General features: G+C 44.6%; 7 protein-coding genes across 13 annotated transcripts in view; 3 read left to right on the top strand and 4 right to left on the bottom strand.

Annotated features, from left to right (window-relative positions):
• The first annotated feature begins 668 nt into the window (after nt 1–668).
• Nucleotides 669–10649, top strand: LOC311341310 (axin-1-like). The gene is made up of 13 exons (XM_084466214.1): nt 669–804; nt 1841–2498; nt 3269–3462; nt 3578–3727; nt 3900–4034; nt 4174–4270; nt 5049–5186; nt 5599–6007; nt 6335–6503; nt 6742–6915; nt 7253–7552; nt 7759–7908; nt 8110–10649. The coding sequence occupies exons 2-13, from the start codon at nt 1911–1913 to the stop codon at nt 8234–8236; spliced, it is 2631 nt and encodes an 876-aa protein (XP_084322340.1). The 5' UTR covers nt 669–804; nt 1841–1910; the 3' UTR covers nt 8237–10649.
• A 480-nt stretch (nt 10650–11129) lies between these two features.
• Nucleotides 11130–31176, top strand: gtf3c1 (general transcription factor IIIC subunit 1). Its single transcript, XM_084465691.1, has 40 exons — nt 11130–11569; nt 11810–12019; nt 12434–12607; nt 12962–13105; nt 13403–13499; nt 14013–14136; nt 14405–14578; nt 14752–14867; nt 15031–15083; nt 15189–15511; nt 15693–15752; nt 15834–15964; nt 16072–16181; nt 16354–16507; nt 17005–17108; nt 17585–17715; nt 17922–18302; nt 18541–18686; nt 19071–19168; nt 19284–19380; nt 19545–19728; nt 20018–20117; nt 20297–20429; nt 20763–20850; nt 21493–21554; nt 21810–21918; nt 22220–22362; nt 22760–22902; nt 22989–23073; nt 23287–23399; nt 23604–23663; nt 23788–23881; nt 24233–24405; nt 24999–25937; nt 26563–26699; nt 28009–28113; nt 28603–28892; nt 29417–29931; nt 30099–30282; nt 30639–31176. Exons 1-40 carry the CDS (start codon nt 11349–11351, stop codon nt 30843–30845), a joined length of 6912 nt encoding a protein of 2303 aa, XP_084321817.1. The 5' UTR covers nt 11130–11348; the 3' UTR covers nt 30846–31176.
• Nucleotides 31177–32429: 1253 nt separating this feature from the next.
• Nucleotides 32430–49800, bottom strand: trim2a (tripartite motif containing 2a). Its single transcript, XM_084465881.1, has 12 exons — nt 49600–49800; nt 42865–43043; nt 41379–41622; nt 40646–40797; nt 40027–40207; nt 37494–38235; nt 36609–36712; nt 35972–36139; nt 35409–35577; nt 35001–35071; nt 34674–34814; nt 32430–34258 (listed from the first exon to the last, which is right to left on the bottom strand). Exons 2-12 carry the CDS (start codon nt 42996–42998, stop codon nt 34106–34108), a joined length of 2259 nt encoding a protein of 752 aa, XP_084322007.1. The 5' UTR covers nt 42999–43043; nt 49600–49800; the 3' UTR covers nt 32430–34105.
• A 9917-nt stretch (nt 49801–59717) lies between these two features.
• Nucleotides 59718–70015, bottom strand: fhdc1 (FH2 domain containing 1; the record flags this gene model as incomplete). Its single annotated transcript, XM_084465968.1, has 11 exons — nt 59718–61934; nt 62077–62241; nt 62355–62472; nt 63037–63107; nt 63515–63622; nt 64218–64288; nt 65065–65165; nt 65737–65822; nt 65988–66090; nt 67699–67760; nt 69533–70015. 11 exons carry the CDS (start codon nt 70013–70015, stop codon nt 59718–59720), a joined length of 3585 nt encoding a protein of 1194 aa, XP_084322094.1.
• Nucleotides 70016–77818: 7803 nt separating this feature from the next.
• Nucleotides 77819–88323, bottom strand: arfip1 (ADP-ribosylation factor interacting protein 1 (arfaptin 1)). Of its 2 annotated transcripts, XM_084465560.1 has the most exons (10): nt 88111–88323; nt 86773–87155; nt 84382–84471; nt 83759–83867; nt 83027–83128; nt 81391–81491; nt 80790–81011; nt 79828–79985; nt 79318–79492; nt 77819–79194 (listed from the first exon to the last, which is right to left on the bottom strand). In XM_084465560.1, the coding sequence occupies exons 2-10, from the start codon at nt 87151–87153 to the stop codon at nt 79039–79041; spliced, it is 1494 nt and encodes a 497-aa protein (XP_084321686.1). In that variant the 5' UTR covers nt 87154–87155; nt 88111–88323; the 3' UTR covers nt 77819–79038. The 2 variants fall into 2 exon arrangements, with proteins under 2 accessions (XP_084321686.1, XP_084321687.1); XM_084465561.1 differs by lacking the exon at nt 83027–83128.
• A 323-nt stretch (nt 88324–88646) lies between these two features.
• Nucleotides 88647–106543, top strand: fam193a (family with sequence similarity 193 member A). 5 transcript variants are annotated; one of them, XM_084465734.1, is made up of 23 exons: nt 88647–89010; nt 90197–90271; nt 90716–90958; nt 92051–92226; nt 92668–92835; nt 94991–95243; nt 95680–95804; nt 96821–96968; nt 97189–97263; nt 97553–97627; nt 97745–97854; nt 98110–98352; nt 98739–98889; nt 99169–99318; nt 99706–100005; nt 100364–100589; nt 101078–101425; nt 101887–102172; nt 102505–102691; nt 103007–103246; nt 103647–104745; nt 105234–105315; nt 105767–106543. In XM_084465734.1, exons 1-23 carry the CDS (start codon nt 88789–88791, stop codon nt 105858–105860), a joined length of 5076 nt encoding a protein of 1691 aa, XP_084321860.1. In that variant the 5' UTR covers nt 88647–88788; the 3' UTR covers nt 105861–106543. The 5 variants fall into 5 exon arrangements, with proteins under 5 accessions (XP_084321860.1, XP_084321862.1, XP_084321861.1 ...); XM_084465736.1 differs by having other exon boundaries at nt 88647–88941; nt 105767–106542; XM_084465735.1 differs by having other exon boundaries at nt 101078–101377; nt 105767–106542.
• A 3163-nt stretch (nt 106544–109706) lies between these two features.
• tnip2 (TNFAIP3 interacting protein 2) overlaps nt 109707–110000 on the bottom strand; it is a 3787-nt gene continuing 3493 nt past the window's right edge. For both annotated transcript variants that reach the window (XM_084465270.1, XM_084465269.1), the window contains exon 6: nt 109707–110000. This exon is cut by the window's right edge and continues 620 nt beyond it. The gene's annotated coding sequence lies outside the window, so the exon portion shown is untranslated.

The raw sequence follows: 110000 nt of genomic DNA, 5'->3' as shown, positions 1-110000 counted from the left end.
TATTGTTATTGTTATATAATAATAATAATAATAATAATAATAATAATAATAATAATAGTATTATTATTTATATTATTTCAAAAATGTTAATTGTATGTATGTGCATAATATGGTGACACTTTTATTCCAAATCAAAGCAAGTAATCAAAGCCACGCATTCCGTTAACACTTTGTGTAGTTACTCATTTTTGTCGCCCATGCCGCTGTTGTCTCAATTCACATTTACCTACGCACAGAACTGCTCTTGATAGAAGCTAGTAGTCATTGTCAATATTCTATAAAAGCGTTATGCAGCAGTTGATACAACGTGTGAAAATATTCGAATCATTTTTTAATTTTAATATTGCCATTATTGAAATCTTTAGAAATTGTTATATCTTTAGAGTGGCATAACATGTACATAATAAATTATACCAGAAATTAATTTAGTTCGCTTAATAAGATGTTCTAACCTAAATAAACTTTTATTTGTACAACATTTAAGGAGTTATGAATTTGATTCATGACTTTACTAATGGATAAAACCAAAGTGTAATCTCCCTTCCTAACTTAATGTAAATCTATTTATTCTAAATCTAGCACCGAACGCGCTCGCATCACGCACAGCACGGTACGCGCACGTATTCACTGCCTCTGTATTATTGCTCACAGAAGCCAACCACCATGGAGGGCTAAGGACTAGACGGAGGATTATTTTCTCTATATTTTATATTGAAAATTTGTCCCTATGTCGCGTCTGGGAGCATATAGACCACGCCAGTGTCCCCGATGCGGTGGATTAAGGGAAACGGGCCTTCAGAGACGGTAGGAAGGATACTTTTGATAAAAACAACGGCCGATAACGTAGCTCTAGCTAGCCGAACATGCTAGCACAGTAAGGTAGCTAGCTGGCGCTGCAGGCTGCCGCAACGAACAGAGTGGAAAAACGTGCCCTCCCGTTTTCTGTTGTTTGATCCATGGTCGAAGGCTTTGTTAACGTCTACCAACGGGACTTTTCACAAACTTCTTCGCGTTGGCTATTCCCACTACTTTATCCAACTAGATTGCCTATGCGGAACTTGAAAGATTTTGAAGTAACGCTACACAGGCCCGCCTTGTGTGATAGTAGAATTTGTTTCTATACCCATCCCCCCACCGCCTTTGCAGGCCAAGATGAATGAGATTCCCACTTCAAAGCACTGGCACTTGGTGGTGGCATTGCTGCAGAGCTAGGTAGCTAGTTAACTCACTCTAGTCTTCCAGACACAGGCTTCGCTCGCAAGTTGTGTTGTCTCGGAGTTTGACGCCAGCGTTAGCTTCTGAGGAGCGAACTGTACCGTAATGTGGAGTTTTAAACTTGCTCGTTAAACTTGGGCTTCAGTAAGGGCTTTCTGCTAATGTGAGCGACTGTACATGTAGCCGTTTCGCTTTTAATGGTCTCAAGTTCCGAGGATGCTTCCTTTTTCGTTTTTAATTCGTAATGCAAGAAGCCTGCTGAAACACAATGTAAACAATATTCCATGCTAGGTGCCATTGATCGCAAACAGGCATGTTTTGTTCTCGTAATGTAGCTAACACCATCCCAAAAGTGTTGAGACGTGTTTGGGTCACTAGAGTGTAAATGTTATTATTCTGATGAACTTCACTCGTCTGGTTACCAATTCCTCCTCGTCTATATAGTGTATTATAATAAGTTGTAACGGCCAGACGACTATGAAAGTAACTAGCTCATACTTCTCATAATAGAAGTATGAGCATGAATAGTATTCCATTTATTGTGTTTGGTACATATTGGACATGTCGTTTGCGTGCGTAAGACACACTTACTAAGCTGTATCATATTTCTTGTCACCCATCATAGGGACACTCGTTTGTCAGCAGAATCATTGCTGGAGAGGAAGATCTGACCTTGCCTTCCTGCAGACAGAGACATGAGTGTGGTCAGAGAATTACATGGGATTGGGTACCGGGGAGGGGTTGTGGCCACTCACAGCGGCCCCACCCACTTCACAGAGGATGCTCCACGGCCTCCTGTCCCTGGCGAGGAGGGGTCTGATGTTGACCCTCCGGTCCAGTCCCAGACCCTCTACTTTCCCCCGTCGTCTTTGTCCTCCAAAATGGCCGATCTACCAAGCTACACGCCATCCTCGTCAGCGGCGACCCCCCGTCGCCCGGACCTGGATCTGGGCTATGAACCCGAGGGTTCGGCCTCACCAACGCCGCCGTACTTGAAATGGGCAGAGTCACTTCACTCTCTTCTGGATGACCAGGAAGGAATCCAGCTGTTCCGTAACTTCCTGTGCCAGGAAGGGTGTGCGGACCTCCTTGACTTTTGGTTTGCCTGTTCGGGATTCCGCAAAACCAGCCAAGACAAGAGGTCCAAGCTGGCTAAGGCTATTTACAGGAAGTACATTGTGGACGGCACTGGGATTGTTTCCCGTCAGATCAAGCCCGCCACCAAGAGCTTCATCAGAGACTGTGTGGTGAGGCCGCATCCGGACCCCGCCATGTTTGAACAGGTGATTACAACACGGACAGTACCATGGCCCTTTATCGTAAAGGGTTAACACCCTTAACCCACCAACGACAACTTGGAAACATGGCCCACAACGTGGTTTGATACACAGCAAACCAAATACCACACTTTCTGTTTGGTTTGTCTTTATCACTGATGTTTTTGGTTATTGTGAGCATACCTGGTCCACCCATGCTGCCTCTTGCAGCTTTGCTTGAGATGAATGAGTTGAATTTATTAAGCTTAGTAAATGACAAGTGAATAGGGAAACATTTGTTATATCGGTATCATAGAATGCAGGAAATGGCCACTGTTGACAATGGCACCATGGGGGAGGAAAACGTGTTGTCAGCCTATAGTAGCTTATGGTTGTATGTCGCAAGACATTCCATATCTTAAGAATGACAAATTATTGGTTAGCTGGCTGTCAGTGGTAACTCAAAATTCTGAAAGAGTCGTATGTCCAGTAGGATTTAGAGAGAAAATGCAAAGAGTAGGCCTTTCGAGAGCATGCTGCTAGGTTTCCATCTTGATGTACCTACGTTACAAGATGAACTGACCTGGCCATAAATCTCCCATTTCAGATACATCCTATCTTATTCCTATTTGATGGATTGCATGCTACATATATGGTTAATTGTTTTAAACTCATTGCAGTTAACTAGTAATATTTCGCCGTTTCCATATATTGAATTGCCAAAAGATATTCTTTCTAAATGTAACTATTTAAAATGTGTCGGCACTATCGAATGACAATGTTTGTCTGTGACTCAGGCCCAGACAGAGATTCAGACCACCATGGAGGAGAACACGTACCCGTTGTTCCTCAAGTCCGACCTCTATCTGGAGTACACACGAACAGGAGGGGAGAGCCCCAAGCCTAATCCCAGCGACCAGAGCCCTTCCTCGGGGATGGCCAAGTCTGTCCCTGGGTACCTACCCACGCTTGCGGAGGATGAAGAGTGGAGGTAGGGGGTCTTTCTCTTTTATATAATGCACCACTATTTCTAAATTAGATTGGGCCTGACGGCTTATAGGTCAACATTCATCTTCTATGCTTTGTTTGCTTGGTGGTCAAACCAGATGTGGAGGAGGAACTAATGACGAGGAGCAGGAGGATGAAAGTGAGTGTGGGGACACACCTGCAAGTAGGCTGACTCAGCGTCTGCTGATGGAGACGGTGCCACAGAGAACCGTGGCCAACCGACGGAGGCCAGACGCTAGGGAGTACAGGTGTGTGGTTGATTCATCATTCACCTTCGTCAGCATGGATGTTGTGTCCACTCGTACGAGTGCACGTGACATGGGTTTTGTGTAGTGGGTATTTAATCCCCCTTTCAACCCACTATCATGGCTGTTGGATGGGTGCACTTTATTTATTTAATCCCCATGTCGTCATCCCTAGGCCATGGAAGGAGCCAGTGAACCCGTACTACGTAAACATGGGCTATGCCCGAGCACCGGTGACCAGTGCCAACGACAGCGAGCAGCAGAGCATGTCCAGCGATGCCGACACACTTTCTTTGACGGACAGCAGTGTGTAAGTGTCTCACTTAAATGTGACCATGACCACAGTTATGACGTTTTAAGCATATAGCTTATTGATGCTACGTAGCTGCTAATTTCTGAGGATGTTTCTGATCTAATCCTTGTTTTATTTTGTGTGTGTGTGTATGCAGAGATGGGGTTCCTCCATATAGATATCGTAAGCAGCATCGCCGTGAGATGCATGAAAGTGCCAAAGCTAATGGACGTGTCCCCCTACCTCATATACCTGTAAGTCATTCAAAAGCCTCCCTCATTTACCTGTAAATCATTAAGAAGCCTATATATATATATATATATTTATATATATATATATATATATATATACACATACACACACACATACATACATACCTGTTGAAAGTCATTGAGAAACCTAGATTCAATACATGTTCATTCAGAAGCCTACATTAGATCAAGCAGCATTTCACAAGCACATTGATCAAATAGGCACAAACTAAACAGTTGTAAACTAAACAAGGGGAGAAATGTCCTCCAAGTGCTGTAATAGGCGAATGACAAATGGAAAAAAATGTAAGGTTGATAAGCCTTTTGTAAATCAGTAACCTCACACACAGTACTTTAAGCTGCCTACCACACAAAAAAACATTCACTTGTTAAAACTTGAGAATCACAAACTGATTTGCTAAGGCAGTGGGCCAAGAACAACTGCTTTGCAAAGCAAGGACGTCCTATGGGCTACAGCCTGTTGGGATTGTCTACATTATTCTCTTCACATAGCAGTATGAGACAAAATGTCGGCATCAGGCAAGGACACACAAGCTTGATGCACTGAATCACCAAGTGCCACCATGAATTCTTAGTCTAGTCCTAGTCCAAAGGACAGATCTTGGTACGCATTATACTGGAACACTGATCACACTGCTCATTGCTCCAATTTTTTCTCCCGACAGCTTTAAGTTGAATATGTAAAATAGGACAATTTCACATAGACAACCCAGGCATTCGTGGCACTAATTTTGTTGTTTGTTTGCGTTTATGTATGCAGCGCACGTACCGCATGCCAAAGGACATCCACGTGGAGCCCGAGAGGTTTGCAGCGGATCTCATTAGCAGACTGGAGACCGTTCTGAGGGAGAGGGAGGCCCAGGAGAGACTCGAGGAGAGGCTGAAGAGAGTCCGGCTGGTGGGTCTCACTGTGCATGCGTGTCTCTGAAAAACGCTGTTATCGGGTTTGATCTGTGAGATCGTTAAAGTGACGATACTGGTTTATCTTTATGCAGTTTTATAGTCCAATTGCATACTAATGAGGGAATGATATGAGATTTGAAACGGCAGAGCCCTTTTTTTCCTCCCCCTTTTTCTTAACCTCAAATAACCATATCATTCAATACCCTTGCCTACAATTTTGGACTGTTTTTAGAATGACAATTTAGACGTCATAAGCATATAGGCTAAAAGTCCTCATATTCATCGTAGTATTTTCATATCGACGCATTTTCCGACGTGGTTGTTCGCTCGGGTCGACAATTCAGCGTGTACACTTCCAGTCATTGCTCAAACCAATTATCTTCCTTTATCTTATCTTTTCCCACCAGGAAGAGGAAGGTGACGACGCGGACGTCTCGGTGGCGGCCTCCATCTCCTCCCACAGCATACCACTGGCCCTGGCCGCCGCCTTCCCGCCCCTGTACGGCGCCCGCTACTCGGAAACCCCCACCGCCAACACGGCGGCCGCCACCTACGGCGGCCTGGTGGCCATGGAGGACGCCAACGACGACGACCCCGAGTCCATCCTGGACGACCACGTGCAGCGCGTCATGAAGACGCCGGGCTGCCAGTCGCCGGGGGCGACCAACTCCAACTCGGTCGGAGGCGGGCGGCACTCGCCTCCCAAGTCGTCGCGGTCGCCCGACGGCGGCATCGCTCCGCCCTCCCACTACCCGCCCTCCCACTACCCTCCACACCGGGTCGGAGGTCACGGGGTGCCGGCTGCAGCCATGAAAGGTAGAGTTCGGCTAAGCGCGTCATTTTTGTTGATGTTTAGGGCCCGGTGTCTGTGCCTTTGAGTACTCAGGAAAGCACTATAAATCAAATGTTTGGTATAATTATTATTTTATACTAACAGTATTAATTATACAGGTCAAGTCAATTTTATGTGTGGCCCTTAATCACCGATACAGTCGCCAAGGGCTTCACAGGAGCAGATATAGGTTACCCCATACTCCCATTCCGCTGAAGGATACGGAAAAACTCCCCAAATCCCAGCACCATGCAAAGGAACACAGAAGAGGGAGGAATGTGTTTGAACGTTGTTGTGGTTTTCTGTCCTAGGCATGCACCACCACAAGCAGCTGTACCACCACAGGGGCCAGGAGGAGATGGGCTCCAGGCCCCAGGGCAACTTCCCCTGGAACGGAGAGCCTGCCAGCCAGTACGCCGGCAGGGGGCGTAACTATGCCGACGGCGCTGGAGCTAGCACGCTGGATGGCATGGGCTACAGGTGTGTGTGTGTGTCTATGTGTGTGTCTATGTACTACAAGCGTTTCAGAACTTGACTCGCAAGTGGGTTGCAATAGAGGATTGTGTGGACTGTATGGAAATATATGTGTATGAGCTAATTATATTTTAGAATTTTTTGTTAACGTGCCGCCACATACGGCTGATGGTATGAAAAAGTTTTGGAAAACCTGCTCCCTTTCTGTGGCCTCCACTGACGTGTGTGTGTTTGGTTTTTGCAGCAGTAAAGGTAGCACGCTTTCACGGCGGAGCGTCAAGAAGGCAGACATCTCCGGCAAAGGGGAGGAGAACGGCCGGGGCTCGGACTCTCAGGTGCCTATGGAGGACCTGGAGAGGAACCAGAAGATCCTGCAGTGGATGATGGAGGGAGAGGCTCTCAGACACAAAAAGAACAGGTACTGTAATACACCATACATACCACACATCACACACATTGGTCCCATGGTATTCTCCTACTTGTATGAGGGCTATCAAATGTAACTTTTTGTTGATGGTTGTGTATTTTCATGTAGGCCTATTGATATTGCCGGTGCTGCTCCACTTCGAGGATGATTCGATTACATAACGGATCACTTTGTTGACATTATTAATCTAGTGTTGACGACAATTTTATTTCATGACTCAAATCTTCCCAGCTAGTGTATGATATGGGTTGTGGTAGAGTGCACTCAAGGTGTGTGTGTGTGTTGGGGTTACACTTACACGGTCTGTCTGTGCCCTGTGCTCTTCCAGCGGCAGCACCAGTGGCTCCAGGAGGACGGTGGGCAGCAACGAGGCCCCGCGGCCCACCTCGGTGGAGCGCCCCGGGGCCGTCCACCCCTGGGTCTCGGCCCAGCTGCGGAACAACCCCTCGTCGGCGTCCCCCTCCATCCCATGCCCCGCCTCTGCCCAGGTGCAGCCCTCCCACCCCTTCATCCAGGACCCCGCCATGCCCCCCAACCCTGCCCCTAACCCCCTCACCCAGCTGGAGGAGGCAAGGCGCCGGCTGGAGGAGGAGCGCCGGAGGAACGCAATACAGCAAGCCAAACAGAGGTGTGTGTGTGTGTGTGTGTGTGTGTGTGTGTGTGTGTGTGTGTGTGTGTGTGTGTGTGTGTGTGTGTGTGTGTGTGTGTGTGTGTGTGTGTGTGTGTGTGTGTGTGTGTGTGTGTGTGTGTGTGTGTGTGTGTGTGTGTGGCGGGAGGGCATATATAGCATATATATTATTAGCATATTCTGACATACACCTTTCTCTTCCTAAGGCATAAGTCTGGCAAGCGGCAGGTGTGTGAGAACATAACGGTTGCGTACTACTTCTGTGGAGAGCCCATCCCCTATCGGACGTCGGTCAAAGGTCGCGTAGTGACCCTCGGCCAGTTCAAGGAGCTGCTAACTAAAAAGGGCCATTACAGGTGAGAACTGGTCCTCTCTTAAGCATTCAATCTTATCCTACATTCCAATTAGTAACTGTCATTAATTTGTTTTTTCAATATGGAATCCACGTGAACTACATGAAAATTTGAAAAAACATTAACATAATTGTATGAATGAATGAATTAGTGGAAAAGTACAGCCAATATTAATATGGCTTGATTTTCCTTCCGCGCTTTCAGGTTCTACTTCAAGAAGGTGAGCGATGAGTTTGACTGCGGCGTGGTCTTCGAGGAGGTGCGCGAGGAGGACGCCATCTTGCCCATCTTCGAGGAGAAGATCATCGGGAAGGTGGAGAAGATAGACTGACAGAAGGGTGGTGCCAGGTCGCTTGGAAACAGGGAGAGAAGGATGCAAATGTGGGTCCAGGAGGAGGTTACGAGGATGACGGCAGACTTTTGATAGCAAGATTCTGCGGGACGACGGATAAGGAATGAATACGATGTGGAACGATGGAGGGTGGGATGTGATGAATGGAGAATGTGGGTTGAGCAGGTTGAGAAGCTAGGCCTCAAGAGTCATTTGAGGGGAAGGGGGATGCAGTGAAGTCAAGTCTCGAGGTCCTAGTTTGAGGGAAGGTTGAAAGGTCTTACAGGAGATGTGACGAAGATGATGATGATGATGATGATGATGATGAGGGCACAGTGGATGAAGTGTAATGGAATTATCAGGCGTTGGTCTCCGTCGGAGATGCCGGGTAATATGCTCGAGTTAACCGGATTCCCACTGCTTTTGGGGTGGAGGGCGGGGACGAAGAAGGTGTAAACCAGTCTTCCACCGCTCTGGAGGGAGTACCTCCTCACCTCTGCATACCATTACGATGCTGCTACATTACCACAGAAACTCTTGGTGCTTGGGTCGGCAGAGAATGCAGCTACGTTTCTATCTGGAGTCTCGCTGCCTTCCGTACGGTTCCTGATCAGTTGTTCCCCCCCCCCCCCTTACAAAAGACAGGAGTCATGTTTATCTTTTCTTCTTGGAAATATATTTTTAGCGTGCGTCTCCAGCACAGGAAAACTTGACACAGGAACATGTGCCCCTTCTGATTCCTAGATGTCATGTTCTGATAAGATCACACTATTCAGTTTATTGGCCAGAGTCACGACACGTGACTTGTTTACCAAAGCTATGTATTTTTGATTTGGCAAGTATCCTAACTACCTGTTTTATTTGCATTATGTATATACAAGGCAGGTACTATTAGGTGTTAACACAGCCTATACATTCTTTGTATGTCAACGTTTATGTTGTATAAATGTGTTGTGTACGTTTTTAAAGGTTAGTTCTTTCAGTGCAGTCCATTTTTTTTTCTTTTTTTTGTGTAATCCATATCGCACAGTTTTTTCATGGCCATTCTTTAAAATCAAGTGAAAAGATTCTCCCATCCGACAGCCGCTCCGCTATGAATTGTAGCATCTGTTTGTTTCTGCCTGGTCACTGTATCATCATGTACGACCCTATGAAAAACCCAAGTCCCACGGCCAATGCCGTTTGTTTTTTCTGTATGCTCGCGCTTATTTTTTGTTGGTGTGCTCTTTTTTTTTGTGCATTGTGTGCATGCACATCTGTATTTCGAAACCCAGCCAAAGAGCCTGTTGTGCGTCCTAAATGCATAATCGTTGTCTCTCTGTGCAGTTAAAGCCGTCAGTATCGGGTGTAATATTTTAACTCTAAAAATAAGTAAATATATCCTTCATCTTTTTAAAAAAATATCAAAACAAGGTTGTACAGTTGCTCCACTCCCAGATGAATTATCTTTAGAAAATGGCCTTTCAGCCCCAAAAAAACAAAAGGAGCATCCCAGGAACAGACTGCATTTCCTACACACCAGCTAATGGGAGTGAATGTATTTTTGTGTCAATCTGGTGTTCATTTGTTTTTGTTTTTTTGTCTCTAATGGGATTGCATTGTATTTTAATATCATTTTTTTTTTGTCTCAAAAACAGTTGGCCATGTTAAATCTGTCGTATTGTGACACACATACTGCTCAGTGTCTACAGTGTACTCAAGAAGAGCAAAGAGATTTTATATTATGGGGAATGTTCATGTCCAATTTGCCCTTGATCAGTTTTTGTAAGGGAAAATATATATTTGGGGGAAAAAAGACCTTGCTCCAACTCATTATGCCTTCAATATGAAATTTAAAGTTTTAGATATATATGTTTATACGAAAAAAGTAAGTTTAATAATCACCAAGCATGTTCTTTATGTGATATGTTTTCCTGATGATAAGTTGAATTATCTATTTTATTTTAATGTTTCTTTTGCAGGTGGCTACGGTCCGCTGTTGGTTAATGTCATTGGATTTTTGTTCAAAAGAATGCCCTAGGACGGATGAATGAATATTATAAGAATTGTTTTTGTGATTATTATAATTACTTCAGAGATGGAAAAGCTGTCTTGTATTGTCAACTAGTGTGAAACACAGTGCCTTTTATATCATGTTACCAGTCTGGATAAGTGGAACCAATCCATGGTTTTACTGTAAGCTTTTATTTTTCAGTTTTATTTTATTTTTAGCTAGAAGCATGCTCACTCCGATCTGTTCCAGATATATCTTCTAGTACTGTAAATATGTACATTAATCATTTCATACGTGACTTTAAACCTGCACCACATGCCCATGGTGTTTCTGTTTTCAGTGGTAAACGCCAAGATGTCATTGTTCTGGTTCTACTTGTACATTTCTTTTAAAAAAAGGTACTTCATAATAAAGATGTTGAATGAGCTCTTGACTTGGGGTTTTTACTTTTACTTTGGCACTTCTGTCTAGTTTTGACGAGCATGTTTTGATCACACAATTGGCTCAGTCTCTAAACCTTGTGTTTGACTAACACTTTAAGTACATCATTGAATGCCTATTAAATAATTTTAGAACATGACTGATTTATTGGGAATGGTGAGTAATCATAATCATCATTGCTCTCATGAGCTCCAAATAATTAATGGTAGTCCTGATTTTAGACCCTATGGCCTAAACTAACAATTCGTATTTATATTTGAAATACTTAGTGTTATAACTTAATGAAAGGAAGCATATGAAGTACAGACTTTGATGTAACGAATTTAATGGATGAGGATATTTCAGTGCGCTGCTCATGTACTAGACATCCATCGTGCGCGGATGCAACCGGGAGTTTGGCTTTCGTGCATGACGTACAACGTAAGGTCGAAGTTGAAATATGACGTAAAACAGGAACTCTGCCTCTTTGCACTTGTACGCGGCTAATATCGAAGTTTTATTTCGATTAACATATGAATTCAAAGTATGTGAGTTGCCAAATATAACTCGATAAAAACAATAATTTTCCATAGCAATGTCCGGCTTTCAGAAGACCTTTCGGTAGTTGTGTTCGTCAGTTTATTGCCCTAGTTTCAAGCTAAACAGCTAACGAAGCTATTTATTTAGCATTGCCATGCCATGGATGCACTGAGTATAGTGCATGATGAGGTAGCATTAGAAGGACTTGACGGGATAACTATTCCCTCTCTGTGGATCCGTCTTGGTAACAGAAGTCCAAGTTTCCCCCTCAAACTCGACTCGTACACAAAAGAGTTCATTTGGAGATCCTTGATCAACAATGTCGACCTGGACTTCTATGAACTTCCACAGGAGAGAGTGGATGTTGTGCTGCTTGACAGGTGACTCAACATTTTGTCTAATAACTCCGGTTGTTATGCACTATGTCTATATTATTATAGGGCTAATTAGTTATAAATGGAAACCCAGCTTTTCTAGTAGATTAACGTTATATCATCCGATGTACATCTTGAAGTGTAATTTGGATGGGCGAAACTCGGTTGCTGTTATGGTCCTTCCTTGTCCCTTAGTTTTCATGAAACCCCGTGAAAACCAGACACCATGTACCATTTATGTTGCAGGTTCGCAGACATAAACCCCGATACAGGCATTCAGACGACCATAAGTTTTTCCAATGCAAAAAACGACGTCTACCCAGTCAATGTGGTATTGGACGACAAGGATGGAGTACAAGGCTCCTGCGCCTTCTATAAGCAGAGGAAAAACGTGACGAAAAATGTCCGAACTGAAGAACGTAAACAGTTGGTTTGCTTAGAGGAGGCTGTCAAGAGGTTGGTCAATGAATTGCTGCGAGGGTATGGGATGGTAGAGAGAGGGGATGGGGTCGGTATCGGATATGGCTTTTAATGTCACCTTGGGAAAGGGATATTCTTATTATATTTTAAAAGGGATTGTGTTTTGACCAACACCTACTGCCAAAACACTTGCCAGTGGTGCCTATATAAGTTAAGTAGTCGATAAATGTGTTAAAAAACAAATGGATAATAAACTATTATTATAGTATTTTTTTAAACAAAAGCCTAGGCGGCCTAACTGTGGTCAAGGTGGCCCTCCTAGATAAGGAAACACAGTAGTCTGGTTCCCAATGCGATATACACCGGCCCCATATAATAGGTCTGGTTTTTGACTGTTTTGTAGCAATCCCTTCCCTTTTCAATTCCTTACCTCTGCTTACTATCATTCAGATATGGCCGAAAGCTTGTCGTGGTGGCGTCCCAAAAGCAGCGGTTCCGCGTCCTTATTGGTGAAGACAGTGACCCTGACTTGACAATAACCGACCAATCGTACTGCATATTGGAGCGGCTGGGCCGGGCCCGCTGGCAGGGAGAGCTGCAGAGGGACCTGCACTCCTCCTTCAGGTCTGACTTTCACACTTCCATTGAGTACATTAAACGTTTCATCCATCACATTTCTACAGCATATTGCGCTATTCGGATAAAAAAAAAAGTCAGCTAGCATTTTGTGCATATTTTTCTTTAAAATAATGGTGTTTCTTAATGCTGTTCTCTTTTTAAGTGTCTTAAATGTATGACCCTGCTGAGGAAGCCTGGAATTTGTGCATTTCATTGGCATTAATGCTGCTTTTCCTTCATTTGGTCATGGAGAGAAACTTGAATCTAGTGCCATAATGCCTTTTGCGGCGATAACCTTTTGAGTCAGTTTGATTTAAGTAAATTTTAAGTAAATTTACAAGTGGTATTTCAATTGAACAGGACAGAGCCTGGGAAGTTGCACTACCTGAGAAGGTGTCTGGATCGACATGGCCTCATCACCATGCAGTCCCACGTCATACGCCTGCCCACCGGTCAACAGCAGCACTCTATACTCCTGCTGATCAAACGCTTCCACGTCCTCAGGTGTGTAACTGTAGAACAGGCACAGGCAGGTTTGTTAAATACTGGTTAAGGTTTTTGACTCCGAGTTCGAGATGAAAGGTGCCTAGCTCCCTTCATGCTCATTAATGACATGGTAGATTAGATGTTAAATGTATGTAATAAAATCGTTAATCAACAAGTTTCTTGTAGAGCTCTGTGTTTTTACCTGCTAGATTGGACATGTTCTTATAATTGATTCATTAAAATAAAAAAAGAACACTTGGTGTTAATGTGAATGTTGAACATGTCTGACAATCTCCCCCCCCCTTCCCTGTGTAGGAGGAGTAAGTATGACATTCTGATGGAAAACCTGTCCAACACTCTACAGGATGCCCCTGGCCAGATTGCCTCTATCATCACCCTCCGAGAACTACTTGTGAGTTCCTTTTTCTCCACTCCCAGTTACGATTCCCTCGCTCCTTTCTTTTTGTCTTTCACTCACATGATCTCATCTTCTTGAGATTTGGTTGAATTCCGCTGTGCCATGAGGAGAGAGGTAGCTGTCACAAGAACCGCATCTCCACCTTCTTCTTTAACTTAACTTCTTGCACGTTAACGATTCAAGTTAATGCTTGAGTAGGCAATTTAGAGGAATCAGCTAGAGAAGGGCTAGATTTTGAAAGTGTCCAACTTTCTTTTTTTTTATTGTTAGAACATTTGAAATGCTTGCGTGTAAAGACTATTTCAACAAATATTACAAAAAATGCATCTAAAATGAATTGCCCTTTAAGTGAATATTTGTATGTACAGGAGTAGTAACCTTTGCTCCTGGATACCTACCCTCGAATCTAAACGTAAAATATATCTCTTTTTAATTTGTAATACTGTCCTGTACCTCTGGGGAAAAAAAGAATAAGATCTCATCTCATTAAGGTGTTTCTCTTGGTAGAACGTGCACGAGAGGACATTCAAGCATGTGTACCACTACATGCTCTCTTACAAGCTGGTCCAGCTCGTCACCCTGCCCCTGGAAGACCTGAACCCCAGTGCCGGGCCCTGCAACACCAAGAAAGGTCCCCCTTTTAGCCACTAATGTGCACTTATTCTAGAGACTGCCGTCATATGGGGATTTGATGATGTCTTTCGAAGGAGTATGGGACTCAAATCTTAATGGCCAACATATCCAAAATTGTATTAAATCAAGTGCTTTTTCTTTGGCTTATCGGACTGATGTTGTTACTGTTAAGATCATGCCAATTGAGATGAAATGACTATCTTGAGTAACTTGAGTCCACGCAAATTTTTGATAATTGGTTTCAATGTGTGGCTTCTGTTTTCCAGGAACGAAAATAACTGTGCGCTGTCTTAAACTGCTAAAGCCCTACCAGAAGAAAGAATTAATGGTCGAGGAAGATGACGAGGAAAATGAAGATGGAGTGGGAGGGAGCAGAAAAGGTCTTCCTCAACATGATATTATCATGGAGAGAGATCTCGTTGTACAGGCCTATCACATCGGTGCGTATGATTGCTCCTCCCACTAAAACTTATATCAGGAAAAGAGTTTAGGATGTGCGGAGAATGTCATTAAATTGTAGTCAATTTCAAAACCATTTCCAAACAAGTTACTCCTAGGTTTCTTGGTTTTAACAGTTCCCCTCTCCTTCTCCTTCTTGTGTTTTGGTTTGAAGTTGTGTCTTCTGGTACGAAAGGCATCTCCCAGAGTAGTTTGCAGGTGGTGATGAACATTGGTAAGCTGGAGGCTCGTATGTTATGCCGGAGGTTGGAGAGGGACGGCATGATTAAGGTAAGCTTTGGGCCTTTTGGAATGCATAGTGGGGGTTGGCATGCAGGTTGTTCAGTTGGGATGGGAGATTTAAGTTTCAAAAAGCGCTTTTATACCTGCCATGTACCAACTTCATTTGATATCCTTGTTCACAAAATAAGTGCTGTTCCATTTTGCTTCACAGGGCTTCATGGTGGACGTTGGTCGACAGAGGACCACAAAGTTCATTGGCCACATGTGGGTATCACCTAAGAAGCTTCTTTTTCTTATTTAAAATATATGTTCTGTTCTCTCACATCAAAACCTCACATCAATACCCATTTTTCTGGTCCAACCATGCAGGTCCGTCAGCGCCAGTGACCACATGCAGCAGTTTGCAAAGGAGCGGGAACGCAACCAGCTGCTGTGTTCCTCTGAGCCCTTGCCCGAGGAGAATGCCGGGACCCCCAACTCCACTCGCAAAGCTATCCCCAACTGCAAAGCTTCCTCCACCCCCAGGCCCAAGCCCAAAACCACGAAGGGAACCCCTAAAGCGGCCAAGGACATCCAGAGAGAGGACCCTGATTTTGTAGCTAAAGGCAAGAAGCGGAGTGTGGGAAGGAGAGGCCAGAAGACGCCGGTCCCGGAGCAGCAGGCCCTGGCAACTCTTATTACACCAATCAAACGTGAGCACACTACCCCAACCTGGGATATGAGTGCCATATTATTTGTGTACAATTGAAGCTCATTGAGACGAGCTTCCTCAAGGTCAAAGCCTGAAGACCAACATACCAGCAGATTGCTGTTGAAAGTTCTATCATGACATAACAGTACTCACTTGTGTCGTTATGCTGTGTGACCGTTCAGGTGAAACGCCAGAGACTTCCGTGTCCAAGCTCTCTGCATTGGAGTCTTCCTGTGCCGCAGGTATGAGTAAGCCCCGAAGACAACATCTGTGTTGTGTTGTGAGAGAGGACATCTTGTAACAAGGAACGTTTCTCCTATCAGAGAGTTCCCAGGAGGTGGAGGGGGACTCTGTCTTGAGGCCCACGGACGGCCTGGATGAGAGAGAGGTGGACTCAGCCAGCGACGACGCCCAGAAGAGCATCAAGGTGGTGGAGGACATGCCCAAGCGGAAGGTTTGTCTGACTGCTTTTTTCCACCAATGATGAGGTTATTGGAAACTGATGTAAAAGTCGCCTGCTCTGAGTTGAAATAATACCTGTGTCTCACTGGGTCGGTGCAGAAGCAAGGGACCCGACTGGAGCGAAGTCATGAGACCTACCGTCTGCTAAAGAGGAAGAACATGATCGTGGAGGTGGTGCGCAGTGTCAAGATCGTAGAGGGACTCTATGCGTCAGTTGTTTAAAATTCTATTTTTAAATCTTTGTTTTTTTTCTGTTCTTTATATATTTTTGTCCTGTATTTTCTGCTGTGACACGTTCATTTCCCTTCTGGGATTAAATAACAATATATATCCATGAGGGACAGGGAATTATGGAGGTAAACATACAGGCTCTTAACGCAGGCTCCAGAAGATGATCAACGACGACGAGAAGCTGGACGGCTCCAGCACCAAGTGCTGCAAGAAGTCCATTCTCCGTCTCATACGCATGCTGTCCAAGGAGGGCCTGGTGAAGATGTTCAGAACCACAGTCATCCAGGACGGAGTCAGTAAGAAGGTATGTATGCACCAGGGACTTTTCCGCATGGTTGGGGAATGTGTAGAGGGATACTTTGAAGGATTGTACTAGGAATGTTTCTAAAATATTTAATGTTGGTTTTTAAGAAATGTACAAATATTCCACCTTCAATACAATTGTTGACTCTGATTATGCCTTTGAATCTACATGTCAACACTTTGGTTAATCATAGTAAAACATACCACTTCAATTTTAAAGTTAACTTAAAATATACACATTATGCATTGGTAGTTAAAATAGTACTACAAATAGTTATAGAACCACTGGTTCAAATCCCTTATCATCATATTGGTTAGTTCTTATACTCCTTATCTGCTGGAATAGTTTGCAAATGTCTTTGTTTGACCTCAATCTCAAACCCTTTATTGAAGTAATGATATCTGAATAGGAAAAAAGGAATGGTTTGTATTAACCTTTTGAAACTACATTTCCCCTAACTCATGGCCTCTCCCTACCTTTACTATTCCTGCTCACAGGTGGAATTTGTAGTTCATCCGTCGGTACAACCCAACGACAACATGGTGAAGAGTGCTATAGAGCAGGTCCGGTTCAGGATTTCCGGCTCCTACGCTGTTGCACGGTCAGTACAGCCGGCATGTATAGCCAATAGCAGGGTTCTGCCGTGTCTGGTTCAGCTCTGTAAACAAAACCTGTGTTCTCTTTAAGCTGTGCAGTGTTAAGGGAACATGTGCAGAAAACAAAGTGAACCCATGTGCAAAGCAATTTCCTTATACTTTTGATTGCCCGATCTATCTATATTTAGTTTTATTCTGCATAGCCAAGCTTTTCCCTCTTTTTATATCTCACACTCTCTCTGTCTCTCTCTCCTTCACTCTCTGCCCTTCTGTTCTGTGGTCACTCCGTTTCTCTGTTTCTCTGTTTCTCTGGTATCTCTCTGTCTCTTTTGCTCTCTGTTCTGTGGTCTCTCTCTGTCTCTTTTGCTCTCTGTTCTGTGGTCTCTCTCTGTGTCTCTATTCTGTGGTCTCTCTCTGTGTCTCTCTTGTCCTCTGTCTCTCTACCATCTCTTCTGTGGTCTCCATTCTCCGCCTCACTCAGTGTGCAGCAGGAGCAGGCCAAACAGGGGATGGAGTTGAGCAACACCAGTGCCCACGCCCCTAATTCAAAGAAGAACAAGGCGGTCAAAAATACAAGCCCAGAAGCACAGGATGCATTTATGCCAACAACAGGTTCTGTTCTTTTTTATATTCATTTTTTTAATGTATTTAAACCAAGATCTTGTCTCTCTCATGTTATCTATGTATTCATTTGTGATACAGTTCCACAGCTATTCTGTTAAGAATAGCTATGGAACAGTATCACCACAGGTGGGTCACGGTGTTGTTCATCTTCTCTCTCTCTCTCTTTGTGCGTGTGTGTCTCTCTCTCTCCATAGTCCGAGGACTGAGCAGGACGTTGGGTTTCCAGCCCAAGATGCACCGTCTGCGTCTTGTCCACACCTTCCTCTGGTACGTGGTGTACGGCCCGTACCAGAAGGGATCCAGAGGGACGGATTCCCCTAAGCCATCACAACCGGCAGAAGACAATACAACCTCCTCCTCCTCTTCCTCCTCCCACTCCTCCTCCAGTAAGGTCATTTTACCGCCCGCACCGGAGAACGGACAAAACGGTGAAATTTTGAATCCTTCCGACTGCGAAAACACACACGGCGCCGAAAACGCTTCAATTCCGCAAAAGTCTGGCGAGACGGCTATCCCGGGAGATGAGGATTCAGTGCAGATGCTGAAACCAAGATCTTCGGAATGCAATGCGAAGGGTGAGTGAGATGTGCTTTCCAATACATCATCCTGAGCCCGTTCAGACGAGAGGTGCCGCATGGGTAGAGTATGTAGGAGGCAGGACATGACGCCAAAAGTATGCAGCAGAAGTCAGCATTGATTTCATATACAACCGAGAATCACATTGTGTCCGACTTTCGTGCCTGTGTGAAATGCCTATTGGAGTGTTTAGGCGGCTGCCAAAATAAAGTCTCTGTTGACGCTGCCGTCCTGCAGTCTTTGCGGACGAGCTGTCTTGGAAGAGGTACCTGCCTCCGCTCCGTGTCCACAAGGAGTTTGGCCACGGCTGGGCCCTGGTGAGCGACGTGGTGCTATGCCTGCCTCTCTCCATCTTCGTCCAGGTCACACAGATAAACTTTAAGGTACTCTCAAACGCACGCACGGTTTCTACCTTCTGCATCTGTGTTGCAATTCTGAATCTAAAGTAGCAATCTGTAACCATATTAGAGTTTTGGATCTTTATTGGCTTTATGAATCTATAGTAGAATTCTCAATCTAATATCAGCGGCAAAGACGTTTGAGCGTTTTGATTGACAAGCCTTGCTCTTGTGAGGCAGTAGTGCTAACCACGGAGCCACCATGCCAGATCTTTAGCTGCATGTTGGTCTTCTGAAGCCATACCAGGACCCAACAGTCCACCCATCTCCTCAACAGAAGACACAAGGCTATTTTCACATCGTGTGTCTGTTTGGTGTGTGTGTGTGTGGGTGCTAATGGATGTGATGTATTCTGATTCCTGCACACAGATCGAGGGACTGGATGAGTACCTCAACGACCCTGTGAAGCAGCACTACCTCGTCAGAGTCCTCCCCGCGCAGATCAAAAGGCAGCTGCTTTACAAACGGTCAGTTTTAATATGGGTACATTTTATATGTATATTTAAAATGTCTACACATGCCGTGTCATGCGAAACAACACACTTATTAATAGTATTAATAGTATTTAATCTTTGCTTTTAGGAAGTATATTTTCGCATTCTACGAGAACTTGCAGAAGTTGGTCTACATGGGCCTGTTGCAGTTTGGTCCGATGGAGAAGTTCCAGGATAAGGACCAGGTATGAAGTGCTTTATGACGCTGCTGCTGTGTCCTACAGTGACTCATCTCCACACAATATTCTTGTCTTTAATTTATAGATAACACGTTGTGTCCTCTATCTACAGAGCTTTTTTTTTCCCTTTCCATCTGCTTCAACCACATGTCCTTCTGACCTCCGTCCAGGTGTTCATATTCATCAGGCAGCACGCCACCATCGTGGACACGACCAGCGCAGAGCCCCACTATTGGCAGGTGACCGAGAACCCAGACAAGCCCTTCGAGAGGCGCCAGTACCACTTCACCACTGCAGACGACGTGGAGAACTACTGGTTCGACCTCCTCTGCGTCTGCCTCAACACACCCCTGGGTACCACGCATGTTGTTATTATGTTGTAATAGACATGTCTGTCAAGAGTGAGTCAGAGACACGTGTGTGTGTGTGTGTGTGTGTGTGTGTGTGTGTGTGTGTGTGTGTGTGTGTGTGTGTGTGTGTGTGTGTGTGTGTGTGTGTGTGTGTGTGTGTGTGTGTGTGTGAAAAAATGGGAACACCCACTGTAGTGCCAATGTTAAATGCTATCAGTGGCTGTCATGGCTTTCAAGTTGTATTTATGTAGTTTTACTGATATTTCACGAATGTACGATCATGTTTTTATCAGGACTGGTGAGGGGCAAGCGGGGAGCGGAGAAGGAGATCACTATGCCCTCTTTAGTGCTTCCCGATCGCTCCCGGTTCCTCAAACTGGCCTATCTCCTCAAGTAGGTGGTCGCCTTCAGAAAAACAAATCCAATCCCCGAAAAAATGTATAGAATACAAATTCTTCCTTAGAGGAACAAAAATACAAACGCGTGTTTGATTGGTAAATTTCTTCAGGATTTTTTTTCATTTTGCTTTGATTTTGATTTCTTTCCGCTTCCCTTGTTCTGTTTGAATACAGGGGCAGGCGTGACGAGTTGGACGACGGTTCGACTCCAGGGGACGGTAAAGGCGCGGGTGGTCTGGACTCCGAGTTCTTTGCTCACCTGAAGCGTAACTGGCTGTGGACCAACTACCTCCTAGCTTGTAAAAAGGTATGCACTCCGAGTATGAGTTGCACGCATTTGATTTTCCCGTACACATTGACATTCATGACGGTGGTTCGATCTAAATTTACATTTTCATTACCAATATTGTTGCACTCTTTTCAAAACGTATGTATTTAACAAAAATAAAAAATATATGCTTTTAGAGTTCATTATTTATACATTTTGATGCATCAGGTTTATCAATATGCGTGGTTTGTGTTGTGAATGAATTTCTTTACTCATTGTAGCTTATTATTATGCACTCTCCAAATAAACATTATTACATAGAAACACAAGCTAAAAAGTGTGTCTGTGTCTCTGCCTGTATGGTTTATCCAGAATTTGATTGACGGAGAGTTGATCAACAGCAAGATGAGGCTGAAAAGCCTGCTGAGCAAGAACGCTCTCAGGCTGGCCCTCAAAGCAGGTGAGTGGCCTGCTCTTTCTCCCCTTACGCCCAAACAACATTGTTCAAATTGTTGATGATCCATAAATAAGTCAGTTTAAATTTATGATGATGATTTATGATTCAATTCATGATGTACTATTAGGCCTGGGCAATAAAACAATAAATGATCGTATCATGATAGACCTTTGATCAATATCAATATAAAACATGCTCAATATATATCGATAAGAGACTGGACCATCTAGGTCCAGTCTCTAGCAGCTGGGTTTGTTACACAAACACAGTTCCATACTTATTTACAATATTTGAGTGTTTTTCCATTGTTGTATCGACATTGGAGTATTTATCGATGAAGATCAGTGGAAGGTCATATTAAGTGTTAAACAGAAGTGTTTAAATCCAGCATGGTAATTTAGTTACCATGTTATATTGTGATATGTCTTTCAGCCATATCGCCCAGGCCTATGTACTATTTCATAAATATATCTTCTTGTCTCCTTCTGATTCCTAAAGCTACTCTGTACTCATTTTTTATAGCTATTGCAATGAAGATATTGGGCTTTCATTATTCTCTGCCTTGGATAAATGTCTCTTTGGACTAAAGCATCTTCTGAATGACTTAATGCTAAATGACTGAAATGCCGATGCCTGTCCTCACAGGAGAATCCACTGCACCTCGCGGCATGACCACCAAGCGGGCCAGGGTGATGGAGTTTGCAGAGGTAGTCCACGTTGTTTTCTTCATGAAACAAAATCAATACGAAACAAATCTTCAAAAATAAAATATTCTATTAGACTTCTGTTTATTTTTTCACATTTACATCCTGTTATATTCAAATCCCTAGCCTGGTATTGCAATTGACAATGCTCTATTTAAAGTAGTATCAAATGCGTCCAGTAGTTTTAGATGTAAGCTCTTGTGCACGGGTTACCGTATAATTTCTAATTCACTATGGCCTGTTGTGTCATGTGACCAGGTGGGGGTGGAACCAGCCGGCAGGAATCAGCAGGTGATTGGCGGGAAGAGACAGAAGAGGAAGAGGACCAGGAAGGAGGTGGTCAAGGTGCCTCGCAAGAAGAGAAAAGGTAGCAATGCTTTATGAAGACTGAGGATGGATAAGGTGAAACTTGGCCATCGATTTGATTGCTAAGACCTGATATTTCATCATCATTTCATCATGTCTTTGCACGTATGAAACCCAGCTGCATGAGCAAAAAATAAGATATTATTTTTATGTGATAACCGAGAACAGGGATGTAAATCCAGCATTTTTGTCTAGCACTGGCCTGAGAAGTGTACACTGTAATTGCCATGTGTGGGTAGACAAACCACATCAAGCCACTGGGCTTGATGTGACTCTGACCCCCTGCCCTGTGTGTTTGCCAGAGGCCAAGACGCGTGTGCCGGCCCACGACGAGGCAGACCACCGGGCCTTGAAGATGATGACCCGACAGCGGGTCTTCTGGTCCCTGCAGGAGGACTCCATGCTGATGCTGTGTGGAGTAGCGGCCAAGCTTCTCAACGACAAGGCAAGACAAATACACTCACTCACTGACTGACTGACCCACCTCTTCTACTTTAAATATTCAGCACACACTGCTTTGATCCAAAGCAGTGGATTCATTTATTTATTCAGGTAGATGACATCTTGTTTTATGTCTCTATTGATTACCTTTGTCTGTTCTGTGCTAATTGTGTGCTGCTACCTTGGCCTGGGCTCACTTGTAAAAGAGATATCTATCTCAGTGTGATTTCTCCCTGGTTAAATAAAGGTTAAATTAGCAGATTTTCAAAAACAGCTTGTAACGGCGGTGGTATAATATGGGACCTTTAAGACCAAGAGTCATTGAAAATCAATACCTTAATACTAAACAACGAGGGGACCCCTGCCGGTGTAATGATGAGTCCCCTGCTGCCGTGTTGCAGCTGACGCGTCCGTTCGTCCCTTACTGCGTGGTGCGGGACATGCTGCAAGCCGAGCTGGAGAACTCCATGGACAAGACCTCTCTGGCAGTGGGCCGCCGCACCAGATACATCCTCAAGAACCCCCAGACCCTGCTCAACCACAGGTCTGGTGCCGCACGCACGCACGCACACTCGACACACACACATGCACGCGGACACACACTGATGTGGACTCTGCTCCGTGTTGCAGGATCTGTCTGGCTGAGGTCTACCAGGACAAGGCTCTGATGGACCAGTTGGAGCTAAAGAAACCAGCCGATCCAAACAAACTAGAGGTCTGTTAATACATTTTATTTGATTTGTTTTTAACAACGATGCAATATGAAGCAAAAAACTATTAATTAAAAATTTTAATCCTTATATAGTGATACTATCTCTGAATAGGGATACTTTCCCTGTGTTGTTATGGATAGTATCTGTATAGTGATACTATCTCTGCATTGTTATGTATATTATCTCCATAGTGATGCATCTCTGTGTTGTTTTAGGATTGTGCACAAGCGTTCAGTGAGTACACGCGGCTACTGAGGCACAAGTTCAGCTCCTCGACGATTGCCTGTGATGTCACTCTCCCCGAAACCAAGTCACTGCTCTTCTCTCGGTACTAGAGTACTATTACGTTTTAGAATATACTTTGGTTTTACGATCCTTTTACGATCCAATTTAACTTAAGTGTGTGTGTGTGTGTGTGTGTGTGTGTGTGTGTGTGTGTGTGTGTGTGTGTGTGTGTGTGTGTGTGTGTGTGTGTGTGTGTGTGTGTGTGTGTGTGTGTGTGTGTGTGTGTGTGTGTGTGTGTGTGTGTCAGGTACAAGGTCTTCACGATAGACCATGAACAACAGAGGACCTTCAAAGATGCTCTTTCCTGGTAAGTGATGATTGTTTTATTTTTTTCCTCTGGGGAGTTTTTCACAGTCGTGAATGGTACGTTGTGCTCTACTGTGTAACGGTACATTGAAACAAGCCGGTGTATCGTTTCATTGTGAGCGCAGTACGGAGGACATCCACGCCATAGTGCTGCACAACCTCATCCAGAGCACCCTGGTCATGTCCAACTCCCAGATGAAGTCCACCCGCTCCTTTCAGGTATGGTGAACCTATTCATTTGTGTGATTTGACCAACGTTTATAACATGCATTACTACGACTCATGTCGTGTATAAGGATCAATTGTTCCAGGTATTCATGCTTTTTAGTTTTTAACTCTTATTTAAATGTTTGGTCAATTGTTTTTTCCATCCTGTTACTTTAATGGTTCTGTCACCGCTGTGTCTGAATTTTATGTAATGCATTTGCATTTTATGTGTCTTATTCTGTTCAGAAAGTTGACTTACCCTCTGCTCTATTTGAATGGTATTTTGTTATTCTAATCTACCCTTTGTGGTGCAGGGTGTATACAAGCTCACATCCAGTGTCCCACCTCTTCTCTGCTCCCCAGACCTTCCACATGTACAGCCTGTTCAACCAGGAGGTCCTGTGCCAGGTGTTCATCCAGTGCCGGAAGAGGGGTCTGGTGAACCGCCGGCGCGTCCACAAGGCCTACGGGCCCAAGAAGAACCGCGCCCTGCCCATCCTGCCCATGTCCTACCAGCTCTCCCAGACCTACTACAAGTGAGTGGGACTGGTCGCCGGTGTCAAGGGTGTCGCTCCACTCATTAAAGGTTGTATCAGCGATGTTGGGTGACCTCACTTCTGTTGGTATTTGAAGCGAGATCCCAAACAAACAGAGCCAGCCTCGCCCCTCCCTTCCGTCTTTGTGTATCCAGTAAAAACTATCATGAACACAGCGCAAAACCCCACAACACCTACCCCTTGTCAGTGATTGGTTAGTTTGTTTTTGTGTACGATCTCGGAGCATATGCTGCCTACAGAGATGAATGAACGTGATCATTTATGTTTTGTCCTAGAATCGCTGATACAACCTTTAATAATAAAGTGTTTTGGTATTTTGGGTATGATGTTAGTTTTCTTGTACAATGCTCTTGTGTAGATTGTCTGTGTAGATTGTGTAGGCTTGTTGTTGACCATTAGCATTGACATCTATGCGATTTCAATAGGACTGATTAGTAAACAATACGCTTCATATGTCAGCGGTCACATTTTGTGTCTAATATTTACAATTTTGTCATGATAATAATTGGTGTTTTGTATTGGCTTAAATGTCGGTGCCTGGCATTCATGTTTAACAACTCCTCCCCGGGCAGGTGCTTTACGTGGCGTTTCCCCACCGCCCTCTGCACCGACGCCTTCCGCTTCTTACGAGCGCTGCGCGACAACGGCACGGGCGACAGCCGCAAGACCACCAGCTTCTACAGCGAGGCCGAGAGCAGGCTGGACGTCCTGCAGGCTTCGAGCGACCCCGTGCCCACGGAGGCGAGTCTGGTGGAGAGCGATGTGACGAAGGACAAAGGGGAAGGGGACACCGGTGGCCAAAAGAGAACCGAAGGGGATACTGGTGACCTCAAGGGAACAGACGGGGACACCAGCGACCTCAAGGCAACGGACGGGGACACTGGTGACCTCAAGGGAACGGACGGGGACACCAGTGACCTCAAGGCAACGGACGGGGACACTGGTGACCTCAAGGGAACAGACGGGGACACCAGCGACCTCAAGGCAACGGACGGGGACACTGGTGACCTCAAGGGAACGGACGGGGACACCAGCGACCACACGGGACCTGCCAAGGAGCCTGTAAGCGAGGCATTGATCCAGACAGACGGCGTAGATACGGTCAGCGGTGCTGGACCAGGTGGGTCCAATCATAGCAAAGAAGGAGAAGAACCTGTGGAGATGGAAGAAGACAACAGGGAAGGAAAAGTCCCACAGAACCAGTGCAGCGCACCGCAGGACTCCTTCATGGTTAACGCTGGAGGCATAGTTCCACCCTCCAGACCCGACGAGTCGTCCTCGGCTCAGGACGAGCAGCCCGCGGCGGGCCCCGTGGTGGACGGCCCCACCCCGTCGTTGGAGGACCACCAGGATCTGTCGGACATGATGCACCTTTCCCTGGACTCCCCGGGGGGGATGTGCGCCGCGGCCCTGACCCTGATGTCCCTGGGTCTGCTGTCGGTGCACGTGTCCATCCCCAAGGAGGTGGTGTTGGTGGACAACACCGTGGGGAAGAACGACGTGGTCAAGAGGTGAGGCTTCATGATCGGACGATGTTGTTCGGACGTGGAACTGGCTTTAAGCCTCTGTCATGGAGATCATAGAGGTATCTGGTCATACTGGTTTAACCAACGAATCCCTGAGGAAGATTGTGCAACGTGTGAAAAAAGTGGTTGGACCCACCACAATTATAATGTCCATCGTAGAACGTAGGGCTGCTCGATTATGGAAGAAATATTGAAATCCCGATTATTCAAAAGATTCTTTTTAAGTTTGAAAACATGATGCATTTATTCAGCATTTCTTTCCAAAACAACACTTTGTAACTGAGAACTCGAAATCGCGATCAAAATTAGATTATTTGCGCAGTCCTAATAGAACGTATGACAAAACTGTTTGTTCCCGCAAATCCAGGTTGTAGATGACGTAACAAATGGCAAACTGGGTTAACCGATAAATATGGGACGTAGATCAGAAAACAGAGTAAATAATAAACGCCTACAAATATCAGAAGGTCACAACTAGAACGAACTGCGCTACAGACGGTACATATGTGTTTTCCGCCAACCATTCCCATCCCATCTCTGTAAATACAAACGGCACATTCTACTTGTTAAATGAATGTAACTTTTAACGACTTTTAACCCGGTCTTTCAGAATGACTGCACTAGAGGAAGAGGATGAAGAGGATGATGATGCTGATGACGGTGAAGTGAAGAAGAGGCTGCCGGGGAAAGCTACGGTCTCACACACCAGCTACCTCATGATGAAGGGCTACTGCTATCCTGGCTTAGGTAACTGGTACTACCTCTCTCCATAGAGAGTACTGGTACTCACTATGTAGTACTACCTCTATCCTGGCATAGTACTGGTACTCACTATGTGGTACAACCTCTATCATGGCATAGTACTGGTACTCACTATGTGGTACAACCTCTATCCTGGCATAGTACTGGTACTCACTATGTGGTACTACCTCTATCCTGCCATAGTACTGGTACTACCTAGCCTGGCTATTGCCAAACCAAGCTCAATCGTAGATTGCACGTTGGTATGGGGAAGCTGCTGTCATTTTCTTCAGCACAAGAGGCGTGATCAACGGGCAGAGTTAAATTGAGTCTGTACACAATTGGCTGCTTGTTGTCGCTTCCCTGTCGTCATTGTGTTAAACCAGCCAATAGTATGCCAGGGGGAAAAGCCAGCTTGGTAATTGGCTCCCGCAAAAACGTATCGAAACTAGAAAGAAATGTATTGGCCTTCTCCAGACCCTTCTGCAGGGCGAACTCAAATCGCTGGCAGAATGGCTACCCAGTCTAGGTACTACCTGTATCCTGGCATAGTATTAGTACTCACTATGTAGTACTACCTCTATCCTGGCATAGTACTGGTACTCACTATGTAGTACTACCTCTATCCTGGCATAGTACTGGTACTCACTATGTAGTACTACCTCTATCCTGGCATAGTACTGGTACTCACTATGTAGTACTACCTCTATCCTGGCATAGGTAACTGGTACTCACCATGTAGTACTACCTCTATCCTGGCATAGTACTGGTACTACCTGTCTCCTGGCATAGTACTGGTACTCACTATGTAGAACTACCTCTATCCTGGAATAGTACTGGTACTCACTACTACCTAGTATTACCTCTATCCTGGAATAGTACTGCATTACAGAGTACATTACATGCAGATACATATTGCCTGAAAACAAATATATGCATGATTTTTATTTGATAGCAGCAGTTCATCGTGTATTATTAATAGAGCACTTGCATTTGGTACAAAGTCCTTTTTAGTTAAACATTGCAAAGGCACACTTTCAACAGAGCGGACCAGTGGAGCCAGACTTTTTGTCCATCACTCATTCAGTATTCATGTTAAATTTTTCACATTTGTCAACCACAAACATGCCACTCACATTCTGGTCAGCCTGTCTCCGTAAAGTCAGGTACCACTTCGGCCATGCGGGAGGTAGGGGGTAGTCCTAGGGGGTCATCTCAGGAAGAGGGCGGTCGCTGGGGTCGGCTGTGGTTGTGGACTAGGAATACCTAATCAAGACTGCGGTCAGTTTCAATTTAATTTATTTCCTGTGTGTAGTGCAACTTCGTAACCTCAGCACCTGTGACAACATCGTGGTGGACCCCTGCACCTTGAGGTTCAAGCTACGCGACACGCCTGCTCATCAGATATTCAGCGCGCAGAGTAAGTACAGATCACACCTTTCTCAGTGTCCAGCTCCACACTATCGGATTCACAGAAACACATCGGTGCCTCTTAGTTGCATTCATTCTCATCCTCTTCATCTCCATCTTCCTTTCCTTCATCTGATCTCAATCTTCTTTATATCCATCTTCATCTATATATAAATTTTTCTCCCTCGCTTTATTCTCCTTTCTATTATTGTCTTTCACCTTCACCCCCTTTGTCTTCATCTCTTTCACGTATTCATCTTGGTCTCCTTTGGCTCTGGCTTCCATCACCCTCTTCATACTCCGCTTTCTCCCATCTGTCCTCATCGTATTCACCTTCCGCTTCATAACGTCCTTCAATGTCCTTCATGATGTTTCGACTTCCTCGTCATCATTTCCTGTTATCTCCTTCACTTTGTCCGCCTTCCTCCACATAATCTAATTTGAGTCACCTTCCTCTTCCTCCTCTCCTGTCTGTTCCTCCTCCTCCTCCTCCTCCCAGACTCCCCTCCGCTGGACCTGACCCGGTGCGGCCCGTCCCTGGTCCCTGCGGTCCTCTCCCGCAGCATCTGCCTGCCCTCCCCCTCCTCCATGGCGGGGCAGGGCTGGGCCGCCCCGCTGACGGCCTACTGGGGCTTCTCCCAGCAGGACACGGAGGCCTGCAGGGCGCTCCGGGCCAGTCTGGACCAGGCCGGGGAGGGCGGCCTGGGGGAGGAGCAGCTCCACCGGGACCACGCCCGCCTGGAGGAGCCCCTGGAGGGACGCACCCGCGGCCTGCAGCAGTACATGCAGGTGAGGGGGGGGGGGGGGGGGGGGGGGGTGGGTGTGTGTGTGTGTGTGTGTGTGTGTGTGTGTGTGTGTGTGTGTGTGTGTGTCTTTTTGTGTGTGTCAGTGGGCCATTGTGTTCGCTATCGATTATTAATACCCTAACCCTATCATGACATTTTCTACTGTTAAAGGTTAATTGCAATTTGTTTACAATCAAGTTCTGACTCGTTTCTACAAAAATAATTGATGGCCATGACACAATCACAAGTTCCTTATCGGACGATTAATTTGAATACATTTATGTTTATATACATATTTTACGTTGATGAAATTAAGAATAACTGCCTCTTCCCGTTCAGGCTCATATTCATGATACAAACAACCAAGATATTATGAAATTATCATTAGTAGCTCTTGCACTTATTAATTTTCTGTCATTTAGATGACTGCTGCGACACTTATCCCACCTTTTTCAGTGCTCCTGGCTTTGTGTGCTTTGGGTGTCCCGTCCTATTCGATCCTACCTAACCCTGTTACGGCGTGTGCAGGTGCTGGAGGAGGAGTGCCAGGTGGTCCAGGTGGGGGCGCTGGGGGTGCGCTGGGTGCTGGCGGAGCACGCCCGGCCGTGGCTGCTGACGGTGCGCCTGAAGCCCGGGCTCTCGCAGGGCTACACCAAGGGCCGTCTGCGGCCCCGCTGGCAGACCAGGCACAGCATCCCCTTCATGCGCAAGAGGACCTCGGAGGTCACCACGACGATGGTGATGAGGATGGAGGAGGAAGAGGAGGAGGAGGAGGACGAGTCGGAGGCTGAGCCGCCCAGAAAGAGGGGGCGAGTGGGACTGAGGGGAGGAGAAAATAGCGGCGCCCTGGAGGACAGACGCGACCACGTAGCTGAGGAGAAGGAGGAGGAGGTGGGGCCGTCGGTGGAAGACGGGAAGGCGAGGAAGGGGGGAGAGGAGGGAGACGTCAGGGAGAATGGGCTCGAGAAGGAGTGTGAGGGAAGGGATAAGGAGGGAGTCTTATCCCCGCCTCCCTCAACAGCGCCGTCTGATGGCGGAGACGAGTAAGTCTGATCTGAAAAGGATCGCATGGCACCACGTTTACAAAAGAAAACCCATCCATAAGTATAAACACCAACCCGTTGCCGCTGTGTCTTCAGTTGTATAAAACATGTCGAGTTTAAAAGGGATCCTTGTTCTCTGCTCTGACTCCACGTCTGCGTGGCTCCAGGGAGATGAGCTACATCAGCCGGCCCTGGAGGATGGTGGACGGCAGCATCAACCGGCTGGCCTGTAAGGGCATGCTGGAGGGCCTCCTGTACCACGTCATGGCCCGGCCCGGCATCACCCAGCACTGCCTGGTGGAGCACTACCAGAACACGCTGCAGCCAATGGCTGTGCTCGATCTCATCCAGGTACGCACAGCACACACGCACACACCGTCTAAAGGGAGGAAGGCTGTATAGTCTATACATACACAGAATGACAATGATGATATTAACATTTGTAGTCCTTACCAGATAATTTGATATATATATTTTTTTTTTCATGTTATCTTAACATTTGTAATCCTTTTTACAGGCTATATTGACATTTGTAGTCCTTTTCATAACAGGCTGTGTTTTTAACATTTGTGGTCCTTTTTACAGGCTATATTGACATTTGTAGTACAACATGTGTTGGCATTTGTAGTCCTGTAAGGCTGTGTTCCATAACGGGCTGTGTTGACATGTGGACATGACAACAGGCTACGCTTTTCTCTCGTCTCCAGGCGCTCATAGACATGGGCTGCGTCAGGAGGAAGTCTGTAGTGAGTCGTAAAGCCACACTGTTCTCCCGCCACGCCGACCCACACGCAGAACCGGCAGCAGCAGGCCCCGGGGCCACAGACACATGGTTCTACGAGCCCACCATCAGCTGCATTCTGCGGCTCGCTCAGGTCCTGCCCAACGAACCCCATTGGAACCAGTACATCTGACCTCCGTCTGATCGTCCTTGAAGGTTCCTGGTCACCGGCGTTCATTGTTGGTTTTTTAATTAGTATTTTTTTATACGTATCGAGACCGGTCGCTAAGCTGCTTGTATTACTGGAATAAGGGCAGATTGCTCCAGTGACTACAATGGTAATGACATTTTTTCAGGATCTTCAGGCGGATGCTATCAGTCAAAATGGATTACACCACTAGTTTTCTAAATTTGGAATTCTTTACATTTGTGGTTTGTTTTGCTTTTGATTGTGGTTAACGTTTTTATTTTAAGTTATTTTTCTGTGTCTATAATTCTGTAAATAATTGTTTTGGGATTGTAAATACAAATAAATGATTTTTTCAACATATTTGTCAAATTGAGAGAAGTATGTTCATCTACTTTCCCATACAGCTCTTAAAACGGCAGGGCCTGAAATCAGTGGAACTCCCCCTGGTGGAATAATTGTGTATGTCACTAATTTTGGAGAAGTAATTTCTTAGGTACTTGGGTGCCAGGTTATTTCTTATTTTGTAGACTAAACACAGTTTAAGTTGGGAAACTCTCTCCTCCACTCTGAGCCACCTAAGACTGGAGAAGTGGTCTGGAAGAAGATGTGTTTTTGGGCCACTCTGATCAGTTTATTTTTGACAGATCTGTAGTTTGTCTTTTAGGCCTTTAGTAGTGCCAGTGTACCAAGATGTACAGTCATAGTCATAGATGAGTCATAGATACATAGTCAAGATGGCATTGAACTAGGGCATCGGCCAGGGTTTTCATGGTGTTACTATCTAAGAGGCTGGATATTCTTGCCAGGAACTTAGTCCTTTGGCTCACCTTTGAGATGACTCTTTGGGCCATAAATTCCCCTGATAGTTTGTTGTCTAATATACAGCCTAAGTAAGTGACAACTTCCTTGGCCGTTATCTGTCAGCCAAGAACTGAGGTTAAGGAGTTCTACACTGAGCAGCCTTTCTACTTCTGATTTCTCTTTATGAGAGACTAGAATGGCAGAGTCGTCTGCAAATAAAAACAGATTGCAGTCTATGGCTGACGGCATATCATTCACATATAGCAAAAAGAAGAGGACCTAAAATACTCCCCTGGGGAACTCCACATGTTAATTTAAATGGTGAGGACAAGGTCCCTTCCACATCCACCACCTGTTCTCTTCCAACCAGGTATGACCTCACCCACTGGAGAGATGTACCAGAAAAACCCAGGGCTTTAAGTTTGTTCAAGAGGATATTAAATGCCTTTTGAAGGTCTATTAACACCATGCCACAAAAGTTCCCCTTATCCACCTCTTTCCTGATGAAGTCTGTAAGATAAAGCAGACAGGTATCTACTGGTGGTACACGTCCAATAGCATAGTTATACGGATCTGATAATCTCTGCGCTGGTAATATCTGGCATGAATGCATTACCACAGAAGGCCACCATACGTTGTTCAGTGCATTCTTTGGGATTTAGGATAATTCTGACGCCCTCTACTGGCTGTTACCCGCAAGATCACTCACTCCTGGTGATTTTCCAACTGCAACATAGCAATAATAGCTTTAAAACATAAGGTTAAACGCATACTCTGAAATCTTTCAATGGGCACTTTATTTTCATTTGGCATCACAAATAATACAAAAAAATAACTTAGGATTCTGTACAAAATGGATTACCTATACAAACTAACACACATTCTAATTGAAGTTAGAAACATACTAAGCTAATATCTCCCTTGTGAAATGGATATTCCTTGTTTATATCCTTTTTAATATACAAATTGTATGTCATCCTAGTGAACAGTGAAAAAAAAACGACAAAATATGATTCCAAGTAGTTACGGGTAATTTAGTATATAATTAATTATTATCACTGGCCTGTATTCATTACCACCTCAACAAAGTAGCAGAATGGAAACTGGCACGAAGAGTGGACAGTTAGCATTGAGTTTAGCTGTGAACTTGTGAGTTGTGTTAACAGACTGCAGAAAACATGCATCGACTCACAGACACGCACGTTAGACCAGGTCACGGTATTTAAAAGTGTGGTTTCACACTGAATAACAACCAAAATGTAATTATCTAAGTAGGCTTTAGCTTATTTATGAATGCTGTAATCCGTAACAGATTGCTATGTTCTGGGCATTGGTTTGTGTGGTGATGTTTATAGTTGAACAAACCATGCAGAGAAATGTCTCATGCTTGGAAAAAGTACCCTGTGTGTGTTGAATTTCATACAATTGAGTTATACTAAACAGGCAAGGTGTGTGAGATGACAGAACTATAAATATACACTAAATTACATTGACAACAACATGGGGAGAAAATTATTACCACATGTTGTTGTATTATTATTATCATTAATTTTCACTCTGACAATAATTACCAATTAATAATCACCACCTTCCACTCAATACAATCACATTCAGCAAGTGGTCATCAAAGATAATCTCAAATTAGTCCAGTTTTACTTCCAGTATTTACATTAAGTGATTTATCACAGTTAATCATATGAGACCAAAAACAATTAATTTTAAATGACAATTTGTTTAGCAGGATTGTTGCAATGGTTGGGAAGCATCTCAGAGAGAGAAATAAGGGAAGAGTGGTCTTGAATAGCACATTCACACGGTAAACTCTGAGAAGATGATAATCATAGTCCTCACTTCATTTTTGCCTTCGTCGGGGGTCAGGGTTCAGTGGTCAGATGTGTCGGGTGTGTTGAAGGCCTAGCAGACAGTCAGACAGATGCACAATGATGGCGTGGTTCAAAGATACGCAGGTGGAGGAGTACAGATCCAGTCATTGCTCCAAAGGTGTGTGTGGGTTTGTGTATTCCTTTGCATATATGTGTCTTTATCTGTGCATGTTTATAAGTAGAGTGTTTATTCTGCAACATTATTAAGTATTTCTTATAATGTGCTTTTAATGCTGTGGATTTCCCCTCCCCCTCTGAGTTGATGGTGGAGGTGGCGGGAGTGGGGATGGTCCTGGCTGGGGCGGAGGGGTTGGTGGAGGTGGGGGGCTGTGGATTTGGGGCGGTCGGTACGGTCGTGATGGGGCGGTGGGGTTGGCTGGGGTGGGGTTGATAGAGGTGTTGCCGCGGTGGTGGGTACGGTCGTGGCGGGGCATGGGGTGGTGGAGGTGCGGTGGTGGGTATGGTCGTGGCAGGGGGCTACTGCAGGGGGCGGGAGACCTTGAAGCAGACTGTCGTGGCAGGGGGGGGCTACTGCAGGGAGCGGTAGACCTTGAAGCAGACTGTCGTGGCAGGGGGGGGCTACTGCAGGTAGCGGTAGACCTTGAAGCAGTGGTTCCCAGAGTCAGCCACCACCACGTGTCCGTCGGAGGTGAGGGCCAGGCCCTGGGGGCCGTACAGGGGGTCCGCAGACGTGTTGATGTAGGAGAGGAAGGACCCGCTGCCGTCAAACACCTGGCAGGGAGACGGGGACATGGGGAGAGGTTTCTTGATATCTTATTTTACATTTTGTGTTGCCGATGTAAACGTACATTTTCCCTGCATACAAAGAATATCTTGAGAGAGAGAGTTGGAGGGAAACAGAAGGAGAGAGAGAGAGAGGGTGAGGGATGGAGAGAGAGAGAGAGAGAGAGAGAGAGGGTGAGGGATGGAGAGAGAGAGAGAGAGAGAGAGAGAGAAAGAGAGAGAGAGAGAGCGAGAGTTAGGGAGCAAAAAAGAGAGCCTGTGAAAATCTTTATAATCCATAAACAATGAATTTAGTATAATACTGTACAGTACAGTGTGTTTTGTCTTAAACTTGACCAATCCAATTCGTCCACTTCAAACTGTTGGGTAGAGGAAACAAAATAAACCTTTGACCCCCGCGTACCTGAATGCGGCTGTTTCCCCAGTCGGCCACGATGATGTTCCCGTTAACGTCCACCGCCACGCCGGTGGGGGCGTTGAACTGGCCGTTCCCCTCGCCGTTAGAGCCAAACTTCAGCAAGAACTCTCCCTCCGAGTTGAACACCTTGTTGTTTTCCACCCCAAGATTTTATTTATTTAAATACCAAAACAAAAAAAAATCTTTAACATTTTCAAAAACATATTAAAGAGTACAATGGTGAATTTAAGATAGGAAAAATACAGTAGATTGGTTTTGTGATGAGATTACACAGAACATCTGTTCGGAACCTCAGTATAATCTCAAACTCACCTTCACAGAGTGGTTATGAAAATCTGTTACGATGATTTCATTGTTGTGGTTGACAGCAGCAAAGTGGGGACCTGTGAGGAAAATATCAACACAATTAAGACTCAATTATAAAAATGTGTGATTAAGATTAATATTTGACCATAATAGTGAGTCTAGCACAGTATTGAATATCCAAAGCACCTTACCATAGTAATTTAGTACACCTTTAATTGGTATTTTATTCATTAATGACTAGGTAGGGTAAGGGTATATTGCAGAATTTGGCATTGAACCCAGAACCTTTCATCTGGGAGTCCAACAGCATAGATACCAGACTATCCTACCCCTGGTATGGTCATACTGGGCCGATTTACACGTGCAGCTACACCGAATGATCTGAGACCACAGTCAATTGCGCAACGCATGTACCTGCAAATTGTTTGTCTCCGTTGCCACGGGCGCCGAACTTGGTCACCAGCTTTCCGGTGGGCTGGAAGATGAATACGCAGCAGGCCTTGTTGTCCACCACGATGATGTGTCCGTTCCTGTCTGCTGACACGCCCTTAGGACCCATCAGCTTCCCTGAGCCCAGCTTAGTCTGGGGGGAGGAAGAAGAAGAAGAGGTTTGACCGGTCCAATGGAACTGGGTTGTTGTCATGATCATGAGTTTGATTAGGGTAAGATGTTGGTCTTTTTATATGGTTATAGTGACTGGATTTAGTAGTAAATATTACTTTTTAAGTTTAAATTGATTTGGTCACACCGCTTGAAGAAAGATAAGAAAGATCTTATATCAAAGTGATCTTTACTGTTGACATCCAAAGTTGAATTTGCTCTATTGGTATAGAGACAACTTAATAAATAAAACTTGGTAAGGTATTCAGGATTTCCCTAGTTAAGCCTCCTTCATCATTCTGCTCTGAGCGTATATCGACCTAGATGCTAGCTTGGTATCCTAATATAACACTGATTGGCAGGCCTGCTCTGCTCACCTTAAATTTCCCCTCGCTGGAGAAGATGCTGACCCACTTGTTGTCATAGTCAGCGACGATGATGTCTCCGTTGGGATGCACGGCCACGCCCGTCGGCCGCTGCATCTGGCCGGGGGTCCGCCCCCGGATGCCAAAGCGGCTCTTAAACTGCCCGTCGTTAGAGAAGATCTGGGACAGGCAGGGACAGACAGCAGACAACAGACAATCTATAACGTGCCATCCCAAAGCAGAGTGTACTCTGGCCCTTGTTAAGAGAAGATGTAGGACACACAGGGAGAAACAGCAGACAATCTAAACCAAGCAATCCCAAAACAAAGTTTACACTGCCCATCGTTAGAGAAAATCTGGGGCAGAGTTTTCTTTAATCAAGATACTATCTTTAACATCCAATCCCAAATACAGCTTTCAAACTGGCCATCGTAAGATAAATCTGAAATAGGATAATAAAGGAATAACAAAAGCCTCAACCTGCCAACACATCTGGAGATAGAGAAGGGTGGAAAAACCTCTTGTTTACTCTGAGGTTCTACACGGTACACGTCCGTGGATATGACACGGGTCTGTTCTAGGTGCCGGTAAGCATTGGATTTTTGAGCCCAGAGAGCCATCGCTTTACGAGAGGGGCTGCCGTGTTTACCTGTACACACTGGTTGTTGCTGTCTGCGATGAGAACCTTCCCCTGCGACGAGGCGGTGACTCCCTGTAGATTAGTGAACTCCCCCTTGTTCCTCCCTTTGGTACCTGGAGGACAGGAAGCACAACAGTGACTCACCGCCTGCCAGTGGGAGCTGAGGACGGTCGGCTAGTCTCTCACTAGGGGACTCCATCCGTATCAAACCACAAAGACTTTTTTTCTCCCAGATACTAATTTCCTCCTTTTCACTGCAGCCATCACTTATGATAATGACTTGAAACTATCTGAAGATAATCGAAAAATAGATAATAATAGAATTGAGCCGCAGCTTTGAGCGGTTGGCTATATGAGTGCTTTTCTGGTCACTTCCTCTCCACCTCATGCCCTCTGCACCGGAGCTGGACTCATTATAATCCCTCCATGGTTCTCCACAGACCGACCGGGATTCCGAGAGCAGAACTTCCTGGGTTGCTTTAGGGCCGTGTGTGGATGTTATGAAGGAATCAGTAATTATATAACCAAAGTAACGGACGCATTGAAAGAAACAGACTGTTTAACATCAGTCCTCCGATTATCTAAGATTATCTAAGATTACAAAGTCACCAGTTTGAAGGTAATCCAAATGGAGACGTTTTCTCCTTCTGAACAGGCGGGAACGGTTGTACAAGACCATTGCCAAAACCACCTCAGGAGGGCGCTGTTCGCTACACACTACTTTAGCCCGACTAAAGAGACCGATTCTCCCACAGAGTCACGTCAGTTGCCATTGTGTCAACAGAGAGTCGGGACGGCGGTGACCATGTTGGGCCTTTCGTGCATTAAACAGATTATTTATCTTAAACCCAGACACGGTCGAAAGTCAACGAAGGAGCCTAAAGTGGGAGCTACCGATCCTGTAGATGAGGTCGTCCTCGATGGGGTTCTCTTTCCTCTTGCCCGTGCTGTACATGCTGGCCGGCCTCTTGATGGCCTTCTGCTTGACGTGCCCGCTGCCGGGGGACTTGAGCCGGCTCTTGGCCCCCTCCGACGAGGGCGAGATGTCTATGGCCTTCACCGCCTTGATCTTGAAGGGGCTCCCCTTGATGTGCTGGTCGTACAGGCGCAGCGACAGCGTCAGGCTGCCCTCCTTGGACGCCCGGTAGGAATACTCGTACGTGCCGTTCTTATTGTCCACGATCTCGCCCGCTTCCACGCCGCCGCCGTCCCCCGGCGTCACCGCCGCGGCACTGACGTCGGCGGCCAGGGTGGCGTTGCCCGTCTTGCAGAGCTCGCCGTCCTTGTCCTTGGTGGTGACGGTGATGGAGGTGGCCACGCCCACGGCGCACTGCCGCAGCCCCTCGCCCGTGGCCACCGTCTGGGAGGCCACGGCGCTGGTGGTGGCGATGCTGCCCAGGTTGTGGATGGACTTGCGCAGGCCGTCCGTCTCGGCCTTGAAGTCCAGCTGGTGGTTCTCGGCGGGCCGCAGGGGCAGCTCCCGGTGGGCCAGGCCGGCCAGGCGCTCGCTCATCTGCTTGTGGACCAGCAGCACTTCGGCCTCGCTGCCGTGGCTCAGGGCCTGCTCGGTGAAGTTGCAGCTGCTGTGGATGCCCTCCTGGCCCTGCATCAGCGTGTCCAGCTGGGCCTGGAGAACCTGGAGAGGGGACACCACGGGACAACGTTCACGCGCGGTCAGACTTGGGCTTTTGGTGCTTTGTTGTTTTTTTCCAAGAGCTGTTCTTTTTCCGTGTGTTTGTACAGTGTTTCGTGTCGGCAGTGTGTTGGGGACTTTCCTGTGCTCTTTTGCCTTGCATGAACTGCACTAAACAAACAAAGCTGTTATAGAGCTAACGATGTGTGCGTGTGTGCATGTGGTTGTGTGTTTATATATAAAAATATATACACATATATTAACACAATGACACGTAGCGTGTATACTTATTGTCAGTGCAAAATCTTTGAATCTATTTAGGTAATGACACAGATTAAAAAAACGGCTTACACTTATGTGACAATTTATATAAAAGGCCACCATCACAGCTTTAATGACGAAAAACAAGGACTTTTAAATTCAACACTGAATTCATAACTCAATATTATTTCAAAGCATCAAAGCCTCTCTGTTATGCCATGACCTCAGACCCACATCCACAGGGCAGTGTACGGCCGTTTTAGAATCGCTGACAAAAATACTTAAATGAATTAAAACGCAGCCATTTCAACAGAGAAAGCACATGTGTTCCCTTCCAAGGACCAATGCTCCTCCAGCATAGCTGAGTGCTGAGCTCACCACACCCCCCATGACATCATCCTCACAGCACAGCACCGACTCACCTTCATCTCGCTGTCACACTCCTCTTCCTCTTCCCTGACCAGAGAGGCCATCCTTCTGCGATGCCTTAACCTCCCTTTCTAACTTCGAACCCTCTCCCGCACCTCTTCACGTTTGCCTTGACACCTCCAGTAACAACTGTAGCAGCTGTTTGCTGATAAAAAGCAAACGATAGCAAACGACAGGCTGTGTACAGTTGGGCGGTTTCCAGATGAGGAGGAGGAGGACGCCGTGACTACTGTAAAACAAATCTAGCCTCCGTGTGCGCGACACACCCTGAAGGCCAGAAGCCTGATTATCTGGTATAAATGTATAAATCTGTATAAATCAAACCCTTCAGTCTGTAGCTCCATCTGGATCCTGCCGTCCTTTTCGGCTGCACTGACTGACAAAGTCCAGAGGAAGAAGAAGATAATGATGATGATAATCATACAGATAAGGCTGAGCCGGCTCCCTGACAAGCCTCCATTGAAGCCCACTGACAGCGAGAGTGTGCGAGCGCGTGTGTGTGAGTGAGTCTAGGCCAGTGAAGGGTAAATCATTAGTAGACCATGTGATCATGAGGTCTCCTGGGAGGGGGGGGGCGGGTTGGGTTCCCATAGCGCGGGGCTGAGCGATTGGTTCTCCGCACTAAGCTTCCTGTCTGTCTGCCCCCACCCCCACCCCCACCCCTTCTTCCTCCTCCTCCTCCTCTACCTCCTCGGGCCCCGCCCAGATTCATGATTTATTTACTCCTGCTATCAGGCAAACTGCTGTCTCTGCATCTCTAAGTGTAAACCAAAGCAAGAACCACTAAATCTGTGACATATGGCATATTGCGACTTCCTGAGTTCACTATTTTGTTGTCGCTGATGGAGGCACCATGATGGTGAGGTCTGTCTTTAATGATATTTACAATCCATCTACTCATGAGCAATAAGTTATTATTAGGAGACGCCTTTATCCAAACATACTTACAGTGAATACAGGTCATTGAGGAAGTACTTACTAATAACAGTAATTATTATTATTTCCATGCTGAGATACAACCTATATAAAGGCTAGGGAGATTCCTCCTGGGCTGATTTGAACACTCAGGTCGTTCCTGTACTTAGTACTCTGTCCATGTCTCACCTTCTGCTTCAGACCAAAGTTCACCTCCAGCTCCATGAGGAGGACACTCTTGCGCACGTTGAGGGTCTTCTGCAGGTCGTCAAAGGTGTTGTGGATGTCATCCTCGATGGAGCTCTTCTGATTGGTCAGTTTCTGCAGGATCTCAGTCAGCATCAGCAGGGCCGAGTCGATCTCTGGCAGGCTGGGAGAGAGAGAGAGAAAGGGAGGGGGAGAGAAAGACAAAGAGGGATAGAGAGAGAGAGAGAGCGAGAGAGAGAGAGAGAGAGAGAGAGAGAGAGAGAGAGCGAGAGTGGGAGGATTAAGCACTGCACAGTGTTATGGTACCGAAAATAGACGAGAAGAGAAGAGAGGATTATGGAATTCTTTTCACATTAAGGTCAACATAGGTGACATGAGAATATGAAGATTTGTATGATTCCTGGAGTGTTGTGCATCAGGTGCAGTTTCACAGGTAATTCCATGTTGTACACACGCGATCAGGGTCATCATGACCAGCCCATAAAAGCTTATAAAACCACCTCTGCTTTCCTTATCCAAACATCAACTCAGGGACTGATCCTGAGACTTCCAGACCCCATGCACGCTCCGCTCTGAACCCGGTTTCCCCCCCTGGTCTCACCTCTTCTTCACGGAGTCCAGCTGGTCCTGCAGCGAGGCCTTGTGCTGCTCCACCACGTCCTTCAGGGGCACGGTGGGGTGCTCGGCATGCCCCCCGCTGGCACACTCCTCACACATGGCCGTCTCACACGACGGGCAGTAGAACTCCATCATCTGGAGGAGAGAACATGCAGGGAGACAGGAGCTTGGTCTCACACCCATTGTTGGGACTATTCATTGATGTTTGTGTGTGTGTGTCAGGGATTCTGTGTGTGTATGTGTGTGTGTGTGTGTGTGTTCATTCGACCGATCACATTTGGAAACAGAGTACACTTTGATGAACGCTTCAGCTAAAAGACACTTCTGTGCATCTTCCCGGAATGCACAGGATGTGCAAAGAAAAGAAAAAGGAGAGAGAGAAGGATCGATAAAGACATAAAATAGGCTGTCAACAAACGAGAGAGGGAGACAGAGAAAAGATGGAGAGGGAGAAAGAGAGAGGGACACACACACACACACACACACACACACACACATCCTTAAGGAGAGACTTGTAGAAAGCGAAAGAGAGCCAGACAGAGAGATATGGAAAAGGATGGAGATTGAGAGAAAGACAGAAAGAGAGTTAAAGAGAGAGAGAGATGGAGAGAGAGAGAGAGAGAGAGAGAGAGAGAGAGAGAGAAATCCAGAGACAGACACAGAGACAAAGGAGAGAGAGGGAGAGAGAGAGAGCGAGAGAGAGTTAGCCTCCATACATTTCCTCCATGGTTGGGGCAGGACAGCAGCTGGCCTGTGGCCCCCACGGCGGCTGGTCTGAGGTGGGGCGCGGGGGCCTCGGGGCTGCAGGCGTCCCGGGGCCTCTGCAGCACGTCCATCAGGTTGGTGATGAAGAAGTTGCCCTGCAGCGCCGACACACCCTTCTCCGGCAGGATGGAGGTCTGCCGGCACACGGGGCAGGACAGGGTCAGGCTGTGCACGGGGATGTAGTTCTGCAGGCACCTGGGAGGCAGGGGGCGGGGGGGGAGAGTGGGAGGGGGTGGGGGGGGGGGGGAGAGATCAGGGGGAGAGCAGGGGGTGACCAGGGGAGACATGGATAGGAGAGGATTATCCTGGAGCGTTTGTAGGTCTTTTTCCCTGCAATGCTAGAGACGGTAAACTTGGCAGGTGTAGATAGAATGGCTGGTGGAGAAATGAAACAATGTGTTGCCACGGCAATGCTTGTAAATGACTCCTGCATACTGCAAGGTCACTCAATAAACACTTAAACACAACCACAACTTCTAGGAGCTGTTGAAGAGAAAGGTGTTTTCAAATACATTTAAATACAAAAATCTTATGTGGGGCACAGACTAATGCACACAAATCACAGATGTATGTATGGACCTACATTTTTGTAGTTATTATGGTAAATAAATGCACAATTTCAGTTTGACTTTGTACATATGGCCTTGGCAACTGAATAATCACAATCAGTTGCTTGTGTCTGTAATCAGAATTCAGACAGAAGAGACAGCAGAGACGGGAACAAACCTTATCTCATTGTCCTTTCAGAGACAAACAGCATATATTAGAGCTTGTGACAGGATGACACAATAACGCACACTCTTATGAAGCAGCTTCCACACAATCTCCACTATGACTGCTGCTGCCTGTTTTTGCCTTTGAGTGATAACGAACTGGAACAGTGATATGTGATTCGGCTGCTAACAGCTGTTTACAAAACTGATCAAATATCATGTTGCAAGGATTTTTATATACAGTATGTTGTGATAGCATCGCGACCTGGGACAGTTTTACCGTTTACATTACTGTGGGCTGAGTCATTAAATATAATGACTAGGTGAAATATAGTCTCTGTGGAGAGCGTCCTCTTGTTGAACTTTAGAGGGAAGTTATGACTCTGGGCTTAGTTGAGAAGTTGCATCCCAGTTCTCGTTTAATATTTCACAGTAGAAAAGTACAGTTTTATCTGTTTAGACACCCCTTTTATCTCCCAATGTCGCCAACACAGGGCTAGTTAACAATTGCAGTATTTAAGTACAAAATTTACTTGATCATTAGTATGCTTGAAGACAAAAAATGGGTATACTGCATCTCACAATCTCAAGATAATTTGATTGTATTGCTTATTTTCCTGCACAAAATATGTTGGATCCTGGGTCCAAAAGTAGTGACCTATATATAAAATATTCCGCCTGCATAGACGCAAGTATACTTAATCCATATAGCGGATCCACCTACCTCTCACAGAAGGTGTGCAGGCAGGGCAGGACCTTGGGGTTCTCGTAGCGGTCCAGACATATGCTGCAGATCAGGAACTGTTTGTCAATCTGGCGCACCACAGGGCTGGGAATAGTGGAGCCGTCACTGGCCATCCTAATGCTCTGGCATAGGAGTGCTCCTTCCTCTGGCCCAGCACCCTGCAGAGAGACACACCCAAAACTCACATGAGAAGTGATTCAAAGGGGGGCAGGAAGGTGGAGTCGTCGGGGCGTATGAAAGGTTCTGGGTTCAAACCCAGAAGTTATCCTTCAGCGGGATGCGAAACACCCAGTGAGCAAGTGTGGAGAGAGAGGGGGGGGGAGGCGGTGAAAGGTCAAAAGGTCAACTTCAAATGTATTCATCTTACCGAGATAGGAAACCCTTAAGTTGCATAGAAACAGCAACGAAGGCCATCTTAAACTTAAACCTGGAAGCTGATTTACATCCTGGACAATGCAAACTTATAATGAGGACCTGAGACCTTGAGGCAACTCTGGTAGTATCATGACCACTCTCTTTTCGTACAATAAACCACTACAATATGTCACCTTTTGTTTTAACCTTGGAACAGACGAAAACTGTAAACGTGGTGAGAGATAGAACAGGGGTAAAGGCTCAGACGAAGCAAAACTTAATGAAATCAGCTAAACTAGAATGCAAACAGGGTGTTTCCTTGAACTGAAACGTTATTATTCATTGAAAAAACCACAACAATAGCAGTGTTGTTGTGCTGGCACGGAGGTCTGTTTGGCGAAGGCTACGACCTTGGAGACCGGAGAAGGCAGTTTGCAAAGCCGGGTGTATTTTATGTGCAGGTAGTGCTGCACATGCAAAGATGTGTGTGATCAAAGAGCAGTCGTCTGCACTAACCACAGAGCACTCACAGCCATTCATATTTAATGGGGGAAGTGAACGCCTACACGCTTGTGGTTGCTCCAGTATCTCCAGCATCAAACACAACACACACAATTCAAGTCAACCTTTACGACTTTAAAACAAATCCATGATATTACTGCGGATCAACAATGAAATGGGCGCTAAACTAATGTCACATGTAACACAAGTGTAGTGGTCCTGGAGAAAGTGACTGTAATAATCATACACTGTGTAAAACATGGATTAAAGCTACTGTGGCAGCCAAACCACTGATTTTAAAAAGAATCGTCCACTCTTTCCTGCGCTCTGGTCCATTGGGCAGCTTTTCATCAAATGTGTAGTTGTTTTGTCTTCATATTGTCATGGCTCTAGGTCATGATTCTATGTCCATAACATGCGGCTCAATTTAAAATGCACCCATGGGTCAAATAAGTCTTAAATTAGTGGAGCTGAGATGAGAAAAGCAGTGGGTCAACAGGGAAAGTGTGTCAGTGATCTCTGCTTCATGTTCTAGTGGGAGGAAGAAGGCCACCTCTATACCGCATTAACCAAAGAACAATATGCAGGGAAACAGACCTTTCAAAGCCCCCTTTATACCTTATAGGCTCACCAAAGCTTTAATTTCTTTCTTTCCTGATTATTTATGTCAGTCCTGAACATTTTCTTTCTTTCTTTCTTTCTTTCTTTCTTTCTTTCTTTCCTTCCTTCCTTCCTTGCTTCCTTCCTTCGTTCATTCATTCCTTTCTCAACCTGCAAAATTGAGGCAACGTCTGACGAGGACCTTAGCAAACTTCATTTTGGATAAATGATTATGTCACTTAAACATATTTTTAAATCAATGTTAGCTCTATGGAATCATTACTTAATTACCCCAAACATAATCAAAACAACAACAGATGACATCAGCTGTACAAAAGCATGTGCACAGACACAAACAACCTCCTAATTGCATCAATAAGTGAACAACCCCCCCCACCCCCCAGACTAGGCTAGGTAAGCAGGGGATTTGGAAATATGGATTAAACAGCTGTCCATCCTGCAGTCAGCTGCAGCAGCACAACAGAAGCCCTGTCCCGATGGCAGAGAGGACGCACCAGTCACAGACTGCTCCTCGCTTACATAACCACATCAGTGCTGGCAGAGCTCCACCGTTCCCGCTGAGCTGCCAGACCATGCACTACGCAGTATGCACTACTGCTCGGAATATCACTGAGCATCACAGAGTCAACAACGACATCACACCCAAGCTTGCTATGAGCTATGTGGCATTTGGCTAACATTTGAAAGAGGATATAAAAAGCAGCCATACATGTAAACACAACATGTTACTTAGTAAACATGACCTAGCCAAAAGCCAACCAAACAATAAAGTGTCGCAACAGCTCCAATGTGTGTCTGAGCACCAAGATGACAGCCGTCATCCCTCACACCTTACGACTGAGTCACACTGAGCAGCACCATGACTACTAGTAAACCAGACAGTACCTTGCAATGAAGGCTCTCTCCTGCATCCGTCGGTCATCTACGAGTCACGCTACGACAGATTGACTCACTGCATGGTGCTCTCCTCTAACTCCAGTAAGAATCCACCGGAAAGGAGAGTTTGTGTGTGTGTGTTACAGAGAGAGTGCATGCAAGGAAAAGTGGAGAGGGATGATGATTTGACTGGAACTAGCCTTCGGCCAATCAACTGGCCTGACATCACCCTCTTCATCCCTCCCCTCCTTTTGCATTTCTAATTCTCATTTCCTTTAAACTCTCTCTCTATTTCCCATCTCTTGCTCTCTCCCTGCCTCGCTCGCTTGCTCTCTGTCTATAGTAAGTGCTTTCTCACTGCAGCACTCACTGAGCGTGTGCGGCACAGTGAGTATGTGAAGCGGTATTGGCCGATCCGCCGTGATGCAACAAATAGGAAGCAGTGTGGTCGTCATGGATCCCCCATGCAGCCAATAGGGATGAAGTCAAAACACTCTCTCACTCTATCTTTCCCTTGCGCTCTGCCTCTATCTCTCTCGCTCCCACACTCTCTCTGAATATGCCTACACTCCTACCAGAGCATTCTGTGTATGGCAAAGTCTGCTGAGTCATAGGACAGAGAAAAAAATTGAACTGCTTTAGAAAGAGAGAGAGTGGGAGAGGGGGAGGGAGAGAATGAAACAGAGAAAGAGACAGTGAGACAAGGAGACAGAGAGAGAGACTAACAGGGAGGGAGGCAGGGAGGGAAATAGGGAATCAGAGAGGGAGACAGGAGAATCGAGACAGAGACAGAGACAGGGGAAAGAGAGAGAGAGAGAGAGACAGATAGTTTGCATCTGTATAACTCAAGGACGCTTATTTTATCCATGAAAACATGTAGCAATGTGCGTGCAACAAGTGCACATGACCGCGCCGTAACCTTTCTCCACGACAGCAGCAGCAGTGTCTGGCTGATCGAACGTACCCCTCTTCCCCAGCCAGCGGTGCCAGTTAAGAGCTGTGACTGTCTGTAGCCAGACAGATTACATGGGGCATGTTGTGACACATGACCGCAGATGACATGATGTGTGTCTGGCAGCTGATTCTGGCTTGGCCTGGCATGGACCCTATCTGGGACATGTGGATGTTGGAGGAAATAGATTGCTGCTGCTGTGAGCAGCTATTTAGCGTGTAGGTTATTTAGCTGTATGCAAGGTGTTGCTTCATGACATAACCCAGTTTAGGATATATAGATGTGGTTTCCATTTTGGCATTAGATGTTGCTACACAACCAAGGTTATCAAAGCCAACAAGTGGAGAACAGACTAGCTATAGGAATTAGGATGATCAGGTTGTTGTTGTTTTTTTGTATACATTTCTATGTATGAATATCTCTTTATTGTTTTTATTTTGGATTTTGACACAGTATACCTCAATCTACTGTTGATTGTTCCAATACAAAATGGATAGTCTGAAAAGAATACCATGAAGCGCAAATAGACTCAACTCGCATTGAGCTTAGCTTAACGCTCTACCATTTTTGTCACGCTCAAATCAATACAGACGCCTCCTTTATTTTTAGAGCATCAAAGTGAAACGCTAAACTTAAACGATCTCAATGGACCCGTTCCACTTGGTGCCTCCTTGTTGTGTCTGTGAAAACAGACTCAGTGTTCACTCCCAGGGGCTGATGCGATGACACAGAGCAAGAGGGGGAAGGTATATGGACCAGATTGGATAGCAGGGGATCAGGGAATCGAAGGTAAATCCACTGATTTCTGAAACGTCGCTGTAAGTATGAAGCACTGAATACAAACTGAGGCTATTCAGAGTTGTAACTTTTTTTCTGTACTAAGTGTGAGTTCTGAGTGAAATATTTGTCCAAATATGTTTTTTCATCTATAAAGATCTGGTTATGATTGAATGTCATTCATTTTAACGACATACAGAATACGAAAAGGAACAGAGTTCATGTTCCTGTGGTCACATATTTGAACCTCCCAGTTCAATGCGGGTGGTCGTCCATGGCAACTCAAAGGCTGTTCCAGTGATCTCATCCCGGCCTCGATGAGAGCATTCTACTCTAGAGGAGGGGGGGCGGGGGGGGATCCCTTTACTGGACCACTGTAACTATAGTGGCAGAGGGAGAAACATGGCCATTGACCAATTATTTAAGCTATTTGTTCAATTTTAGGACATAAAGTGTAAAGTGTACAATATGTATTATGACACACATTGTAACACTTATAACACAGCCATAATGCTAACCAGCCAAATTCAAGTGAAAAACTAAAAATTAAAATCGAATAGCTTATTTCCTTTTTGCTAATTTCCTGTTTGTCAGCTTTCTTGACAAACACAGCCGACAACCTCAAACAATGTTTGGTATTCATGGACCGCTTCAAAACACATAAACGATCATTATCAATACACATTTTGAAAACCCTGTGGCACTAAAACACAAGGCGACAGACTCTCTGAACAGTAAAGGCGTACAGTAGCAGTCTGTCTACACAGGGCCCACAGCAGCAGCCCTAATGAAACAGCCATTCTGACGTGATGCTCCAATGAGTCACAATCACTGACACACTGGGAGTACGACTGTGTTGTCATGGTGTTTCTATTTTGCTTAGTGTTTGTTTCGTTTTGTTATTTGGGATGAAGATAACTTTTTTGTCCGCAGAATGAACTGAAAAAAGTGTTACTGTGTGTGTGTGTGTGTGTGTGTGTGCGTGTGCGTGTGCGTGTGCGTGTGTGTGTGTGTGTGTGTGTGTGTGTGTGTGTGTGTTTAGGCTGGTGAATGCTTTGTAATGTTTATGTTGGCATAGTGGTGGACAGATCGCAATACAAGGTTCCCCCGCCATTCTCTTCCTCTCAGCGCTTTCTAGAGTACTGACATCAGCTATTCTCTCTCTCCCACTCTCTCTCTCTCCAACTCTCTCCCTCCCTCTCTCCCTCCCTCTCTCTCTCCTTTCCTCTCTCTCTCTCCCCGACTCTCTCCCTCCCTCCCTCTCTTTCTGTACAAAATGTCATGTCATCCTGACAAATGATGATGCAGGCTAAGGGGCCAGCCTCCCCCCCTCCCCAAATCCGCCCCACACTCACACACACACTTTGAAAAGTGAAAAAGATACAAAACTCTTTTTTCGATATGATGACCAATAACAAACTATATATATATATATATATATATATATATGCTGTTGTTAGCAATGTGTGTAGCACTAGGTGGTTTTCTGCTATAAGCTAAATGTAAATATTAGCTTTTTAGCAGACACTTTTGTCCTAAGTACCTTACTGTGAAGTGATTCAGGTACATGTCAGTAAGGAGCAGGCACTGTAAGGGCATCTTGCTCAAGGATGCCAACGGGTAGACTGTGGACACTGGGAATCAAACCCGGTAGGCTATGTTTCGGCCAGGGGACGAACACCATAGCCACTGCCCTGCATCTCCAGGCAACACTAGACACAGTGTCAAGTCATCTCAACCCTAGCTACAGCAGCCAGACACTTTAGAGGAAGTTACGAACACAGACACTGGATTCATTACTGTGTCACACAGAGAGTATCGAGCCATACGTCTGTACTTTCTGGAAAAAAAAAATAGAAATTGAGAGTAAACTATGTTTGCACATGCTTACACTAGACCTAAGAATAGTCTGCAGGCCTGATGTGCACGTCAGTACAGCTGTCGTAGCAGAATCCAGTGAAAGGTAAACATTATTGTGGGTTTTCCATCAAAGTCTACTTCCAATGTAAACAGATATATTAGAATACTGACCTCACAAATATATTTACACTGTGGCTTAAGAATCGTTGAGTGGAAACCAAAAGCAAAACAAAGCTGTCCAGAGTAAAAAGAATACATGATGTTACAGTAAAGTAAGCATTATATGTATGTATATATATATATATATGTTATATATATATGTAAGAAGGAGCCATGATCCAACTCAATGAGGTGTTATGCTATGTTATTATAATTCTAGGCGGAATTTTGCTGTAATAAATGCAGACAGCAAACACTACGTTTTATTACCAAGATTTATGGTAACAATAATGAGCTGTTCCACCAGCGACCCGTAGAAGGGTCTAGTAACAAAGGACAGATGAAATAACACTATTCAAATTTCAATGGACTTGGATGTTAAGAGTAGGGAGAAGAATTTCCCTACAGAGGAAAATACTTTTCCTGATGGAGTGATGCAGCATAAAAGGATGCACCAAGTACAACCAGTGTTGCTTGTATACATACTAATTAGAGTAGTCATTGAAACAATGACACGTGCACACACACACACACACACACACACACAAATCCACCCCCCCCCCCCCCCACACACACACACACAAATGTTTTTAAATGACAAACATCGCACTTACTTCAACTCCATGGCTGTTGTTTCCTCAAGCTCTCGTGAATTCAACAACAACAACAACAATAACAACAACACACACTGGCACCTAATCCTTCTGTCACACCCTCTCTGAGGCTGTGTGTTTGTGTCTGTGTGTTTGAGCTGCGGTAAGACGGTTGTGGGTGTGTGTGTGTGTGTGTGTGTGTGTGTGTGTGTGTGTGTGTGTGGCTGTTGTGTGTGTGTGTGTGTGTGTGTGTGTGTGTGTGTGTGTGTGTGTGTGTGTGTGTGTGTGTGTGTGTGTGTGCGTGTGTGTGTGGGAGAGAGAGAGAGAGCTGCACTGGGTCAAGGCATGGGGGGAGGGCACTCAGTGGCAGAGGGAAGAGCTCTAGCCAATCACAGAACTATGGGGGTGGAGCCAGTGGGGTTCCCTGTATGCGCTTAGTGTTTAACCCCTCCCTCCCCCTTGTGAAGGACACAGGCCAGCATGGACTAGCAGATATAGAGGAGCAGAGATAAGAGGAGCTGAGGAAGAGAGATATTACCAGAGGGAGGGGGGTATAGACAGGGGAAATACCAGCAGTGCCCTGGAGCTTATTACTTCAGTGGCACTTCAGCGTGTGTGCTGCCGCATCTCGATGCTTTTCAGGCATGGTTTGTGTCTACACACAGTCTGTTCAACGGAAAATATGGATTAAACGCGTGAAGCTTGTGTTCCTTTTGAAATCATGATAATTGCGCATTTGAAGAGGATGGAAGATTGCCAAGTGCTGCAGGCTGACAGTAAAATGGAAACCCTTATGAATCAAATGCACAAAACGTGTCCATGATTGCCCCTTCAAAGATAATTACAGATTGCCAACTGTCCAAACCGCAGTAAGTGGCACATTGATTCAAAATAAATGATGTCACTGTCGGGGGAAAATGAGAGAGACTTCAGAGCCAGAAATCTGTTTCTCATAAGATGTTCATCTGCACAAGGATCAGGTTTTTAAACCAACACCGCCTCTGACTCGTTCACTTTTGTGAAAGTTTAGCTTTCTAGCTCACTCATTCAGCCATTTGTCCATTTTAACAACAATCTCCATGATAGGAAACAAAAACATATCACACTATTCCCAGACGGGAAACCAAACCAAAACTCTCTCGCTGTACAAAGAGTAGACTAATCTATATAGCAGCTGGAAGGTCAAATCGTACATATTCACACTTATCTCTGTCAAACTTGCCCGTGGCACTTTGAAACCTAGAAGCATCGTGAGATGGTGATGCAAAAAGAGCTGAGGACAGACCTCCCCAGACAGAAAGGGAGAAGGTTGGGGAGAACCAAAAGGGAGGAAGGACCCCCCCGGGACCGGCCACGCCCCCACGAATCCACAGCCTCCAGAGTAATGGAAACCTAACCCCATCTTCCACCATCCCTCATTCATTCTAACACAAACAGCATGATCGTGAGGCAGCATGCCCTGGGGCTGCAAGCAGTGTCTGTACAATGTGTATCTTTCTATACTCAGGGTATATGCATTTGTATATGTACAGCTGTGTGCGTGTGTGTGTGTGTGTGTGTGTGTGTGTGTGTGTGTGTGTGTGTGTGTGTGTGTGTGTGTGTGTGTGTGTGTGTGTGTGTGTGTGTGTGCATGTGCGTGTGTGTGTGTGTGTGTGTGTGCTTGTGCATGCCTGTGTGTGCGCATGTTTGGTGCATGTGTCCAAACAAAATCCATGTTATTTTTCCTAGTCTGTCCAGTTTATTGGAAATCCTTTCTCCCCTGCCTCCACCACCCCCCAAGCTTTAATCATACTGCTGGGCCCCAAACATTATTTGTATCGACTAGCCCAAATACATCTGTATGTATTCTGCCCAATCAGGCCTCGCCCCTTTAACCAGATTACAACCAACTCAGAAGGACCCTAGCTTCCCACAGCGCTGGAAGAGATTAAAAGTGACCATTCCAGTCTATACTTGAAATTCCTATTCATATATCTATATAGGATAAGGGAACTTTGGCTTGTTTGATTATTAAGTTTTGATATATTTAGCATATTGGCACTCAGCGTACCTTAAAGACGGACAGACATGAATCCCTGGCTGAGATGTAAAGAGACAACACAGAAGAGAACACAGAGAGCCCGCAGAGCCGTGTTTCAGACACATACCGTACACGTGCACACGTTTCACATAGCTATTTCAATGCTTAGTACTTAATGTGATGATATTACTGAAATGCACCAATCATGATGGTTGTCATGGGAATGTTAATGGCTGGACATGGTTGGCAGTTGGCAGGCCACCCTGAGAGTGGCATAAATTGATGTTGATCGTGTGTCCATCCTTTGGGTTGCAGAATTAACTGAGCAATGATCATTGTAATAACTTGATCGATAAATGATCAATAATAGGAATAAGGGCAATTAGTATGTATTGACAACAGTCACTAACTGTTAGTATTTTCTTTCAGTCCTTCCAATACTTTTCAGTTACTGATTCCCCCTGGTGGTCAACGCATATAACACACTTTTTTTTATGTCAAGCTTCAAAACAAGTTTAATTTTGGGATGCTATAACCCCCCTTATCCACTGACAACAACAACAACAACAACAACAACAACAACAACAACAACAACAACAACAGTGTCAACTGAGCCTGAGGCCCCACATCATCACAGAGCCAAAGTATCTTCATTAAAGTGGGGGGAAACAATGGCTCTGCTATGAATGCTGTTCTTGGGTCAAAATCAATCAAACTATGCTGGGCGGTATTTATGAATATATTAAGTGGATTTGATCAATATATCCAATGTAAAAATGACAGATTATATACGATACATGGCATGATATTATTCGGGGAATACATTTATTGATCTATAGTTAGTAATATAATTAGCCAAATAATGGGACGCCAAGGGAAATCAAACCTTCAACATTCAATCTAAAACTAAAACTGTGACTGTTCTTGTTGTGCATGCATGTTGTGTAGCATGTACTTAGTTGTGTAGCATCTGCAGTAGCTAGCTATCACTGCTGTATACAGGGAATGGGGTTAGCCTGGCGATTGTTAGTACTTGCACTTGGTTCTATGAACATCTTTACTGTACCGACGGCGATATATTGTTTCACTTCTTATGACAAATGTACTTATTGTAAGTCGCTTAGGATAAAAGCGTCTGCTAAATGCCCTAAATGTGAATGTAAATGTTCTGAACAAAATATAAACTTGTGTAATGTATGTGTTTTACAGGCCCACTATAATAGACTATGCTTGCATCTTCTGTAACATTTTTAGTGATTGTTAAAGGCAGATCTGTCACAGTAGATTAAAGCCACAGGACTGCAGAACTATACTGCAGTGGTGGGCATGCTACAGGCACAACACTGCAATGCTGCTACTTGGAGCTCTGCTGCACTGATTTCACCAGAGAACAGGCTCCAGGCCAGGGGAATTAAAAGGGAATAGGAAAAGATGATGACTTGTTTAAAAAAAGTTTGTCTTGTTGAGTTATATGGTATATAGCCTACTGTAAAATAAGTGGCTGTATGCCAGCAGTGTCATTATAATAGTTAGGGTTAAAATGGGGTTAAAATAGGGTTAAAATGTGTTAAAATTATTCAAAGTGGTGAATTATAATTAAAATGTGATGTTTGACTTAAAGCAAATGTTGACTATATTACTACTCTATATATTCAAAACACACTGACAGTTAACCAAAAGGCAGTAGGACATGTGCCTATGAGTAGAATAAAAGCATTGTCTGATCTATCTTATTGTTCAGTCATTTGTTTGAATGTTTATTATATGATGGTGTTTTGGTTGCAAGTGAAGACAAAAATTATCTAGAATATTTTTTTCATTTCAACATTTATGACACCTTTAATATCAAACATTGAATGCAGTCATTCATTTAATCATATCTCATCATGCAAAACTACAATACATACCAAAGCCTGCTAAATAGATTTGTTTTTTTCGGCCGAAATGTTTATTAAAGCAGAAAGCTATCACGATGACACAGCAGGTTAGCAATTACTCACTCACTTTCCAAATCACTTATTTTGCTCAAAAAATCGAATAGGCTATCCGTGTAATAGGCTGCGGAAGTGTAAACGCTAGCGCAAAACACGATGTGTCAATGCAAACTGAGTAAACACAATATATCAGATGCTGCAGATGAGTCATTACAATATTTCAGTACAGGGGCTGTAGTGAAAATCATTTTTCAAAGCATACTCACTTTTTTGTTACAGTTTCTGACTAGTGGGCTGCACTGGATTGAGTTTACTTGTCCGGGATTAGAAACTAAATTGCATACATGTCCAGCGAACGGAGAAGAGTGCAGCAGCGTCTACATCACTAGTTGGAGCGATTATGGAGTAGACCCAATGATAATAGGGAAAGGCAATTCTGGGCGGATGCATTCAAATCTCTTCCAAAACGCAAGGGCCACTAGTAATGCATTCATTTTGCAAAAATAAACTGTACTTTTCACCAAATTTGTATTTGCAATACCAATGCATTCGTTTATTAAAAAAAAAAGATCGATCAATAGATTGAGTATCTCAATATTTAGATTGAGATTGAGTATATTTTCATGTATTTCTCAGCATGTTTTTTTTTATTATCATGCAATAAATTGGATTTCTAGACTCTCCCACACGACCATCACAAAACTTTACATATCCTTATCCCCACCACGCCATTTTTTTACTCAGGGAGGCTGTCGTCATGACAACACTCTGCATTATGCAAGAGCCCATGAAAGAACCTTTTCAAATTTAAGAAAAAGAAAAGAAAAAAACAAGATATTTGCATTCGGATTCCATTACTGCATTCTACACTGCTGGATACAAAAAAAGAGTCTGTAAAGTGAATTGTCCAGTGTGTCAATGGGGTGGGGTCACGCCTTTTCTTCTTACATCTTCAAGACTCATTACTAGGCCTACTTAAAAATGTTATGTTTTATAGTTTTTCTCTTACAGAAAATACTTGGTATGCTATCCACATTCAGCGCACTTGTGTACACAAATGAATGCGTTCTCAACCGAGAAATTCTTTGAAACCACCTTCAACACAACCTCAATCTCACTTATATCATAAAGACAAACTTGATGTTGATATAATGTTGAATCGCAGCAAAACACTCAACTTAAAACTAGCATTAAGTATTACCCAACCTTGGGGTCTTCTTATATTTAGGAGACAAAATATCATAATAATGTGTGAACTGATGTAGGTATACTACACATGTTGTACACTTCATAGAGATACGATTAAAATAACATGGCACTCATTTCTAAAAGTTCTTACCTTAGACATTGAGAGCCAAGTGGAGATGCTGCTCTGTGAGGGGGAACAGTGTTCTAGCTCCCAACACACAGCAGTGCTCCTCCTACACTGCCGCCCGCACCTGCCTCTGCTATTAGTGCGGTAGACTGAGCATGGCGGGATTACTCACTGGTGGATCATATCTTGCTGCCTGGCTCCTATCTTTATATTGGCTCAACATATGGTTAGGAACTGGCCAAGCAATTTCCTGAAACAGTTTATTTTTTCAAGTTTGTCAGTAAGTATCAGTTTCAACTTTTGTTCAAATCCACCATGTAGATTTAAATTTTGATTATGTAATGCTATTGATGGATCAAGTGCTTTCGGAAAGTAGAGCTGTATTATCTTTGAAAATATAGACCAGCAGATTGACGGACAGACTGTTTTCTCTAGAGGTCAGCTCAACATTTTCTCAGTGAACAACTCATAATTCAGCCATTTCGGTTGGGGAGGATTTTACAGTATCAGTGTTTAGGCTATACTTATTGTAAGAGTAGAAAGACATAATGGAACAGTAGCGAAAGAACAAATTGCATCTCATTAAGGGGTTCATGGTTATTATTTGAGGGCCTTAATCTAGCCTACAGCAAAACATTTACAACTAAATTAAAAAAGATAATTAAAACAATTATAAAAAATATAATATATCCACATACTCACCTCATGATTGCTGCTGTGTTTTCCTTGGCTATTATCTCAGTGTGGTCTTTTCATACTGTTGACTTGGGCACTGGACCTGAGGGAAAATATGTAAGCATTCACTTCACTGAGAGTAAAAGCAAACATGACATAGTGAGTCAGAGTGGCAACATTTATGGTCCAAATATATAATGTCAGGTCATGGTAATTTATAACATTGATTTTAACACACTGATGGATTAAGCACACACACACACACACACACACACACACACACACACACACACACACACACACACACACACACACACACACACACACACACACACACACACACACACACAAACAGACTGTACAATGTTGTATTAGTGACCTTATATGACCTTATATATATGTAGTGTTGCTATATATCATTCATTCTCTATTCAATAATCAGTCCAACAGTTCCTGATGTGCCATGAGATGGCACATGATCCTACTTACTTTGGCCCATACTGTTGTCTGGGAGACCCCTCTCCTGCTGCTGTCCTGTGGTTCTTATGGGACTCAACTTATAGACGGACATCCATCTTCAAGGAACTGGTCAACGCACAAACAAAGAGCCCCGTCCTGGGTTTCTTTTCATTGGTAATACTCCATTGGCTGATGTTTTTCATTGGTAGTTGTAAGAGTTCCTGGTGAGAAGTCACTGCTGAGTGAAAGAGCTGTCAGGGGAGGGAAAGTGAAGACTGTTGTGGCCAGGTGTCCTCCTGAGCTGGTGGATAAGGAGGGATTGTGATGCTCCTAATCCCAGCACACGGGCTCATGCGTCGACTTTAATTCCTTGCGAAACGTGCCGTCACAAGTGCTGACACTGCACGCGATAGAGGTTGCTTCCACATGTAGTGACTGCAACTTCACCTTTAAAATAGCATTACATCGCATTAGCTCAGCAGCGTAGGCCCAGACACCCTTAATAGGACAGGGTCAAAGACGTTGCACCTATCACTTATCACCTATCACACACACACACACACACACACACACACACCATTGGACATTTGCACATTGGATCTGTCATTATGGCAGGTCCTATAATCCCCCAAAACATATATATTATATATTATTCTCTGGAATTGTAAGGGTTGCGAGACAACTTTCGTCCACCATAGCATAATATATTTCTTGGTGGTCAACTGTACGAAGTGTACAGCTGCACACAACTGTATGTTTTCAGGTTGTTCAATGGGGCATTACTGGAGTGAAGGCCGAGACAGTAAAATTATGCAGATATTTGGGTATGTAAACCTTCACTGCCTTCTAATGGTCGATTACTAAATTAAACACTAGTAGGCCTACTGGTATGAATACCCACAACTAACTACTTATTCTACATAAAGGCCTACTACAACAAACAATTTGACATAAACAGTATAGTATATTACAATGTTCTAATAGGTGAACATAATTACTGGCTTTCTATGCTATAATGAATGTCAGATTAACAGGATAAAAAGAAAAGCTGAGCGGTTAGCTGGAGGGAGCCACCAGGAGGCGGTAGAGTATCAGATAATATCGGCCTCGTGTATTGTATGCGGGGTTGGACCAATGAGTGCAGTTAGACAATGGAAAGAATATAGGACATGAGCTTTACACAGCAATATCGATTTTTATTGTTGATTTCTTTGATTATCATAAATATAAACTGTGATAGACGATCAGTTACAGTTATGCAGCCCCGTGGTGACTAGTGATCATGCAAGATCATTTCTCCCAGATAACAGGCAGAGACCATAGTAAACCATCCTAAATAAACATATTTGTTTGACCTTAGGCCTACCAGTGCAGAACTGCGCATAAAAATGTCTACCTGACAAAGTTTAGATATTGCTGCAAATAGTCAAGGGTTTACAATGGAAAACAAGTAAAGCGACGGATGACACTTTCTGCATCCTAACGACTACAATTCAGTTTACTGTGACTTAAACCGTGACTATTGTCTTGTGGTTAAGGCCAGGGCTTGTACTGACTCTAGTTTGAGAGGGCCGCTCATCAGCCGTTTTAGTCGACGTGATTTTGTGTTTCCAAGCGACCTCTCTGAGGCCTTCAGTGATCCAACCGCCTCCCCTTGATCCGAGTCGCTATGGTAACCTGCGTGTAACAAGGCAGCAGCATAAGGGTGAGTAGGCATTCAGTTTGTACACAGGCCGGCCGTCAGATGCAATGTAAAGCCCATTGTACTAGGCCACCACTTGAGAAAGTTAACAGCAGGAGCCACGACAAGGCATTAACAAATTGGTAAACTGATATGGTTTAAAGGTACAGACTAAATTGCTGAAGGAGAAATAGCATATTGTTTCAGTCTTCAGTCAGGTGTAGGCCTTTTATTTTTCTAGGAGACTATTCCTGTCCAAATCCATGCAAATGTAAAGAGGAGAGGGCATGTAGGCCTATAGAAAGGCCTTATGATAATGTTTTTCTTAAAATCAATTTAATTACTGTAATACTGACTATATTTCAATATAATTTTATTTTAATTTAAACAAATTGGAAAATGCGATGCATTTAAGCAAATTATGTGACTCAATTCAGACAGAACAACAAAACTCAAGGAGCATGGTCAATTTGAGATTGTAAAGTTGCTTTTAATGGTAACTACAAACATAGACACTAGTGCATCAACTAACTAATTGATCAACATTGATGATTTGCTTCCCGCTAGCTGCTCCTTCTCCATCTGTAAAGCTTATTCTTGTGTATTCATGTGCAGGACGAACCGTTTCTCGTGTGCTATGCAAAATACATGTTGATTAGGCATGCTCTTTATTGTGTACCTTATTTCAGACTAAATCGGAGATGGAACATGTACAGGGAAATCCTTCTCTTTTTAGTGCTCACTTTATACATATACATAGTATGCCGTGTAAACAACCATAATCCGAAAAAATATTTTATCTTTACATTATTTACAAAAATATCTATTGGTGTCTTTAATTATATATATATATATATATATATATATATATATATATATATATATATATATATATATATATGGTGAAAAGTATGGAAGATGACCCTCTTATTCCTATCTACCATCACTTTCCATTTCTGCTAGTGATGAAAGGGCTACATCTAGCTTAAGGCAATGCTGTGTGTGTGTGTGTGTGTCTGTGTGTGTGATCTTTGAGACTATAGGTGCATATAGGTATTTTAAAAAGTTACGCTAAGGCATACAGCTACACTGAGCATTACTAAGTCACCATTGAACAATCCTAGCAAATCGAAGTCAGTATAAATACGATGATCTTGGTAACATTTTTTCAGTGTTTTCATCCAAATGTGAGGCATTGCGAATGCTCTTCTCTTTAATAGCATCTGTGTTGAGCTAAACTATTGAAACTTATGTGCATTTCTACTCCATGACAGTATGGAGGGGTCTAAAACAGAAAACAAATACAAGTACAACATAAAAGGCCGCTGCTGGACTAATCTGATTGGAGGAGCTCAGGGTTGTATGCCAAGGCCATGGTTTGATTACAGTGCGGATAAAACCAGATAATCATGTTTCTTTAATTCCAGGCCTATTTTTCTGAGGTATCAAGCAATAATTAACTAACAACGCAATAAAACGTCGGCAAGAAAAGAGAAAAGGACAGCAGCAAGGTAAGGTTATCACAAGGCTTAAAACCTTCAATTAAAGACACTGAAACTCTTAAATTGTTGAAGCTAATTAGCAGCATTACAGTGTTAGGCTGCACCTACATATACATCAACCGTCATCATAAACAGTAGTATAGCATCTGTAGTAGCAGACTGCTAAGCAGGCAACAAAGGCTCTTTTGCAAAAGTGGAATTTTGCCATTTGTCAGTTTAGTTTCTCTCGTAATATATAATTTGAAAATATAACAAGAAATACGATGAAAAAATAAATCCTCTCTGTGAATAAATGTCTCTTGGAACAGTACTTTGCATCTTGCTCTTCACACATCCTCATTCATCAAGTTAATACAAAGATGGCCGATGGAACTTACGTAGATGAGGTATGGATATTTTTAACCAGATTCCAGGCTTCTTTAATTATATATAAGGAAAGATTAAAAGTCTACAGCGCCATTGGTGAACCGGACCCAAAATTGCATCTTGCGGGAAAAAAATGTGGGCTCTCTGTCTTTCCGTTTCTCCAGTTACATTTCGACAGACCATAGCGTTACTTCCAGGTTGGCTTAGACGCTCTGGTGGTCGCTGCCACTTCTCTGGATTGGGTGCTCTTGTCAGAAAAGCTGTTGGCCTTGCGCACCTCTTCCCGGAGTGTAGGTGGCGGAGGCGTACCGCTCCGATATGTGCTGCGACTTGTGGCCCTCACACTCTGTGCTCTCCGCACGGCGGCCCCCTGGGTCGGCCCCTCCCCTGGGGGAGCAGCCTGCCTGCTGACGGCGGCGTTCTGAACCGGAGAGGGCATCCGGGTCGGTATCGCCGAGCCCGCTCGAGCCAGGAGTGACGGGCTCCGCGATGGGGTGGAAGGGACGGATGCAGGTACTAGCTCCTTGATCTTTCTGGACGTGGAAGCTACGGTGTTACGAGCAAAGCGAGGAACGCCCGAGGCGGTTTTGGGGCCGAGGGCCTGCGAGCTGCTGGCCTCGGAGGAGGCCCCGACCTGGGCTTGAGCCAGGGCCTCGGCCTGGGCCTGGGCCTGGGCGAGGGCCCTCATGGTGGAGCGACACATCTTCTCCTCTGGCGGAGCCTTGGGGATGTTCCTCAGGGGTTTGGCGCTGGGCTTGTGGAACGAGGACTTCTTCGGGGTGTTATCCCGGGCCCATCTGGTCAGGGTGCTGGCCAGGCTGCTTCCTCTCTGAGCCTTGGCCTCGTCGGGGGGCAGGCTGGAGTGTCGCGGGGTCCTGGTGGTCTTCTCGCTCCTCCCTCTGGCCGGAGTGCTCTGGTCACGCCGCGGACGCCGGGGCTCACTGCTGTCCTGGACCTGGACCGGCGGCCGCTCTGCTCGCTTGCTGCTCACCGACCTGGTGTGCCTGGTTAGGGGAACCACTTTACGCATGCCCTGGTTCTCACTGTTGGTCAGTGTCCTTACACTGAGACATCCGAGGCCCTTGACTGCTTTGGTGACCTTGCTCTTCACGTGCGGTAGTTTGACAGCGCCGGTCACAGCCGATATCTTCCCCGCTTTTTTCCCCTCTGCGGTGTCACAGCTGTCTGTGTCCCAGTCTTCTGTGGTAGTTGACGGCGTGATGGAGGACGCGTCGGTGGATTTTCGTGCCGAGAGCTCGTTGGGCGAGGTGGGGGCCGACTTCTCATTGGGAGAGACTGTGCTTTGCCGAATCTCCTGGACGTTTTTCCTGTTCGGAGCGTTTAGGTCCGACCCTTCCCTGAATATGGGCAAGCTGTCTATCTCGGAGTAATCCAACGCAACGGAGCAGTCTGCTTCGGTGCAGTCCAGAATGTTAAACATCGGCTTCTTATTGTACACAGAGGAGTCTAGTGGGAGGGGCGTATCGCAGGTGGTTGATGAAAGGCTGCTGTTGTCCTCTTCTTCTCTGTCTTTCTGAAGCCAATCTCCCGACGGAGTTATCCCCGCTTTACCCAATTCCTTAGGACCTGCGTCGCTTTCTAAAATGTTACTAAGTGGAGTGATGTCCAAAACAAGGTTAATCGGAGAAGCCCCTCTCTGCCCCTCCTCGTAAGTCCCAAAATCCCGCTGTTGGACAAAGTGCGTGTGATTGCTGTTATTGTTCGGGCTAGCTAAGTCAAAGGTTTGAGGTCCTTGGACTAGCGTGTGTTTCTCAACACTTATGTTCATGTGCCCTGTAATTGTTGGGTTGGGGAGTTGCGCTGGGCTTCGAAAGATATAACAGGAGCTGGGCAGAGCACTACCCTCAGACACGGAGCGGTAATTATTGTTGTTGCAATAGGGGTCCTCATTAGCATTAAACCCTGGGGAGGAAAACCTGGCCAGTGGACTGATGGGCTCTTCTGGACTCGGAGACAGCGCCGTGGGCTGTCTGTCCCGCCCCAGCTCGGGGCTGCTGTCCAGGTCGGAGAGTATCCAGGGTGTGGTCCTCCGCTGATGGGTGCGGCCCGACCGAGGTAGGCTGTTGAACCTGGAGAAGTCGGTGGGCGCCCCGGGTTCGCCAAACAGGTACCCGTGGAGCTCGCGATCGGCCGCCGAGTTGACAGTGTGGCGGTGGCGACGGGCGCTGGCCGAGCGCGACATGGGGCTGCCCGGACTCTGGGAGCGCTGCTGGAAGAAGCCCAGCAGGCCTTCCTTGGTCAGCATCTCCACGTCGTTCTCGCTGGAGCTCCGACCAAAGCCCCCCGTGCTCTGGTCGGCGCCGGTCCAGGCGTAGCGCTTCTCCTCCAGCTCCCTCAGCCGCCGATGCCTGGCCTCCTCCTTCAGCTCCCGGTCCTGGTTGTCCTGAGAGGGAGGGAAGGAAGAGGAGACAGAAAGCAAAAGAGAGGAATTTAGAAGAAACAAGTGATATAAATGACTACAGCTAAATGTATTAAAAACCTGGATAAAGCTTGATGTTTTGAAAGGTATTCTGTTGAAAACCTACCTTGACGGCTTTCTTGAACTTAATACAGAAATCTTGAAAGATGCGGAAGCCCTCATCCAGCTTGAAGGTGTCCTTGTCCTCGCAGAAGAAGTCTATCAAGGCATTCCCTTCCTTGCGCAGATCTAGCCGGCGTCTTTTCAGGTCCTGAAGGGTCTGTCCCGAACTCTGAAACCCCAGGGATACTTCGGTTAGCTAACGTGGCTACACCTCATTGACACATAAGTCCTTATCGTATAAGCATAATGTGTGCAATGTGAGCAAACCCATCGCGGTCTCACCTGGAGGAAAGGCTCCAGCTGCAGATGGAGCTCCTGGTCCTCCTGCACCTTCTCCTCCAGGGTCTTGGTCCGGACGTACAGGGAGGTGAACTCCGACTCAATGTTCTCCACTGAGATTCTGCCACAGTCAAACATCCACAACAACTGTAACGTCAACATTCAATTCAGCAGGCATTATGTTGTGAGAGTGAATCGTGCCTGGTGTTTGTTATTCTCGTGTGTGGGTCGTATGTTGTGCATGCCCTGCGGCCGGTGCAGCGATAGGATAACTGATTGCAGGTTACGAGACAACAGGCTACTGAGGTGACATACAGTACTGCTGCACCAGAATACATGCGAGAGAGGAGAGCCCCCCCCCCCCCCCCCCCCCCCGGGATAAAAACTAATCTGTTCAGGAGATGTATTATGCTATGCCGACACGACGGCTGGAGGCTCACGGCATACATACGCAGAGTGTCCTCAAACACTTTCTTAGGCAAGAATCGTACGTTATGGCATCGTGGAAAAATACAGCATTCCCGCCTTTTTTGTCGTATGAGAATTTCACTGCATGTGAAAGTTACGGTACCAAATACAAATTGGTGGACCCATAAAGACTAGATATGGATTTTGGAAAAATGCTATCATTAAAAAGAAATGCAATGACACACAATGCAAATAAATGATCTAAATGATGGTATACCTGGCAGCACTTTGGACATCTTGAAGTTTTTCTGGAAACTTGAGCAGCATCTCGTCTTTCTTCTTTGCCTCCTGGATAGGCAGAGCATACATTTTTAATACACACATATGGATAGAAACGCAAGCAGACAGACAATATACAGACAGTTGGATAGGAACCCAGGCAGACAGACAGATATACAGACAGGTGGATAGAAACACAGGCAGACACAGATATACAGACAGGCAAGTAGACGGCGACACAAGTGCACTTCTTGTTGACGATTGTTTTAAAAATAGTTTGAAATCATCACATTTCAAGGTAATTATCACATCCGTTAATATCGGGAGAGACCTCATTGCTAAAATAAATAACAAATATGAACAGAGTTACTATTTACGAGAAGTGTGTATGACTCTATGTGTATTACACATAGGCATTACTCTATGCATATACATAAATATCCATATTTGGAATTGTAGTGGAAAACATTTGTTACCAGAGCAACAAAGTGCAGCAGGTTCATCCCAGGCTTGTTGGCCTTGGTGTCAGCCAATGAGAGGAGAGAGGAGAGCTTGAATCCCACAGCGTTTCCAGCATATCCACCCTGGAGACCACAGGGTGGAGAACGTGAGCAACACAGCAGAGCAAACAGTTGGCATGAGTACGTATGTTGAAAAAGAACAGGCTGAAAAAAGTGCACTGATGTGAAAGTTTGACTAATAGAAAGGAAGGGATGTATGGTGATTAGGGGTGTAATGATACACAAAAGTCACGATTCGGTACATACCTCGGTTTTTAAGTATGTTTAAGTATGTTTTTCGGTACAGCAGTTTTTATTATTTTATTTTTTATTAAACAATTGGATTTTGATTTGATTTATTAAATTGTATCAAACAAATGCCTTACACAAATGACATCAAATACAATTGAGGATAAAAACACAATAAAGTCCAGGACTTATTTCCATTGTGGTCCTCAACACAAAACATCAGGTGAACCCACGACACTCAGAGTGTGTGATAATCAATAAAAACTTTATAAAAAAAAAAATAATAATATATATTTTTTTCTCTCTCAGTACGTACCGAAATGAAACATGCATCGAACCATCGAACCGAAAAATTTTGGTACGAATGAGTGTATCGTTACACCCCTAATGGTGATGTGTTAACATTACAGTTACGGCATCTAAGACTTACGGCGTTCATGATGTTCCCAGCCTGGAGCACTAAGTGCAGGATTGCATGGAGCTCTTCACAGTTCATTAGCTCTGCAGCACAGGATCAATACAAACGGACACCACACAGTTACACACTGTTTAACGACCATTGGCTGTCAGCTATCTATCTTACTACTGTGGCTTTCAGAAAGCTATCAGTAGTTTTTTTAAGTCATGTCAAGAATCAGGAAAAAGGAAGTTACTACCGAAGATTAACACAACGATATGAATGTATGCAAAAATCCACTATCAAATCGAAGAGAATAGATTCACTGTTCTATGTATCATTCTATCGTCATGCTCTGAGCCATCATCAACCTTTTTATATTTATTTAACCAACATCAGCTAATTAAAGAACAATGTTCAGAACCACCACACAGCTTCATATCACTGGACCAGTTTGTAGTGTGGTAGTGAGGACCAGTTTGTAGTGAGGAAAATCGCTTTAAGTCTTTCGATACCTTTTTTTTCTGAAGGGGGCTACATAAAAATCGAGTTCAAGTGAGCCTTTTCACCACTTATTGGGATGTTTAGTTTGATTACAATTTATATGATCAAATCCGCCTTTATTTTAGGCACATACAATACAACATGCTGTAAAACCGAACATATGAATTTAATGCATTATTAGAACACCTCTACTGAGTATTTTGCTGTCTCACCTCAGGTAAGTTGTAGCGATGGTTTTCCACTGATGATGGCTCATATATCTAGGTCAGGCCTGTGTGTGTGTGTGTGTGTGTGTGTGTGTGTGTGTGTGTGTGTGTGTGTGTCAGTTTGTGTGCACATACGCGTGCATGTGGGTCCAGCAGAAGCATGCCATTACCTTTAGTGGCCACACGAATGACATCGATCTCACGGCTCATCACAGCACAGGAAGCAGAGAACTCTGCACAGAGAACCATGGCCTCGATCCGAACCTCGAACCTTTCAGAGGAAAACAGTAATATTTAATGACAGGTTTGAATCGTGCAGATCGATACACCTCTGAAATCTCTCTGTGATGATTCGACAGACATCACAACCTGTGAAAAACAATCTGGACCGAATTGCTTTTTGAAATTCTATCTGAAAAGTGAGACGAGAGCCATGACATCATCATGTCTTCTTTGCCAGGTGGTGCGGAGGAAAAGATTAGGTCAGAAGGGAGGGGAGGATAGGTAGTGAAAGAGTAGTACGACTATAAAGCCGTCCTTTGTGAGAGCAGGAAACATGAATGTACTAAATGTTCTGAACTGCATCACTGTGGTTTATTTTTTTATATTGCTCGTTTGCATGTTGTGTAAAAATCCCCCAAAAAAATCCCATCACTGAATAGATTTAGATTAATAATGACAATATTAACACGGTTGGCCTTTCTAGGCATGACCGACAGTCTTGACCCTTGACCCTTAAAAATATTAAACATTTCTTGTGCGTTCCCTGTTCGCAAATTCTACAGTACTGTACTATAGAGGTTTACCATAGTACACTTAAGGCCATGGGGGGGCGTCCTTACCGTGGTACCTGGATCAACAGGAACATAAAGGAATCAACAAGTGTCAGCTTGCTTGGGTCCCCCTTAAAGGACTGGAGTTTCTTGATCTATGGAATGAAACAAAAAATAGATTAGAGGCTGTAGACAAATGTGTACAATTATTGTTAAGTATGTACACATACACACATACATATTACATAGGCACATGCACACAGACACACACACACACACACACACACACACACACACAACACACACACTCATGCACACACCTCCTCTGCATCAGGCAGCAGCTTCAGAAGGTCTTTTAGTAGCTCTGCTCCATAGATCTGGCCTTCTCCCTGTCGTATGTCTTCCACGATGGAATGGTTGGACCTAGAGAACATAGTGTAGATAAAGTTTAGTTCCCAAATACATTTAGCTATAATGTAGCTCTGCTCTATCATCTTATACACATGTGGGTACATTGTAGTTTAGCGTTAGCACCTAATGCACCTAATATATTAGTGTTAGTATCTTAACACATTTAGGTACAGTTTAGTTCAAGGTCTCATTGAACCCTGAGTCACATTAGCACCCCAGGGTGTTGAGAAAGACTACTGTATACAGTAGGTCTCTAGGGCTTGCACATCAGAATGCATCATTTTGTGTTGGGGATACTCCGCCATATTGAGAGAACTTGAAAGAGTTGTAGTTCTGTAAAATCTGAAATGAACGTAAATATACCGCAACCTGAGATTATTAAAACGTTGTTTTGCCACATCTCAATGAAGTTATGTGGCAGTTTCAAACACAATGAGCAAAAATGTTGCAGTCTTACTCAAAATGTTGGTCCATGATGACAAAATAATCAAACAATTAATTACTAAATAATTACCAAAACATTAACAACATAATAATTAACACTCTGACTCTCCTATGCCTCCACGATGGAGGCTGTCATTGCGATGTGAAGTCGAGATGATCACAAGGCCTTCAATAATCAATTAGCTAGCAACACAGTTTAGTAACACTCAAACTGCTTTACACACACCCCAAGTACAAAAAAATAAAGCTTTAGTTCTAATGTAAACACTTTGAACTGAATGACAGCAGAGGTGATGACTAGTATATTGACTGTATGTATGAGTATGAGTCCTCTCATACATTGGCGAAGGAGTCAAATGGCATGGAAATGTTGCACAGAGTGATGCAAAATAAGCAGCCATGCAAATAAATTTGTGCGATTGCGATTGTGCTGCAGTGAGAAATATAGCACATCAAACTAGCCACTCTGTGCTACGCATGTAACACAATGGAGAGCTTGGTTTTGCAACACAGAGTAAGATTGTTTTTGATTGCTAAGTATGTAGACCGGTGTCCAAGCCAGAAATTTGAGATTAATGAGCTCTATCAAGCCTATTCGAAAATAAGTCTCAAAAACTGTGACCCAAATCCCCAAATAGTGTGATTATTTTTAAGGACCCACATAGACAACACTAGGATTTCCTAGTTTATTAGGAACATCAAAGAAACTGGGCAGTCAATGTACCTGTTTGTTGTGGTCAAATGTAACATTCAGTGGGTTTTGAATCTGTTTCAACCCAATGCATAAATATGTTTTTGCCTCCGTCTCTCTTTGCCCCATAAGTTCTATCTGTAACTATAACTGTACTGAATGCTGTTCTCAATCAACCTAGCACATCTGCTTGGCCACGTACTTAATACAAGGAGTGAGTGTGAGGTGGAACCTTGTTATCTAGGATTGATTAAATCTGTATTATTATTATTATTATTATTACGGTCAAAACTGCAGACCTCATTATTTAGGCCTCAAAGTTTTGGTTGTTCTGAACTTTGGGCCCCTCTTCTTAAAACCTAATCCAGTTATACAAGCGCATTATGTGTCACACGGGGCAGTTCACTATTTCCTCACATTGATCAATGGAACAGACTCCCAGTCCACTGGGCTTTGTGTAAGCCAGTCACGTACAGAGCACTTACTTCTTAAACTGCTTCAGGAAAATTCCCACATTCATTCCTCTTTTGGAGTCCAGGATGCTGATCTGTAAAAATACAATTAAAATAAAGATTTAGAATTTCTACTAACGTTATGTTATTCTATGCAGTAACAAAGGATAGTGTGGTCTTCTCCCATCTGAAAATGTACTGGGTTTGATCTCACGTAATATACCTGAAAAATGTCAACTTCATGCATAAACCTTGGTTAAATGTTTTGCCTACCGGCCTTTTGTGTAACGATATACATTGTGTAACGATATACATTTAAAAACCAAAACTCAATTGGCGTAACCTTCTCAAAGGGTCACCCCCAGCACTAAATGAAACTCTACCTGGGCTTTCAACTATGCTATAGCAGCCATTCAAACAATGGCAATTGTTGGCTTGCGTTGTCTTCCTATTTAAGGTGAGGGGACATTAAGTTCCCCAACAGGATTCCTGGCAAATTTAATTATAGCATTTAAACACAGCTGTTGGTTTATTTGAAACGCCAGTGCAAGATGGTGTGTGTGTGTGTGTGTGTGTGTGTGTGTGTGTGTGTGTGCATTTTAAGTGTGGATGTTGTTGTTGTGTTGTTGATGTTGTGGAGGTGCATGAGCACATTGTGTGTGAGGCAGTAAGAAAGTGATGGCAAATCTGACATATTGTTAGCCTAAGCCTTATGTCATCTGTCATCAGCAGTGAAAAACATGCACTAATTCTGCACTAGGAATATGCAGCACTGCTAACATGGCTCTCTATGAAACTTGATATCTTTGACGTGTAATAAATTAACCATATTAATTTCATGACTATAGCAGCAGAACGTATGTGTGTGTGTCTGTGTGTGTGTGTGTGTGTGTGTGTGTGTGTGTGTGTGTGTGCATTTGACACCATCATAGCTTGGCTTTTGTAACCGCTAAATATTCCCTTAAGGCTTGTTAAGCGTTTGACAATCTATAAACCTGACTCACGTAGGTTGAGGTTAGTCTGAACCTGATTTAAGTCCCTCTCCTCTCTCTCTTGTGGGTATTGCCTTACACTTCATGCAGGTTGCTGCAAGCAAGCTTTTGTGTTGATTGTGTACTATGCAGACATTTTCAATGCTATAAAGGAAACGGGTCATTCAGCACCTTATATTTGTTACCTGGTATGCCCCAGCAGGAGGAAAAACAAAAAGCTCCTCAAAATGTTCAGGTGCAACTTCAGTATGAATGATGTCATCTTGTATTCTTTCATTATATCCTCACATTACTCTCTAACACTCTGGGATTGTCGTTGTAGTCTAAGTGAAGTTTAAATGAAGCTGCAAGACCTATATTTACCTCCTACTAAACAATGGTCTTGTATGTGTCACGTTTCAGGGATGGCTTGGTTGTGGAAAGCATTAAGAACCAGCCAAACTAATTGATATATATATATATATATATATATATATGTGGGCATCCTTAATCAAAGCAAAAGACAAATATTGATCTATTTAAATCCTAAAAACCCACCGAATACAAATACTCCCTTGAAATTCTCTAAATACAACCTAAAACATTTGAGCTTTTGGAGCCCTTTATAACAATCCTTGAATGTATTGAATGTAGATTTCTACAAGTTTGTTGTATAACCCAGAGCTTTGTGGTGAATAGAGTGTTGTCCATGGCTCTCCATGGACAACACAACAGCCAACCACTGCGCCCTATAGTATAACAAATATAGTCTAGTATAACGCCCTATAGTACAAAAGATGCACACCCTCCTTATCCTCATCCTCATCATCCTCCTAGCTCGCTTAAGGACACCAGCCCCCCCACACCAACCTCAGCCTGCAACTAAACCCCCTCACCTCGTCCTTGCTGCTCTCCTTGAAGGAGCGAGTCCGACCGACCCCCGCCAACTGCTCCGAGGCCGGCGTCTTGTCCCGCCGGTGGGCCACGCCGACCCCGCCGCCGCCGCCGCCCTCCTCGCGCTGCCCGAACAGCTCCTCCACGGAGCGCACGTCGATCTGGTACTGCTGCTGGCGCACGGCCATGGTCCAGATGTTGGGCTTGCCGCGCACCTTCTCCTCCGGGATGGTCTTCCAGAAGAAGCTCCGCACGCGGCGCTTCTTCCGCACCCCGCCGTGGCCGCCGATGTCGGGCGGAGGCGGCGGTAGTGGGGGTGGCGGTGGGGGGGGCAGGGGGGGAGGAGGAGGGGGCGGGGTCGGTGCATGAAGCGCTCCCAGGTGTGGGGTCGGTAGGGGAAAGGAGGCGGGCTCTCGGGATTGGTCGTCATTGTGCGGCGGGAAGGAGTGGGGGTGGGTCTGGGCCACGGAGGAGACGGAGGACATGGAGGCCAGGCCGGAGGAGCTGGAGGTGGAGGCGTCGGAGGCGATGCAGCTGATGCTCTCGCTGCTGCTGCTGCTGCCGCCGCCGCCGCCGCCACCGCTGCCGACTCCTCCCTCTGCGTCGTCGGTCGCAGACGGGAGGCTCATGGCACGCATCACAGCTGCGCCGGAGGGCGGCGTGCGTTCCGGGACGGAACCGGCCACCGGGGGAGGCCTGCGGAAACTCACGGCCGTGCGGTGATGCTGTCTCGTTCCAAAAAACCTCAACGAATCAGCTCTCTCTCTTTGTTTCACTTTATCCCGTTATGCTGCGAAACACGTCCAGACAGAAGTGTCATTATATCACCAAAGACATGTTTTTAGCGACGGCAGGGGTCAACGCCGACCGCCCCCCACCCCCCCTTTGCTGACCCCACCCCTCCACCCCTTCTCCTCCCTTGTTAGAAGTCGGCAGGTGCCCCTTCATCTAGTTTACAGCGAGTGGAGCGTCGCCTTTGATGGTGTCCATCTCTATCACTGAGCTGGTCATCCATGGCGCTGTGGCGCCGTCCCTTTGAAGGAGCCCTCCTGGGGAAGGGGAGAGGCGGAGGGGGGAAGCGCAGCGGTAATGGCCATGGAGCTGTGGGAGAGAACACACAGAGCAACACAGGTCCGGATTACACGGAGGTAGTCAAGCATGTCGCGCTGCGCAATCTGAAATTAGGGGACATTAAGGCGAGCAGTAGATGAAAAAAGCCCCCCCCCCATTCAAAAGGGGGTGACGTTAGGGGGGAAATGAGAAAATCCTATTGTTTGTTTTCAGCGTCTTTGAAGTCACGCTCTGGGGTATAAAATGGTCAGTGACACTTAATAATGCCACTGCATCACAGGTTCGATGAAGAGAATTGGTTTTAAAAGCGCTTGGTGTCGTTGTGATCGGTGTCCATGATGTTTTCAACACCACAATCCTTTAAAATGTGAGCAATTACCTTTTTACTGGATAAAGAAACCCACCAATTAACCTATTAATAGCTGGCCTGGCCTTACAATGTGATTCTTATTTTGAAATATCAAAGAGCCTATGTATGTTTTGCTATTGACAAGATATCAGAGCATGAGAGCTTTGCAGGTTATGTTCAGTGTTATAGGTCAGTTTTTCAATATGGAAAATAATTGATAAGCGCCCTACACACTATACACCTGCAAGGTGACTAGAACAACAAATACCATACAGTAGGAATCAGCTTCTTTGCATAAATATCCATGAACTACTAGTTCCCTAAAAGCCACAAAGGTTGAAATCAACATTTTTTCCATTCAGGTAAAGACCCAAATCTAGGCTATTTGAAAAAAAAAAAATGGTTACGTGAGCTTACGGCTTAGCCCTACAACTTAGCATGGGTCTTAGTGGAGGACATTAGCTGGAACTTTAGTCTACCCGATACCCATGGGGCTGTTTTACTAATTAATACTGCTGACGTCAGGGCCAGCTTCATGTTGCCGCCATGGCCAAAAACACACTCATCTTGTCCCGTCCCCAGCAGCGCACTGCATCATCTCTCATGTCTAATTCATATGGACGTGTGGGGTGGGACTGACTGACCCCACTCTGACTCCCCTCCACCCGGGCACCGACCTGACAGGGCTGTGACACCACGAGTGAAGGACACTATAGGCGAAAGGAAAAAGAGTACGGTGTGCTGTTGGGTGTGTGTGGGGGGGTTTGTTTGTTTGTTTTGGGGGGGGGGTGCAGGATGTGTGTGGTCCGTTACCTTGGTAATTATCGTTACCACTCCTTGTGTGTGTGGTCGTCTGTTATTTGGAAGGGAACGTTTAAGTGATTTTATCTGTGTTTTATAAGATATAGGATTTCCTCATCATACTTAGTCATCACTGATTTACTAACAGGCCAAATAACCAACTAACTAACTCATGAACTATGGTAATGGTGTTTCGAATCAAAACGCTAAGACCACACTAGTAAATAGTAGCTGTGGCATAAGTGATATAGGCGGGGAGAAGAGTGGAGCAGAGAACAACCTGGAGCACAGTGTAACTCTATGAGGAAGCGCCCGAGGGGAGAGAGAGGGCCGGCCAACAGGGGAACCAATTCAACCCAATGTCCCGGGATGTCCACCTGTCAACCGTGAACGGACGCAGATAGATTATCAGGGGGTCTCACTCCAATAGACCACCTGCTTCCGACCCCCAGGCATTAACCTTCGCTCATCAGTCGTCCTTTGTGACAGGGACTGCCACACCCAAAAGGATCATGCCCAGTGAGTGTCAGAGTGCCATGCATTGAAAAGGTTAAGGGTTGCCTTGTTGGGGAAATGGCCTTGTAACAATCGCAAAGTTCAGTAAGAAGGGTGGGAAGTGGTATAAATAAAGGAGAAAAAAAACAGCATTGACCTAAACTGAAGATTGAATGTTGCTTGTTTTAACGCTCAAACACTTTAATAAATGTATTTTCAATTTGTTTTATAAATGATGGCTACCAACAGATGCCCAAAAAATACAAAACAAATTACATAACACATTTAACCCACATCTAACATGCTTATGTCTCTTCCTGTTTGGGCTATAATCCCCTGTCACTAACTTCCAGTTCAATTTCCTGAGCGCTGGTTAACCCCCATAGAGCGGAGGTCTTTCACTCACGCTGCTAGGGCAAAGAACCTGTGTTCACAAGGGATTTAGCCATTCCTCATCAACCCTCATTTCCACGGAAACCCTTGTTAGTCAGGGGCTAAAGTTGTTAAATAGCACTACGGTAGGGCCACAGTGGTAATCAGCTGCTGTCATCAGTGATGATAATTATTTCTTGCCAAATACTTGAAGAAATGTGTTACATAAATTGACTTTACTTTAATATGCTGTGGCATAAAATCATCACTAACTAGTAAGTATATAATAAGGCTCCTCAATGACTCAGATCCTCCAATCACCGTTTCTAACTTTCTATAGACTAAAAAGCAATCAAGCTTGCTACACACAGCAATCTTTTTGAGATGAGCCCATCCATAGCCTGTATAGCTTTACCTAAGCCAACAAGGGAAGCTGTAAACCTTCAACCGTTTGGCTGATACAGCTACAGCTAGTTCCTTTGTAAACGTAAAGAGACCTCGTCTGAGGAACTCACTGGCAACCATTCTATTAACAAACAGAGTATGTTGACTTTGACAACTGCAGTGTTAGCACAGTTATAACTCTGTTTCATTGAACAAATCACAGATGAGGTGTTTTATAACCAGAAATCTGCAATTTGTCTAAAACAAAAACTCAAGCTTTAGTCCGTTGAAAATATGCAGGTGGCACTTATCCATCTCCTCAGTTCCAAAATTAAATGTACTAATTACCAATCACCAGTACCAGCAAGCCGAGATCTCACAAACAATTCCATAAATTGGATGAATGAGTCTGCATGAAGGATTAACATCAGCAACAAGACTCGGTTTCACAATTCTGCAAATCTGCTTTCAACACATGAATACCGTGTTGTTTTTTTTCCTACAGAGAAGAAGAATAAGCTATGAGATGTTACAGTGAACTGTACAATGAAAAGCCAGACCCTTCAGTTTAGACTGGCTTGGATCTTTTCAATCTCTGGTTGTCTCCTAATGACCACGTATGTATCTCTGTTTACTGAAGCGTTTAGCGGTGCATGGTTGTAACCATATACCAAATATTTGGTTTAGACAACATTGGATTTGCAAGAGGCACAACATACATATCATTATCTCTGGATATCACGAATGCCAGGCATAAAGCTAGGATCTGCAGTACAACATTATGATAATAAGATATACGGGTGTCGTGTTTGATCAAAATAACAATCAAGAGGAGAAAGTGGGAAATAACTCCCTTTGATTTCGTCTCTATGATTGATTGTAGTAATTGATTAGACCTCTGTACAAAAAATGCCCTTTGTGGGTCAATATAACCCTTCTAAGGACACCGGCTGGAGCTGACAGCGATGACTCATCATGTCTCATAGCCAGGTTGTAAGCACTAATGGAAGCTCTACCACCATGACTTCTAACTTTGTGAAACATATATATACTGTATATATATATATAATACACCTTCAAGGAAAGATGCGTGTGCCTCACACTCGATGATGGATCCATATTGTGAGTGAGTGCTGCTTTGGTTTCTTTTGGGGTGCAATTATTTCATGAAACACTTGAGAATATAATAAACAAGAGAAGGGAAGATGAACCTTTTTTTTGAGGAGCTCCGATGCTTCTTATTTTTTTTTTTTTTCAGAAATACAGTTGTACAGAAGAAATTAAAAATGACTTTAATAGCTACCATAATTAATGGGCAGCAGCATACATTGGAGCAGTGTATGCATTTCCGGTAGTCTGTAGCTTCTCCACATAGAGTTTTAAATGATTAATGCACTGTGAAGTGGATGTCCTTCTAATGCTTTTAACCAAGAGATTGACAAGAGAGTTAATTCATTCTCACTTGTCGGCTCAGCCAAGAGTTGATTTGAGCAGATCAATTGACTACATCAACAAGACACCTCAGCCACACAGATAGGCGCAATGACATGAATGCAAATGAAATGGATCTAATTATAATCAATCAACAAAACTATGCATCCATCGTCATAACTAAATATTATATACACTCAACATTCATAAATCACAGTTAACATACAATTATAAACCTTCCTCATGAATAAACTGTAATTTGTTTTGCTATGAATCTTCTACAGAAAGTAAGGATTTAGGAGTCAAAAAGCAACAAATAGGCAAAGACTCATTATTTTAGATACTAAATCTACGTTGAAATGCGTCACACAGTTTAATTTATAGTGTAATGAAGCCCCTGAAATCAAACAAGCATCAGCTGGTGGTGCAGAGATGGGAGCCTGAGAGAGAGGGGTAAGGGGGGAGTCAGACATACAGCCCAACAAAGCCTAGAATACTTTCCTGTTTGTTCTATTGTTATGGGGTTCTCAGTGTCTAGCCTCCAGCAGAACATGGGTTCCATTGAACATCTGGCAAAGGAAGTAAGGAACCCAACCATGGGTTTGGTTTGAGGCAATTCATCCATATGCTGCAAAAAGCATATTCTATTTATTAGGGAACTTAGTTTTACATTTTGAAGTAGGCATATACATTGCTACTTTTTCAAGTTTGGTCTTTAAATAATTGAGTATATATGAAAGCTTACAGATTATAGAACATGTACGTCAAATGGTGAACGGCCGGGCTGTGCATCATATGCAACAGAATCAAACACAGATTGAGGCAGGTGTTAGGGGTTGCTATAGAGATAACAGGTGGGAGACAAAGAGTGAATACAAACATGTTTTCATGGCAGTGGGGAGGGGACGATTAGGCCCAGGAGCATAGACAAATACAAATAGCAGTGGAAGTATAGCAGTTGTTACCTATGAACCACCGATCTTCGCAGCAGCAGACATCGCATACAGTTTTCCAATGCCCAGGTCTCTCATCCAATGAATATAGATCCTAATAACTTCCACTGAAAAACGATTCATAGGATAAGAAACCAAGGAAGATGGTGCTGTTGCTGAGTCCTAGTAGCAGTAGTAGTAGTAATAGTAGTAGTAGTAGTAGTAGTAGTAGTAAACAAAACTGAGCCTGTCACAGACCAAGTTGACAACTATACGACACAGTGTCCCTCCTTGCTCCCACACCAATAAATCAAGTGTCCCAACTGTGCTCCTCGCGGTGCTGACGTCAGAGCAGTGAGTTTTCCATGTTGGTCTCGGCCTCCACAGCAACCAGCGGGCTGGAAGCATCCCTCCCCCCTGACCTGACCCTTGGAGAAACTTTTTTCTACCCCTTGGGGTATTGTTCCCACCACACTTGAATGGGTCTCCCTCTAATTCATCTCAGCATGTGGAATGGCTCACAAAGGCCCAGAGAGCCAGGGTTTGGCTTTAGAACAAAACTAACTACCTAGACACTGTTACAAAGCCATACGTGTAAAACCAGGGGGCTGGCGGGGGTCTCTGGGCTGGACCACTACTAACACTTTGGTGTCATGCTGAAACACAAGTTGTAGGGGACACAAAAATGTATCAATATTATTGTACTTCTATCATCACTTATACTAGTGGTGATGGTGAAATCTATAATAGTTATACTACTGTATTAATATTGATAATGGTAATAATACATAGTAATTGCGTAATCTAGTGTTAGTACTGAAACCTAATATGACTGTCTGCTGCCACAATAATACTACCTGCAACAAATACTATGCTATTGTCGTTCAGTATCAGTGGAATACCACTAGACTCTTAAAGCATGCTCATCAGATTGTCAACAGTGCATTGACCAAAATTACAGAAGTTTATAGGTTGTTTTTTTTACATAAACAATTTATCATATTTATGCAATGTTGCACTATGACTGCATTGCAGGCTATTGCCGGACACAAAAAAACTGAGCTACACCGTGATATTGTACCAGATAACAAACGATGCAAATGAAGACCAACCCCATCCACAAACTTGCATTCTGATAACTTTACAGCATAGTCGTAGGTCACCGTGCAATCGCAATCGCATAAACTACGTCTGTACATTTGATGAAAAACTATCCCTGCATGACTTACCAGAGGATGAAGAGGGGTTTTCATGGAACGTATGCTAATCCAGCATTGGGTGAAGGGTTTTAAACTAGCAATTAAAAAAAAGAGTCAGCGGCGAAAACACCTGCTGTTGTCAAGACGTTAGATGGTTAGAGAGCCGTTAGGAGTCGTTGCGTTCCCGTCCTTCGACCCCGCGTTGAAAACTGAAGGGCGGCCAGGGAAGACAGCAGCAGCAGCAGGAGCAGCAGCAGCAGCCAAGCAGGCTGGCTTCTGCACTGGCTCGTACGTGATTGGGCCAGGTGGAGCAGACAGGCCCACCCCTTCCTCGCACACACCCTACAGTGGCCGGCGATGACCGCTGGTGCAATGCCTCCTGCTGCCCGAGCAGAAGAATTTGAGAGGGAAATAAAGAGATGCACCCTCTTGTTACCTGTATGGGGAATGACATTCTTCAGTCAATTTCGTTTTTGTCCCTCGATGACAAGAATAGTCACTTACAATGCCCGATCAGCAAGTCATCAACAAGAAATAAATGCTTAGGCCTATGTGTACAGTCTAGATATGTAGATCACCAGAGGGTGATGAGGAGGCTCTTATAAATATCGGTCTGATAGAGCATTTCCTAGCTACGATGGAGAGTTTGGACAAGTTCCAATGAGGTAAGGACATTGTGTCTCCTTTCTGAGGGCATTTTAAAAGTTGGTGTTGTGTGTAGGCTATCATTTCTCGGTGAGCTCTTTATTTAATGGGCCTTGACTCAGACAATCATGTTGCCAAGATGCCAAGCCATTAAACAAAGTAAACACACAAAGCATTCACGGAGGCCCTAATTGGGCGGTGATCTCTTGTCATGTTTGATTAAAGTGAACCACGGCAACACGGTGGTTTTACGGAGCAGCTTCCTTATTCAGAAAAAGATTACGCAACGGCATTTTTCTATAATTTTCTTGTATGGCACATTGATTGAGTCTTAAAATAGAAACATTGGAGTATATTTTAAGAATTTATGTAGAAAGCCATTTCAATCATTCTGTAGAGTTGTGTAAATAATGATTGCTTAAATGCCATCAATCCATGAAATCATGTTTTCCTACATCATCGTTGTTAAATATAATATATATCCATCCATCCTCTTTCAAATGTAACATTGGTAGTTTGTTTTTATGAGAACAAAATGCAAACATTAGTGGTGCGGGTGTTTGGAAGGTTTCAGCAAAAAAATAGGAAAAATGTCAGCATTAATTTTTATTGAGCAATAGAGGAAATTACAAATATATATTCTTCTGGAAAATGCTTTAAAGAGAACACCTGTTTGATTCACAACAAAGTCCTCATCTGCTTTCTACCAAAAGTTATACAACTGGTACAAAATAGAGTTAAGATGACATACATGTTCCAGAAACTACTTTCACGAAATATTTACTTCCGTTTCATTTAGTCGTCATTGAAGAGTTAGCAGCTGAGGAGGAAAAGGTTCAGGGTTGTCTTTTGTCCCTATAGACAAAGTCATTTGGTTTTTCATCTTGTACACACCGTACAAATCAAAAAGGTACTCATGATTGGTCTTGAATGCATACATGCCCAGTATGCATAACGTATTTAACATTAATTATTTTAAAAGGCATTTAGGTATCTGGGGGTACACTGATTTCTTGTGCAGTCGTCCACCTTGCTGTAGTTGTACTTTGTGCAGGTATGTGTGCGTTTGTGCACGATTTTGGTCCATTTCCTGTTTAACAGTGAGATTGTAAAAGACAGGCACAGAGGCAGCGCTTGGGTTTGGAGTACCAGAACAAGGGAGTATTAACAATATACACCAATCAAGGCACAGTGAGACTAATCATAAGGCTGGTCCTTCAAAAGTGTTAAATAATTTATATATATAATTCATAATCCAGTCAGATCTCTTCATATAAACCTTATAGAAAATTGGAAAACCGTGAGAGCACGTGATTGTGAATTCTGTACAGTCAAATCATGATTCATGTTTTTCCTCTGCCAAAGGCTATCGACCATAACCAAGATAATGAAGTTGAAAATGAATATGATGATGCCATGACAATAAGATGGCAGTTTAACTTCATGAAAGTGTTCAAACAAAACCAAGCTGAATGAAGCATTTATATACTGGAATAAACCCGGTCTGGCTGCCGCTTAGAGACACATTTAGAAACGATAGGCTTCCCTAGGCATCGCTCTCCCCATACAAAAGTGCACTTCCCATGCTTTGAAAGAATTGCAGAGCTGACAAGTGAAGGAAAAGTATTCTGAATAATATAAGCAATCCAACAACCTTAAGCATTTACATTTTTTGTTGCCCTCTAAAAGGGTTTACAGCCTTGATAGACAGAAAAATAAACAGGGAGTGAGAAACAAAAGCAAAAACTAGGAGGTGTCCCTGTTTTGTGGAGATTTGGGGAACCGTCCATTCCCCGTCTTGAGTCATAATGGCCGCCGCGTCGGAGTGACTAGTTCTCTTCGAGCCAAGATGGAGTGTCGCCACCTGGCAGTTTCAGCTTAATGTGGAACTGCTTGAGTGTCTGTTCCAGCTGCTGCTGGTTCCCCGCGTAGTATGCAGCGATGGCGTTGTGGAACAGCATGAGCTGGTTATGCAATACCTTCACCTGTTGAGGAAAAAAAAAAAATGGTCAGAGAACATGGCAACAAAAAAAAGACTCACCTGAAACCTAATCCCCCAGACATCCAGTAAAGAGACACGGGGTGTAGCAGTGGCCCAAAGCCTTTACCTTGTTCTCCTCCAGAAACCTAAGCTTGATGGAGACGTCGTTGCGCATTCTCTCGTACTTCTCGCGGTGGGCCTGGAAGTGCTGCTGGGAGAGCTCTATCTTGGGCATGGTGGAGGCGTCGCGAGGGCCCAGGTTCAGCTCCTCCAGATCCGTGCGGTAGGCGTCGTACTCGATCCTAGGAGCAGGGGAACCATTTCAGTCAGAGGATGGAGACCCACAAATATGCATGTATCTAACAATTACGAATCCATAATCGTTTACGACCTGAATCCATTTACCATTTTGTGATTTTTTTTTTTATTTCTTTAGATGCATGTCATTCTGGAGCAGCGGGGGTTGGGGGGGGGGGCATCTTGCTCAGGGAACCCTACAGGGAGACTGCAGACTTAGGGGTATGAACCCAGCACCCTTCAGTTTGGAGTCGTACACCCCAGCCAGTAGACACTTAAACTATGCAGCCCCTAAGGAGTGGGAATAGAGCCTGTCACAACAATAGAGTGAACACGGTACCTTGCGGCTTCATATTGCTTGATGTTGATCATGGTGTCCTCGATGGTTTTGTCCACAAGCGTGTTGACACTGGCGATAAAGAAGTTGATGGCACTCAGAAGTGTCTCTGCGTTTTTGGATAGAAGCCTTTGGGTTTCAGCGTTGTAGCCAAACTCCTCCTACAGGTGGCAAAGAGGAAGTATATTTCTTCACACCACTGAATCCAAACAATTAATCCATTTTTGGAAAGAGGGAATGTGGCATATGGTTTGAATATATAAATATCAGAGATCACTCTGATACATCAGCATCATTCATTAGATTCATTAAGCTGAAGCATTTGTTAAAAACATCAACACTATGTTGCATTACTCAGATCAGAACTTCAAGCAAGTACACTTCTCCAATCGTTAGGTTTAATTTGGAGAGGTTTTTCAGTATGCACATTACATTTAACAGATAGAAATTTCCAATTGTTAAGTTTAGCTGGGGTTAGAGATGGTTAGGCATTAGATAAAAATCAGGCATTAGATTAGAAATGGTAGTCGTGTAGTTAAGAGATTACTGTGGAAGTTAAAGGTAAGGCTCTGAGCAGTGTTTCAGGCATGTCAGCAGGATGTCACTGCCAGCACCTTAAGAGATGAAAGGTCTTAAATATTAACGAGACATCAATTAAACAGTGATTGCGGCTATGTAGCAAGTTTGGGTTTGTCTGTGGAACACACTACATACAAGTGGACAGCCCAAAGCACACAGAGCACAGATTTTTGGTTAACATTTGTAGCGCCACCCGAAATTTTTTTAATGGAGTGCGAATGTAGCAGGCTACAGTTTACACAATCGGTTTGAATAACCCTAACCCTAAGTCTATTTAGGATGCAACTCTTCTAAAAAGTTAGTTTGGGATCGTCCCAACACAGCTGTGTGCTTTTTGCAGAAGAAAATAAAAAACGGTTGATTGTGTGAATGAGTGCTGAACTGACATGGAGCTCTGGGGACTTGAGGCTGAGGTCGGCGAAGGCGTCCCCCAGCGCCTTCTGGGTGTGCATCATCTGGGCCAGCTGGGTGGAGAGGGTCTGGGCCAGCTTGACCACGTGCTCGTAGCGCCGCTTGTTGTCGCGGAGCACCTCAATCTGGCTCTCCAGCTCCAGGTCCACCGTCTTGGAGCCCCGGCCCAGCTTCTCCGACAGGATCTGCCGGGTGCACTGTGGGTGGGGGGGACGGAGGCGTCGGTCAGGATTTTAAACGACAACCAGGGTCGGGTAGGGAGAGGGAGGAACCCCACATTGAGACCCTAGAAGAGGCTGTGTTTCTAGTGAGGGGTTTTGTCATGTAGATTTAATGGTGAAAATGGACAGATTTGAACAGCAGCGCAGAGAGATGTGGGTCATATATGCATTCTAGGATTAAAACAATGTTCTCTGCATGTTCGCTACAGTAGAATGAGGACCGAGAATGAGGGGCTCAAAGAGAGTCCCATTTTAATTGAAGAAGGGAGCTACTTAGCTCTAGTGTACAAAGAGGTTGTCATTTAATTTCATTAGTCAAAAAAGAACATGGGTGAAAATAATAACAGCATTTTACTTTATACGTATTGATGCTCCACTTTCGCACTAGGTCCAGTTTCTCCATGGCGGGGTTCTTCAAGTCATCCGCGAGAACCACGGCCCCGCTCATCTGCTCGCCTGGGTAAAGGAACGTACTTTAGAACTGTAGACTGAGCTTCTGCACTGGGTTGCACCAGCTATGCATAAGTTCAAACGTTAAACCTTCATTTGTAACTAAGGTTGGAATTTATGCGCTACGAACGTTTAAGGGTTGCACCACTAGTTCAGACGTAGGCATAAGTTACAACTTAAAGCTTACACCTCTTTAAAATGGCAGTTCATCATGGTGCATCGTTTGGTGGAGGTGGGAGAATTAAACCGGCTGTTTTGTAGGGGTGGGAATCTCTTGGCACCTCACGATTCGAATCCGATTCAGAGGTCAACGATTCGATTATAAAACGATTATTGATGCATCTCGAACAATTTTTTTTATGTACATTTCCGTGCTGGATTTTCAACTGGACTTTGCTACTCAGAGTTTGCTACTCAGAGTTTGCTAATCAATTCCTACCTGTGCAATGATCATTAAAGACAATCAAGATGAATTACCTTATCTAATATTTTATATTAGATAAAGTTGGTTCTCTGCGCAGAGAACCTGCAGGCAGAAAGGAGTTTTCTGTAGCGCTCTGCAGCAGGCAAACAAATTTAATAACAAATTAAATTTGTTTCAGATTATTAATTTTTCTGCATCGAGACAGAATCGTTCTAGAGAGAATCGCGATGCATCGAAGAATCGATTATTTTTCCCACGCCTACTGTTTTGTGTCGACAACACATGCTCCTCTGGAATTTAGCCCTTTTAGCTCTCTATGCTGTTGCTTAGAATGTTCAAAGACACCAGATTATTATACATCCCATGGGCACAAGGGACAACCGCTAATAAACACTACATTAGTACTATTCACTGTTTAGCCAGAGGTAGTGAAAACATAATGCGACAATGTTTCAGTTAGTGTGGACTTTACGCCAGAGTGGTCAAGATGAACCTTACGTGAGGAGATGATGAACGTGGTGCAACCAAACATCCACACAGCTTTAGTATCGAAAAAAATTGTTACAATGTATTATATAGTGTCAAACCCTAACTTAAGAGAGAACTTGCGTATAGCTGGTGCAACAGGCTGTTGCCATGAACCATCATATTTGAAAAATCATAAACAATCACAGTGTAACTTTTCTGGTACAGTCATAGCAGAACATTACTTTATAGAGGAAAATAGCAAGTGCAGAAAGAGGTTCAAGGGGAAGTCTTCTCAAAGATCACAGGAAGCAAGCAGAAGACCCGAAGACAGGATTTTTGGCAAAGCAGCTTTCTTCCGGAGAAAATGTACCCATCCGGTATCACCTCAAGCAGTTTAGGTGAAGCGTCTGGAATTTGGACGAGTTTTGATTGTCAAAGCAGGGAACTACCTCCATAAGTGACGGATCACTTGGGTTTAAAAATAAAGGCGAGGGAAAAGACGGGAGGGTTTTACTTTGAATCGGAAATTACCCTTAAGGACAAAGAGAGGAGGGATGAAAACAAGCTCAGGAGGGGCAGATTTATGCACAGACGGCGATAGGTTTGCTGGCGCATCATCCCTGAGCCTCAAGCCGTGCCTGCGCTTTACCTGTCTCAGGCTGACTAGCACTGGCAGAGCGGGCCAGACGGCCGCCCACTGCCATACTGGGAGCTACTGGTGTTGCGGGGGACGTGGGCAGGCTGGCTGACCCTGGGAGATATTCACAGTGGCGACTCATTAGAAGTAGGTCTGTTTCCAGTGTGAAACGAGAGGCTATTGAATATCGAGTGTTGACACACATCACAGGGTAGAAGTGACGCATTCACACTTTCCATAAAAGATCTTCAATCTGTTCATTCATTCATTCATTCCTTCCACGGTCTGGTTTATCCAATTAACCTAAACATTAAACTCTGCCTTTTGAAATGTAAAAATAGGGTAGCCGTTGTAATCTTATTGTATGAAAAAAGTGGTATAGTGAGCCAGAGACTCATAGGGAAGCATATATGCATTTGCATTTGTGAGGGAACGATAATCAAGGGAACAAAATGGAGGTCAGAAGGAACTCATTAAATCACACTTAGACGGTCAGCTATACAAATTCAAATTTTAGCCTGACCTATTTATCCAAGATTGCTGCCTTATCTGTACGCACACTGAGTATTATAATGTAACAGTGTTTGCAGTCATAGCAGTAAGCAGCATTAGGTGGAAAAAATGGTTCACTTTTTTGTTTGTTTTGGATTTTCCAATTTAAGATTGAATAATAATAATTACACATTAAAAACACATTAACACTCAAACGACACAGATTAAAATATAATGTAAACAGGTTTGTACCTCTGTATGGTCCTGATTCAATGATGCCCTCTGTTGTTGAAGCGTAGTTACTGGAGGGAACATGGGCCTCTGAGAGGTTTAGTCCACTGGGAGGACTGGGAGAAGAGTCCTGGAAGAGGAGACCATTGTGGTTGAATAAAGAGATTATACTTTCAAACAGGTTTGAATGCATCACAGCATGTGTTCCCATGGGGCCTCTTCTGTACGGCAACGCAATTCAGTTTAGACATCCTCCCATATCAAATCAATTAATATCTCCCTACTCATGTATTCTTTTATGTGAAAACATAAACATACACATCAAATTATTATGGGTGTGTGGAATAATTCTTGGACAACTTTACGTATTGATGTACTTTTACTTGTGGAAAAGATACACTTTGGGTACATTAAAAAGGGAGACAGAACATTTGTAATTGTTTAGGAAATCACAACATGGTTCCACATACTGTATGAGGCGTTAAATGGGAAATTCTGATATAGATGTAGTTCTATAGTTTCAACTGTGGATACCAAATAAGTATTTCATTGCAACTAAACAACCAGAGCTTTAGAGATGGAATACAGTATAGTTTGTGTGTGTGGCAGACTTCCTAGCACAAAAGCTTGACCCTATTTGGTACCTTTTCAGAGCTCTGGTCCATCTCGCCGTTGCTGGTGATTGGGATCTCTGCAGCGGAACTTCTATGGGAATCCTCAGCCATGGGGGTTTCCTTTCATTAAACCAGGTTCATATAAAGACAGATAGATTTTAGCCCATAGACATTGTAAATGCTCGCCAGCCTAGCCTATGGGGAAGCCTTAGCGACAGCATTCTACATCAACACATGTGGAAAAATACAACACACACACACAGACCTTTCCTATGCCTACATTTTTTTATGTTCTCACTTTTCACAACTTGTTGACACAGCAAACTGGACACAGTAGAACAGTAAGCATTTTACATAGGCCAATCCTCTACTTCCACCTCCTTTGCAAAATAAGAAAGTAACAGTGGTGTTACTAAGATAAGCCTCATGGAATCCTCTTATTGTACACCATTCCAGTATGTCTTGGAGGACTCCAAGAGATTGTTATAATATGCAACACAGCATACTGCAAATAGTAGGACTTCCAGCAAGTCATAAAGACATGGGAAGTCTTAACAGTAAAACTAAGGTGGACTTTGGTTGAAAGTAAAGCAGTTACACATTTATTATTCCATTGAGATGAATGTACTTGTGCCTTATGCTGTAGGCCTAGTGTTAAGAGAATTGGGATATCATACTGGGAGAGAAAATCTAGCACTGATGGCAGTTTTACAATGCCCCCGTAATTCAATTTGACTGTGGTAGTGACAACACTTGGCATAGTGTAGTGCTATTGAAAAAGACCATCTCAACAAAATTCCAATCTAATCTTTCAAATAAGAGGCTTCTCTTAAAAATCAAGACTAATGAATGAAACCAGTCACATGGTAACAAGTCACAAAAATAATGAACTCATTAATTGACAGGGAATGCAGTGAAAAATATAAAATAATTGTATGCCCATTGCCCATGTGACCTCAAAGTTATATTACACTGCCAAGCCCTTTGATAATTTAAAGTGGCGAGATGTGTCAACAAATAAGTGGACAATACAATATGTGTAAAGAAATTTCAAAAATAACTTGATTAACATTCAGCCGTGTTGCATATGGATTTTAGAAGTCAAGATGGACAAAATACATTGCCACAAGCTTGCCATCAAGTTCAAAATAAGAATATGATTTATATTGATTCTGTAATTTGCATAATATCATCCAAATGTATCAAGAGGAAGCCATTCTTTTACAAGTTGAGACATAGTCCTATTTCCTTTTATATTATGACCCAACCCAAGACAAGTGCTTTTAACAGATTTGTGTAGACTGAAGTCTGTTCCTTTGGGGTCATATAACACAGCATAAATGCTTAAAGGCCATATGACACCCATATCCAGGCAGACAACAGACACATAGATGGGAAAACTTCCAAGTGCTGACGGCTTAGATAACGACTGCTGCCAGGTCGCTCTCCCTGAAGAAAAGCTGGACAACATCAATCCAGCGGTCAGGAGCTTTTCCACAGGAATAACACACGACAGGTTACACTAATCATGTCAGTGTTTTCGGGCTTGTTAAACAAATTGTTCAAATATCTCACAGGACTTTGTGCCATGCAGTCCAATGAATTAGTTTATGATGGGTCATCAACAAAATTTCATGTTGCAGACTAGATAATTCCTTTGGTGCAGGCATTTGATATTTATGCATTATTTTTTTTCAAGGTTGATCATATTTGCGTTAGCACGTGTATTTTCTGTGTGAGTAAGTATGCACTGGGTTGGATAGCGTCATGTCAGTACTTTCACTGGTGTCATATTTGAATACTCAAATGCAGTTGCTTAAGAATGTAAAACAGAACACATATCCTGTATTCATTGATAAATAATACTGTGAAATTAAGGTCATTCCAGGGATAAATCACAAACGTACTCTCTCATCATTTGAAAACACAGAGCTGTCCAAGACCAAGCTGCAGAGGCCACAATAGCACTCAGATTACTCCATCTGCCAGGAATCATGGTGGCCAGCACTAAACCCAAGCTTTGATGTGTTTTGCAATTTCCATGTTCTGCCATTTAGGTTAAAAGGTCTTTATCACAACATAATGGGTAATGTTTCAAGAATAGGGAAACACACAAGATCAATTAGTATACAATTGGCACAAAATGAGCAAGAAACCTACGTAACACAGGGAATTGCCCCAACACCCAATCACAACATGTTCAGCAACTTCACAAAACCAGTTTGCAGCCTCATATACGGTCCTGATTAATGTACCACGGAAAACCCCCAACAGAGAACCAAGGAGACAATGAAAGCCCCAGCCACCAAAAGCATGTGAGACACAGGCGCAAGAAGCATGTGAGCCAAAAGGCACAACAAATATGCAAGCCAAGGACGAGTTCATGACTGAAAAGAAGCGATTGGAAGAGGCGGATATCACCTGAGTTTGAGGGCAAGTTTCTCCATTTGCCTCTGGTGTTTCTGAAGTGTTAGTGTGGTGATTCGTAACGTGCTGCTCCTCGTCATCTGCACTGCCCTTTGTGATTACAGCATCTCCGCTGTTCTCAACATCTGTGTCACTGCATGCGCCCTTACCAACACTCTGAACATTTGTATCTAACTGTGGGTTCACCTCCTGAAACCCACTTCCCACATGATGGGCAGCAGTGGGGGAATGGTCTTTGTCAAGGTCTACACTTTCATAATTGTCGTCGTTCTCATCATATCGCAAAGAATCCTCTGTTTTAAGGTCCTCCTTATAATCCATTTGCAGGTCCGTGGTTATGGTCTCAGATTCAGCTTCAAGACTTACTTCAGACATACCTGAAAAAAGATATGGATAGACCAAGTACATTTGAGACAGCTGAATATTCTAACTGTCCACCCTCTGCAAATGTGTGAAAATAGTAGCCTATTGGTAAATACGCCAGCAAAGGAGAGTATGCTGTTGTATTCGTTACTAGACATGTACAATTTGGGTCATAGGTAAGGAGATACATGCTTGATCATTAGCATAGCTATTTTCAAAGATAAAATGTAGTTTATTAAACCCAGATGGGAATTAAGGGTGTCAAAGCAGAAAGTACAGGACATTCAGCCTTCTAAACTTGATGATATTCAACAAAGGTCAATTTGGAATAAACACAATGACTAAACACTAGATTGTTTATTTAACAATGTAACAGTTAGTAGCTAGGGACTACAACTTCCTGTAATGTTTACTTTAACTGACATTTGCAGTATTACAGTTTTGAATTGGCATAAACCCAATTTAAAAGACACTACGCGGTCGATATTACAAAGCCATATTCACCCAGACATAGTCAAAAGTTCATTGAGGCTTATTTCTCTGACACGAAGATGCTAAGGCCAGAAATGGCTAGTTAGGCGAGGCACTGTTGCACACCATACAACATGGCTAGCTCACGATTAATGACAGTGGAACGCATATGTTCTGCGAGGACCTTTCCCGTCAAAAAACACGATCTAAAAGCAAAACTCTTTAATTATAAGTTACTAGTCGACAAGCGTCCCCATACCAGTACATCTTTAGCGCTGGAAGCTACTGTCAACGTTAGCAACACACACTAAACAAGACAGTTCACTCGGCGCAAGTAGTTCATCTGCATAGTAACAATATAGTAAGGGCATCCCAACAAGATGGTCTAAATACCCGCATTGTGGTTAAATGTATGTACATGAGTAGATCTATAAAGGTAATACACAAGATGGAAATATCAAGCGAAGGGTTTTGTAATGGAAAAAACTTTTATCTTACCTGTCTGCGACCGTGGCTAACTATCTTAGTTAGCTATCGGTTTTAACAACGTTGGGTGGCGCTTCTAAACGACGCGACAACTTCCCCCAATCACGAAAAGTGCAATAAATCCGTATGTATTTAATGATCTGTGCTTCAGGCTGAGGCTATATCTGCAGTTGGGATCCCGGAAAACCCAATCGAATGGTTCATCTACTGCCATCCTCCGCAAAAACTTGGCTGCATGCGACCCCCCCCTGCTGTCGGTCTCCGCTGTGCTGTCACGTCAGCAGACGTGGGTGACAATACGGTCGCGTATTTATCACAAATATCAACCGGGAGAGTAAGATACATTTGACCATAGGCGTGGAATTTTTTTTAATTATTATTTTCAAGCAGTTATGCTGTCTCTATCATATTGTTGTCTATAATCCTTAGTGATAGTTAATAAAACACCATTTCCCAGCAGTCCCCGCGGCACGTTTCGTACGTAGGAACGCAAACTCCAGCCCGACGAGGCCAACCAGAGGCCATATTGGAATCTAGTCGGCTTACACTTGGATGGCACTGAGTGTCTGCCGTTCTGGTAGTCTCTAAAAATCATCTTCCAAACTTATATCGGAGTATTCTTGCACGACATTCCACCTGAGAGCCTGCCAGTTTTGAACGGCACGTTGTCTCCGTGTTGTTGTGGAAAGAATGAGTCCAACCGATGCTAAACGAGGAGCTAAACGTAGGAAGAACAAGCGGGGCGGTGGCAGTAGCTGCAGTACTGTCTGCAACAGCAGCAGTGGCAAGGCCGGGGTTGTCTCGGCCCTATGTTCTCAAGGAACGACAACACCTGTCCCTGCAGTAAGTTTTTTGACATCCGATTGCAGTGGAAATGGGAATATAGCGTCAATGGCTGGTCTGAATGGAGAGGTGAGTGTGTCACGATATCCAGTTTGTGGCAAAGCCAGGGTCGCTGTCCACATATCAGCGACACATCTGAATTTGGGCCTGACATGGCAGGCGAGGAAGGAAGCTAATGAACCTCTTGGCAGCTAGACAGTATTCAAATTGGCTTAATACACATAATAAGGTTTATGTACGTTGCGTTCACATGGTACATACCTAGTTAAAGATATGCTCGATGTGGTACTGACCTCTTTTTGTTATTCTGGTGTTATAAGGTGGCCCAGTGTTGTCTTATTTCATTAGCTGGGGCTAGCCTGAAACAACCATAACATGGACACTAAGTCAGCGCTCTTTAGCTAAATTGAAACGTATGTTTAGCTGTTCCACGCCTGTGACACCTACTAAAACTATTGAATAGAGACTTGTCGTTCAGTGTGGGCGATGTGCATTGCTACTTACACAAACATTGGCACATAGGAGTTGCTAACGTGAAGTTAAGTCCTGCTGGGCCTTGTTTGAACTTGGGTGTTTTTTTATGGACTGGATGAACATTTTTTTTACGTCTAATATTAAGCATATGATTGCACATTTGCTGGATAAGAAAATGTATGGCAGATTGCTTGGAAATCTATTACGCTGCGTTGTTTGGATATTGCTAGATGTAACACTAGGTTAGCATGTTCCATGCTCCATAGCTGTTGTACATGTGTACATACACATCCAAACCTGTGACGATGTTGTCAAAGTTTCTGTCTCACACACGCCCAGCAAAACCCTGCTTTCGTTTTACAAGTACATTTATACATAATAGACATACGGTGGTTGGAATACTTTCATAGTTGAAAGGAAATGGAATATATGTAATTGTAAATAGAGACACGTTAAATGCAGCCACAGTTCGCCTCGATTGCTGGGAGATATGTTATTGCCATGATTTCCCCAAACAATGTCTGTACCATTAGGCTATGTAGTTTTTTTGTATCTTCCTAAATCAGTTTAAGATTTACCGATGTGCCCCCACACTCTTATGTCTAGAGAGATTTGATTTGATGTATACAAACGTATATACATTTGTTGATATTTACTAAGCATTGTGATCCGTTTTCCAATATGTGTATGTTGATGCCAAAAGCTGACAGCTCTCATATGTGTTATAATACAGTTCATAAGGTTCATGAGTGTTCATGTTGGGCTTTTGGTTTTCTTTTAGGTCCCAATGAACAATAGCCTCACACCACAGTTTACAGAGGGGCCAGTAAATGCTGACTTCTCAGGAGTCCTTCAGGTAAATTACTTGATGAGAAAATTCAACAAAAAAACATCCACGATAAGATGGCTGTTTACTCGGCTTGGAACCGACAGATCTTTACTGTGTGTGGTTTTAAAAACATAGAAGACGTCAGGGTGTGCCAGGATATAGATAATCAGATTTCAAAAATGATGAATGATGAATGAGTTAATATCCAAGATAATTCATAAATCAAGACAGCTTTCTTTCTTTCTTTTTTTTTTTACTGTTTGACCCTAACATGTGTTCTGGTTTTAAGGGTGTATAAGATGTTGGTCCGTATATAGACATGATTTCAGACTACGTGTTGATTCTGTTACAACTTTGCGTTACAGACAGAGTTAATCTTTAGTTTAAACCATGATTACCTGAAGTTAAAGCTAAGATGGTTGTGTATTGTTTCTACCATCATTTCATCCCCCCCCCCCCCCCCCATAACAGACCCCGTTCACCTTCGGTCTCAACCAGCGGGCACCCTACACGTCCGGTGACCGATGCCTCTTGTGCCGCTGTGAACGCAAAGAAAGTGTCTTACAGTCTGAGACGGAGGGCTGCGGCCAGAATGGCAGTGACCAGCCCACAAAGAACCCCAGTGCCCTACAGCTGCCCCTGTGGGTCTGCCCTGACTGCAGGCGCACGGTGGAGAAGGAGGACCGACAAACTGCTCTGGAGCAATCGCTTGGGGTGAGTCCTGACGGCCGATAAGTCTGATATAAAGTGGTGGCTTTTCTTTGCTCTTCTTTGCTTCTTCATCCTGAATGTAGTTTGATTTAGATATGAAATGCAACTCTGTTTGAAGGGTAGCTATGTTTAGCTATGTCTTGAGTTTGATTGTTGTTTTTGTTGGTTCTCTGTGCTTTCATGTGTCCAGAAGTGTCCAATTTCATCTTTTTGTTTCATGTGTGTGAATGTGAAAGTCCATTTATCATACCGCTGTGTTTTTCTAATAAGCTGTGCTGTAAAACTCATAATTGCAGGACATGGCCGTTTGTCATGTTGCAGCTTTAAAATATTATTAATTATTACAAAGGTCTAACATAAACAAAGATGTAATGAAAGGGTTATTAATTATTACGAAGGTCTAACATGTTTGTGCAATAAAAATGATTTGAGCCTCACTGTCAATCAACATTTTTATAGATACAGGTATTTCCCTACCCCAATAAGAGACCCAACTCACGTACATTATATAACATATCATATTCATGTACTATGTTACTGGGTCACAGAACATACCAGCTTAGATATGGTCATGCTTGCTTATCTTCAAAGACTTTCAAATCTGGAAGTTAAAAGGTCAACGTGAAGTTTGCATTTTACCTCCCTGTTTTCCATAGGATCACTGTGACCCTGTAATGTAGTGTATTACAGTGTTGGGTTCTGCATTTCCTATTTCTTAACTGGCATGTCAGAGCTTTTCTTACCCTTTGCATGTGGTCCCTCACTGTAAATGTGCTGCGTACAATAAGTGATTATTGGTCGACCAGTCCATAATCTATCTAATCTGTATGTAGGCTTAAATTAATGGACACTGGTTTTCAATGTCTTAATAACCACCACAGTTCCATGCCAGCTTTAACACATACATGTTAAAGTGGCATGTTTTTGGGAACAGGTTTCAATAAAATATGCTTCTAGAATAGAATGCATATATATTTGATATTGCCTACCAAAAATGGGTTCAATCCCCACAACTCCTTCAACATAAAAAGGGTCTCCTCGAACATTAACAAGATAAATGAACCTAACCTCTTCTTATATTCCCCCCTCGCTCAGAGTCAGGACTTCCTTTTACACATGCCTGTGGGTAACGGAGGCCTGGTGCAGGAGCCCGCCCCAGCGGACAGACTGACCACTGCAGTGCCCACCCTACCCATGCTCCCGGCCCCTGACCTCACCACGCCAATGACTGCAGACACTGTGTGCAGCTGTGAAGCCTGCAACGAAAGACGGTCCGTTTCCAGCCATTCGTTATCTACACTTTAATTACTTTATGTCAAGTTTATTTGTAGCACATTTCATATGGTATACACAGACTCAATGTGCGTTTCTGAGAAAAATATAAAAACATTACCAACCATAGATAGACATTCAGTTAAATATATATACAGTTAAAACGACATATCCATTCAATCCACTCTTCTGTTTTAAGTATTCCTTAATTCCCCATGTAGCATTATATCGGAATCCAATACAACTTGAAGTTAATCCGTAGGCACATGTCATTCAGGAGCAGGTGAGGGTTAAGCTTGTTAGCATCTCGCACAGGGCCGACTGCGAACCCCGGGCCTTCGGGTTTGAAGTAAACCACCAAAGCCACCAGACTGTCCTGCCTCTATTAATCCATTTTGGAAACCCCTGAATCAAAACCCCTCTGGTTTGGCCCTTCGCAGGGAGATCTCGGCCGAGTCGGAGAGGGAGTCCCAGCAGCTGCAGAACCACTGGTCGGAGGTGAGGTACCTGGTGCGCTGCATCTACCGGCAGACGGGAACCCCTCTTGGGGAGGACCACGACCAGCCACTGGACAGAGACAAGGAGGGCATGAAGGAGCTTGTGGATAGGTAGGACACAGCCCCCGCAACCCCCCAAACCTTTTCCACAAAATGTCCATCCTCTGAAAGCCTATGAACACAACAACGCCACAAGGAGAGAATGTCATAGTGCTGCATAAATGTAATGTTGTCTTAGACTAACTTTAGTTGCCACAGGGGTATTGGGCACCATTGAACAAGAAAGTGTTGGATGGATGATTTTTACATTTGTTTATTAAGGGATGGTTTTTACGTGTTCCAAACATTTTTAAACATAGCAATATTTTTGACTGAATAATCAAATTGGAGCAACCAGTTGTTATTATTATTATTTTTTTTAAAGCTGCAGTTTGCAGTAGTTTGGTGAGATAGGAAGTGGTCAGTTTGGCATATTGCTGGGTCAGCTCATTTGAGGACTCGCAGCACAGTGACACAGTGACCTGGATGTGTTGGGTCCGGTTCACCGAATGCCAGCTTGACTTGACAAAATGGTGCCAGCTCGAAACATGCCGAGTAGAAACCTAGAGGGATGATCCACACACCTACACTACACTTAGTGTATATACAGGGATGAAACGGCTAGTTTTTGGGCCAGTGTCACAACTTGGGGTGGTGACATTGACGTATGCCAAAAAAAAATAAGCTAGAAAGCATACAAACAATGCAGTGTGTAGAATTGTAGAAACACGTTTCACAGGAGAATTTCACTGACGTTTAATGTGCGGCGTCATCACCGTTCAGAGGGGCAGGTCAGCGGAGCTAACATTTGGCTGACTAGTATGGTTGGATGGGTTTTTAACCTGAGCTGGCCCTGTAGGCAGGGCAAGAACTGAACCTCACCCCTGAGTAGTTTAGGTTTCGCAGTCTAATTTCTGGACCACTCCTCTGTCAGGCGATAAGTAAGTAACTACGATTTATTTTTATTTTTATTTATCGCATTTTAAAAGATTTTTTTTTATGTAGAACTATGACATGACTGATGTTAATCAGTCAACCTTGAATGCTGGGCATCTGGGACCTCTCTGTATACAGAGCATATATACATATATACAGATCAGTAAGCGTGACTCTGTAGGGGAGGACTGCTATGCATGCATGGCTCCGTCTCTGTTCTGTCATACTCTTCTACTAACTGCAGCTTATCGCTATTCACCGTTTGCTTTATTGCTAGGCTTATATATGGCAAGGAAAGGCTGATGAATGAAAAATCATTTGTTATCAGTAAGTTAGTTATGGATTTAGAGGCTTGATAAACGTGTTGATTGGTCACCCCAAGCCAGCCCAGCCTTCTGCTACGCTCTCAGGCTAGCCCTACACTGTCACAGCAGGGCTGTTTGTTTTATATCTAATCAATGGGTAGGCTATATCCAAATGTGGTTGTTATAAATGGTTATAAAAATAAACAATAACAAGGAACTAATACACTATAAACCATCAATAGTTAACAAAACTCTGGTTAAGGATGTTCCAAGTTAATAGAAAAGATCATTTATGTTCAACTCCCTCTGATGAGTGATGAGACTAAATTCTCGTTGTTTTTTTATTATCACTGTTGTTAGTCACCATGTCACAGGCAGAACAAAAAAAATCACCTTTAAACAGTGATACTCTCATTTCTGTTAAATATGTATATTATGAAGTTATCAACTACAATCAATTGATTTAAAATACAGCTACTCGCAGATTCACTTTGAACAGAATAGAAAACATTTGTTTATAAACAACTAGCTTTGTGTATTACCATACATAGAGTTAGGAACAGGGCAATGAGAAGACACTGAACAGGTAATTCATGGAGGTAGAATGTCAGAATCGTCCATTGCGGCAACACAAGTCAGAAAAGGCCAAATAGTATACAACTTGAGGGCACAGCCCCATGTAGAGGAGATGATTTAGTGTCAGATGATGCATAACGTCTGATCCATAGACTAAAAGTTGGAAGGAATTTGTCAGTATTGCATATTGATTGAAAAGAAAACAATACAATTTTGGACACAGCCAAATATATGTGAGAGACTCGCTGGCACATACTTGCACTGATCACAAATTGGGCAATATATGAATGAAGACAATTTAACCTTCAAGCCGATGGCATGTTGTAAGCAGACTGAGGAGGATTGTCTTCTGTGTGGCCGTGGATGGACATCAATGTGTTCTAGTCTAACATCATCTACTGTTCTCCCAGGCTGTGTGAGAAGGACCCCTACCAGCTGTACCAGCGGCTGGAGCAGCAGGCCCGCGAGTACGTCCTGGAGATGAAGGTGCGGCTGCTGAAGCACCTGTCTGCTGGCTCCAAGGCTGGGGGTGCGGTGGTGGGGTCCGGTTCAGCAGCAGCCCAGGGTCCACCGCAGGCCCACCAGTTCATCTCCCTGCTACTGGACGAGTACAATGCTCTCTGCCAGGCCGCACGCAGCATCAGTAGCTTCCTGCTCACCCTGGTCAGTTGGATATTATTCACATGCCAGTGATGCTTTTAAATATGTGTATACAAAAGGAAAGTATTTGCTGTCTGAAGTTAATTGAAAGTGTTTTTTCAACCCTTTGTCCCCTATTACTCACGTTGACATGTTTGTAGTAATCTCACCATGCCAGAATATGGCTCCCAACTCGGTTTAAGGTCTCATAAAGCTCAAACTAATTGGGTATGTGATGCAGTAGACGACAAATGCGATGTCACTCGCAGTACACTTTTCGATACAAAGATCCACGGTTTCCCATCAAATGTCATTGTTCCTCCCCTTCTGGAGGCAGGTACTCCACAATCCCGGAAACTAGTTAAATGTCTGCCTCTGTCTCTTAAACAAGCCCTTCTAAGAGCGACTTTTGTAGATGCCTTATCTGCGCCTTCATTCCAATGTCTTTTTTTGGTTTCAGGAGAATGAACACCTCCAGAAGTTCCAGGTGACATGGGAGCTGCACAACAAGCACCTTTTCGAGAACCTGGTGTTCTCTGAGCCAATCTTGCACAGCAGTTTACCTGCACTGGTTGCACAGCTGAAGTAAGTCATTGTTTAACTATGGCTCACGTCCTCTCAGGTGTTCACAGTTCCCGAGAGGAACGCTGCGGTGTCAAGATTTGTTTTCTCTTGTTGGCTTTGAGATGTATTTAAGAGTTGCATCACTTGCCAAAGTCTGCTTCGGATGGCGTTGAAAGGGATCAGCGGTATAAAGCAACCAGTCCCAAATTATATGGCTCACTGATATTGATATATGCTAACGGCAGTTAGCATATATGGTTGCTTCAGCAATCACGTGAAATGTTATTTCATCAAGGGTTTGGTTCGATAAGCTCCACAAATTAACTTCTCATAAAATTATCTTAGAGCTAGGGTAGGCAATTTGGAGAAACCAGAGTAAGCAACATTTAAAAATGATCCAACTGAAAAATCCCACACCCACAAGCCTCCCCAGAGCACAGGACTAGCTCGCTAGCTTCAGCAATAGCAATAGCTGCCTTGCTTTGTGGATGGATCTGGTTGCCACTGGGCACAGGCAGTGTGTGCACAGGTAGTTTTCTTTTTTCATGTCAGAGCATTTGATTTATTGAGTGCCATCGTGATGTAGAGGTAATTTAAACAAAATATGCTTCTAAAATATATTTCCTACCCTAGCTTTAAAATAGATAAAGCGAGACCCATCATTCTCTTTTTAGTGAAAAAGAGATGGGTGGAATCAAGTAATTCTCGGTAACCTAGGAAGACGACGTGCATGGAGCAGATCCACAGGATATCGAGTGACACATTTCAAGCAAAAATAAAACATTTTGTAAAATAGATCCTAGTGTGAACGGCACGTCGACATAGTGCTGTTGTATCTCGTATTGTCCCTTTTTTAACCTGTGATACCTGTTTAACTGCAATATTATATATAGGAAACAAAAAATAGATAATCCAAACGTTGAGTAAAAAATATGACCTCATCAGACCGCTGCTGACTTTGTGTCCCAGACCCAAAGCCTGTGTACACACCAGCCTACTGATTGTGCCCCGTGTCTCGGCCCCGTCTCTGCTTCCAGACAGGGCTCGTCCTCCCATGACTCATACAGTGAGGACATGTACGGGGCCCTGCTGGAGAGCTACCAGCAGCTGCAGCAGGACATGGCCGCGGTTGCAGCCAAGTGGCAGGAGTGCGAAAGGAGGATCGATGATTACGTGGACGAGCAGGTAGGCGCCTCTCTAGACCCCCTCGGTTCCTCTGATGACCATTGGCCCATTTCTTCTCGTGGCGACGGAAACAAAAGCATATGAACCCGTATTTTTTTTTGATGACATTGGTGTACTTGGTAAATCCGCTTGTGATAATCTAATTAGTGTCATTCTGATATTTGTTGTGGAGGTGATTGAGGTGTTAGTTCAGGATGTCAACATGTGAGATGTCTTGCAGCTGCTTTTTAAGGTGGAGGGTCAGAATCTAACCAATCAACGAACAGAGCCACACAAGTCTTTGATTAGTAAAAACGTAAGATTATAACCTTTCCATGTTCTATTGTTGTACCCTAGATTGAAATGGTAGCTCATGTAGACAAGGGTGTGAGGTAGTTGATTTGCTTCCAATGTTTCTTTCCATATGATTTTGACCTCACCAGCAATGCTACATGTTTAGCTTTATGACTTAAGTAATATGAAACGTTGCATGTAATAGACGTTTAAGATAACACACTTCACTTCTGCTTCTTCTTCAACATAATGCACAACAACTCCAAAACAGGAAAAATAATGTCCTCCTTATAATTCTTTTGGATTTCCAGACACTGAAAACAAAACAGCAGATGCTTAAAGAAGATTGGGAGTTTTTTAAGCAAAGAAGATTCATAGAAGAGCAGGTATAATATGCAAACATAATATTAGGGAGCTGGTGTGACAAAATCATAGGAAACATCCCATGGTGAACGTGCATGTCTCATAGTTTCACCTTTTTTGCTTTGTGTTCCTTTCTTTAGTTAACAAACAGTAAAAAGTCCACTCCGGGGGATAATTTCGAAGACACAATGAGAATGCTCTCCTCTCGGCTCAGCATCCCAGATTGTCCAAACTGCAATTACCGAAGAAGGTAAGTAACTAGGAACCACTTTCAAAATCAATAATGCATTCCAAATCATCAATAGCCCGGTCAGGTTATCTGGTGTATTAACATGTTTCAACTGGAGCAATAGAACATAAGCAATAGCAGAGCGGACATGTCAGATTTCAGTTTAGTAACTGTTTTACAGAATCGATACGTTTTCCCACCTGCGATGTTCTGCTGACATTCATCCTAAAAAAGCCTCCACCTTAAAGCCTCCACTGTGCCCCCCCCCCCCCCCAGGTGCACATGTGACGACTGTAGCCTCTCCCACATCCTCACCTGTGGCATCATGGACTCTCCAATGGCCGAGGACCTCCACATCAAGCTGCCCATGCACGGGGAGCCGCCCCGAGACTACCTGGCCGAGGTGCACCCCCCCAGCCTGTCCTCTGGTAGCTCGGCCTCGGGCTCCAACTCCAGCTCCCCCGTCACCATCCAGCAGCACCCCCGCCTCATGCTGCCCCAGGGAGACACGCACAACTTGTGAGTCCTCCGGCCCCGCCCCACTACCCGCCAGGCGGCGTCTTCGAACAGGGGTTTGGTGGAGATGGTTCGGATGCACCTTGTGCCGCGTTGGCACAGTTGCATTGCGGGGTGGAAGTGCTGCATTGTGCTGCACAGTGCAGAGTAGTGGTAGGAATCCAAAAGAGTTTAGTAGACGTTTTAGTTTTTCTCTTGTTGCATCATGGTGCAGTGTGTAATTTACACACGCCTTTTACCGGAAATGTTTAGTTATTCAGGGGTTATGGATACGTGAAATGTGTAAAAGAATTGATCAGTTTGTCATTATTTATGCAGTGACATCTTGTATAAGGCATTGCTCTTCTTTGACCGTTGCTTTGTTTATATTTCCTGGTTTGTGTCGACAGTATCAGCGATGACGACGAAGGCCCGCCGATGTCTACCAAGTTCGGGGACGTGTACGCCATGAGTGCCTACGAGGACCACAGCGTCGTCACCGGCTCCGTTAACGGCCTGCACGCCGACCTGAACGGAGGAGGAGAGAGTGCAGAGCTGAAGGTGAGGGTGAGAGCGAGGGTGGTAGAGGTTCGAACTTTGTGTTCGCAAAGTTCACACTGTCTATTTCACACTGGCGGTGCAGCAGCACATGGTGACCACATTAAAGAGAGAAACATGCTTTTGGAGGAGCAAACCTGGTTGGATAATGAAATTATGATAATGAAGATACTAGGGGGGAAAAAGTAAGAAAATTATAGGACTGTAAAAATCAAATTATAGCAAGCCAATTAAACATGAAAACCACTCCTCTGAAGAAACCGTCCTCTTCATCCTCCTCAGGGTCTGAGCAGCAGCAGTAGCTCCTCGGAGGGCGAGGAGGAGGAAGAGGAGGAGGCTGACGGAGGGAGCGCCGGCGAGCCCCCTGGGCGGCCAGGAGACCAGCCCTCTGGGACAGGCAACAGCCCCCCTCCCTCCTACAACCATCAGCTGGTACGGCCAATCGCATTGCAACACAACACTCTAGAGCCGGGATGCCTTTCTTGCTTCGTAAGAACTGGAAAGGAATGAAAAACAAGCAAGCAATGTTTAGAGTCATCATCATCATCATGCCTCCACTCACATTGCACATTATGTTTTAAGATCATTTACGGTTCAGTTTTATATATATTTTTTACATTTTGCCATGAGCGAAGCTCCTCCCCCTGTCTTTATGTTCATTTGTATGTGTCTGTATACACCGTACGATCTGGCTACCGGACCATAGTTGCGTTATCACTCCACTACAACGCATGCAAACGTGCCCAGTGGGATACATACCGTTGCTGTGTTTCTTCGGCCAATCAGTGAGCCCCGTGTGGTCTTGTGTTGCGGCCGCAGGTAGAGCAGGCGCAGCACGCCTGCCAGTGCCACGTCTGCAGCCAGGAGCCCGGCTCCATCTCCTCCTCCACCACCATCTCCTCCACCGCCCTGCACTCCAGCCGCCTGCAGAACTCCGCCCCCCCGCCCGCGTTCGGACAGCAGTTCTTCACCGACACCAAGGCCCCCTCCGCCCACCCCGCCCTCCACCTCTACCCGCACATCCACGGCCACCTGCCCCTGCACAACCTGTCCCACCTACCCAGGCCCCTGCTCCACCCCACCCTCTACCCCCCCAGCTCGCCCCTCACACACAACAAGGTCAGTGTGTGGCACTGTGCCAGTGTGCTGGGTGTGTGTGTGTGCGTGTGTGTGTAATGTACTTTATGGTTATTTCGTCAAGGGAAAATTTACATTCAAAAAAACGTTAAAGTCTCTTCTTATGATCAGTCAGGTCTTAGGTTTTCTCTCAATCTGGTTTGATCTTCCTCTTTAAACTATTTAGTTAAGCATTCGTACTGCTCTTCCTTGTGTCATTTCTTCTTTTCACCACAAGGGGTCACCCTCGGCCTAAAAGTGACCGTTTGTTATCACCAGACCTGTATTTTCTGCACCTTATGGCAGGAGCTCAGCCGCTTAACCATACACTGACCCCCTGGACCTCACCTCTTCCTTCCAGCCCCTTCCTCCGGCCCCCTCATCAAACCATTCTGCGGCCAAGCAGCCAGCCTTCAGCCCCTCCCTCCCGGACCACGTCTACCAGAACTGCTTCGGCGCGGCGGGGGGCGGCACCGGGGACTGGAACAGCTCGCTGCAGTGCCTCTCGCTCAAGTTCGAGAACCTGTGGGACGCGGCGGTGATGAAGAGCCTCAACACCTCCATGCTGCTACCAGAGTCCCTTCCAGGTGAGTGCAGTGCAGTGGTTCACCACCAGGGGGCCCCAGGCCACCGGATGGTATACGGGTCGGTCTATTCGTTGGAGCATTTTTTTAATTAACTACAATTATTTCAAATATTTGGGAGGTTCCATAAAGGTGCTGTATTTATTTATGGACAAAGTGCCTAATTCTGCCTACCAATTCATTGCCTTGTTTGAAATAGTGTGAAATTCATTCACTGGGACTTTAATATGACCTGCAGACATTGATCGGGCTAAATCAGGTAGATGTTAGAAGTTTGGGAGAAAATAATACATTTCGTGCTTGTGTCCCAAATGAAATGCTGCTCTAAACCTGGCAGGTGTTATCAAAAGCCACTTCAGAAAGCTCAACCCCTCTCGGCCGCGACTAAGGCCATTAAATGAACGCTCTATCTGACGTCCCTCTGACCTTCATGTGACACGTGAACCCTGCCTGTTCTCTCCCCCCCCCCACCCCCCCCCCCCCCCACACAGGTGACATGCTCAGGCCCCCCCTCCCCGACGTGCCCCTCCCCCAGCCCACCTACATCGGCGCCCACCGGGATGGCCTCTCGCTGGCCGCGCCTCTACCTCCTCCCTCGTGCTCCTCCTCCTCCTCGTCCTCCTCCTGCTCCACCTCCTCCATGATGGAGGCCAAGGAGCAGAAGAAGAGCGGCGCCAAGAAGAAGTGTCTGTACAACTTCCAGGACGCCTTCCTGGAGTCAAACCGCGTGGCCATGGCCACCTCGGGCTCCACCGCCTCTGTGTCCTGCACCGCCACCACTGTGCAGTCAAGTAATAACCCCACCCTCCACCTATCATCCAAAAGACCCAACTCTTTAGGTAACGCAGGAGCTTGATCAGGGCAGGGGCTACTGTAGGTTGGTACCTTGAGCCTAGCAGGCCTTTAAGGGGTTGTCTTTTGTTTTGGTTGAGATACTTTTCCTTAGTGCTTTGTTGATAACAATCCGACAGACGTTATAGTGTATAGCGCTTAACCGCAGTTACAGTCCCAATGAGATTCCGATGTGCATTTTACCTTTTGTTTGCGAGCAGTTACAAAGGTCTGTTTTTTCTTATTTTGTACCTTCATTTTTCATCAGATTTACATTTCTTGTTGTGTTCATATGTATCTTATTTTAAGTACACAGATCATTTGGTTGTATCCAATGTGACATTAACAACATGGTCACTGGCTTACTGATCATCTCCTAAAGCCACCACTGGTCACCGCCTTCCTTCAGCCCTGACGCCGAGGTCATGACCCAGTGTCTCTGTCTCTCTCTCTCCCTCCCTCCCCCCAGACGACGTGTTCCACAGTCTAGGCAAAGAGGACCACCGGCTACCCAGCCCGGCCGCCCCTAGGAACAGCCCCACGGGCCTGGCCTCCCTCCCTCTGCTCTCAGGTCCCAGCCTGCCCCCGGCGCCCACCACCCACCTGCCCACCATGGGCTCGCAGCCCTTCCCAAGGATGCCCACCCCCGCCCCCGGGTTCCTGGAAGCCCACCACCAGGGCCTGTGCCTCTCGCCTGCCGAGCCCCCCGCCCCCTCCATCGACGGCCCCATCAGTGCCCCGCCCAGCGTATGCAGGTCAGTCTGCTGCCCTCCTTTGTTTTAGTCTATTTATTATCCAGTGCTGCCCTCCTTTGTTTAAGTCTGTATTCATTATCCAGTGCTGCCCTGCTATGTTTAAGTCTGTATTTATTAGCCAGTGCTGCCCTCCTATGTTTTAGTCAGTAATGGAAAGCAATACATGGATAATAAAGGGGCTGGGTAATTTACTACACACAGCAGCAACAACAACAGCAAAAAAAAAAATGAAAATAATGAAACTTAAGATTACACTGCTTCTGTCGAGCCAGAGATCTGCTTGCCATAAGATCTTGCCATAAGATGTCCCTGACTTGGTTTGCCCCCCCCAGTGATCCGGACTGTGAGGGCCATCGCTGTGAGGGCAACGGGGCCTACGAGCACCAGCCCTACGACGGGGAGGAGAGCCAGGACGAGGACAGCTGCTCCGAGCACAGCTCCTCCACCTCCACCTCCACCAATCAGAAGGAGGGAAAGTATTGTGACTGCTGCTACTGCGAGTTCTTTGGCCACGGAGGGGTAAGAGGCGCTCGCACGCAACTCCTTTTATGCTACATGTCAGGAGAAATTGCTTCAGCCAATCAAACAGTTCAGAATTATTTTTAAATATTGCTAACATTACAAACCAATATTAGGGTTTGTCTTTTCTTTTTTCGTACGATTCTTATCAATCCATGCGTAAGATCAATGACATTAAAGTAAACTAGTAATTAGATAACCGCCTATTTGTATGCATTTTGTTTCGTAAACATAAATAAAAATAAAAGTAACACGAGGAAACCGAGCGAAACAATCTCACCTGCTGACGGGTCGTTCACCAATCCCCCCCCCCAGCCCCCGGCGGCGCCCACCAGCCGCAACTACGCCGAGATGCGGGAGAAGCTGCGCCTGCGCCTCACCAAGCGGAAGGAGGAGCAGCCCAAGCGGGAGGAGCAGCAGCCGGTACCGGAGCGGGACGGCGGGCTGGAGGACCACCGCCGGGTGGAGGACCTGCTGCAGTTCATCAACAGCGCCGACAACAAGCCCACCTCCAGCTCCAAGGCGGCCAAGCGGGCCCGGCACAAACAGAAGAAGGTGCGTTTTGGTCTGCTCGTTCGGTAGATCGCGCCCTCTCATTGCGTCGGCCGTTTTATTTTTTACACGACGATGTTAGGTTTGTTTTGAAAGTTTGAAGTCTCTGTTAAGAAGGCGTTGGTTTTAACGCACCGCCGGCTCTAGCGTTTGTTATGGGTTTACTGTTTACTTGTTTACTTTTTTACTGTTTACCACTGACTCATTTTGTTTATTTACCTTCTCGTGTTGCACATTTGTATTCATTTTCACTTTTTGTCCTTTGTTGGCGTTTTTACATTTTGTAAAGGACTCACAAAATGGGCTTACAAAGTAACTTTGTAAAAAGTAAAACACAAAGTAAAAAGTAAAACACAAAGTAGCCTCCGATTTCTACTGACCTCTATGACCCGTTGCGTGACAGCTGGAGGAGAAGGCCCGGCAGGAGGTGGAGGCCCGCGAGCGTGAGGAGCAGCTCCTGGAGGAGCAGCAGCGGCGGCAGCAGCAGGAGGAGGAGGAGGCGGAGCTCCAGCGGGAGCTCCTCCGGCTGCAGGAGCTGCAGCACCTGCGCGCCGCCAAGAAGAAGCGGCGGGAGCGCGCCAAGGAGAACACGGCGCCGCCGCAGAACAGCCCGCAGCCCCTGAAGCAGACGGCCCAGAACGTCCTGGAGAACCTCCACAACGGCAAGTCGCAGCTCCTCCACAACCTCATCCGCCAGCCCGACCACAAGGAGCCCCGCTTCGAGGCCACGCCCCCGACGCCGCCGCCGCTCCACAAGCAGCACATCCCAAAGAGCCACCGGGAGAAGGCGCCTCACGCCCACGCCTCCCTCGCCCCGGGCTCCCTGCCCTCGCTGCCCTCCCCCCTCCTCAACGGCACCTCCCCGGCGTCGCACCCGGAGCCCCACGGCAAGGCCCGGGTCCGGTCGGCCTCCCGGACAGCGTGCTGTGAGGCGGCGGTCAGGAAGACGCCGGAGAAGCCGCTGACCAACGGCACCACGTCCGCCGCCGCCGCCGTCGCCGCCTCCGCGCCCCACACCAAAGCAACGCAACCCAGGGCCGCCACGGAGGCTCTGGCCCCCCTCCCTACTGCGGCCCAGCCCGGCAGAGAGGACCAGCAGCAGCAGCAGCAGCAGCAGCAGCAGCAGCAGCAGCAGCACCACCACCACCAACACCACCATCACCTCCTCCACCACCACCGGGTCGGCAGCGGGAAGAGGCAGCACCAGAGCCATGCCCCACCTGCGCCGCCGCCTCCTCCTCCTCCTCCTCCTCCCCCCCCTCCTCATCAGCCCCATTATCCCCAGGTGAGGGAAGAGAGAAGGAGCCCACCTGTGTTGAACCACCACCACCACCACCACTCATCATCCTCCTCATCGTCACCCCCGCTGCCGCCGGCGCCGGCCGGCCAATCGGAGCAGGCCCAGCAGAACGGCAAGCCCCCCAAGGCGGAGTCGCCCCAGCCCAAGGGCAAGGCCAAGAAGAACAAGAAGAAGAAGGGGGACAAGATGAACAGCTCCATTGGTGGGTTGGTCTTAGTTTGGGGTCTCTGCCTGTTTTGTATTACTTCAGTCAGGCGGTATAGGGTCTTGTTTGCTTGTTTACTATGGGTCAGTCGGTATAGGTCTCTTGTTTGCTTGAATATGTCATTGATCGCTAGCTCTGAGATAAAGCGCAAGAAGTAAGACTATCCCCTTTAAACTTTATTCCAGTTACGACCTTAATGCTTATCCATTTTGTTGTCGTTATTAACAGTGGACAGTAATCAGCAGTTCGGCATGACATTTTAAATAATGAAGGAATTTAATGTTTTTAGGATATTCATTATTTTTTACAAAGTTATTGTTAATCCATTGAGGCAGTGGGTTTAGATCCTTCCCTGGTAGCTTGTTTTTTCTGTCTACCGGCCTAGCTCTGTATACTCGTACAGTACAGTTATCCAAGCTATGTGAAGTTTGGCAGTTCAATTAGTCTGTTTGTTTCTCAATGTGTGGCACATTCTCTCTTTCCAGACGACGTATTCCTGCCAAAAGACATCGATCTGGATAGCACTGAAATGGATGAGACTGAGCGGGAGGTTGAGTATTTCAAAAGGTACGTTTGGTCCAATGCTTCCACGTGAAACTAAGTTAGACATTCAAATCGTAATGGTGATCTGAAACTCGTAGGAGAACCTCAGACAGGGAAATGTGATCACTGCCAGACACACTGCCTGTCATGATGTTTTACTTCAACGGAAAGAGTATGTGGAAGAATGACAAAAACTAAAGAATAAACAATGCAAGGAAACAAAAGTACATGTTAGTTTTGAGGAACAGCGGATGGAGGTATGATTGTGTTGAAGTATTCGAGGGAGGAAGCTCCAATAGATAAAATAAGATTGAGATTCGGAAACTATTGAGGATTCTGGTTCATATTCCATTATAGCAGGTATAACGTCGGACAAATGTAAGATAGGACGTCCATCATGAAGCGGGTGCCACAAAGTGTTGTTCCTACTTCCTATGTACGTGGGTGGTTCTTACTTCTCTGTCTCCCCCACCAGGTTCTGCTTGGACTCTGCCCGTCAGACCCGCCAACGGCTTTCAATCAACTGGTCCAACTTTAGTCTAAAGAAAGCGACGTTCGCCGCACACTGAGGACGTCTGTGAGTGACTTATGGCTGAGTGACGTTATCAGCGCCCCCCCGCCCCCACCAATGGCCGGGCTCGCAACCCCACCTGACCCAAATCCCCCTCCACCCCCGACCTCGTGTACCCCAGACGCCACACCCACACCATCCTGGCCCATCTGTCGCAACCCCACCTGACCCAAATCCCCCTCCACCCCCGACCTCGTGTACCCCAGACGCCACACCCACACCATCCTGGCCCATCTGTCGTGCCCCACCCTTCTCTCCTGCTGTGCCCAAATCACACACACGCTGCCTTGCTTTGTTCCCGTCGCCGCTTCGTGGGCCAGCCACAACCTCCATCGGATTGATCTCGAAAACAAAAAAAATACACAAAAATGATGCGATTAAAAAAAAACGATTATTATCGACACACAAAAAACATGAAAAATCTGCTACCTTCTGATGAATTTTCCTTGCGTGCTTGTGTGCTTTTCAGTCCAAATAGGGGGGCGGTGTCTCTCTTTCTTGCTCTCTCTCTCTCTCTCTCTCTCTCTCTCTCTATCTATCTCTATCTCTCTCTCTCTCTCTTGACCGAAAAGCCATGTTCTGAAAGTGATTGTTTCTGACATTGGCCGATCTGTAGTCAAAAGTGCTAACTATGTTTGGATGGAATCCTTCCAAAATAAAAGAGACACACACATTGTTGTAATAATAAAAAATAAGAAATTATATATATATATATATATATATATATATATATATATATATATATAAATATAAATGATACTTGATTTGTTGTGGCTCACTACCCATTTGTTTCCAAATGTTTCTAGCATGGCATCTCCTTTGACAAGGGAATTGGCTGGTTCGCTGGTCTCCTCTACCTGCCTCCCAGCCAGCTTAACTTAAGAGAGAGGCGGAAGACTCAATACTTGACTGTTTTTTTTTTTTTCCTCGGTTCACTTGACAAACTGTTCTGTTAATGTACCAGTTACAAAAAATATTTCAATTTTTATTTGTTTTGTTTTATTTGTTTTTGGATTATTATTATTATATTATTATTATTATTATTATAGCCAGCTTGTATCAGAATACTTTCAGAATGGAATTCACGCTATCAATCTGTTATAGAGTGTATATTGTATTAACACTGAGGCCAGACTGGCTACCTTTTAACATATTGTTAAGTAATATTAAATCTTGTCTTTCTTTTTTGAAAGATGGAATACAAGTAGTATAGCAGGATACGTGTCTTGTGTCAAACCTTATTTCCAGCACACGTTGACAATAAAAGGCATGTGCACTTTAAAGAGCGCTCATATTGAGATGGTGACTAGCTGTTGACGCACCACGCGGTGCCCACTTCCCTTTAGCTCCTTTTCCCGGGTTCAATGCTGTTGATGAGGGAATGGGGCTTTAAAGTTCAATGTTAAGTAAAGCACACATTAGTTGTCCGACTGTGTGTACAGGTGGTGCCTATGATACATTAAGGCAGTATATATATATATATATATATATGCCCCTTAAACACGTATAACACATATGGTCCTCATAAGTCAAGTTTCCATTTGTAGGGATAAGTATCACATTCAATTATTAGAGTACAATTTCTCATCGGTAACCTGATTTGTTGAAACAATGATGTTACAATGACACAGCATTCTTCTCTAGGAGTGAGTCAGGTTTTTGAAGGTTTTCCCTTACATTTCCAGCAACCCTTTTAGAAGGGAATTTCACCAAGAAACTACCAGACTTAATTCATTAAAGGAAATGGTGGAACACACATGATCTCGTAACAGAAGGTTTTGGTCTTGTAAGAACACACCGTGTGATTCATGGTTTATTTCAGGTGTGTGTGCGACAAGGATCAGTCACCTCGGTCACAAGTTACACAGAGGCACTACCAAATTCATTTTCAGAGCTTGGGGGTTGATAAGTGGGTCACAAGGTCAGATCTTTTGAATGGATTAAATACTTTTAAAATAAAAAAATGATCCTTCAAGATTTAATTATATGTTATAAATTACATCATGTATCATTTTGCTGTGTTATTTTGAAATGTTGACATCTGCCTTGGTAGAAAAACACATTATGGCGCAATAGACCATCATTTTCAGTCTTGGCAGACAATGATACAGGGAATGATACTGCATGATTGTACAGGGTACAATGTCCTCCAGTTTTATAGTACAATTTGGAAGGGGTTTTTGTAGCTGAGCTATTCAATTGAAGGGCTCTACCATTGAAGTACTTTTGGACTTCCCATGGCTGCCTGGAGCTTGTAATTAGCAATGGGAACTTTTTGATTGTCGGTACCCTGAAGGAGTTCAGGATCACATGTCCTTCCATAATGGACCCCACCCCCCCCCCCACTGTCCTTCCTGGGATATGCCAAGAATGTATACAACCATAGTCTACATCCATAGACTACATCAGTTTACTACCAGCGTCAGCCATTGAAGTTGGACGGCTGCTGTAGGGAATTCCCTAGTGATTACAATGTTCAAGCACAATAGTCCCCTTTTGTGGTGCTTGGAAGTCTACAGTCAGCTACAGGAACTGATTTTACCACCAGTCATCTGACTTATATTTATAACTTTCAGAAAGGTCCCACAGCCCCAGAGTGGAAATGTGTGACCCACTTTATTTCCAGTGCTGATGGGGAAGGTGAGTGAATTTGAGTCCCGGTGGGTGGGCTTGTGTGTGTGTGTGTGTGTGTGTGTGTGTGTGTGTGTGTGTGTGTGTGTGTGTGTGTGTGTGTGTGTGTGTGTGTGTGTGTGTGTGTGTGTGTGTGTGTGTGTGTGTGTGTGTGTGTGTGTGTGTGTGTGTGTGTGTGTGTGTGTGCTTGTGCTTGTGCTTGTGAGGGGCGGGGGGAGAATCCCGGGCAGTCTCGTGATATTGTGAATCATTTGGGTATTGATTAAAGTCAGTTGTGTGGGGTAAATAGTGTGGTAAGCACGTAGTAGGGGGTTCAATGTTGGGATAAGGTTACATCCAGCTACGGAGAAAGCACGGGTCTTGATGCACATAATAAAATCAGTAGGCTATGCCTAACTGTTGACTCTCTTCCCCCGAGATACTTGCGTGCTTGTGTGGCCCTGTGTCATTTTGGCATCTTGTGAGAGCGCTGAGCTCAACATGCTACCCCGACAGGTCTGATCTGCTACCGGCTGCAGTAGACATTCGTGATGGGCTTTTTATTCAAACGAATATTAACTTTACTTTCGATTTTTTTCCCTTCTTAAATGTTCTTCCTTTTTGCTTCGGATTTTCAGAAGGGTTGGATTAAAAAAAAAAGCATGGAATTTGTCGATCCAACTCAAATAAATAGCCAAAGTAAATGAAACACAGCTGTTGTGTTAGGCCTATACCAACACAAAGAAAAAGAATAAATGGGGCGGTTTGTCTTTAAGAAAGTTTTAAGTGCACTCTTTGTAGCTACTTCCTTTTTTTTTTTTTTACTTTAGGGGATGTCCGTGTTTCCTGTGTAAGTACACGCCAAACGAACCCAACCTATTCACCACCGACTAATCCATGAGTATTTGTTCAACTTTGAACGTAACCTGATCTTTTATTTATTTTTTCTCTGTCGGTGTGTGTGAGTGTGTATGCAGTTTACTCCCTGTGCGATTCACTATATCCACACAACAGCTGGGAATCTGTCTGCTGCTGCTGCTGCTGCTACACAGCTTGTCTGTTCAGGCCGTGTGATGTGAAGGGGGTTTCCGCGCAGGCGGGGAACTACACACACAGCGTCTTACACAACGATATTGTGTGGTGAGCTATTGTTGTGTGTTGTTAAAAGATCTTTAGACAAAATCTCCAAATGAAAGCCCCTCACCGAACACATAAATTACCGTGATGCAAAATACACAAGCAACTGTTTTATTTGTTTAAAAATAATAATATATATAGCTATGGCTGAAGAATATAGGCTATGCTGAATATATTAAGAATATTTTCCAGATACAATTATAACATAATTTAGTTTCAAAACTAGTAATATTCTGTCAGAAAAAACTCAAGCTAAATAAAACCTATAATAAAAATAGCACCATGGCATCATTAACCATCTCAACAGCTTATACATTACATGTTCATATATGGTAATCCTTTAAAGAATTTTAAGATAAGTCAGAAAAGTGCAAAAATATTTTCAATTACA

The sequence above is a fragment of the Micromesistius poutassou genome (genome assembly GCF_964030765.1).
Source record: "Micromesistius poutassou genome assembly, chromosome: 3".
Classification (NCBI taxonomy): Eukaryota; Metazoa; Chordata; class Actinopteri; order Gadiformes; family Gadidae; genus Micromesistius; species Micromesistius poutassou.
Note: the sequence above shows the minus strand (reverse complement) of the source record. Positions and strands in the feature narration are given on the sequence as shown.

Bases quoted from the DNA above. Each gene is read 5' to 3' on its own strand.
- arfip1 (XM_084465560.1), bottom strand. From the start codon at position 87,153: ATGTCTGAAGTAAGTCTTGAAGCTGAATCTGAGACCATAACCACGGAC. The intron at 83,868-84,381 runs GTACCAAATAGG...CTCCTCTTCCAG, and splicing joins TGGACCAGAGCTCTGAAAAG to GACTCTTCTCCCAGTCCTCC. The intron at 83,129-83,758 runs GTACAAACCTGT...AATATCTCCCAG, and splicing joins TGAATCAGGACCATACAGAG to GGTCAGCCAGCCTGCCCACG.
- gtf3c1 (XM_084465691.1), top strand. From the start codon at position 11,349: ATGGATGCACTGAGTATAGTGCATGATGAGGTAGCATTAGAAGGACTT. The intron at 23,400-23,603 runs GTACTAGAGTAC...TGTGTGTGTCAG, and splicing joins AAGTCACTGCTCTTCTCTCG to GTACAAGGTCTTCACGATAG. The intron at 25,938-26,562 runs GTGAGGCTTCAT...CCGGTCTTTCAG, and splicing joins AAGAACGACGTGGTCAAGAG to AATGACTGCACTAGAGGAAG.
- fam193a (XM_084465734.1), top strand. From the start codon at position 88,789: ATGAGTCCAACCGATGCTAAACGAGGAGCTAAACGTAGGAAGAACAAG. The intron at 97,628-97,744 runs GTATAATATGCA...TCCTTTCTTTAG, and splicing joins GAAGATTCATAGAAGAGCAG to TTAACAAACAGTAAAAAGTC. The intron at 100,590-101,077 runs GTGAGTGCAGTG...CCCCCCACACAG, and splicing joins GCTACCAGAGTCCCTTCCAG to GTGACATGCTCAGGCCCCCC.
- trim2a (XM_084465881.1), bottom strand. From the start codon at position 42,998: ATGGCCAGTGACGGCTCCACTATTCCCAGCCCTGTGGTGCGCCAGATT. The intron at 38,236-40,026 runs GTGAGACATGGA...TCCCCTCTCCAG, and splicing joins ACTTTGGTCTGAAGCAGAAG to GTTCTCCAGGCCCAGCTGGA. The intron at 35,072-35,408 runs GTACATGCGTTG...TTTTCCTCACAG, and splicing joins CGGAGACAAACAATTTGCAG to GTCCCCACTTTGCTGCTGTC.
- LOC311341310 (XM_084466214.1), top strand. From the start codon at position 1,911: ATGAGTGTGGTCAGAGAATTACATGGGATTGGGTACCGGGGAGGGGTT. The intron at 6,916-7,252 runs GTACTGTAATAC...GTGCTCTTCCAG, and splicing joins CTCAGACACAAAAAGAACAG to CGGCAGCACCAGTGGCTCCA. The intron at 7,909-8,109 runs GTGAGAACTGGT...CCGCGCTTTCAG, and splicing joins ACTAAAAAGGGCCATTACAG to GTTCTACTTCAAGAAGGTGA.